Source organism: Anguilla anguilla, chromosome 4, assembly GCF_013347855.1.
Source record: "Anguilla anguilla isolate fAngAng1 chromosome 4, fAngAng1.pri, whole genome shotgun sequence".
NCBI lineage: Eukaryota > Metazoa > Chordata > Actinopteri > Anguilliformes > Anguillidae > Anguilla > Anguilla anguilla.
In genome coordinates this window covers 23,514,349-23,653,912 of record NC_049204.1, presented here as the reverse complement: position 1 = coordinate 23,653,912, position 139,564 = coordinate 23,514,349, and the positions used below count along the sequence as shown (strand labels likewise).

The 139,564-nt window shown below is 40.2% G+C and overlaps 9 protein-coding genes across 10 annotated transcripts; 5 read left to right on the top strand and 4 right to left on the bottom strand.

Annotated features, from left to right (window-relative positions):
- Positions 1 to 25,716: 25,716 nt before the first annotated feature.
- Positions 25,717 to 45,238, bottom strand: LOC118225219 (neurturin-like). The gene is made up of 3 exons (XM_035413323.1): positions 44,848 to 45,238; positions 34,084 to 34,339; positions 25,717 to 29,287 (listed from the first exon to the last, which is right to left on the bottom strand). Exons 2-3 carry the CDS (start codon positions 34,310 to 34,312, stop codon positions 28,860 to 28,862), a joined length of 657 nt encoding a protein of 218 aa, XP_035269214.1. The 5' UTR covers positions 34,313 to 34,339; positions 44,848 to 45,238; the 3' UTR covers positions 25,717 to 28,859.
- Positions 45,239 to 75,110: 29,872 nt separating this feature from the next.
- vmac (vimentin type intermediate filament associated coiled-coil protein) lies at positions 75,111 to 80,155 on the top strand. The gene is made up of 2 exons (XM_035415552.1): positions 75,111 to 75,956; positions 76,495 to 80,155. Exons 1-2 carry the CDS (start codon positions 75,766 to 75,768, stop codon positions 76,844 to 76,846), a joined length of 543 nt encoding a protein of 180 aa, XP_035271443.1. The 5' UTR covers positions 75,111 to 75,765; the 3' UTR covers positions 76,847 to 80,155.
- A 97-nt stretch (positions 80,156 to 80,252) lies between these two features.
- On the bottom strand, positions 80,253 to 82,867 carry larp6b (La ribonucleoprotein 6, translational regulator b). Its single transcript, XM_035415551.1, has 3 exons — positions 82,648 to 82,867; positions 81,926 to 82,139; positions 80,253 to 81,650 (listed from the first exon to the last, which is right to left on the bottom strand). The coding sequence occupies exons 1-3, from the start codon at positions 82,752 to 82,754 to the stop codon at positions 80,529 to 80,531; spliced, it is 1,443 nt and encodes a 480-aa protein (XP_035271442.1). The 5' UTR covers positions 82,755 to 82,867; the 3' UTR covers positions 80,253 to 80,528.
- Positions 82,868 to 83,926: 1,059 nt separating this feature from the next.
- Positions 83,927 to 93,548, top strand: lonp1 (lon peptidase 1, mitochondrial). The gene is made up of 18 exons (XM_035412767.1): positions 83,927 to 84,578; positions 85,098 to 85,186; positions 85,284 to 85,403; positions 85,930 to 86,194; positions 86,410 to 86,471; positions 86,621 to 86,750; positions 87,720 to 87,803; positions 87,967 to 88,187; positions 88,417 to 88,555; positions 88,803 to 88,981; positions 89,079 to 89,166; positions 89,510 to 89,632; positions 89,718 to 89,834; positions 90,128 to 90,268; positions 90,543 to 90,708; positions 90,996 to 91,216; positions 91,487 to 91,651; positions 92,063 to 93,548. Exons 1-18 carry the CDS (start codon positions 84,000 to 84,002, stop codon positions 92,210 to 92,212), a joined length of 3,039 nt encoding a protein of 1,012 aa, XP_035268658.1. The 5' UTR covers positions 83,927 to 83,999; the 3' UTR covers positions 92,213 to 93,548.
- A 66-nt stretch (positions 93,549 to 93,614) lies between these two features.
- On the bottom strand, positions 93,615 to 95,759 carry rpl36 (ribosomal protein L36). The gene is made up of 4 exons (XM_035412769.1): positions 95,656 to 95,759; positions 94,977 to 95,071; positions 94,667 to 94,801; positions 93,615 to 93,750 (listed from the first exon to the last, which is right to left on the bottom strand). The coding sequence occupies exons 2-4, from the start codon at positions 95,067 to 95,069 to the stop codon at positions 93,661 to 93,663; spliced, it is 318 nt and encodes a 105-aa protein (XP_035268660.1). The 5' UTR covers positions 95,070 to 95,071; positions 95,656 to 95,759; the 3' UTR covers positions 93,615 to 93,660.
- A 661-nt stretch (positions 95,760 to 96,420) lies between these two features.
- lmnb2 (lamin B2) lies at positions 96,421 to 109,526 on the top strand. Its single transcript, XM_035412768.1, has 12 exons — positions 96,421 to 96,854; positions 98,823 to 98,959; positions 100,348 to 100,504; positions 101,178 to 101,303; positions 102,222 to 102,392; positions 102,888 to 103,013; positions 103,376 to 103,596; positions 104,594 to 104,822; positions 105,074 to 105,181; positions 105,582 to 105,701; positions 105,881 to 105,979; positions 106,390 to 109,526. Exons 1-12 carry the CDS (start codon positions 96,633 to 96,635, stop codon positions 106,429 to 106,431), a joined length of 1,758 nt encoding a protein of 585 aa, XP_035268659.1. The 5' UTR covers positions 96,421 to 96,632; the 3' UTR covers positions 106,432 to 109,526.
- Positions 109,527 to 110,203: 677 nt separating this feature from the next.
- Positions 110,204 to 117,215, top strand: ankle1 (ankyrin repeat and LEM domain containing 1). Of its 2 annotated transcripts, none has more exons than XM_035415622.1 (9): positions 110,204 to 110,547; positions 110,887 to 111,039; positions 111,197 to 111,302; positions 112,438 to 112,564; positions 112,672 to 115,218; positions 115,368 to 115,530; positions 115,685 to 115,847; positions 116,161 to 116,278; positions 116,525 to 117,215. In XM_035415622.1, exons 1-9 carry the CDS (start codon positions 110,483 to 110,485, stop codon positions 116,695 to 116,697), a joined length of 3,615 nt encoding a protein of 1,204 aa, XP_035271513.1. In that variant the 5' UTR covers positions 110,204 to 110,482; the 3' UTR covers positions 116,698 to 117,215. The 2 variants fall into 2 exon arrangements, with proteins under 2 accessions (XP_035271513.1, XP_035271512.1); XM_035415621.1 differs by having other exon boundaries at positions 110,205 to 110,547; positions 116,146 to 116,278.
- Positions 117,216 to 118,320: 1,105 nt separating this feature from the next.
- Positions 118,321 to 128,395, bottom strand: abhd8b (abhydrolase domain containing 8b). The gene is made up of 5 exons (XM_035415630.1): positions 127,358 to 128,395; positions 122,355 to 123,113; positions 121,859 to 122,029; positions 121,479 to 121,695; positions 118,321 to 121,045 (listed from the first exon to the last, which is right to left on the bottom strand). The coding sequence occupies exons 2-5, from the start codon at positions 123,101 to 123,103 to the stop codon at positions 120,818 to 120,820; spliced, it is 1,365 nt and encodes a 454-aa protein (XP_035271521.1). The 5' UTR covers positions 123,104 to 123,113; positions 127,358 to 128,395; the 3' UTR covers positions 118,321 to 120,817.
- Positions 128,396 to 130,670: 2,275 nt separating this feature from the next.
- dda1 (DET1 and DDB1 associated 1) lies at positions 130,671 to 139,121 on the top strand. The gene is made up of 5 exons (XM_035415631.1): positions 130,671 to 131,075; positions 132,181 to 132,261; positions 132,712 to 132,763; positions 134,019 to 134,080; positions 135,492 to 139,121. The coding sequence occupies exons 1-5, from the start codon at positions 131,067 to 131,069 to the stop codon at positions 135,594 to 135,596; spliced, it is 309 nt and encodes a 102-aa protein (XP_035271522.1). The 5' UTR covers positions 130,671 to 131,066; the 3' UTR covers positions 135,597 to 139,121.
- The last annotated feature ends 443 nt before the right edge of the window (positions 139,122 to 139,564 follow it).

Sequence of the window (139,564 nt, the reverse complement as noted above, 5' to 3'; positions counted from 1 at the left end):
TGACAGTCAGGGAAGCAAACTAAATGGGAAGCAATGATGTGCCTGGACTTTTGTCCAGTCTCACAAATCATTTGGATTTTGACATGGCACTATAAACAAAAGGGTTAAAGGTTCATTATTTCTTCTGTCTGCTTGAGTGACCCCCTTTAATAGCGACAGGTTTGATCAGTTTACAGCTGAACAAGTGGACACTAGCACTAGATTTGTTTTAATGAACTACTGGCTCCTGCAAGTCTCCAGTGAATGTGTGAACTCTTTCTGATGTTTACCTGTTTCATGGCAATTCAGATGTAGAATGCAACAATGGAAATGCACGCATGGTTTGTGGGTCTGAATGACTACTGTACATGAGACATGTGCAATGGACCCATACAGCCTTTAATTATTAATGTTGTTAAATTATTTAACAATTTAATATCTCCTGACGAGTAGTCTGCCTCTTTTCAACGCTATGTGTGAGCTTGTTTGATCACTCTGGAAATGAATGAGACTGCCTCACTGTTACAGCCGACTGTCGCTTTTCAAGAGCCCCATCACGCAATGATTATTGTCTTCTGTTCCAGTAATTACTGAGATGGCTTTTCAAATGGTGCTGTGAAATTGAACCATGGCAAGAAAAAAATGTGTAATTGGCCTAGGCCGATAACTACACAAATTTGTATATAGTTGTAAGTAATTAAGCCAAGGGTTTTGAGTGGCCTAGGTAAAATAAGTATTTGTAATTGGTTACACCTGGAACGGCAGTTTATAATATACGAGGGAAGGTGTCTGATTCCACATCATGAGTGATGGACTATCTGACACATTTAAATGGTGCAGTAAGAAGACAGATTTTGAGAGCTTCTTCACCACTGAAAGTCATCGTTACCATTCCCTGGTCTATTTTGACTTGAAGAATTGCCAGGCCTAGTGCCTCATCTTGTTAGAGAGCTATGACTAATGGTAGAATTTAATTTTTCATCATTTTTTAATTATGCGATGTCACTGCTCAGTGTTTTCATCGACGACTGAAGTCCATATTGGCTATATTTGGTAGTGATCTATTATGATAATTAAAATAGTTTTAAACATTGACCATGAGTCTTCTTGCAAATTACTATGTTTTTGAAAATGTATGAGATGTGAAGAACAAAGTGAATCATTTTTATTGTTTTGACAATTTCCCGTTTAAGTTTTTGTTGGCTGTTCGAAAGGGGTTAGACTTATGTATGAAGTGCTGTATAACCATGCAAGATGTAACGGCATTAGCCTGTGTGTACATGTTCCAAAATAAAGTTCAATTACTCAGAGTGATGCCAAAGCGATAAATTCAGATAACCATCGACCTGTATCACATTTAATATTCGCATTAGTATAGCATTTAATTAAGTTCATATTGTCTACAAGAAACTAAAAACCTTTTAAAATGTCTCAGGAAAAGAGAGCAACTTGTTGGCCAAAATGAAAAAATAATGCATAAGGCAGCTGCTCCAACCTGTATCAAAATCACATTTTTTCCTTGACAGTTTTATCTCTTTATCTGTTGATGGATTTTTTAAACTTCATCCAAATTCAGTGGCTGTTTAAAAATAAAACAAAATCTTTGTTCAACCAAGACTTTCAGCCTCTGGCCAGCTACGCGCTTGCCAGATGTTTAGTTTATCAGTTGGTCCCAGTGGAAAAGTTCTTCAAGGCTTTTTTTGGGTCTGCTCAAGTTTGACTTGAGGTCCAAAACAGATTTTTTGTGAAACAGATACTGAAGATGCTGTCAGTAGAAGTAAGATGAGTATTATGAAATGGTTGCCCTCTGTCAGCATGTTGAGTAAGCTTAGGCAATGTACACATAGGCAGGGTAACAAGCCATATACGCTGCTGATTTTGTGGAATGATATGACATAAACTACATGAACGTCATATTGGTGTGAAGAGCTGATGGATGTATGAATTCTGTCAGCTTTTCTTTTCTCTCCCTGAGTTGCATAATTCGCTGCTCTGCACTTTGTCATCCAGTCATAATATGCTGCACATGAGTTACAAAAGCATGCTAACTTTCAATCTTCCTTTAGAAAGAAATAGTTAATGTGTCAACTTGTGGCTGACCATCAGGGGCCTGTTTTTCAGCTGTAGAGTTCTGATGAATGCATTTGATATGTTTATGCGTTTGTGGCAGCAGCAGTGGTGGTGGTGGTGAGGGTACTCTTTTCAGGAAAGGGATTATCCTGGAATGTCAAGTGAAATAAAAGTAGCTCTGCTCCTCCTAATTTTCAGAGTTGCACTTTGAGCCGTCCCAGAGGCCCAGCAGGATAAGGAAGTGTGCCCTCATTAACATTACTGCAACCCTGCTCTTTGTTTACATCAAGAAGGTGAGAACTTACAGATATTAATGATGATACCAATGAATTTAAGAAAATGGAGTCCTGCCTGTCTTTAGTGTTAGATTTTTTTTGCCATTAGAGATTTGAAAATTTGTTTCTACATAGGGACACAATACATTTGCTTTCTTTGATTAAACAGGTGACATGATGACACTGTGCTTTGTTTGAGTTGTGGCCAAGTCTTTGTTTAGTTTTGCATCTGGATGTAGTTACATGTCTGCAGGATTGGGGTTAACTTGGGCCTGACTTCTTACTACTATGGACAGTCCAAAACTGCCCCTGTTCATTGAGGGCATAGAAGAAAGGACTTTTTCAGGGAACATTGAAAACGCAAAGTTGCTGTGATATGAATGCACAAAATATTTTGTATTTCAAAGTAGGTACAAAATGAAGCTAAACTGGTTTACAAAGCTAATTCCATTGGTCCCTGGCTTTTATTCATATACTATGACATATGCAACACTTCTCCCTCCCGTCCACAATCTATACTCTGTTCTCTTCCGCTCTCTACAAACCTTTTTTGCTCACACCTGCCCTGCAGGATGTAGTCTGGTAGCAATGGGGATCAAGTGTAGACAATATCAGCATGGCATTGCACAGACTAGGGGCTTCATAAATTCACAGCACGATTTATTATGCTTGGATCATGCTGGGTAAAAGAGCAGGGAGAGCCAGGATTACTGCAGATCTGGGTGGGTCTCTGTTTCAGCCTGCAGTCACAGCTGGCCCCCCATGTAGCTGCATGGAAATCCCCCTGAATGAAAGCAGTGTAATTGTTTCCCAATGCAGGAACTTCCATTGTCTCTAATGCATTATGACCAATCAAAAATCCCTCCTATCTCATCTACACGTTTTTGTAGTTAAAATAAATTTAAGACCGTTGTTACAGCAATGTAGACCACAGGGAACTGACAGTAACCGCAACACTATGCTATGTTTGCTATGTTCACTGATATATGTGTTGTGACACAAAATCATGCATTAAATGCATTTACAATATTTTCATGGGAACAACATAACCTATCTGATGCATGAGGAGAAGTTAAGTGGAAAGAAACGGAAAAAAAAAACAGCATTTTGGCTCCGGGGTTCGTGCAGATACATTTGCATTATTCTAGTCACTGTATGCTTCCATATACTGATACATGGTTCCTATTGGCTGTTTATTCCCATAACAACCCAGTTGGTAGCTGACTGTGTTTACCTCTGAGAGCAGTTGTCCTAGGAAATCCCTGGCAAATTCTCACTGGTGGCACACACATAAAGTATGGCCGGCCATGGGAAATCTATAATTGAGCAGGGAGCTGTGAATGTGAATATAAATAAACGGGAAGAAACATTGTATCTTCTTACCCAAAATATATATGTTTTGAGTATTTTTTTTTTTACATCATGCAACAATATTTCAGTACTACAGACCAGGTCTGAAGCATGTCCTTGGGCCCATTCCCCACTCTGGCTGAATTGAGAGAGATCATACAGATCCTGGGAAAATAAATACTACTGGTGCCAGTGGCTATGTGCATGCAGCTGCATGATTCATGATTCTGTAAGCTATTAGTACTACAAAGATTGACAGTTTCATCACCTTTAACATTCAGGAAGAATGCTATGATGAGAGCGGCTAGATGCTATCTTTTTTCACAGCCGTGGGGAGGGAGTACTGAGAACAATAGCGAAGTTTCTGTGTTTGGCTGTGTTCACAAAATCCCTCTTCTTCTTTTTCCAAAATTGGTTGTGCATAGTACATGCAATATAAATGAACTCATGTGATGTAAAAACTTGCTGCTATAATTTCAAGAAAGCAGTCATTTCATGTCATGGCAATAACATCTTTGGCAAACTGTAAAAGAGTCCCTTAAAGATGCCTTCTGTCCATTTGTTGTTCTAACACAGATTATGGACAGCTAGAATAAACACACATTGAGCAATGATCGCAGGCTGTCATCTCCTTAATCAAATCAAATCAAACACATTGCTATTATAAAATTCCATGGGAGTGGTAAATAACCTGAATCTCCTAAAGAAAAGTGTACTTCATTTAGTGGATGTCCACAAGTCATCCAACCACTCCCAACCTTTTCAAACTGGTTTAAAGATCTTCCAGTCCACTATCTTTAATTACAGGTTTTCCATTCATACTACATATTTGATTGTGTTTAATACAAATCCAGTTTTTTCTTAAAACTTAATTATGAACCATAAAAAATAGCAGGGCTTTTATGAAGCCTAATTCCAGGAATTATGTATCTTAAAAGCCAATAATGTATTATATGGGAGATTACGTTCTAAGAGATGACAGGCCTCTCATCCTTTAGGAGACTTTTGACTAAAATGACAAAGATGTCTGGATTATTTTTCTTTGTTTAGAAGGTAATATTATATTGTGAGTCACCAGTGACACATTGTGGATTGTGTTTTAGTGCTTGAGAGAGTTCACAGTACTCTCCTTTGTTCTCTGTGATTTTCTGGATTTTTTGGTAGCAGTAGCTATAGACACAAAATTTCAGCATGTGCCTTATCTTATGATCGTTGCTTATCAAATTTTTACAACTGAGTTGAAATAGTTTTATTTCATATATTATGTTTTTGCAGATTACCATACTGTAAATTATATTTTAAAACTTTTATTGTAATCCTATGTGTTTGATGTTTTTTTAAATTTATTTTAAATATAACATTAGCACAATAACGAAAGGCCAATAAAATCAAAGGAAAGGTATTGATCTTGTTGGTTGGCTAATATTCATATGTGAATATTAATAACTTAACAGAAAACTATGGCCTGAACTATGCACTGTTTTGTCTTGACAATCCATTGCTTTGTTTCCTTTTTTTGGTCATTCTCAGTTTATTATAGATAATATTAATGGAATATAGTTTATCTCGCGCTTTGATATTCTCTTTTCATACATCCTGAAATAACTGTTGAAAGTATCTTAAATTTGTAACAATGTAAGCTGTTGTTTCAATGTATAACTCCTTTCCGTTTAAATGCAACTGTTTTCTCCTCTAATTAATTTGTATTTTTAATCATTTTAAACTGTTTTAAGATTGTTTGTCTTTCCTTCTGCTAGTGAAGGTTTGCGTTTTCAAAAGTAAACCATAAGAGAAAAAGGTTCATAGCAGACATAATAGACCCAGGTGCAATCAACACTTATCTGTAGCCGTAATGCAAGGGTTTTTCTTTGCCAGCAGTTTGGTGAGAAAAGCTGGTGATTGTTGAACTCCTCAAACTGCTCTCGCGAAGGCAAAATCACTTGCATTTATCTTTGATGAAAATCTATGGCAAAACTAAAACTCCCATTCAAATTCAAGAAATGTGTCTATATCTGTGAATGGCTTGCAGATATATTGCTTAAAGTAATCAGTGATATTTGTACCATATATGAGGTATGTGATGCCATTTAGAGGTTGTGGTATTCTGTATATATATATATATATATATATATATATATATATATATATATATATATATATATATATATATATGATAAAGAATATAATTATAACATTGTTGACATTCAATTTTCTCTACATTTCTATTATATCTTTTACATGAGACAACGTTACTCTGTCTGAATGGTGTGACATTTGTGGGCGTCTCTCACCATGGCGATATGGAAATGTTTTCCCAAACAGCACTGCACAGCGACAGCAGAAATAAATACAGGCTTGTCTGTTGTCCATTTGAGTGAAGAAGGAATTCTGACAGTTTTGATGGACAGGTTGCACTATAGTGGGGCACAACCTTTTTCCCCATTTTAATTTTAATACAAGGCCCCCTGGGGTGTATGTCAGAATGGCAGCATTGTCCTCTGACTCTGCACAATCTAGATACCTTCATTGAACCAAATGACTTTTTAGTTATGCATTGTGTGAGGGCGGGGAAGGGTGAAGACCAGACGCGACCAAACAGGGGATCTATAAGTTACCAAAGGGCACTCCAGTAACCACTGAGTCTCGTGAGAGACGAAATAAGGGGGTGCTATACTCCTAGGGGACGTATCCCAAATAATGAATAATAAACCCCTAAACAGGTAACTGAGGAAGAAGGAGTATATAAGGAAAATAAAGGAATAGGGAAAAGAGAAATGAAAAATAAACAACTTCGAACCGAAGCTGAGAAAAAGAAAATGTCTTTTCAAAAACAAACAGAAGAAGTTCTGAGGCCAACTAAAACCAGGGGGAAAAACTGGTTAGTAAAGGGTAGAAAGGTTTGTGCCCCAACGGTGACACAATAACCCCTTAAAACCGCCGGCCTCAGAATCTGGACCTATACCGTCCTAATACCTCTTTCCAAAAAACAAACAAACTGACGTCAGAATTCTTTTTTAAATCTCTTTGTTCTTAAATTCCTTATACCTTTCTCAGGAATACGACAGGGAACTGGCTAGAGCAAAACACGTTACACTCAAGCACCGTTCCACTGCCTACTGACGCTTTAAATACCCAGCCACAGGTGTGGCTGGTAATCAGCGGAAGATGTGAGCAACCCACAGGTGAAACCGATCAGAGGTAACCCTGCAGGAATGCATGGAATGTTCAAGCAGGAACAATCCTCCCACAGGAACCAAAAATAACGATTAGCCGAGTGGCTAATCTGCAAGCTCGAACTAGTCGTCCCCACACCCCAAAATAACGATTAGCCGAGTGGCTAATCGGAATGCTAACCACTGAGCCGGTGCAGGCACAGAAAAATGATCTACCTGCACAGAAACCGTGACAGTACCCCCCCTCTAAGGACCGGCCCCAGACGGGCCCTCGGACCCACGAGAGCGGAAATCCCGGATCAGTTCAGGATCCAATATGTCCCTAGAGGGAACCCAACAACGCTCCTCCGGACCATAACCCTCCCAGTCAATGAGAAATTGTACCCTACGGCCCACACGCCTCTCGGCCAGAATGCGACGCACAGTATAAACTGGTTCCCCATCCACGAGTCTAGGCGGAGGTGGGGGTTTGTCCACAGGGGCCAACGCGCTTATTAGAACTGGCTTAAGACGAGAGACATGAAAGGTAGGATGAATTCTCATGGACCGGGGCAGCTGTAGGCGAACCGTGACTGGGTTAATTCTCCGAAGAATCTTAAATGGACCAATGAAACGAGGAGCGAGTTTACGAGACTCCACTCGTAGAGGGAGGTCGCGAGTAGAAAGCCAGACACGCTGACCCACCCGATAGGAGGGCGCAGGTCTGCGGTGTCTGTCGGCAAGCCTCTTTTGACTGGCTGACGAGCGTAGCAGTGATGTACGAACTCTCCTCCAGGTGGACCGACACCGCTTGACAAATGTCTCTGCGGAGGGCACCTCGATGTTCTTCTCCAATTCTGGGAAGAGTGGAGGTTGATAACCACATTGGGCCTCAAATGGTGAGGTCCCCGTCGACGCGTTACGTAGCGTATTGTGCGCGTACTCTGCCCACACGAGTTGACGGCTCCAGGAGGTGGGATTGGAAGAGACCAGACAGCGGAGAGTGTTTTCCAACGTCTGATTTGTGCGTTCCGTCTGTCCATTGGTCTCTGGGTGAAACCCTGATGAGAGACTGACAGACGCCCCCAGAAGCGAACAGAATGCTCGCCAAAAACGCGCGGTAAACTGCGGGCCACGATCCGATACTACGTCTTGAGGTAACCCGTGTATTCGGAAGACGTGGTTAATAACTAACCGGGCGGTCTCCAAAGCCGACGGAAGTTTAGGCAACGCTATAAAATGAGCCGCCTTCGAGAATCTATCCACGACGACTAAGATGGCCGTGTTGCCATCAGAGGGTGGCAGCCCAGTGATAAAGTCCAGTGCTATGTGACTCCAAGGGCGACTAGGAACGGGCAAGGGACGTAAAAGACCCGACGGTGGAATGCGAGAACCCTTGTTCCGAGCGCAAACCGAGCAGGCCGAAACATACTCCCGCACATCCCTCTCCATGCCAGGCCACCAAAATCGCCGGGATAAAAAATCCTTAAATCTGTGGACACCCGGATGACAAGTCAGATGCGTGGAATGTCCCCAACGCAACACCTGGGCGCGTACCCTAGCAGGGACAAAGAGACAGTTAGGTGGACCTCCACCCGGATCCGGCTCAGACCTTTGAGCCTTCCGGACCACTGACTCAATCCTCCACATAGCAGGAGCTACAATCAAAGTGGGGGGAACAATGGGCTCTGGGGAGCGGTTGTCGTCTGATTGGTCATAGATTCTAGACAGGGCGTCAGGTTTGATATTTTTTGAACCCGGACGATAAGTAAGGATAAAATTAAATCGGGCAAAAAACAAAGACCAGCGACCCTGCCGCGAATTCCGTCTCTTAGCGCTCTGAATGAACTCCAGGTTTTTATGATCTGTCCAGACCGTGAAAGGATGTTCCGCCCCCTCCAGCCAATGCCGCCACTCCTCCAGAGCCAGCTTGACTGCCAAAAGTTCACGATCCCCGACGTCATAATTCCTCTCCGCTGGGGAAAGGGACCGCGAGAAATATGCACACGGGTGCACCTTGTTATCTACAGGGGACCGTTGAGATAAAATGGCTCCCGCGCCAAGCTCAGAGGCATCCACCTCCACCACAAATGGAAGTGCCGGGTTAGGCGTGATGAGAATGGGCTCAGAACAGAACATAGACTTTAAAACCCGGAAAGCCGCATCGGCTTTGGATGTCCAAGCAAAATGAACACTGGCCTCCTTTTTGGTCAGCACAGTGATCGGTGCGGCTACTGCACTAAAATTGCGAATGAAACGCCTGTAAAAGTTGGCGAATCCCAAAAACCGCTGCACCTGTTTAACTGATGTGGGTGGGGGCCAATTCTTAACTGCGGAGACTTTATCAGGGTCCATTTTAATAGTTCCCTCAGAAATGATAAACCCCAAAAAAGAGACAGATTTGGCATGGAATAGGCATTTCTCGGCCTTCACGAACAGTTTAGCCTCCAAAAGGCATTTCAAAACCTGCCTGACATGACTGACATGCTCAGCAGGAGTGTTGGAAAAGATTAAAATGTCATCTAAATAGACGAACACAAATCTCTCCAACATCTCCCTAAGAACGTCATTGACTAAGGCCTGAAATACCGCCGGGGCGTTCGTGAGACCGAATGGCATGACTAAATATTCGAAATGCCCGTTATGCGTGTTAAATGCCGTTTTCCACTCGTCTCCTTCTCTTATTCGCACTAAATTATAGGCATTCCGAAGGTCAAGTTTGGTGAATATAGTCGCCCCCTGGAGACGTTCAAAAGCCGAATTCATAAGGGGTAAGGGGTAGCGGTTCTTGACCGTGATATTATTAAGACCTCTGTAATCTATACAGGGTCGCAGACCGCCGTCCTTTTTCTTAACAAAGAAAAACCCTGCCCCCGCCGGCGAAGTGGAGGGTCGAATAAAACCATTGGCCAGGGACTCTTGAATATATTCCCTCATAGCCTCGCTCTCGGGAATAGATAACGAATATAAGGAACCCCTTGGTGGGACCGAACCAGGAAATAATTCGATAGCGCAATCATACGTTCTGTGCGGAGGTAAAGTAGTGGCCTCTTGCTTACTAAATACCTGCGCAAGATCTGCATAATCGTTGGGGACATTGACTGGTAATGGAATAGTGACCGTACCCACTGTAACCAGATCCTCCATGCTGGCGGAATAAGGGTATTCCATTTCATCTGCCGTATCTTGTTCGCTATGGCTTTTAAAAGAACACCCCTCACCCGAGAATTCCTCTGTGGCATAATCGCAAGGAGAGAATGTGTCAAAACACGGATCCCAGACTAGGCTCTCCTCCCTACCTGAAGGGGGCGATGTCGCAAACTGACTGATGGGAGTAACGGTCTCCTCATCACAGTACTCAAAACTGGGCTGGGAACTAGAACCAACCCCAGGAGCCTGCGTAGTCTCCTGCTGACAGTGAGACACGCATTCCAAACCCCACTGAAGGATGGCCTCCCCAGTACCGCCCCAGTTGATGTACGGTTTATGCCTAACCAACCAGGAATGCCCCAACACAAGGGGAAAGGTCGGCGATTCCACCAAAAAAAATCTGATACGCTCCACATGTTCACCAAAAGGAACGCGCATCTGAATAAAAGCGGTGGTTCTTTCCACTAGGCCTGTGCCTAAGGGGCGGCCATCAAGCGCAGTAATCACCCGAGGCTGTGGCAAGAGACGCACAGGTAATCCGCGTTTCTTTGCCCATTTAATGTCAATAAAACAATCCACTGCGCCTGAATCTAAAAATGCATTAGTGTTAATGATCTGTTTATTCCAGGAGAGTTCGACGGGGATACAGGTGCGAAAGGCTGATAACTCACGTCTCGCCGGTGGCTTACGCTTCACCGACGAGACTGATCTTTTTCTGCTAGCACTGGACAACTCTTTATGCGGTGCCCTATCTGTTTGCAATAGTGGCACCTCTTGGTTCTTGATCGGAAATCCGAATCCCTGCGAACGTCCACACTGTCCACCTGCATAGGTTCTGACCTAATTCCAGTGTCTTGGGAACGAGTGGAGAAGATGGGCGTACCCAAGAGAGGTGCGATGTAAGGGGTCGTTCGACCTCTCCTTTCATCCTTCTCTCTCTCTCGTTCCCTAACCCGGTGATCAATGCGGATCGCTCTCGCAACCAATGCCTCGAAAGTAGCGGGTGGCTCACTCGCAGCCAGTGCATCCCTGACCGGATCCGACAGGGCGTTGGTGAATAGTGTCATAAGCGGTAGTTCGGGCCAGCCTGATTCGCCGGCTAACGATCGGAATGCTATAGAGAATTCTGCAACACTATTCCTTCCCTGCCGAAGACGGGTTAACCTAGTGGCCGCCTCGCTGCCCGTAACATCGTGGTCAAACACCCTTTCCATCTCCTCAATGAGGCGGTCTGAACTTGTCATTATGGGCGAGTTTGAACGAAAAAGTGGGTCAGCCCAGGCCAGGGCTTGGCCCTTAAGGAGACTAACAATAAACGCCACTCTTGATTCGTCCGTAGCATATCGTGAAGGGTGAGCTCGAAACTGTATAAAACATTGTGTTATGAACCCCCGGCATTTGCCGGATTCACCTTCGAACGGAGCAGGGAGCTGAAGTTTAGGTTCCTGATTACTCGAGAGTGCTGGTGTGTATGTCTGGGGAGGAAAGGATTGTGCTTGAGTACTGGGAGCGCGAGCATCGAGTCTCTGAAGAAACTCAGTTTGGAAACGCCTTGTCTCCTCGCGTTCAAGACGTCGCTCCTCCTCTACCCGGACCCGGTGTTCCTCAAAACCTCGCCTAAACTCCTCGGAAGCCACCTGCTGGCGACCCATAATCTCTAGCAGGCCGGTCAGTGTAGCTTCCTGGCGGCGTGACGCCTCCTCTTGTAGGGCCAAACGCTCGCACAGCTCTGCCTGTTGTGTAGTGGTGTTCACTTGTTGACTGTGCAACATTTGTAGCCCCTCTGTATGGGCCGTCAGGATGGCTTGTTGAGCCGTAACAGCCTGATCCAGGCCGATGGTCGCTGGTACTTCCATTTGGCTTGAGTGTTCTGTGAGGGCGGGGAAGGGTGAAGACCAGACGCGACCAAACAGGGGATCTATAAGTTACCAAAGGGCACTCCAGTAACCACTGAGTCTCGTGAGAGACGAAATAAGGGGGTGCTATACTCCTAGGGGACGTATCCCAAATAATGAATAATAAACCCCTAAACAGGTAACTGAGGAAGAAGGAGTATATAAGGAAAATAAAGGAATAGGGAAAAGAGAAATGAAAAATAAACAACTTCGAACCGAAGCTGAGAAAAAGAAAATGTCTTTTCAAAAACAAACAGAAGAAGTTCTGAGGCCAACTAAAACCAGGGGGAAAAACTGGTTAGTAAAGGGTAGAAAGGTTTGTGCCCCAACGGTGACACAATAACCCCTTAAAACCGCCGGCCTCAGAATCTGGACCTATACCGTCCTAATACCTCTTTCCAAAAAACAAACAAACTGACGTCAGAATTCTTTTTTAAATCTCTTTGTTCTTAAATTCCTTATACCTTTCTCAGGAATACGACAGGGAACTGGCTAGAGCAAAACACGTTACACTCAAGCACCGTTCCACTGCCTACTGACGCTTTAAATACCCAGCCACAGGTGTGGCTGGTAATCAGCGGAAGATGTGAGCAACCCACAGGTGAAACCGATCAGAGGTAACCCTGCAGGAATGCATGGAATGTTCAAGCAGGAACAATCCTCCCACAGGAACCAAAAATAACGATTAGCCGAGTGGCTAATCTGCAAGCTCGAACTAGTCGTCCCCACACCCCAAAATAACGATTAGCCGAGTGGCTAATCGGAATGCTAACCACTGAGCCGGTGCAGGCACAGAAAAATGATCTACCTGCACAGAAACCGTGACACATTGTGATTTCACTCTCCAAAATGGATTCATAGGTTTGCATATTTGGGAGCTGAATCCTTCTTGTTCATGATAGAAATTCTTCCTCTACATTTTATGAGTTTGACAGACAAAAACACGAAGGATGAAATATAAAAAATGTAACACTTTTTAAGGGACATGCAAATATCAGTTTTAACAAATACAATATAACCCTCTTTTATTTTTGTTTTTTGTTGTTTTACACACTGATCAGAACTGATTGCAGTTGTTTTTAACAACTTAGGAAACTATTTAATTACGTTTCTTTGTGGAACCATCTTTTCTGTGACTTTTGTGGTAATGAAAATAAATTTTAGACAGGAAAATACTGCTAGATTTCCAGAGTTTAAGGCAGAGATCAGAATTAATGTCTCTGAACAGCAAATATAACTTAAGATTCAGCCTTCCAGTTATTCCTGTCACAGTTTGCAAAGTGTTCGGAATGGAAAACCCTTTTTGCTGTCTCCTACTCTCTGTATTGTTTATCTCCAGCAAGGAAAATATGTTAAGCAAAACCAGGTTTCATGTACAATTTTTTTCTTTTTTAACCACAGTAATCAAGATACATATGATATTTGATATATCCTCATTGGACCTTTAAGCACAAAATCAATTATGACTAAAAAAGATAACAAATAAACTCTCTGGCTCCTGTGGACTTATGTGGTTTTCCCTGTGCACTTAACCAGTCTATTCTGGGAAGAGCTACTGCAAGAAGGAATATTTGAATATGCCAGCAGATCTGACTGCATTACAGAAGTGTCCAAGGAGATGATTTTTTTTTTAAATTTTATCTCAAGCTTGTAATTTCTACAAGTTATTCTCTGGGAATTGTCACTCTGTTGCTTTAAAAGTTACTGTGGATCCCATAAGGGCAAATGTTTGGGTTACTCTGTAAACTTTTTTACCGATGAAACAAATTGACATAAATCTTTAGATTAGACATTACCCTCAAAAAACAACTGAACGGCAAAATGTCATTTTAAAAATTTAGAATGTTTGGAGGTAAACTTTCCTAAAAATACAAAGGATTCTGCTTTGATTTCAAAGCAGTTTTTTGTGACTGAAAATTGTACTTTAAATTGTTTTCCTTTTGTAGAGCAAATTCTAGAGCCAAATTTTGTTTTTTACATTTTAGCGACTACAATTGGTAAAATGTTACCTGAAAGAGAGAAAGAAAGATGACTGCAGGAGCGACTACACTGCCCACCCAGAGCACGGCCCAATGAAAGCTGGCAGCCTGCACCATGGAGGGAAAGTACGTCAATCTGTGCCAGCGCAGCAATGCAATTGGCCAACAAATATGACCGAGCCTTCCAAATTGTAAGAAAAATAAAAATATAAGATACAGTTTTGCTAACTAGGCACTAGGCATAACTATATAGGTCTAAGAATGATTGCTTCTGACTGTTTCCACGGCATTAATTTTCCTTGTAATGCTTTATATCCCCTGAATTTCAAATTTCAGGTTGTTCCCCAAAGTATCAAGGTTACTTCTGTTTGACAAGATATCCACTCCAATTACAGTGCTGTATTCCAAGCAGTATTCATGTTTAAGACATAAATGTCAATTGCTTTGACAGTCCAATCAATCTGATTTCCAGCAATTCCAATTCCACTTCATGAAATTATACATGTACATGCGGTACCATCAGGGTTATAGCCTTCTTTGTTATTACTTGGTCAGAAAATTGGTATGGAAATGACACCATCCTCAAAAATGGAAAAGTTGTCAATCCGCAAATGACTTTACCATAGCTTAAAATACCAAAACATATTATCGTCATATCTTTTTTCTTGCAATGAAATGTGCCAGATAAAAATCTATACTTTCTAAACAGAAAATGAAATTTCCATTTGAGGTAAAGTATGTCTTTTTTCACCGCGAGTGCAAAGGAATGGGCAAGGCATGTCATTTTGGAATGTATTTTCACTTCAAGTCCACTTCAGATTGGTCGTCAACAAAATTTCTACATTACTGCCTTGTTAGTTACACTAAAGCATGGTCACATTGGGCTATTAATGGTGTCCTAAATATTTAATACACTCTGTGGTATACAGCACACAAAGCTGCTTGACCATTCGATAGCCACAAGAGCTATACAAGGCTTTATATCATATCATAATTAATATTGCATATTCAAAGAGGCCTTTCATTTGGATATTACAGTTGCAGATGTCAGGCATATGGAACTGTAATTCAAACCATGCCCTGCAAATAAGGCAAAGCCTCTCACTCACAGGAAAACCAGCTTCGTTGCTTAGAATCACAAACATAGTATTTAGAGTGTCATTGAAATGAACCATTAAATTCACTTTGCATTGTTCTCTGCAAATTCTCTGTTTACAAAACCGTAGCATAACTAGTTTGTGGTAGTAGAACAGATCTGGAAAACATGTAGTATTGTGTACCTAAAATCAAGGTCAATTCACCCACTTTTAGAAATGTTTCGATTGTGAACATGAGTGAATATGGATTTATTAAACATTTTGTATTGCTACTGTGTTTTTTTTAATGCCTTGGTCTCTTACCACAAGGTCAAATTTTTTGGGAAATCTTCTAGAGGTTGGGTGGTTTGTCTATACCAGCCCAAAATGGACAATTGCAATCCCTTTCGTCTAAGTTGTCTTTAGCTCCTCTTCCTTTTTATCCTCAAAAGGCTGATATGCCAAACTTCAGTTTAAGTGCCTGGTATTTTTTAATAGTTTTGTAATGTATTGAAATACATAAGTATTATTTAGAATCAATGTTTTAAAACAAAAGGCATACTATGCAGGATTTGTACTTTGAGAGTACTGCTAAATGCTATACCATATCTATGATACACTGGTGATCTCTGAGAAGGTGATTTTTGGTTTTATTTTATCCAGCTATCCGAATTACTATCATCCCTCCATCTAGGTGTATGGCTGGGATCTGCAGCAAATTAGACAGTATAAGGTTAAATGTTCCAAATATCTTGTGGTGTGACTTGATGCTTTAAAAGAGCACATAATCCATCTCAGCTCTTCTTCTGGCTGTCGAGACAGATTTTTTTCTGTGTTTTTCTCTTTCTGTTTTTGACTAGCATGTGTTCTTGATATCCAGGCTAGTGTCCCAGGTTTCAAAAGTATCACTTAATGCTTTGGTAAACATGGGTGATGGCCAGAGTGATGTATTTGTTTCTCACAGATCGGTAATTACACATTAAACAGCCACAGTTTGCACAGAGAAATAACCAGAAATAACAGTGTGGCAATTATAGCATGTTTGTGTCTGCGGGACTTTTTCCATTTCAACCAAAACATTTTGTAAAAGTCTAAATCTATGTCTGATTCTTTCAAGTGTGTGGGTACCAAGATGCCTTTATTTCAGTCCCAACAAATTGCTAATGCCTGTAGCTTTCTGTGAGATACATATAGTGTTGCCGATATTTTGTTCTGTGGAAAGCAACTTCCTTAGTGTGTTTACCGACAGAATCACAGGGTGTTTTCTTGAGAATTCGTTGTGCAGGTTTCCTAGAAACAAACCAGCTTTCCACCTGCCAGGCTTAAGCGTAGCTGCATTTCTCAGAAACAGATACAACTTGATTCTTTTGTGCTGCATCTTTTGATATAGAAACACAGGCAAGGCAAAAAGCATGCATATGTAATGTTTTTCCAAAGAAGGTTTAAACAAACAGATAACATGGAAAAACCTGCACTGTATCTTCCTGTGAATAATTACCAAGCACACATACACACATACACACACCCAGATGGATGGTGCTCAAGGCAAACACCCTTGTTGCCCATGCCTAGAACCACCCCTGTTTAGAACTGGTTACATTTAATAACCTAAGACGAGAGATGGCGAATGTATTGCTGGGCCATTAGTACTGTATGTCCTCCTTATGATACTGCATTTTTTTACTTTGTATTAAGCATTTTTGTAATAATACGCTGGAATAATCAACCACACCAGCAGCAAAATTTGTAGTAAAACAAAAATCTGGCCCATGAGAATAAAATCTGGGAGCATAGTGCGTGCTCCAGGTGGGATTTGTCCCTTGGTACGTCCATGACGGCGTTTGAGCATGCAGCCTTATTTAGTCTTCAGCACAATGATATTCAGACCTCACTCACATATCGAGTAAACCGTGAAAACAAACTGTTCAGGAAAGGGAAGATTAATGGTGTGTGTGCTGGAAGAAAACATGATACGGGAGGACGTCAAAGTGATTCGCCGTCAAACTGACGTTGATCTTCTCAAAGCAGTCGAGGAGTGCGCTTTAATGAAGTTAGTGCCTCCGTGAGCTGACTGTTTGTTGGAGGCTCAAGCCAACCACAGTGAACCGCCAGGTCCCAATGTGAAAATAAAACAATTCAAGCAATGTTTTTGCCGATTGTATGAATAGGAAAATGACTGCAAATACACAATTTGCAAAGCGTATTCTTCATATAACATCAGTTCTGTTGAAAATGAAAATGAATTAGATGTTCTGCAAAAACCTTATTGAAAGTAGGCTACTCTTTCAAATTATTTCACGGTAAATGCCTCATAACTCACAACTAATAAAATTGGTTCAAAACCATGTTATTGATCTATAATGGGGTACTGGTAGATTGAAAAGGAGATGATTTTTTAAATAATCCTGAAAACACAATTTTATTATTTTTTTATTCAGTAGATTCTCAGGAAAGCAAATGCATTTAAAGGAGCTTTGTACACATGCATTTGATCTGGAGCTGCATGTGTAGGTAAGAACAAGTTTGTTGATCCCAATCTCTTCCTCCCAACTGGAAATTATTGAAAATTTAAAGAGGAAATAGGAATAAATGGGGGAGATTAGACAGGTTGCTGAAAACACAAGGGGACAAAGGTGTACAGAATTTTAAACCACTGGAGAAAACCTGTGAAATGTCATGATTATTTTTAAGCACTTGTATAGAACAGCATTAGTTTTTGAATATGAAAGTAGAAAATAAGAATACTGCCTCATGGATGTATAGTAAAAAAAGAAGGATAAAAAAAATCAGGTCTTTGGCATTATATATTATAGCATAATCATATTTCATGATCTTGAATAGGTGTGTTTGATGCACAAATAAGTAGACTTGAATGCTTAGATATCCATTCCACAAACTAAGCAATCTGTTGAAAATCAAAATCAAGTGTAATGGGCTGTAAAGGTTGACATTACTGTCCAACTGGTTTTAACTCCAGCCAACTTTTTGGAGCAAATCCTTTGACCTAACGGACGCTATTTTGCCTTTATAGAAGTGAGCGATTTATAAGCCCCTTAGAAGAGCAAGCTCTTCATTATGCCTATACTGTTCTTTATTTACTGCTGACTGTTCATAGGCGAAGAGTAGGGAAACAGGCCAATATTTAAATTCTCAACAGACTACACACCAGGGGAAGCTCAAAGCGAAGCAGGAAAAGGCTCTGCATTCTCCATATAAAGATGCACCAGACGACTATAATGAACACAACAGTGCTCAATTACAGGAATTGCTGATAACACCGGCCTTTTTCTGACGTCTGGATCGGGAACATCTTCTTTTATCGGGTCTGACACTACAACATTTTTCTTGCTTGAGTCACAGAGCCCGCCAAGCGAAACATAACAAACCAGATTTGCATGATTTATTTTCAGCATTCACTGATCCATTGAGTGTAAATGTCTGGCCAAATGTCCTTTCTTGGGAAAGAGCGTGAAAGCAGGTCCGTTCACCGGCAGCACCTCACTCTTGGCTGCCAGTGTGCTGGGGAAAGACTTGGAGAATGAAAACAGAGAATGGCTCTTGCACGGGACCACTAGGGCCACACATAGTTAACAGATACAGAGGCCTATCACTCTTATGCAAAACAAACTGTGAAAAATGATTTTGGTTTCATATTGCCTAAATATCATTCATTTACTGCCCCTAGAGTTCCTTAACTTTGTTATGTGTGGTACAAGATCCAAAAAACAGAAACTGCAAGCTTGCCTGTTGGATTTTCTGAAAGCAGTACAATTCCTGAAGGCAGATTGTTTTTGTCACCATTAGCACTATGCTCTTATATTGTCACAATAACCCCTGTATCTGTTTATGGAGAACAGCAGCTGAAGCTCATGCATTCTTCTATGTTGGATACTCACCAAGGTTTCATATTTTTGGACTCGGGAGTTTAGTTTTGCTGAAAACGTGTGATAGGAATTCTTTTTTAAAATGCTTTTTAAAAGAGAAAATATTATTTTTAGTACTGAGAACAAATTCATGTGATTCCCCAACTAGGAGTAGATAATAGATTGGTATTGTATAATTAGCACCACATCTCTGATCTGATTGCAAAAAATCAAGCCAAGAGAAAGCCCCATTGCCATTGCAAATGTGGTCACTGTGAATGTGATCATTGTTCAGAGAAAAAGATGTGTGGCATGGTCTCGTATAAACTAGACTGTCATCGTGTAAGCTTCTGTTATCCTCGTTAGTAAGACGAAAGTAAATTTCATTTGTGTGTCTTGGTTTGTATATGTGAGTTTTCAAAAATAGCAGTCAGAGTCATAGGAGCCTACTTGTTGGAATTCAGCCAGCAATTCCTTGGAATATTGACAATGAAAGAAAAAAATATTTACACCACACTGGCAGTGTGCCCACGACTAAAGTCTTTGGCATTTCCCAATTCAATGCTATCACTCTTATTCTTTTTTGTAATGGTGTAAACCCTAAGTTTGTCCTTGGTGTTGAAAAGAGGGAATTTCAAGCAAAACATACAACCAGAGGCCTCTTTTCATGCTTCACCTCAGTTGATGTTGGGAAATACTAAAAAAAAAAAAAAGAAAAAGAAAGAAAAACTTTGTCTGCGTAATGCTACAATTTGCCTCTCTCACAGTATGATTTGAGGTTTAGAAGAACTACTGCAGTTAAATTCTCCAAACATAATTTCAAAGAGAATCATAAGGCTTATGGTCATCATCACTGTGCATTGCATATTTCAGATATTTGTGAATGTGTTTACCCTCTAGTTTTAGCCTTCAGCATTTTGGAGAGCAGTAGAATAGCAATAGCAACACAAGACAATTTTATATAAAAATTCAAACATAGGTTTGAAGTACATACCTTTGCTAATGAGTATGATGGTAGCTATCCCAAGCTGTTCAAAGACTTGCAGTTCAAAGAGTTGCTCGAACCTCATGGCTAAAGCATCTTTGTTGTTTTATTAGTGTGTTGTATTAGTAAGTATACAGTAATATCTAATATTCATCTCAGCAAAAGGTAACAAACAAAAGCAAACCTGCAAGAATGTGAGGACTCAATCAAGGCTTGTCCAAGTGATAAATTACTTCTGTTACAGTCAATTTACTTTAGTTGTATACAAAAAAGTTGAAAAGTTTTAAATTGCTATCAAGCTAAGGTAAAATGCTACACTTATGACTTAATTCATAAAGTTGACAACAAAATACGTACTACCTGACTCAACCCTTTTCTAACCTGGGGGCTCTTCATTAATAATGTTGACTAAATGTTTAGAACATGAGGATGGGCTTAACGAACATTCCTAGCACCTGGCTCCTGCCTTGAAATGTTAATTATTATTTTTGAAAACTGTCACAAGGACAGTAACTCTTGGGGAAGAGCAAATGAGTCAAGATAAATAAAGTTTCCAATAAAATCACTTTACCCAGGAGATGATCACTTTCATTGGTTCTCCCCTCCTTCAAAGAAAACGGTTAATGAGCAAAATCACTGAATAGCTATTACATTGTACAACTTTATTCTTGTAGCCAATTTCATCATGTAACCAGGTAATATCAGCTGTTGATTAGAAGAGAAAATCCATCACACCAAAGTGTGAGCTGGCATTAGGTCACCTAATTTTTTCACCCACAATGTCGTAATATGGGATGGTGTAGGAAGCCAATTTCTCTCTTTGAAAAAGTTGCTTTGTTCCACGTTTATTTTTGTTTCAACCCATATTAGCAGGTCTCGGAACGTCAGACAGAGTGTTAAAGTTTACCTCATACGGAGTGAGGCAATGTTTTTGTTTCATCTTCCCGCGCATGAGTCACTGATGAGATTACAGGTCCCACCAGCCCTGTGATTGGAACACCTCATGTGTCCGAACACAGATTACAGCCCTTTTAAAATCTAATTAAATATAATTATTTTTCTCTTCCCTTTAAAGGGTTTCATTACGCCATCTATACCATTAAGTGAGGTGATTGTATTTCTTTGGCAATACTGGACACACCATTTTCCTATTAATTTTTATAAGCTGTCTCAAATAAAACTGTAAGGGTGCCAGCATCAGGGGCACAGCTATGAATGTTTATAGGCTTGGGGTAAAAATTAGTGGCTGAAATCTCCAAGTCTGAAAGATGTGTTCTGAGGAAGTACTGTACTATGACACTCCACTATGCCATAACACTTATAATTTCATTTAATTCTTTAAAGAACACATCAATGTATCAGTTCCTGCATGTTTTCTGTTTTCCTGTAACAATACACCGGTCCTTGTCTATTCAAGTTGATAAGGATATGATTTCAGAAAACCCATCCTGTTTTGCATTCTTTTGGTGTTTCTTGCCAGGGTGAGTCACTGTATAGTTAGAACAGTGCATACATTTGCAATGTAGTGGGTCAACCAATGTAGCACCGTTGTGTACATTTGAAAATGGTGAGGCAAGGACGTGCTATGTGATGCAGTGAAACAGGAGTTGGTTTCATAAGTATAGTATCCTTACAGTTACGAGATGCTGTCCCCCAAGGGCGATTCCGGCAGCATAAAACCTCTCCCCTCAAGAGCCGAGTCAAAATCTGACAACCCTAGGTATCCTGTACAATACAAAGCAGAGGAATTTCTGCTGTAAATACTGGCAAGTTGTTTGATTCCAGGAGTAAAGATGGTTAGAGAGTCGAAGTAGGATACCTTTGTGTCACTGGTATAATGGTTACTTGATTGTTTCTATCTGGTTGGAAGACTGAAACTTGGTAACAATAATACCAAGAAAATTGACAAAAGCAATTAAGGATGATGTGGCTATTGTTTATGATTGTTCATTTTTTTAAATAATTACCCACACTGTAACCGCAATCAAGACGATTACCATAATTATGCAGTCATAAGAAAACAAATTTTGTGTGCCCAGTTTATTTTACTTTCAGTTATTTTGGAAATTACTTCTGATCTCAGAGCTGGCAAATAACAGAATATTCAAAGAATAGAAGAGTGCATGTTTAAGAAATTAGCTAAATTCTTATGAATATGGCTGAAAAGATAAAGTTACAGTGCATTTGTTCTCTGCAAACACAATGTTGACCAGAAGCCAGTATTGCCTCAAACAACAAATAAAGAGCTTATAAGTAGAATATTCATTTTTTCAAAGGGCTTCTAGAAGGTTCTAACTGATATCTTTTTTTAAATATGAGTGTATGTAATTGCTCCATCGCTTAGGCAATAAATTATCTTAAATGATGTCTAAAATCAAAATCTTAATGAGATCTAAAATCAAAGTTAAACAAGAAAAAAGTTAAAACTAGTCTTGGAATGAGAAAAATATATTTCTGTCAGACTGAAAACATCTTGCTCTTAATCATGAGACAATGTTGAGTACAGATCCAAGTTACTGTCTTAGTATGGAAAAGGCTGTGTAACCATTTGTCCAACAAAATATCCTTTCAGATGAGGATTAATCAAGTCTTTCCATCAACAAAAATTTTTAATGCTGTAAAACATTAATTTCTTCACTTGGGATCAATACAACATATTATATTCTTTGCTCTTATAGCTAAAAAAATAATTATTGAGATGTATTTTGTTGAACCATTGGAGAAGAATTCATCCCAGTTTCAAAACGGTCTCTCCTGAGTCAGGTTTCTTTTTTTTTATTCAGAAGAGTACTCTTTGGTTTTTCATTATTGGACTGCGTACCAGACATATTTGGCAGATGAGTAAGCTATGATATCAAACATTTTCAAAGGCACACTGTCCAGACTGTTACTAGTGCATCTGGACATGTTGAATCAAACCGGACTTGGCAGACCAGTCTAATTTTGTTGTTGGTTTGTTTGGAGAAGAGAAGCATTAACAATGAATTATAAGTGACTGAAGGAGAAACCTGTTTTAAAGTACTGTGTTTGGATGAAATAGTGTACCATAATTCTACCATGTTATTTGTGATTTTAACTATGTTTTCTATCTATCCATCCATCCATTATCTATACCTGCTTATCCTGGTCAGAGTCACGGGGCGTGCATTGAGCAAGAGGCAGGAATACACCCTACTCTATCACAGGACACACACACCATTCACTCATACCTATGGGCAATTTAGAGTCTCCAATTAGCCTACCTGCATGTCTTTGGACTGTGGGAGGAAACCAGAGTACCCGGAGGAAACCCACGCAGACATGGGGAGAAGCATTACAGCATTGATTTATGCACCCACCACAATGCAATTTCATGAATATTACAAAAACCAAAAAAAAAAAAAAACACACATTTTAGCACCTGGGCTGATTACCCAACGCAACCCAGGTGCGTGTCCTCTCCACCATCCGGCACAGCCGAGACCAATCCGCCTCTCTGGTGGACCAAATGACACAGCATATAACAAGCACAATGAGAAAAGCACTAAAATGTACAAAACAAGACAACACAAAACGGAAATACAAAGTGCAGTATTTTTATTTTTAAAGAAGTAATTTCTTCAGTCATGGACGACGCACAAATCGTTTACATTTCATTCAGTTGTCATGAAGTCTATTCAGTTTATTCAAAGACTCAATTTCAGTGAAAAACAGAAAATACCTTGAAGGTGAATCTCCGCGCAGTTCTAAACCGGTCATTTCTGTAACTACAATTATTCATCCCCCCCCCCTAAAGTCTCTATCATCTTCATCACATTATTGCAATGAATACATTTTGTGTGATTACCATTTTGTGTGATTATGTGTATCATGTATCAAAGCTTCGGTCATTCAGTTGGAGAGAGCAACACATTCACTCAACCAACCGAGACAACGTTCTCCGAACCAAGACGGTTCTCTCACAGGACGGTACAGTGATGAAATGAACCAGAAAAATCGTTGAACTCTGCCCCTGGCCGGTCAACCGTGACGCAACCAACCATGTGATACTTTGATGGACCAGTTGCAGACAGGTGAAGGTCTGTGAACTTCTTGTGAACAGTTCGGGCTGAGGGCGTGCGCGCACCCCCACGTTCAAGCTGAAAACACCGCCTCTTTTTGTTAATCTCTCATTCAAAAAGGGCTGTTTCGAACAAAAAGGTTTGAGTTTGTTTGGAGTGTACTGGCGCCTTCACCCCCCCCCCCCCCCCCCCCCACCTCTCCCCTCCCCTCTCCGCCTCCCCTCCACCTCTCTAGAGATAGAACTGTGAGTATTAACATTTTCAAACGGTATATTGTGTGACCAGACTGACTGAAAATTTCACCATAAAAAATAATTTTTATTTTTTATTTATTTGTTTATTTGAAAGGGACAATGTAACTGCCCCAGAATAAGCTTCATACCTAAATCTCATCTGTAGTCCCTCGGCAGGTAAAAAGCAGGCAATTTTACAAAAAATATTTATTAATGAATGCAATTAAACCCATTCCAGCACAAATAAAGGCTTAAGGGGTTAAAGGATAATGCACAATGCACAATTTAATTTAAATAATTAAATTGCCTAAATGGTATTGTGGTTTTACTAAATATTTTCAGCATGTCTACTTGCTGAACCCAACAGTATGGAGCTGCCAATAATTACATTCATTTGGGCCTCTGATGTCTTCCCCGATCATTGACCAATAAGCCCGGGCATTCCATCATTCTGCTATTATGATCTGTAGATTGAGCTGTATGTATTGTAGATCACCTCAGAGCAAACGATGACTCCTTTTAAGATAGCTGTCATTGTTTTATGTATATTCTATATGTTCAACATCTTTTTGCTAATGTGTAACCTCAGATACATGTCCAGCTTTTCTAGTTAGTGTGAAAAGTGCTGCTGTCAGCCCAGTGCAGTAGTCCACATTAAAAAAGGGTGTGTGTGAGTGTCTGAATATAAGCCTGTTTTGGAGGTGTAGACTAGTGGCATCACTAACAGTAAGATGTACAAGGCTTGCATGCCTTTGTTTCAGTAATTGCGATTGGATAATGCAAGGAAAGGTCATTGTTTGGAGTTCTTTCCTTATAAAGGTGTGCAAACAAAATCCTAAAATTTGCAAAAAGGTAGTGTGAAAAATTTTGCCCATAATCAGTTTTGACTATGGAAGAATACAATTAGGTAGCATAAACCAACAGCCACTAGAGGGTGGCTGAGCCCCAGTCTGGGGTCAAATACTTAAAATGATTCGTCAAAAATGAATAATACCATTTTATAAAATCTCTTTAATAAATCACTTTCGGTAATAAGGCTTTTATGACAGGTCAGGTGTGTAAAGCCAAACTAATAACATTCAGCATCATGCGTGCTTGGAGCACCTGTCTGTCAGTGTTATGAGAGAAAGAAGATGCAACACCGACTTTTTAAAGCTGATAAAATTTATTCAACAATCAGTATAGGATGGAGAATATAATACAGGAAAAGTCCAATTTGGCACGAATAGTTCAATAAATAAAAGTGTTCCTCGTTGACAACAATGCTATGTAAATAAATTAACCATAACTTACTTCCCAATAAATATAGATTATCCATAATACAGATGCATTGCATCAACTTAACTGCTGTTGGTCAACAGAGTCCAACAATGCAAAAACTGAAGAAACCTCTAGTCTCTTTGTCACCTCCAGTAATTATGAGTGTATGAGGGGGGAGGACTGAGGGAGACAACAAGGAAATCAGGGCAATCAGGGTTATTTAAAACAACAAAGCAAAATAAATCAAGATAAAGCTTGAGTACTGGGTATCAGAGCAGTGCATCTTACATGGATATACTTTACATGACTATAATAGACATTATACAAAAATATATTTGTCTTTGATATAGATATTGAGGTTGGGGGGGGGGGGGGGGGGGGGGGGGGGGGCATGATGAAAACAGTTCAGTTTGAACTTTTTAACTTTACCAAAACTCTTCTTTAAGAGGCATGTTGAAATACTCCAGTCATCAAAAGAGGTGATTTTCCACAATGGTGGAGAGTTTGTCACATTCCACAACCATGCTTTTCCTATTGCATGCCTGGAAAAAGCACATCACACACATTTCTTGCACAGGTTTGTAAAAATCTGATTTTTTACATTATGAATTTGAATGGTTCTCTCCCATATGACTTTCAGATATTAAATAATGAACATAATCCTGGATTATGTGGCCTCTATGTCTTTACTCATTAATAAAAAGTACAACCCTCTGATTTGTAGTACCAACCAGGATTTCTCAAACACCATCCTGAGTAGCCACTTGGTTTTGGTTGCTTAGCTGCAAGGAATATTATGTATACCAAATTTATTTAAAGGTATATAATCCATTGTAATAAGTGGAAGAAGAATATTTACTCTTTCCATTGTATTACTGTAAATACAGCTCTGGCAACATGTTTATTTTGCAAGGACCCAACCATCAATAACTCTCAAAGAGATGAAATCCAGAACAGTAGGTTTTCAGGACCGTGGCTGAGAAACACTAGCGTGAGCTTTAAAAACGTATGGTCGTGGTGAGCCTAGTGTCTCTTGGCTTATGTCCAGCCCATGACTTTAACTACCTCATTGCTCTAATTACTTGATTGGACTTAACTTAAGAGGTCTCTACAAGGCCCTAATCATTGTATGGGGCATTCTCTCTCAGAAACTGATGGACTCAGTTGAATGATTCCTGAGCAGAAACAATGCAATAGACAAAATACAAATTCAGACTGAACTGGGTTCGTGAATAATAAATGTAACAATAATCAACCAACATCTGCATCCTACAGAAGATCATGCAGGTTAAAAGCATTTGCAGGAAGAGAGACTGTTTAATATAAATATTTAATCGTCTTATTCAATTTGTTTTCAATATCTGAACAGTGGAGTGTACAGTATCCCAATACCTTTTTTCAATACTCATTCAGAATTGTTGTTTTACATGCTGCTATGATAGTTTGACATACGTTTACATTTTAACCCCACATTTTATCCAGCCTGGATCATATATGTAGCATATTTATTTTGTCTGTTTTTTGTTTGTTGCTGATTTATAGTGTATCTGTTGCTGTCAGTTTCATGAGTTCACTTTAAGTAGAACCTTCTTCTTCACTAATTTACCTTAATCCGTGACTATAAATAGATAGTTTTTCTACTATGTGGTGTGCTATGCCTCTAGTGCGCAGTCTTTTTTGGACAAGTCAGTTATAAAGGAGCTAAGTGGATTAGAATAGTCTATTATGGGCTTTGTGCAAACGTTTCGGATTTGTGGCGGCTAAGTCAGGATAAAACATTTACTTCACTGAGGCAAAAATCTGGTTTCAGTCATATTTACAGTAGAATGCTTACTTTTAATTTGCAATCCTAACTATTGAATATGGTTGTTTAATTTGTCTAATCTTTGATGTTGCAATGTGCTTTGCTTTATAAAGGTCCAGTAATGTGAAGTTTTCTGGATTTACTTAACACACTTCCAGTGGGGAAAAACATAAAGATAAATATGTCTTGTTTAGATGGCTGGGTTATGTCACATTGCAAATGGCAATTTTGAATTTAGTTTTATATTTATTTTTTCACTATTTTTTCTTTGCTTCGGTTTGTTTATGGTGCTCTGTGGACAGGTCAGCCTACAGTATAACAGTGATTGCTTAAATCAATCCAAAATAACAAAAAAAGCCAACATTAAAAGCAACATGCTTACTGAAATGTCTCTAAGAGATGTGTGCATTTGACCAGCACTGTAGATATATATGTTTACATGTTTGTGCGTACACACACATACACACAGTATATAGGCTTTCGGCTGTTTACAGGAACGGTATCTTTTACAGTAAAATGTATAATTACAGTCTAGTGTGGTAAGACATATAATTTTTCTTTGGCTTAGTTATATGGTCAGACATACAGAGCATCATTGTGTTTGGGGATGCTGGAAGTATGCATCATATACTGCAATTGAGTACTGTATACGTTTCAGTGGCTTCTAGGTCAGGTGATGGAAAACACACAGTTGGCCTTATACTGTCACACAAATTGTTATGTTCCTCTGTCTTGAATGTGGAAATGAAAGGAAGGTTCTGAAGTACAACCCTGGGTTGCACTGAACAAATATGCTAGAGTAAGACAGACATTTCTTTATAGTATTAGTGGAGAGGTTTGGCAAAGCTTTCAGGGCCACAACAGCAGAGGATTATCGTTTTAATGTACAACATTCTCTTAAAATCCCATCTTCCTTCAAGTAGTATTGTATATACAAGCTAGTCAAGTTCTGAAAGAACCATACAAGGAATTGTATGCAATGTGACAGCTGAAGTCAGCGTCTTTGTTGGATGGTGCTTTATATTTTACTCAAGTTCAGTCCAACAAATATTTCTTCAAAGCTCTCTAGCATGGGTGTTGCAATGAGGAACACTTTTACCTCAATTACACCTCTTCCTCTGAGGGGGTTTTGAAAAGCAGCAAAATGAGGTGTCCATTTCCTTGTGGTATGGGTATTGAGCTTTATATGTTTTGGTCAAAAAAAATGAGGTAGATTTTTACAGTTGATTAACTGAAGGCTAGAGACTTCGATGTTCAGAAAATAAATGAAGATGGAACTGTCTGTAACATAATTTTGGATTTCAAGAACTAGCCTGATAACTCCATCCCATTCATGAAATACTATTTTTAAATATATGAATGTTTAAATGTTTGCAACAAGACAAGCAGGTAATAGGCAGCTTTACCAGTAATTACTTATTTTGATAAATTAATCATACAGTGTATTTTTCTCTAAGACAGTTGCAGAAATAGGACAGGCAATGTTCGCATTCCGTTGTCATTCTCTGCTGTAGACAAGTAATAGTTTAAGGTAACGACTGAAACATGGACACAGTGTAACAAATGTGAGCTCACACCTAAAAGAAATAAAAGTTTGTTAATTCCTCCAATTTCTTCTCGTCTCTTGACATTTGCGAAAAGCTGGGGGTTGTGTCTCCAAATGTTTCAGGCAAGCATGGAGTCGGTTATGCTCCCCAAATGATCTTGTGGCTTCCATGCTGATAAGACACATAGCTGTGCTTTATACACTATACACAGCCACATTCCCGGGCAGTCAAGTTGCGGAGGGTGTAATATTTGAAGTTCATGTCATCAAAGAATGAAATGTCATCGTACACGGTTGGACGGCAACAGGGTTTGTGTCGGGCTTTTGCATTTTCGATAACGCCATTCTTTCTCATTGTATTTAATGCCACGTCGTAGTTTTTTCTCTGCCCCATGCACCTCCCGCTGCAGTATTGAAACCGTAGTTCCTCATTGCTGTCATGGCCCAGGCCCAGCTGACTTACTGTGACCACCTTATGCTTGAGTGAACAAGAATTTTGTCTCTTTCTGGCTCGCTTAGTCCTCTTGATCTGGCTGGCATCCAGAATGTCTCTCCTTGCCTTCTTGTCCACAAATGCTGCAATAATTTGCTTTAGCTCTCCTTCTGTGAAGCTCTGGAACACGTGCGAGACTGGGTAAACAAAAGGATAGTACAGCGGTTATAAACAACTGAAATATGTTGTTATGTCACTAAAATTAGCAATAGTCACTGAGCCAAATTCACTGTGGCAAAATTAAACACTGCCCCCACAAATATTTTATATTGGTGAAAAACTGCATTCATGTTTACTTCCATTGTGTGTGTGTGTGTGTTTGCATGTGCATGCATGTGTGTGAGTGTGTGTGTGTGTGTGTGTGTTTGCATGTGCATGCATGTGTGTGAGTGTGTGTGTGTGTGTGTGTAATATCCATTGACTCACAAACATACTTATGCATCGGTACCACTATATAACCCATAATTCATTACTGATGTAACAGGAAATGTGAAATATGCAAGATATGCAAGAGTTACATAACATAAATCTTAGCTCGTAGCTCTTTCCCAAAAATATATTTGATTCAATTAACACTATAGTGAGATATATATATATATATATACATATATATATATGAATGCACTGTGGGCTCAGGACTCATGTAGCTCAGAAGTAGGCACGCAACAAAAGCGCTGGTCATAATTTCTTTTGAGTTAACATAATATTCAGCTCATCAATGCATCAAACAGTTTAGTTAGCTCAAGCCGTTCAAGTGCTGCATAAAAGCCGAAGAGGAAGATGTATAGTTTACCTTATTCTTAGAGCTTTGTAATGATAGACTTTATCTTATTGACAAAAAAAAATTATAAACCATATATACACATAAGGTCTTATGCCAAAATGAAAACACAAATATCCACTTCTAGCTGTAAAGTTTTTTTTTTAAACTGAAATCTAATATTTTATAAATTAAAAAAGATGAACAGTTTTGAAAAAGTAAAATAAATTCTTTTGATTGAATCCAGTCCACAGTGACAGCTAATGTTGGTAAACACAGTGTCAGTTACCATAACAGCACCAACTTACTGTAGGTTTTGTTCTAATGTCTATGGAGGTCAATTCTGTTTGATATTATTCCCATTCCCATATCAATAACAGTTACAGATATCAGTGGTGGTCAATAACTTTATGTAAAGTACAAATTTGACACATTTATTACCATTTGATATAAAGCATGTAGCAATAACCAATTTGCTTGACCCCTGACATTGTTGACTTACATTATTACATTATGTGTATTACTAGAATTTGAATATTATAACTGGAAAATTTTAATAAAATACATTTTTACACCCACCCTTGAAAGACATTAGCCAAAGTGATAATTTGTTTAAACTTGCAACAACAAACATGGTTTTGTTTCAGAAAAGAGTTCTAGGAAACAAAACATAGAACACAGACCAAACATACTCTGATAAATAAATAAATAATTGTTAATAAATAATTAACAATTTTCAAGTTATTTCCAAAAAATCTACTCTACCTCAGTTAATTTATCTTACCTACATGGCCTGAATGTATTTACTTCAAAAAATGTCATGTTTTTTTGCTGATCTGATCGTAAAGCAAGAGTATTTTCAGGTGATTTAATGATTCTCTTTTGTAAGTGGAAAGGGTTAGACTGCTAAGCAGCCGACACTTTAACACACAATTTCCATTTCATACGGTTTCCATGCCTGCAAAATATATCTGAAATAGATCACCGCTGAAAAGTTCAGAACAGATTAATGTTCCAAAATCCATGCCACAGTTATATCATCCTACAGCACTTTGTTGGCCTTGTAAGTGATTCAAGGTATCTGGCAAAATTACATATATTTAATGGAGTTAGACGTGAACCTTTAATGCTGGCCATGTAGTCCTGTGAAACTGTTACATTTAATATTAGTATTCTTTTCTATTGTATCTAAACACTCAAACATCAAAAATAGTTTTGTCTCTCCCACCAGATGTGATGAAGTGTTTTTAAGGTGTTTACTATAATTCAAATTGTCTTCTACAATTCCTTCTCAAATAAAGAATAGTAGAAGACAAAAAAATTGTTGGTCAGGTAGAGCCAAAAAGATAAATAAATAAAATGAATTACCATATTGCCAGAAGAAAATGTAAATGTTTACAGAAATTATATAGATTTTTCTGGGTATGCCTACAACAATGTGGCATCCCCTTGCAGTATATCTCTCGAAAATGTTTTTATTGCTGTAGTCAAATTCAATCCACCCATACCTCATGGGCAAAACACTGTATGTGTTTATCAGTGAGTTAATCACTGTCAGTCCCAATTTATATGGGACATAATATACAAAACCACATTGTTTGACTAGGTTTTGAATTTTTTCTACAAGGCTGGAAAAAAGCATACCCATTACATGACATGTACATTTACATAAAATTGTGCTGTGAAAGTGTTTTTTAAATATTCATTGCTGTTATATATACAATTGACCAGCTGCCAAACCTGGGTTTTTCAGTGGGAATTTACATACTTTAAATGTCAGGGAAACCTTGGCAGACAGAGCAGGGATCAACATTGACTATGAACCATAAATCTGAAAGAGGCCCCTTCAGACTAATATCAGCCATGCAACAATCATCCAATAAAACTTCTTTATTCGTGTAAGGTTCACCCTCTTGCCTTGCAGTAGCATAGTAGATTATGTGATTAGAGAGTGGCTGATTTTACACTTGACCTGACCTGGAAAACCTCAACTGGATGATCTGAACAATTGTCTTAGTTAACCTAGCCAGCAGATATACACTGGATGTGGGGAATTCCCATAAGGCAAATGCAAATGACATTTCTTATTTGCCATCTGGATGCCAGAGATTACATTTTATTTCTGGATTGAATGGATAGGGCTGAATGAGTGATCTACAATCACAAGAGACAGGTGGCCCCAGGACCACATGGCCTGTGAATTTTATCCCCATCCTCTGGTGACCCGCTTAGTCGGAACAACTGCTGATCCCCTGTTCTGGACACCACACAGCTTAGCAACGGGTATCTTGTAAAAAAAAATAGTAGTAAATTCCACCTTTCTTTTCTGCAAGAATCAGCTTTTTGTCAGGGTTAGGATTTCAAAGCAACATGCACAGGAAGAATCCTTAAAGTCATTTATATAACCCTGGCCATTGGAAAACCTGGCAAGTGACACATGTAGGCAGTTGCAGTAAAAGATGGAATTATATTGGGACATAATTCATAATTTTGCTAACGGTGCTAAGGAGCGAGTCCTTCTTTGCACAACAGTACTCCCTCCCTGAACACAAATCTTTTGTTATTGCAGTACTCAGCAACAGTTTGCCTTCTTCCAAAACACCATGATTTTCTCCAGCCACGGAATCATGGAAAACACAAGATTCTTATCATTTTCTCCACTGGGATACTGTCCCTGTACCCTCCTGGTCTCCATGCAGAAGTCATCTTCTGCTCAGAAAGTAGTCTGCCACAGAATTATTTTCCATATACTCGAAGACCAACTCTCTTCTCATCTCCTTTAAGAGATTTCTAGTCACTGTCCATATCTGCAAAACTCAATACTGCTTCACCAAGCTCTGAACCATATTGCTCCTGTTTACTTAATTTTACTTAATTTCCTAAATGCAGGTTATTATCCCAAACTCCTCAACCACTGGTCATAAGTCTGTCGCTATAAAGCATGGTTCTCCACAGCCAGGGCTTTCTCATTCGGTATTCACCCACTTTGCCACCTTCAGAAAGTTAATATCTATAGACACTGCCTTTTCAATTGAATTACAAGGAAATCATTCCCCTTATTGAATATTAATATGTGTAACACAAGCTGTCTTTTTGCTTTGAAGCCTATGTGGGACTGCAAACAACTTGTTTTTTGCTGCTGTGAATAAATAAAATAATCACAAAGCCCAGTCAAATATACAACCTTCCCAATAAGTCTAATATTTCAGCTTGTTTCTATGGAGGTAGACATTACAAACAAAAAATATGGACTCATAAAGCAGAAATAAATGTACAGTGATTGTGTATGACGCACTGGACGACAGCATGTTGTCCCATGAAGAATGAACGCATTCAATTTTACTTTGAGCTGGGACTGACTCAGGTAGTCTATAAATCGTGTTATGTTTATCAATTATAGACAACTTCCAAGTTCCTTCCTGAAAGTCAGTCCCTGGTTTCTACAGGAGTCAGTCCCTGGTCGAAGAAAAATCAAATGCGCTCATCCATATGGCAACGTGCTATCCCCAGTATGTCACACACAATCACTGTGCATTCGGATTGCAGAGGTTATCTCATGATCACGAGAAAAGAAACTTTAGTTTTGTCAAGATCACCAGATAAATAAGTCACGATCACAAGAAAACAAACTTCCATTATGTCGAGATCACCCACATAAATAAGTCATGATCACAAGAAAACAAACTTCCGTTATGTCAAGATAACCAGATAAATAAGTTACGATCGCGAGAAAACAACTTTTGTTATATCAAGATCACCAGATAAATAAGTTGTGACCACGAGAAAATAAACTTCTGTTATGTTGAGATCACCAGATAAATAAGTTATGATCACAAGAAAACAACTTTCATTATGTCGAGATGACGAGACCAAAAAATACACACATTGCACGGCCTCTATCGACTTCCATAGGTTTCTACTTGACACCTAATAAAACACAATTTCCAGGAAAGTTGGAAGGTTTGATGTACAAAAGGGGTACCGGGGTACACAGTGGTACTGATGTCCAGAGGTCCTGATGACACATAATTACTGCTCATTGGTACTATAGGGACTGCTTATTTAAGCTGTTACTCATCCGTATAAAATTTAACCCTCATGTCAAGAGTGCCTCTAGAGATTTAACCTCCTTGAAATGACTAATATGCATGGGAAATGTTTTGTATGTCTTACGTTCTGAAAGGAGAGAGTTCATGCCCTCCGCAGCTCTGGCCGTCCGGTGGTGCCTGTCCGTCAGGGAGGAGGCGGAGTCTGAAGAAGAGGGCGACGACGGCGGCTGCGTTGCGAACGACGCGGGATGAAGCCGTCGAGCCCTTGAGGGAACCATGATTCTAGTGAGGAAGAGGGACAGTGCTGCACCACAGAGCATCACGGCGAGGGCGGCACACTTCCATAACTTCATCTTAGAATGAGTAAGAGCATTGAAACTCTGCAAGACAAGGACGGCAGAATGGGTCGGTTAAACGGGCAGCGTACACTTATGGTCAATAAAGCAGGACAAATGTTATGATATTACACTATGAGTGCATGCAACCCATCTCTCAAGAGCCTCTTGGTGATCATCTGCTGCTGTTTAATCCAACAGACTTAAGTCGCAAATGTTTTCACAAGTGTTTTTGTCATTGACAAATCATTTTTTTCCCTCTCTGCGGAGGAAATTCCCAAAGCAGCGCCAAAAATTTACAGAGGTGTACATTGTCAAAGACATTCCCAACAGAATTGGCTGCACAAGATCTCCTCATGTATTGGAATGCTTGCGCTTGAGCCACCAAACGTATTTAGACTCGGTGAGGTATTGTGAGGGTGCGATAGCCTTCTACTTTGGAAACTTGGCAATGAAACAGATGCAAAGTATATCAGAGGGCCTGTCTTGAGCTCTCGTTCCACATGAAGATTTATTGCTACCAGCCTTCTCTGCTTCTCAAGACAGAACCATTTCAGGTATCCCTCTGTCCAAATAGGCTTTTTTGAAATAAAAGACGGCTGTTGCTTTGTTATGAAACAGAGGACAGTATTAATAATGTGCTGCGGAACATACTCAGTCTACACCCAGTAAAATGTCCAGTGTACTCTAACAGAGTACATATGAGTCATACTGGGACCATATGTACTATGTAAGAGTTGATTTAACACTGAACATTTTACTTCGCAATATCTTGGTGAAAACCCCTAAAATATTACAGGGAAAGACAAAAACAAAAACCAAAGACAAAATTCTCTCAAAATCATGTGAGAGCACCATGGCAGCTCTTTTTTCTTTGAGCTTAATGTCTCATTTGTAAAGTTTTTGATTGTTTAGTTCACAGAGAATTAAATGATAAAACATTGCAGTAAGATGGAATCCAAAATTGGAAACAGAAACAGCGCTGTGGAGCTATGCAGGTGTATGTGGAGTTGAGTGCCTAGTGTAAATCTTTCCCCCATACACCCTGGGAGATGCGTGTCAAAATCAGCATGACCAAATATGGTTCAAGCTTAGACTGCTTGTGTGTGTATGTGTGCACGTGTTTGTGTGTGTGCATGTTTGTCTCTGTGGGTACGCATGCCTGTATGCTTGTGTGTGTGTGTGTGTGCGCGCGTCTGTGTTTTTGTATCTGTGTGGGTGTTTGTGTGTGCATGTTTGTCTGTGTGCGTGTACGCACATCTGCAGGCTTATGCATGTTTGTGCTTGTGTGTGTACAAGGGTTTGACTATTTGTGTGTGCATGTGAATGCATGCTTGTGTATGTGCATGTGCGTGTTTGTCTGTGCGTGTATATGTGTGTATATGTGTGTGTTTGTATATGTGTGCGTGTACTCGTGTGTGTTCTATTAAATTATTCCTGTCTCTCTTCACCACAGGAATGCCTTACATTGCTATGTATTATTTGCCATGTTTCTGGCTTTTTTTCCAGAAAGGACTGTGTTTGTGTAGGGCAGGAGGCATGTTGGTGTGCAAACCCTTTCTCCAGATCAGGAAACACTAAACTGACAGAAGCTGAGGACATATCCAGACCACTCTTTCAAAGCGTTTTGCCAGACCACAAGTGAGTGCAGTAGCCTCTTAAGACCCACGTCAGGCCCTATGTTCTCCACCTCAAGTGCTGCGGAGAACACCAGAGAGAAGCGTGTGGAGGGACTCCAGCCCAGAATATTAGCACTCCTGGTAAGAGAACTGCGTGTGTTTTTCTTCAGACGCTACCATCAAACATTTTGAAACGTCACTAATGGTTTACGACCATGTAAATAGAGACTTCCTGTTTTAGAATTCCTCTTGTTAGTGTGTTGCACCGGCTTAAAAAATCATGTCTCAGCCTCTCTCTAGGTTTTAGAATTCCCATGGTAGCATCACAGATAACTGATATTTTGTGAAACACTTTTTTTATGTAAAGATAATAAAATGCATGTGACATCACAGATTAATTGTCGCAACAAAAAATATATATACTGTTTCCATAGATATAGGGTTACAATATTTAAAAACTAAATTAACTAAACAGTGAGTTAGGGACTACTACTTGTAGAACATGGTGATATGCTATCCACTAGTACAGTACACTGTACATCCTGGTTTTGAGTGATTTCCTGCCAGAAGATAGTTTACAGTAATGGAGACGTTATTTAGAGATTTAATGTTAATGGCAGGTTATAGTCACTGTATACCTCTGGTTGTCCGGATGTCTTTAAGAGTGCATCTTTTTCTCTGAAGTACGCAGTTCTGTGTTTATGTAATAGACGAGGTGCACATTTAACAAGAAAATGTTATTATGGAATGTATTTATCTTAAAATTCTTACTGTGATATCAGTGAGTGAGGCTGCCTAACCATGTGTGATGTGTACTTTAATGTCATTTACATATGAATCATACAATGAAGTGCAATGATCACTGTATTGAGTTTTCTATCTCAAAATAAGTTTGTAATAGTAAAAACAGGAAACAAACTTAGGCCAACAACGATCAACATCAGAGCAGATTTACCAATAGTATTCCTGCTTTCTAAGGTGGAATCTGTCCCAAAGTGAAAGTAGTCACAGAAATGGATACATTCTTCAGCAACCCTCAAGAGAAACTCTCCTTTAGCAACACATTTGTCAATCAAAGCTTCCTTTACCTCTTTTCCTGCAGCCATAAAAAGAACCTGTATAGCGATGTCTTTATTGGCTAGGAGCCATATCTGAAGAATAAAGTGGCATAGGAAATCACTTCCACATCTGGATCTGCATTAATCTACAGCAGACCTACGACCGGCCAAGCCACTCTGCTTTTCTAAGCCGCTCTTCCAGCTTTATGGCTATGTTGCATACATACTTTTTACAGATGCTGTTATATCCAGAAATACAATATGCAAAGATCAGTGTGATGATTTCTGATATTATTTTGTATGATGAACAAAGTTTGTCTCTGAAAGTAGTAACTGTCTTACAGATACCTTACTAACACATTATTAAAATGAATAAATACAGTTTTATTCATTTTAATAATGTGTTAGTAAGGTATCTGTTATTCACACTGACAAAGAGTGGTAGATTATAACCTGTCTATCAACAGATCTAATCACCACAAAATCTACAAGGTCCTAACCTCCTTACTGGTCAATCCATATTTTCCGTAAAACTAAATAAAATGTTTGCAGCAACACACCACCGCAATAGTGAAATATGCCAGTTAGTCTTATCAGTAGAGTCTCATCTCATCATCAGCCGTTTTTAATGCCATGCATGGCACCAACAGTCTTTCTTAGCAAGTTATATAGTTACAGCTTTTCAAATAAGAATGCCATAGGTCATTCTGACTGTCAATCAAAAACTGCATTCACTGGGCTCCTGTGTAATTCGGTCTGTGAAAGTGCTGAAACCGAGTCCTATAACCTGGACATTAAAAGTTTGAGACTAGGCTCTGCCATTAGCTGACAATGACACAATCGGCGTCATCCAATCAAACCAGCCGTAGGGTGGGTAGACGCCAGTGCAAAGGTTTCTCCAGGTTACCAATGCAGCGTCCCCTTGCTACTAGGTAGCCACCCATAGGTTAGTGGTTGTTGTGAATGTAATGGCACACCTGTTCTCAGATTAAGCTAATGTAGCTCTCCTGTAGTACACAGCCTGGCTTGTAGTGAGGATAATAGTCCCTGGGAGATGGGCTACGGCATTAGAGGATTGCACTCACTTCAGCTGTAGAGCTCCTTTAGTGGGTGTGGCATGGTGGCAATGCAAGTGTAGTACATTTGGTGATTCATTACAAACTGGATCATATGGCAATGTAAGCTATAATCAATATGGAGGAAATTGTTGTTTCAAGCAATCCATAATTTTCTGTTTGACATCAACCCTCCTCAGTTGATCTTGAAAGCAGGCCATATTGGCTATTTTGACCTTGGGGGCTATGGAACATTTGCTGGGAATCTAGGGCATGTCAGTGATGACTAAAGCCAGAACAGTATAGATACTGCTCATGTGAATGGAATGGGGGTCCAATGTGAAAAGTTCCTGAGCTTGACTGCAGCTGAGTTGTCTCTGTTATCAAATAGTATAAACACGATGTGTGTGTGTGCATAGATAATGCCCGGAATGGTCACTGAATAATGTCATGTAGCCTAACCTCTACTCCATTGTAGCCTATATTTAGCTGCACATCTCTCATATTCAGTAGTGCACACTATATCAGTTGTAATTTTATAATCTTCAGCGCTTCTGAAGGGAGAAATTCCTAAATTACTCTGCTTCTATTGCATTATTGCAGTAGGGAGGAAGTAGGTTATCTGGAATTTTTTTGGAAATGGTCACAATTATTCGAGCATACTAATATCATTGATGATTAAGTCTTTTAATCTGCACAGTGAGTTCACCTTGTTGTATTTTTTACTGTGTAGATAATAACTTCAATTGTTTATTGATTCTTTTGTATTTGTTTGATGTTTGTGTTCCTTTCTCAGTGTTTCATCATGGTATACTGTTCATATTCACATGCTTGCAGATTTGAAAAGTGTGTAAACGTGTACTTACGCCGATATCTGTTTGTGTGTTAACAATAAAATAACTTGCATGATTAATGAATGGCAGGAACAAGTGTTCTGCAATCCTTTAATAAATATTACAGCATTGTTTTTTTTAAACTTGTAATCCTCATTGAATGTTTAAGCCTTCAGACCGATGCCTCATCTATAATTCCTGACATTGTGTAAACAGCCCTTTTGTGATCATGTCCATCTGTGTATCAAGCTATTGTGTGCAAAAGGAAAGAGAGGTAACTACATGCATCCTGTACAGTCCTCTATATTCAGCAGTCTGCCTCTCAACAAGCCACTGAAGGACATCACCCTGTGTTCTCAGGAAGCTTTTAGAAAAGACGCATTTTAAAAACGTCAGCTTTCATGTATGGGCATTCCCACCCTAAAGGAAATTAAACTGGTCAACATCATCTGTATTCGTGGAACTTTCTAAACAAACAAATCTATTCTGAGGGTTCTTTTGCAAGCGGTCGAGTGGCCCCTTCACATTCTCATCTTGGCCACAATGGGAGCCACTTGGGTCATTATTTTCATATTTCCACAAACTTTCTCAGGCTGTCATGAGAAAACAATGCGAAATCGCTTAGGTGTCATTTTCCCATCCATCTTCACTTTTCTTATGTTTCGGCCACAGGCATGCAATTGGTGCAATCACATGAACAAAATATCCATGTATACACAGAGAAAATAATTATGTTTAATAAAATATTAATATTGTTCTATTACAGCCTAGCACCAACATCCCAAAATTTAGTCAGCGCTAAGAATACCCAGCGTGGAAAAGATATCAGTTCATTGCTGGAGTTTCTGTTTTACAAGTCGTGTATTATGACATCTCAGATTTACTGTCATCCTCTGGTACTGCTTGTACCTTCTGTCACAATGTCTGGAAAGGGTTGGCTCATGACCTGTGCACTGTTGCTAAGTGCTAATCAGACAAGATCCCTTAAGAGACGTGCCCCACCTGTAGGAGGATAGGGATATTGCCTGAAGGGTTCTTACTCCAAATTGTGATGGTTCAAAGAAAAGCCAAAGCACATCACTAGCACTTCACAGAAGAACTAGGCAAAAGCTATTTTTACACAGACCTTGTACAAGACACTGTAGACATCACAGGTATGAGACAAAATTGTACCTACTTCTTTTGCCCCAAGTAGCGGTGACGGTTTAGTCCGAAGCTCTCTTAAAGAGCCATTTTCTCAGCTGGATTAAGCCAATAGGCGAGGAAGTGGCCAGGAAAGACTTGAGAGGTAATGGGAACACGCTCCCAAGATCAGAGATGGATTACTGCTAATACCTCCCGGTTTATCTCTGTCACGTGGGGGGGGGGGGGGCGATTTGCAGCGGCGATTCACAGGCTGAGGGTACAGGCCCAACCACCCAAGCTAATCTGAGTCATCCTCATCAGGATTCAGCAATCGAAAGAGACCACATTTTTTCCCTGCTTGAGGGAAGCAGCAATCACCGACTGTTCTCTTTGTTTCTGGTGGGGTACAGCCACCCAGACCACACAGCAGTGAAGGGAGAGACAGCCGGGAGGAGACCGAGCCCAGTAGAGACACCAACAACAGGCTTCAATCATACGAAGCAAAGACAAACAGAAAAAGAGACTGAGGACATCACAATATCCCTAATGTAACTGGGGCCAATCTAATGACTGACTGAGAATTTTTGGTTGTTCTGCATCGTGCATCTTTTTACTTTTTTTTTCTTTTTTTTTTTTTTTGCTGCTCAAATGCTAAAGATTTCCTAAAAATTTTTTTTTAAACTTGCTTAAATAAGGTGTTAGCTATTTACCTGAATTGCTGGTCAGTTGTGAAATAAAAGAGTATCTTTTCTTTGTAAAGTTGTTTGGTAGTGTCTATGAATAATCATTTTGACAGAGCTATTGCAGCATATTGTGCTGTTGTTGAGACCCTTCTATATTCCATGATGACTTACTCAATGATGGCAACCGTGTTTTTTATAGCCATTTAATGGGCTTTATCACCACAATGGCATCTTATTGCCTGGGAAGGAATTCAACTGATAGAGGTAGCTAGTAACTTCTGCCATCAGTGAGTGAGGGCTAATGCTGGTTAATCAGTGCTGAGAGCTTAAACAGTGATGACCATGACTGTCTGAAGGACTGGAAGAGAGTAGGGCAGAAAAGGGGGGGGAGGCACTGACTTGGTTGGTTTCTGGATGTCATTAAGTGTGGTGTAGGTCAGGGGAAATACCAGGAGAATCCTCAGGGGTGTTAGTCTTCAGGTGAAAGGTCAAAAGTGTCACGTGGGGACTTGTTAGGAAAAGCTCCCTCCCAGTGCTGTCATATTGCGGTTGTAATAAGGTTGCCATATCAGTGAAATCTTGGACTGTAACCACATGCATTTATGAATGCTTTGACACAATGATTTACTTTGTCAATATATCAGTTTCTCTGTATATACATGTGGATGTTTTCAGAGACATAGATGTCTACAGTGTACTTATGAGCATTATATTGTAACAATATGAACATATTTTATTGGTGTCATTACATTTAGTTCACTTCCCTGTGTACAGTATTTTTAGGTGCACTTTCCACTAGCAATATCTCATGTCAATATCTAAAAGGGATGGGCCCTCAGGATGACAGGAGTTTTGGGAAAGCTACTGCTGCTCCAGGAACACGTCAATGTGTTTTGTAAAAGGGCGGATGTAGCTTCTAATGTGGCCAACTTGCTTGCTTTCACCCATCCCAGAGTCAGTGATCAGAGCACAGTGATGCAGTGAATGAGAGTCAGCCATCATGACCTTTGGTCAGATGCAAGGACTGCCTCTGTGCACTCCCCTCCAGGCTCTATTCCTAACTTGTTAGACATTTTGGCCGAAACTAATGTCTACCATATCAGAACACTTAAATAGATGACTAACAGTTGAGAAGTCATCCTCAAAGTCATATTTCCCAAATCATTTCGAAAGCAAGGGTTCTAGGTCGCTAGATATGGGCAGTAAATATTTTTTTCTACCCTCCACACTCGAGACAAGACTCAAGGCAAGTCAGATTTGTAGCCAAAATGAATATATTTTTTCCTCTTCTTGCTGTTTAAACACTTGCACAGTTTCATTCACGTCTTTGGAAATAAAACACCATATACTGTATGTACAGTGGAATGAGTGCTTACAGAAACCTAGTTAATGGGTAAATTGATCTCATTTGATTACATTGTATTATAATTTAATTGCTTAAATGTGCTCCATGGATAATTCAGAACGTTAGTTCATCTATTCATATTTCAATTTGCAGTGTTAGTGGTCTTAATCAGTATATAACGACAGGTGCTGATATGGTCAAATTACTTGAACTATACAGTAGCTACAGCTCATATAAACTGTTTATATAGTGTTGACTATATTTTGACTGTATATAATAGCCCATAACACAGCAAGTATAATTTCTGTCCTGTAAAATTATATTTTATTTAAATAGGGTTGAAATATCAGACTGTCATGCAGAAAGTTTTTCTGTATGTTTCATTCACAGATTTAGGTATTTTGGTAGATTTTTGGAATTTACAGATATAACACTGAAATGTTGCAGTTCCTTGAATCGCAGTTTCACACACATGATATAAATTTAGAATGGTTGGCTGAACCTAAGTTATTATTGACAAGCCTGCTTTTAGTAAACCAATATTCTGTGAAATCATATGCCTCTTTTTATTATCATATGAATGGATTTATGTACCTGTGGATATCAAGAGAAACCTACACATCTTCAAGAAATATGTTATATCGTTGATTATTACTTTATTTTTTGCTTGAACATGTGACCATGTGAATATGTACAGTGCAGTGCAGTTTAGATGGACAGAATTGCACACTGGATGTCCCAGACAATATGAATCAAATCTTCCTGATAGTGTGCTATTTATAGCTAATTCAATGTGGTATATTTATAAAGAGTATGCTATTGTGTCTTGCTTGCTTTTATCAGATCTTTCCTATCCTAAGTGCAGAGGAATAAACACTTCCAGATCTCAATATTGTAGAACATTTACAAGAATGTGTTTAGCTGTTTATTCTTTAACATGCTTGAATCTTGAACATGCATGAAATGTATTTATTGGATGCATTTATTATTGGTTATCAATTAAACAGAGGCTTTAAGACTATGCAACTTTTATTCAGAATTTGTGATAATGGTCATTCACTTGAATCTCTAAATCCATGTCTCAGAGAATACATTGGCATTATCCTTGCTTAACACTGTTACCAGACTTAAATCCAAGGACATATTCTGCATGCTTGTTCAGCTTCCATCATCATGTTCATTTCAATGTGTCTCTGAATACTTTGAGAAAGTGCTGAGGACAGCCAGCTTCACCACAACACACTTAAAAACATGAACACTGTGAAGGTGGTAACGGCAATAATGACTATCAGATGCTCTGCTTAAAATGGGTGCCAACTTCTGCCTGCGAGTTCAGTTCTTCACCATTCACAATTTTGCTTTCACACGATACATACTATATTGCATTGTGTATCATATTTACATTTTTTGTCACGTTTTAGGCATTTAGCTGAGGCTGTTATCCAGAACAATTTACAATGAGTGCAGAAGAAAAAAAGGCCTAGATCTGTAAATCACGAACATCCCAATGAGAGATTAATGTGAAGTGCAATGATTGGGCCATAAAACCCAGTAATCCTTTGTCACTAGAATTAACATGTGGGAACTGCCACTTGGTAATTATATGTCATTTTATTCCTGCTTTTTTGTTGGACTTGCTCTGCTCATGAAACTGCTGCAGAAATATGGAAAAATCATTTATTTTTTCAGTGCATTGTAACAGCTGGGACATTCATTTGTTATACACATGGCAGCACGCAACTTTGCATTTGTTTTACTTTAAAATAAACATATCATTAAACCTGTGATGCCTGTTTTACCAGTATCTAACATTATCTCTTGTTCACATTGCCGACTATAGTTAAAGTTTACCAGTGAAGATCTGACGTAGCTTCTAAGTAGGCAGTGCCTTTTATGTAATCTCTTAAGCACTGGGTCATTTGTCCCAGTTGGTCTCACATGGGTTGCTTTCAGCTATGTCCTTGTTTCTTATACATTGTGTACTCAATTCTTCTTTTTGCCAACACATTTGAATCCCTTTGAAGGATATGGAACACTCATTTTCAATCATGTCCCTGTAGAATCAAAACATACCTCAGAAAGGTCTTTTAAAAACAATTTGAAAGAAAGGAAGATTGACAAAGGTGTACAATAGGATTAGATGTTTTTCTCAAGCATAGTTATTCCATGTCTAGGAGGTCAACACTAATTTAACTCCTTTAAAAGGCCTTTTGGTACTTACAAGAGTTCATTGAGGTTAACCATGTTTTTATGTGCAATCAGCAGCAGTCTTTATTGGGTTTGCCATCTAATCCGGATTGTAGCCCAGGTTAACACAGTTGAACAGCTCAGAAGACTACAGGCTTAGCCTGTACTTTATAATTGCTGTCCAAAGACAGCAATTAATCAATTCTTTCAAATTGCATTCTGCAACACACGTTAAAGTAACCCTTTATAGTTTAATCAGATTTTGCTATTTGTAGAAATCATGGAATTGTATTGTAGCTTGTTCGCTTTTGATATATTTAATTCCAATATAATTTATATAAAGTGTTATTTAGAAAATTAGTCATGTGTGGCTGTTTGTAGACACATTGCTAAATGTCTAAGATATACCGTCAGACATATTTAAAATGAAAATTCATGAACTTGGACTCTCAGTTCAAACCCTAAAAGCTTAGAACCCTTAACTGATAAGAAAATAAAATAACACATCTGCATTTGGAGCAGACCCTGCCGCATCATTCCTGTGCATATGCCCGTATGCCAATTCCTGTTTCGATTCAAACCTCATCTGTGATTAACGCCTTCCCCGTAAACCCCAGCTTATATTGACAAAAGAGGATATGCCCTTACCGTTCGCCCGGCTTATCCAGACTAGTCTGCGTGTCTCACTCCTCGGGTGACCTGCAGGTAAAGGCTATGTCGATATTCCAACAGCAGGAGCAGAGAGAGGTGAAAAAAGAGTGGCTTGTGTGCTCTCCCTCTGCTCTGGTCATCCATACATCAAGAACCAAGTGATCAGGGAGTGTTGACACTATCCCTCAAAACACGGCTGCATCTTAAGACCTATTGAAAGCTATCACACGTCCAGGAGCCGTCGTGTCAAAAGCAGCCGGAGATTCCCATCTTGCTTTGAAGTGATCGGTTTCTTCAGAAATAGCTTCATATTTGAACAGCACGCTTCCTTGAATAACAAAAGAAAAACAAACCGACTTGAAGTCTTTTAGGCTCTTTGCAAACTCACCAGTGGCAAGTAGAAGAAGATCAGATCAGAATGTTCTTAAATGTTCTTGAGTTATTTTTGAAAATCCAGCACACCAGTTTGACAGTATACGGCAAGCTTGGCTTCTCCCAACTGAAGATGTGACTGATATCAAGCAATGTTTGAGTATTTTCCAAAAAAGTTCATCTGTAAATTTTACAGGAAAAAAATTATGAAATTGAACTGAAAATTAGTTATTAATTTGAAACTTATTAAGCATACCTAAGGACAAAAATTTGAGTCAGGTGAATATGTCCATCAAAATCTTATTATAAAACAAGTCATTTGGCTGTGTCCTGTTCCTGTGTTTGACTCATGATCCTTTGTTTAATTAACAAAATGTGTTCTGGAATGGTGCATGTAAGAGGTTCAAAGTCATTTTGGTCTGTTAGATTCCACAAGAATGATTCAGAGTAGGGAAGGAGAAAGTATGGTATGTGTCCAAAAAATAGACATTTATTCAAACAGAGATGAAAACTCTGTATCAGCCAGCGTCAATGTTCCCAGTTTAGACACCTGTGAGAAATGGATCACGCACCTAATTTTCTAATGAAACATGAGTTCCTTTCCTTAATATGTCCAGGATGGAGTTCATCATTTGAGGTTATTCCACTGCTTTTCCCAGACTTCTTCCAGAGGAAGATTGCAAACGTAGTAGGAGTCACGTATCAGAAACTTCTTCCCCACACTGTCCGCTTCTGATGGGTATCCTTTCTCCCACTGTGAGGAAGATGTCCTTTCTCCTAATAATGACAAAGATGTCCCTTCTTCACCTTAAATCTGTCAGCCCAATACATCAGCATCAGTGACAGTCAATTCCTTTCTTGTTACATTTAAGATAGACAGACAACAAAATAACAACAGAAATCTCCCTCCTTGAGGTGTTCAATGCAGCTTCTTCTTCTCTTCCCGTTCCACAGAGTGCTGAACTCCAGGCAGCTGCACTGTAGGTAGGCAGGGCTGGGGGGGTGGCTAGTGGGGGGAAGATAAGGGGCGGGATGTGGGAAGGAGTGTGAAGCCTCTGCGTTGCCTCTTCTCTCTCCACTTGCTCCTCCTCCTCCCCGTTGAACGGTCCAGTGGCTGAGTCGGATAACTGTTGACATGCTAATCATATACAGCCTGCTGTGGCAGATTTGGGAGCAGTAGGCAATGCTCTTGCTTAGTGTATCTGTCTTCCAAACCTGCCTGGGATATAGCTCAGCTTGTAGTCAACTGAGGTAGTACTCTGCTACTTCCCTTGGCCTGGGTCCTGAAACCTATAGTGACCAAGGATCTTTGCATCAAGGGTAAAAGTATAATGCTCTGCCTGACCAGCTCTCATAATGTAGGTTGGGGAAAAGTAATGCTACATCAATCAGCATTAAATTAATTAACTGATGAAACTTACATCTATGGTGTATTCACATGTGATGGTCTAGGAGTATTTTCTCTCTGCTCTTTTCTGCATTATAAGCAAAGGTCCCAGGTTGCTGGACGGTGCGTACTGTCAAATTATCATGGTAAGATTAGCGACGTGCCCAGAGGAATGAAATCCGTTCTTGACCAATATCAATGTGTAGGCTGGAACACAGTAAAATATTCAGTGTTAAATCAGCTCTTACAGAGTACATATGGTTCCTAATGGACTCATACTCGTACTCTGTTAGAGTTGGATTAACACTGGACATTTTTTCTGTATCTAATTCACTGCAGTGTGTGCAGAGGTCCCTGTGCCCCATCATGCCTGGACACTGTCTGAGCCTGCCGCACATGAAGTGTTCTCCTCCAGTGTAAGCACTGCACTGCTCAGCCAGACTGTGCAGTGAATACAAATGCTAGTCTGCAAATTTACGGAAGTGGTATTGGTGGGATAAGCCTATTAGTAGTATTAGTAGCCATTTCATAGTGACAGAAAAAAGGGGATTATTGCTTATTATGATAATGAGATATTTATGGGAATAGAAACAACAAAATAAAAGTATATGTGCTAAGATTAGGCAGTCTGAAATCAATTATTTTTATTCCAAATAGTTTGACAGATAGAACTGAAAAGACAACCAAATTTTTAGACCTTCTCTGTTCCTTAAGTTGTCCCCAGAGGTCATGGAGGATTACATGCATGAATACGTCGACCATGTTCACAATACATACAAAAGCCCACTTGGGTTAATCCAGCAGAACCCTTTCCCATGAAATGTGTGATCATTTACTCACTTTGCATGTAATGTATATGCCATTATCATCCACAGCCTATTCAAATTACAAATGAAGTTCACTGCCCGGGCCTGTAAAAGGGTTTTGAAAGCCAAACACATTCCAACTTGCACTAATATTCTGAAGAAGCCTGTGGAGAGGAATAGACCTGAAGGTGCACTGATGATGAAATTTACTGTTAACACACACAGTAAACAAGTGAAAACTGTGCCGCTGGCAGTGCAGGCCAAGAGAAGCCTGCCAACTGTGCAGCAGCTGCCAGTCAACACAGCTTACAACAGGCTCTCCTCCGTGAAAGTAAAAAGGCTTGACTCAGATTGAAATGGCTCATTGTGTTCCCAGTGAAAATGGTTTGATGCGGGGAACAAACCTCTAACACTAATTTTTAAGGTACCATTCTTTGAGGGCAAGCTAGAAATCTTAAAGATCTACAGGTAGCATGGCATCATTGTGATAAATGGAAAAGGTTGCATGTTTTGTTTTCCAGTCACAATGCTTTTTTACATTCTCCTTGAAGCAAAGGGCCTTTCATCTCGTTCCTTCTGTATCTTGCCAAACTGATGTTACACATTAAACTGCACTGAGAATATGTAAGAACGCACGTTGCTGGTTTGTGTCCAACTTATGCCAGTCTAACTGGCCTTACTGTCTACCACTAAATGTAATGCAATTTCCATTCTTCACAGCTAGTTGAACAAATTGCTAGTTATTGATTTGGGCATGTGGAGGCGTGTTTGTTCCACATGTCACATATTTGTCTCTGCACAGATACAGTAGGGTTCCAGCTTCTGTGATAAAAGATGTAGCTCAGGGCTAGAGCTATGGGAACTTTTATTAGCCGTGTGGTGCTTGATGGGTCCAGTTATGTTGAAATCTATACACCATTGTCCGTAACAGACCCTTGCCATCATCATACCCTGGCATGAAGTTACAGGTCTTAGCAGAAATATTTATTTTAAAGATATTTTAGACAGAGGGGAGTGATTCTGGAGCATAGCACCCCTTATTTATATATATTCTCCCTCTTGTAATCCATCTAGCTTCATACCTACCCAAAGATTGCTTGAGGTCCTCACAGATCTAAAGAGGAAGAGGCACTTGGCAAGGGTGCCCAGTTTCTCTAATCCCCGTCATCCTTTCACGTGGGCTGTTGGGCAGAGCAGTTGTTAAACCCATTTGAATGAAGGAATCTGTTCATTTTCTTTAAACAGACAACAATCTGTCTTGTGTCAAAGTTCACTTGTACAAGTTTTCATGCGTTAGATATTTGATTTTTCAAATTTGCCTAAATCTTTGTTCCATATGTAAGACATTTTAGTTATGATATCAGCAAGATGCATTTAACTTGTTTTGAATGTGAATTTCCAGTCCTTATTTTTTGATGAACATTTTTTTGGTAAAAATGTTAATGCAAATGAGTTGATGGACATGATGCATTGGACATTCTCTTCAGGTTAAAATACTGCTAAAACTATGTCAAGGGGCATTTTCATTACTTTTGATGTTAGCCACAGCTGTCAGACTGGTTTCAGCCAAATTTCAGAAGGCATAGTTATTTTGTTCATAAAATGGTTTCCCCTTCTCATTAATTTTGGCTGGACCGCAACAGCAGGGTCAGCCCTACAAACGCGAATGTCTGTGACTGACTGAGTGACTGAGTGATGATGTTACACCATTGGTCAGCCGATTCATGAAGTTACACTACTGGTCGGCCGGATCACGTGTGTTAGGTCCAGCCATATACCAGGTTTTGGTCTTGTTTTCCATGATGTGTTGTCTCTATCCCTTGTGAGGGTTATGCTCCAATGAGCTTCCTTTCCTAAAAAAATAATAACATAATTAACTGCCTTGAACTGAACTTGTTACTGCACATTCTGCTGCTCAGTGAATGCATCCATGGAATGTGATGTATTCTTGAGAATTTTATCCAGTGTCCAAATTTGCAGGTTAATTTGGTCGATAATATCCTCTTCCTTGTGTTGTTGAGGCTCCTTAAAAATATTGAGTTTCATTCACAGAACTTTTATTAAATTATTCTTACTTTTGTTCTTAAAAATGTTACTACGAAAAACCAATATGGGATGCATGACACATGTGCAGACCTTTGTTTTTATGCATATCCCAAGTGTATGAAACGATGAATGCTGACTGCTTGTAAATCTTATGCGCAATCCTGTTCATGTGATTAGCATAAGGAAACAGCCATGTGATGGTATGCATGTTTCGTGAATGAGGCCCATTGTGAATTGCTAACTGTAAAAGGCAATGCACAGAACTTCATAAATTGGTCCAAATGCCTGAAACAAAAGAGCCTGTAGGTCCCTTGTCGACTACACCTGGATTTGCAACACAACATGGGGGTTTTGAATGCGCTTGTGTGGAACTACTGTGTCTGAAATGAGTGAATTAATTATTTATTGTTAGCCGTGCAAGGCTTCTGTACCAACATGTGATTTCCCCTCCATGTTCTCACAAGCAGGCTGGGGCAAGATCCCTCCAGCAGCGCCCTGGCAGAGAAATTCATCCTATTCATTTGCAAATGTTTCTCTTTTTAAAATTAGCCACAAAAAATGCATCTTAAATTTAGGATTTATTTTTCTTTTTTGTTCTTTTACTGTATAAAACCTACAGGACCAGGGACCCCCCCCCCCCCCCCCCCCCTTCCCATGATGACTGAGTGATCCCAGGGTCAACAACAGCGATGCCAGAGGGCAGCATGCTTTCGCTCGCATACTATGCAACATAGGTTGCATCTATCCAGTTTGTACTTGTCAGTACAATTAACATTACATTAACCCGTGATTTAAAAAAAATACCTTTAAAGTCATAGAAATTCTTTGTGGTGTTCTTTGCATCAATCATTCCTTGTGTATGAGCTGGTTTCTTTTCAAATGGAAATGGTCAGTATTAGTTGGTTCAAGTTCTTCTAGCAGTACGTGGAGATGGTTAGCATGGTTGGCTTGAAAGTGTTACAGATCTTACGTAATTTAACTTACATTTTTATTTACTCACTCCAGTCCACTGAATGGAATGCAGAGATATTTTTTGATCTGGCAATAGGTGCAGGTCATTTTATGCTTTACCTGTTTTCTGAAACGCAGATAGCAAGCAACTTTGGATCGAATCTGCTCCGGCTATGCTGACTTTGGGCCAGAATCAGCCCTGATCCAGCCTGGAGTTGCTTGCTATCTGGGAAACAATGATTTTTCATGGCTAGATGGCCCATTATTATGTAGGTATCCACCTACTTACCAGTGTCAGTTCTGCACATCTGGCTTTCCAGGGAATTAAATACAGCCGGGCATTATCATCTGGATATGTACACCACAGGAGGCAGTGTGAAAATCAGCACAAATGTGACAGCAATTCTCCAAAAGGAGTAGAAAATGCGGGGGTTTGTTTCAGCTGACACTTTACCAAAAGAAAACTGCCAAAAAATAAACAAAAAAGTAATAGCAAAAATAGCAAAGAAGAGAAAGGTCTAAAAAAAAAATACATGTGGCATATTTACGATGAAGATATCTGATAACCCCTCATAAATTATCGCTACAGTGGTTTGAACACAGAGCCAATTTTCCCCACACATTTCAGCAGTGATACTTTTATATAGAAAAAGGTTCTTAAGTAAATGTGTCATCATTTTTATAGTTTTAGCTATCAAATATTCAGACCTCAAATATTCATAACTCTCCACTCACACCATTACAACTTCATTGTTTAGATTTACATAATTGTAAGATGATTTCTCTTCTTGGATATTTTGCAAGTGTTTGTTAAGTCTGCTTTTGTATTCTGCCATTTTTATACATGAAAATGAAAGTATCCAAGGAAAAATTATCATTGGCCATCAGTATTGTCCACATATAATCCTTGTTGAAAATTAGTCCCTCTGTTTATCTTTTCAGTACAAGAAGCCCATGTAGGGAATAGGTCATGTATACTGTGGAACGTACAAATATTTATGACAAAGGTAATATTAAATCATTTTGAGCCATTTGTTTAGTAATTGTCTGGTGAAAGAGTGGTATGCATTATCAGTCCTGTGTGTTTTTTTTTTTGTGTTTTTTTTTTGCATTAAAACTCATTTCACATAAGGAGCAATGGTTGTGCTGATGTATTTACTGTGCCAGGGATATATTTTTAAACATGCTTCTGTCATTCGGGTTGGATTTGTTCATTCATTATGTTCGCAGTGTGTTTCTGTTGTAGATTCGTTCTCTTAACCCATTATCCCTGTTTGAGTAAACAGTTTTATTATATCACTGGGATTTTATGAGATACCATTGAAAGATACTTGAAAAAGTATTTGCCCCATTCCTGATTTCCTCTATTATTACATATTGTGTCACACTGAATAGTTTCAGATCTTTAAACAAGATGCAATACTAGACAAAAGGGAACCCGAGTATACACAAAATATTTTATTTATTTCATAAAAAATGTATCAATCACCCATATAACCCATGAGAAAAAGTAATTGCCCCCATAGTTACTCAATCAACCAATTAACCAAATTTAATTGATAATTAAATTCAGTTGATTGAACACAGCCAGGCTTGATTGCAGGCAGCCTTGTTAAATCTAAACCTCACTTAAACCTTACCATCAGAGTGAAGTAGTCACCGCAAAATTTCTACAAGTACACTATGCCATGATCAAAGGAAATTCCAGAAGAGATGAGAAAAAAGTTGTTAAAATATACCAGTCTGGTAAGGGTTCCAAGGCCATTTCTAAGGCTCTGGCACTCCACAAAACCACAGTGAGAGGCAGTATCTCCAAATGGAGAACGCTTGGAACAGTGGTGAATCTTCCTAAAAGTGGTCGGCCTGCCAACATTTCTCCAAGAGTACAGTGACAACTCATCCAGGAAGTCACAAAAGATCCCAGAAGTATATTCAAAGAACTGTAGGCCTCTCTGGTCTCAGCTAAGATCTGTGTTCATGACTTCACAATAAGAGTGTGGGAAAAAGCATAATTGAGCAAAAGCATAATTGGGTTATGTAGCAAGACAATGATCCAAAATGCAAAAGCAAGTCCACATCTAAATGGCTGAAAAGAAACAATATAAAAATGTTGGCCCAGTCTAAGTCCTGACTTGAACCTAATAGAGATGCTGTGGCAGTTCATGCTGGAAAACCTACCAATTTGTCTGAATTAAAGCAGTTCTGCAAAGGGTGGGCTAAAATTCCTCCACAGTGATGTGAAAGACGCAGTTATTGCTGCTAAAGGTGGGGCAGCCAGCTATTAAGTTTAAGGGGAGAATTACTTTTTCCACATTGGCGATATGGGTGTTTGACAACTTTTTCATTAAATAAATGAAATAATTTTCAAATTGTGTTTTGTATTTACTCAGGTTCCCCTGATCTAATATTATATTTTGTCTAAAAATCTGAAACCATTCAGTGTGTCAAATATGCAATAATAGAGGAAATCGGGAAGGGGGCAACTTTTACTTTGTCACGGCACTGCACATTACAGCTCAGGAAAGTGCTTCTAGGATGACGAGGCTGCCCCTCACATCTGAAGTTTTGTAGGCACTTCGAGTCAGTCTCAGCGTTTATTGAATCATGGTGTGCTCCACATGAGAGATTTATACAATTGTCTTACAGGCTCACCACTGACATGCTGTTAATTTAGTGGATATGGGAACAATCAGCACCTCATTTATTTTAATCTGTTAGGCCAGAATGATATACAACCTGCGTTCAGTTTTTCAGAATGTTTACAGAAATATTGTTTTTGCATATTCCTGTGTTTGTCTCGCAGATGTAAGAAGAGTGTTTGAAATTAACTTTACAGTGTCTTTAAAACCATCAGATATTCAATCTGTTCACCATGTTGATCACTTCCTGTTAAGCGTGATCAGTTATGCGAGACCAGGGATGCCCAATGAGGACATCAAACTGCTCTCATGTGTTTTCATGCTTCCAGTTCTCAAAGCAATCAGCTGCACAATAGAGGGACATACCATGAATGTCCTGACCCATACATTAACATTGAGTACTGTTACAAACTATAAACTCTGCATGTGTTTATGTGTGTGTGTGTGTGTGTGTGTGTGTGTGTGTGTGTGTGTTTATATATGACAGATGCATGGGAAATATTATTCAATATGTTATTCAACACATTTTTTGGGTGGCTTTAGAATTGTGCAACCTCCGCCCCCTCCTTGATTGAATCCATGTGTCAGGGAGTGATTGCAGAGTCTGCTTTGGTGTGTGCTGTTATGGAGGGGCACAGTGGGTGGGGATGGCTGTTTTTTTAATGCCTATTAGAGAGTGGGACAGGTTGACACATGTGGTCGGTGCAGTTGCTGTGAATTCCTGTGCGGGTCTTTTTAAAGCTTTCCTCAGCCATGTTGCACCAGATGTCCTCAGAGACTCTTTTCCTCATCCTGCTGGTTAGCCTGCCATCTTGGTCACATGTGCCAAACTGTGATTCATTCTCAGGATCGCAGGAAGTTTGGTTCTACACTGTAGAAATTAGCTGAACATTTTACTAACAGATGCAAAGTTTCACAGTCAGTTTTTTTTTTCCTCGGTACTCCTTTGTGCATATATACTGGTCCCCTGAGTCAATTGTTTGAAGAACCTTTCTCGAGTGAAAGTGGTAGAGCAAACACAGGTCATCTGTGTAAAACGTGGTCCATATGGTTTACATTTCCTCCCCAAGTAAAGGTGTTACTTATAGTGTGTCTGTATAACCTTATCACACACAATCTGTGTCAATGATATAGTGCATTGCTGAACACACTGCTGTACTGGCAACAAAAGCAGGCATGAAATGTTTGACAATTTATGTCATACCATTTAAAAAGAATTTTGCTGCCTTGTTGAAGTAATGATACAAATGTTATACTCTTTTGTGTGCTACTTTGCATTGAACATTGGCATCCTTTTATTTGAAAAAAATGTCATTTCAAAGTAATTTCTATCAAATAATTGTTTTAGTAGAAATAGAATAGGTCTCCAGCCTGTTTGCAACCCCAGAAAATAAAAAAAACATATCAGCATACCTATTTGTTTGTGTAATCTGAATTAGCAAGCAGAAAATCATAACTGGGAAAATGACCTAGGTCATGGGTGTACGGTGGCTGAAAAGGCCACCGTATGGGTGGCCTAAACACTTACACTTACACTATTGATGTTTCGGTTTTAAAGCCTTAAAACCGAAACATCAGAAATTAGAGGTGGAATTTAAAATGAAAACAGGAAAACCTCAGAGCAAGAAAATAGGTCCAAACCCCAACAGATGTCAACATCTCTGTGAATAACATATACAATTTGAATCAGAAATGGAGTTGGCTTTCCGGTACAGGCCATATGTCACACACTTTTGATCTTTTCTGGCTTATACTCTAAATCCCAGTTTTTGATTCCAGAATTCTTATTAGACAAAGTATGTTGTGCTGGACTAGCAGCATTATTGACCAAGTCATAATGAATGAAAAATCAACACCTGTTATTATTTCTTTTAGGCTTGCTTTTGCATTCACGGTGAAATGAAATGGCCAATATGATCTTTGCCAATCAGAAAATAATGTTCTCATTCACAATTTAATACTCCAAAGGGTGGATTCTTGGCCATAGCAAGGCATCATTTTTTAATAATGTGTGCAGAAGAGAGAATGTCTGATTTGATGTCATGCAAAGGCGTAGCTCTATTAGCCTACTATTTTATTAAGCTATTTGGTCCATTCCATTCTAAGTTAATCACAACGTCCAGAATGGATGATAGGGAAAAACTGTCATTATACTGTATATATATCAACCTATCAGTCTGGTGCGAAAGGTGACCGTGGTGTAAAGCTGTCTTTATTGCAGTTCAATTGTAGCCCTACAACTAAAAAAACTTTTTGATCAAGCTTTTAACTTTAATCATGGTGAATGGGAAATATTTTAAAACATTTCAGGAAGTAGTACCATTCCAATCAAAAACAATGCCTCTGTTTTTCTTCAAACTTGGTAGACTTTTCATTTCTTGGCCAGTCTTGAGAAATAGCGCTTCATCAACACCTCAAAAGGTAGAAAAAAGGGAAGAAGGTCCTACTCCCAAATAAAAAAAAAGAAATACCACCACAGTCGGTACAACTTTCATCACCGTCAGTTTCACCGCTGTTCTTTGGTTCTGTTCTGTATTCACGGTGTTTTATTCTTGAAGCTGGAGTTGTGGAGCTGGTCCCAGTCACTGTTTATGTGAGAGGGTTTAGATCCGCCACACTTGAACATGTCCCAGGTAAGTGCCGGCTGTGGCAGAGGCTGAAGTCACATTCTGTTCTCATACTGGATTTATACGATGACCTGGAAAAGCTGTCAATGTCCTCATTAGTTCCTGACTAGTTGGTCACTCTCGTCGTTGTTGTCATTTATACTTTTGTCGTTGTAGTAGTTGGCGGTTATTGTGGCGGTACTGGTGTTATTGTTCTACATTTTTAAACTAAAACTGTGTGCACTGCTTAAATATCATGATGTGATATGTGCCTGTGTTTTGGAAAGCTAGTGCCTGTTATTTCTTGTTATGTTCATCCATGGGTGTATAAAGCATGCAATTAAAGCATTAAGAATACCATCAAGACCAAGGCCAATCTGACAAAACATGGCTTGGCAACATGGAAATGCCACGACTGTGATAAAATGGAGACAAACGCTTTGATTTTGATCCAGCTTGGTTCTCAAGGCTTGTTTGACACTTGAGATTTATCTGCAGTTGTTTATACCGTTGTGATAGACAGCGAAGTGAAATATGGCGATCATGTTAACTTCTCAGCCGGAGATTTGTGCAGCTGCAGTCCTGGTCCTGAGCCCAGTCTTTAAACAGAACAGGGCCCTGAAAGATGATCTATGCTAAAGCCATCTCGAAATGCATACTCTGCCTTCATTATCAACAAATCTATTTGTGCCTGGGTTTTGTCAAATATAACTTTTTACAATAACATCAATACAATACAAGAATCGTATTCATTTATTTATTTATCATGGATATAGATACCCATTACCTTTGTTTTAAGTCTTTTCATTGGGATCATTATTGTGGATTTGAGATGTGAATTTCATTATATATAGTTGTGAAAAGTTGCGAAACTGTATATTATTTTTTTTATTTCATTTTGCAATGAATAGTAATCTGTAATTTCAGTAACTGTTGTCTTTGTATAATAAACCACACAGAAATGATACCTATTTATTCATTATTACACTGAAATACATATAATTCATTTTTCCCTGAAAGTATGTAGGAATATGGGCATTTAAGCCAGAAGCACAGACAATATGGCAGTTTGCATTCAAACAGGTTCCCCAAAGAAAATCCACAAGAAGACAATACACAGTAGTTTCCTCATTATAAAGGCTCTCATAGGAGAAAATGAAAAAACCCTTCCTGGATAAATTATCACATATTTCACATTTGGTTACATTGCAGAATGGAGATGTTTTATGTCTGTCAAAGTGTAATTTACCATTTGGCATAGGAGATATTCAATTTAGTGGTATTTATAGCACTGAGGGTTCCTTTTAGTAAGGCAGTTCGACTAACAAGAACGTTAACCAACTCCACTTAGGGTGACAGTGTTTACGTCAAATGAAGACACAACACATAGTTTTTGAATTTATGTTTGGAGTAGACCGTATAAAAGTGATGGAGAATCTGGAATGAAAACTAGGCTATAAAAGTAGGTCATTTTCTGGAGATGTATCATTTAATTGGAAATATATAGCCATGTGAATCTTAAAATGAAGACATAAAATTGGCTGCGGGAGATATCTGCAAAACAGGGATTAAAACTTAGGGGTTAGGTGTTACTCCACGGTCCCTTATAAATCAGTGAGAATAAATATGAATGCTTGTACAGGTAAACGACATAGCCAGTTGTTCCCTTCACAAGACTGAATGCTGTGTAGACAGAGGGAAAGGTGTCCTGTCTAGGGCTGGCTTACAGGTGCCTCAAAAAGACTCTCTCTCAGATACAACAGCTGTAGTATCACTCCAGAGATATGCAGAGTGCCCTTGTTTATTCTCTCTCTCTCTCTCTCTCGCTCTCTCTTTCTCTCTGCACTAGGGTTACTGTATGTATTGGGTTCCTCATGCTCAGCACTCAGTAAATAATTCATCAGTAGAATGCTCTTGGTGTGGGGAGAGAGAGCAGAATTGCATGTTTGTGAAATTCTGCTCTCCTTGTGTTTTTGTTACTGCTCCTATTAGAAATAAATGTAGAAGAGTTACAGAATTATTTTTACGATGTTTATTATTTTATGGTATTTCTCATTGTGATACAGAACAACTAATAAAAGTTATCCTACAATCTGAGTTAAAGTGCACTTGTCTTTTATTTCCTTAATCAAGGATAAATATAGTAGATCTTAAGCCTCTTGTCTCATACAAAAGAAACTGATACTAAAAACCAGACAAAACAAACTTATCTGTTTACTGTTTCTGAGGGAAACAATGAATCATGTTCATCACAGTAATAAAGAGTTTCAGCAAGTTGTGTTTAGACTATTATAACTATGGTTTCTACCCAGTGATTTTATTTAATTTTTCTTTGTTATCTTTGCGGCAATAATACTCCATTATTTCTCAATAAATTCCACACTAGTCATCAAGCTGTTTATATTTCGGGTCTTTGATGTTTATCTTGAGAAGAGGAGGATTGTGTCTCAGTGCTGGAGCTGGTCCCTTTGCTGGGTGGTGATTGGATGCCTGTGAGCAAGACCAGGCTCTCTGAAGCCTCATAGAGGTTGCAAGGCTTTGAGCTGCGATTAGAACATGTGACCAAAGCAGCTGAGCAGGCTGCTTGGCTCCCACCTCTTGCCTCTGTGTTTCAAAAAGATTATTTTCAAAATGCAAAGATGTTTACAGTGTACCATGAATAATAATATGGATATATTGCACTGAAACTGAGAAGCTGCACAATGAAAAAACAAGGGCCACTATTTTTATTGGAATCTCACTATAAAAATACTATGACGTGCCCTGTGATGGTCAGTGGCATTCATTCAGCTAGTTACACGTTTATTTACAATTATTTACTTATTTACTAGTTAGTTACATTTTTTGCTTTATTCATATGGTAAGTGAATATAACATACGCTCATTCTCTCTCTCAATCTGTCATTCTCTCTCTCTTTCTCTCTCTCTCTCTGTCTCTCACACACACACACACAAAATCCAAGGGATTAAATGTTGATACATTTCTTTCCATGTTGTGGCATCAGATGCATCTGCCCCTGGGAGATGGGCTGCTTGGTGTCTGACAGGTGTTGCATCGTGTCATTTCCTGGATCCTGCTGCCAAGGTCAGTGCTATTTAACCTGTGGAAGACGGGGCTTTAGAGATTCAGCAGTCCATGGGTGAACTTGTATGAATGGCATATATCAGATAGCAGTGCTGTTCAGTTGACCACATCGCCCCTGACAGTTTGTATGTGCTGACAGACAGGTGCAGCTTAAAATCCAGAGGCTCAATGAAGCCTTCAAAGGGGTCTACTGACATGAATAGCTTAAACTCCCCTATGTATGTGTTTTCTCATCTTTCATCACTTCCCTCTCAGGCTTTGATGTATAAGCTGTTGACTTTGATCGAATGTGGGTATTTTCATCTTGTATTTGTTTGTTTTTTTATTATTTATGTATTTATTTTAACATTTTTGAATATTGTCTCCAGTTTCCCAGAGAGACTGGCATGCTCACAGTCCCTATGTTTGGACACTTGCTGACCAGTGCAAGAGTATGCTTCAAAGAATAGATGTTTTGCCATTGTTGTGTCATTACTGAGGAATTGACATCAGTGAAGTTGACATGTTTGCTTACTATAGGCTCCTGGAAGGCCTTTACACTGAGTGGCACAGATTTTTAAAATGCATTATTTATGTCATGCCATATGTCAAACCAGCCAAACTTGACAGATGTAAAGATTTCCTCATTTGATAGAAAATAATTATTGTTATTTATGTTACTCAAATCCTCACATACATATCTGAAATTTTGACATCACCACAAACACGCGCACACAAATATTATGAAAGTTATAGATATGATATACAGTATATACACACACACACACACACATATACATATATATTGCTTTTAAAATAAATATTTTGCACACAATGCAGGGCTGAACATTCAATTCTCATCCTAATTTGGAATATCAAATTAATTTTTTGTTGCCGGGTTCATGCACAATCTCCACTGCCGATTCGGGAGAGTGAATACATCTCCTCTGAAACACGTCGTGTCACCAGCCTGCTTCTTTGCACATCACAGCCCACAGCCAAGCTCGCATAAAGTTCAGTCTCCATCGCAAATGTGGCTTTTGGCATGTAGTCAGTGGACACCCTTTTGACCTGTGAGGGTCACTAGAGAGCAGGGAAACAGACTGAATCCGTACACTGGAAAATGCGATAGCCTTATGGGGCTACTGGCTACAGCCGGCACTGGTGCGGTCTGGATTCGATCCGACACCGTGGGGCTTATTTATTCACAATAGCGTGATGCCATAGTCAAATGAGCCACCCAGCAGCACAGTTGTGACATGCTTATCGTGTATTATTCATTCACTCATTCATTCAATTCATAAAACAATGTTCCATCATCTAGGCTCATATAACTTTAAAATGTAAGAAAATATAGAATAGAAACATAATTTTATAATTTAACGATCATGATATTTGTTCCAATGAATGAAAAAAAAACATTTATGCAATTTTTGACAAGTAGGGTTAAAAAGAAGCCAGATAACATCACCTATTAGGCAAAATATGGGTTGTTAGGAAGACATAGGAACCAAGTAATAAACTGAAGGTAGTAAAATAACAAAAATTGAAAGCTCAAAAAGAGAGAAGGGAAATATATGGATAAAATAGGAGTGATGTTTTTATCTTTAGGAACTTTGAAAGCCGATAAGAGATTGCACTGTTCAAGAGAGGTAGTTCTCCAGAAGAGCATTATCTCAGCCAAGAAGGGAGAGTATTATGTCACAAGAGATTATCAAAAATAGAAAGAGTGCTAAAAGGTTTTTAAATAAGCAAGTGCCTTGATGCAAATTTGACCATCCATACATTTTTGCAGACAACTGAGCAATGACGTTTGATGGAAAACATTGCAACAGACAGCATACAAGCTGAGCAGAAGGCTTCTGTATTAGGTAGAACCCAAATATTGCAGGAATTAAGCTTCTTGCATCATATTGTCCCCAGATGGCAGAATCAGTTCTCAAAGTGGATTTCCTTTTGTTTTTTCTCACGTTTTCTTACATAATTCCCCCAGCGTAACATGGCCTGCCACAGGTTGTAAACATCTTTTCTTAGTATCGGTTCATTGACTATTGATAGGTTTTCTATTTTGAGGCAAGCAGTTTTCAAGAAACATATAGTCACTCTTGAGTTGGTGAACATAAATGCATACACTGTTCTCCATTTGGAATCATGGAAACAATTACATAATGGATGTTGAGGGAAAGTGCATGCACTGCTGTGTGGAAATTGTATATGTGCTAGAATTGTTTGGTTACTGATGTAATTCAAAGCAAACTCCAAGGACGTACAAACACAGCCATAGCTTAATCATCTGTAAATTTGTCAGACCAAATTAAGTGCCATTAGTGGTCTTTGGGTGGGCCTCCATTGCACACCCAAATTCTAGTTGGCAGGAAGAGATGAAGAACGAGAAAGGCGTATCTGTAGTCGTATTTGTTTCTCAAAGCGTTAGTTATAGAATGGACTTTAACGCTGCTCTCCCAAGGTCATTTAACTGCAGGAATCTGACCTCTGGCTTGGCCTGGATGTCAGGGAGACAGGGGTCTCTGGCAGCAGAGGATGGAAATAGGAGCTAATCATCCCCGCCATCAGCCCTTAGTAAAAATATACAGGGGATGCAAACCGAGTGGAGCGAGAGACACAGTTCGCCCAGAAACCAGAGGTACTGTGAAACTTCACTGATCCTGAATGGCCACTGAGAGGAGAGGTTAAGGAAAGAGGCCTACCTGTCAAAAAAAAAAAAAGGTTTGGCCGCAAATGTTTGGACTGTCTCCACCACACTGCTTCTTAATTGTCTGTCAAATAAACATCTCAGGAAGCAGCGGGCAAAGATAAAGTGACACACCAGGGAAACTAAATGGAGTCCACCCAAGATACAAATGGCCACCATGTGGTACTATTTGTAAAGACTCGTGCACTTCAAAAAAAGGTTTTCTCTGCGGAGCAATGGATGATTTTGCGGTTTTTTCTCAGTGTAAGAGCCAAAATGTCTCACTAAAAGAATTGCTTCATGAAATTCCCACAGGGAAAGAGTACTGAAACCCTATTATTGCCAGAAGTTGTTTTATTGTGGGAAATTTCCAAATGCATGGTAAGTGATAGAGAGTGATGTTACACTCCATCAGTCTCCCATCCTGGGACAATCCACAGTTTTAGCCCTCCCTGATGTCTCCCTTCTCTTTTCCTTATGAACAGATTCACACAGTCCTCCGCACTCAGACGCAGGGCCATGTGTTTGTATGAGGTCGTGACCCTTAAGGACAGCATTTTCAGGCTGAATGATAGGTGCGTGGAAGCATTTACTGCTCTGAGCACCATGGCATCATTAATCACCGGCCACTGCGGAACCCTTCTGGCACCGAGATCTGATCTGAGGCAACGGTTCTCTCCAGAATCTTCATTTCCACTTAAATGGAATGTGCATGGATGTTTTGCCTCTGCACAGATGCAGGAACCACGCTGTGGTCTCAGGGCTTGTGCATCGGGCTTTGGAATTCCAGAGACACTTATCACTCCCTTCACCTGCCGACAATGTCAAGGGGGAAAAAAGCAAGGAATTCTTTTTTAGCCGTAGATTCCATATTCTGATGCAATCAACATTCAAAGAAATGATGGGCATATGTAGCATGTTTGCTGACATGCAGGATCTGCTTTAAGGCATTACATTCAGGCCAAGAAGAGGAGTTGCACTCTTCTCTAAAGGGAGAAAGGGGGATTTCTGTCTACCATGGGTGAGGAAATAATCTGTTACGGCAGTGAACATACGCTACAGATTGCTGGACAGCTTCTCCTCTGTGGGTGGTTTGGCATTTGTTAATGGTCTGCCTTTGCTGACAGTCACTAGATTCTCTGCTAAGTCCATTCATCCATCCATCCATTATCTATACCCGCTTATACTGGTCAGGGTCACAGGGGGTGCTGGAGTCTATCCCAGTGTGCACTGGGCGAGAGGCGGGAATACACCCTAGATAGGTCACCAATCTATCACACTCTCTGCAAAGTCTTTCTGGAATATGGCACACAAACCTAAACAATCAAATTTGATAAGAAATTTATCTGATAACAAATTTGGACTCTCCTGGTGCCACAAATTCTGTCTGTTTGATGGCCTCCCTGATATGACTGATCATCTACAATATGAGTGTACTGCCACACATCAGCTGTGCTCCCAAATTAACTTTTTTCTGCTTTCTGCCTGTGTTCTCCTTCGTATCTATCTCACTTTAAAATCTGACTGAATGATTCTAAAGTCAATCTGCACAGAGCAGTGATCTTCATTCGCGGTGCTGGCGGGCTGCAGGCTCTTCTGGCTTTTGTTGTTACTCGGCACTTAATTAGTAAATTACTCAGAAGGTTCCAGCTGATGGGGGTAGATGCACATCATAGTTGCCATTTCACTGTAGCCAGGGGAACTGGTTTCTCTCTAGCATTGAGTTCTTCCTGTAGATGTGGCACAATTTTACAATGGTTGCTTTTGCTAGACATCCCAAGATATTTGTCTACTGCCTCTTGATTTTTCTGGGCTTCTCCTGTTAACATTACTGCTCATCAGTTGGACCCTTCTGAGTGTCAATATGGTTTCAAAGTAACTGTGATTGTAGAGAGAAGGTAGCTTTTAACAAGTGACTTTTAACTATTGTGGAGATGGACTTCCAAGTGAGGGCGCCTGCTCGCAATAGTCACATTCACAAGCGTTCATTATCTAATGCCTCAGTAAGGGCATGGACAACACAGAATGTGTTATCCAAAGCGACGTTTTTTTTTGTACGTCGCTTTGGATAAAAGTGTCTGCCAAATGAATGTAATGTAATGTAATGTAACAGCAACTTCACTCCTTTATCTAGCAAGCCTTTCTAATGACTTAGCAGGAAAAAAGGAGTGATTTGCAGTTTTTACAGGCTTTGAATTCTGTATTGATTTGTCTTCCTTGGTTTAATTTACCCTTACAAAGTTAATTATAAAAAGTGAAGAAACAGCATGCACATTTTTAATCATTTCAGCTGCATATGATTATCTGTGATTTTTTCCTTAACAATTAACACAGCATCTGATGCTCTAGTGAGTGCCTGTACCTGATTTGCACAGTTATTTCCCTTGACTGAGAATGCTTCAAAACAAAATAAAGTCCCCAAAAAAAACATGGCAACCAGAGAAGAGGGGGGGGGGCAGCCACTACCTCTGCAAGTTCAGCTAAAACAAATTAATCAATTAGTTCTAGAGGACCCTACTTCTCTCTGGAAAGCCCCCCCCCCCCCCCCCGTGCAAGTCAGCATCAACCAATGTGCGTCAGAGAGAAATCAATAGAATCCATCACTCTAATCTACCAGAACAACTCCAGGACAGGCTGTGCTATAAATCCAGCAAACCAGGCACTGAAGAGGCATTCTTGCTGAGTGCCGGAGGTGCTACGCCCTCATTGTGTTCATGATGCTCCCTGACTGACATGAGGATATGCTGGTTTGGCATTTTGGGGCCTCACTGGGAGTCCTGTGGCAGGCGGTGGGAATATCTCTAATATCAGTGTTCGCTAAAAGCTTCCCCTTTGGTTCGAAGAGACAGTGTGTGGGGTAAAAAAGCACTCAGCAGCTTCCAGGGATGTTGTTTGCTTTTACTAGCTTTTGGGATGGAGTTTACAAGACCACTGAGGGATCTGGACTCTCATATGATGTCAAGCTTCCTCCTCACGCAAGCATCCAGGGCCACTCAGAATGTCAAATGTAGTTTTGTCTTCAAATTTTTTTTATTTTATTTTTCTTTTGCTAAATGTGATTTACAGTGCATTTATTTTTCTGTTTTTGCTTTTGTGGGAAAGGAGATTGTTAGGTCAATTTCCATTGAGATCATTCTGTGCAATAAAATATAGACCAGCCCAATGCCTATTAATGGCATGCATGTTTAGATACTATAGCCCAACCATACAGTAAAATGACTGAAATAAACTCAAAAGTATTGATAGGAACTAAGCTCTGAACAAACATGGATATCGTAAGTATGAAGGTCACTTTCAAATGTGCCAGGGTGACAGAGTGACAAAGAGAGCGGAGTGGCAGCTTGTTATCTCTCCATTTGACAGAGAGACAGTAAGAGCTATTAATACCAGGCCCTATTATTGACCCCTGCATGCTGCATCCTGAGGTGTCTGCCTCTCTGGACATTCATGGCAACAGTGTGATACTAAATATGTGGAAAGGACTCTGCAGGCATGATAAAGCCTCTTTGCAATATTTCCCTTCACCATCTCTTAACTGTCCATGCATGTCACTCAAAACTGGTATTTAAGACAACTCCAAGGCATGTAACATAGATCATAGATTTTATGAAGTGCAGAATGAAATACTTGGAAAAAGAGTATTGGAATAAGTCTACCCCTACACATTGTTCATAAATCATGCACCGCAAGCATCAATAATTGTTATTATTGCCTCATATTGATTTGACCCTGGCTCCAGAACTATAATTGTCATTTACAGTCTTCTCAATCCTTTCCTCCCAGGAATATATTAAAATTCTAGACATTTCCCATGTCAACTGTATAAAAGATTTATGTTGCAATAGTTATTTAAGAATATAAAAATGGGACATTGCTAGAGCAAACGCCTACTGTAATTTATACTTCCACCATTGCTTCTTTGGGATTCATTACAAAATCAGATAAGAACTTCGTCAGCTCAGAAAATGAATTTCTGCATCTACAAGAAATTACTTTTTTCTTTCCTGGAAGCTATTGTAATTTTAACAGGTTAAAGCACCAAAACTGGGCTCTGAATACTTTTTTCCAAAATGAATAAATTCTCCTAGTAATGTCACTGAAAAGGGAAGCGTTTACTCCATATGCCGCTAAGGCTATTCACAATTCCCAGGTTCTTGGAATTTTTTCTAGAAATGAGGAAAAATCCATGTTGTCACTGTAATGATTTCTGGTCCTGAATCCTAAGCAAAGGAAATACTTTGTCAGAGGATATGGATATGAGCACACTGCTGCCCTCGAGCTGTCTTTCTTGGTATCTCAGAGCTCAAACAGAGAAATATAATGCAATCAAATGAATGGTAGAAAACAATGATGCAGTATACCGATGAGCCTGTTCACCTTTTAATGCCATTTTAAGACTGTACGAACCAGCTGGAATAATAACATTATATACTATCACTTTATTTTAATATATTATTTGTGAAGTAAGTATGGGCATTGCCTGTGATGGACTGTGCACTGATCACCAAAAATTCAAGCAAAATATTAAGCACCGTTAACATAGTTCATATTAGCTTACATCATGTTTAGTGCTGAATACATGCCATGATCAAAAATCTTAGATGGATAGCAATATCAATTTGTTCCTTCAAGGCAATCAAAATAAAGTACAATCTTTCTGCCGTAAACATCTTGGTGTTTTAGTGACTAATATAAAGAAAGGCTCTTGTCTCTAACTTGATTCAAAATTTATGAGAGGGCTGTCTTCCTAGGAGCAAATGGTTTCTCACATGATATATTTATCGAAACCTCATGTCAGGTCTGAATCTGATTCAAGTGCAATGCATTGGGTTCCTGGCGCAGTCATTCTATAAATTACGTGATCCTGAAAAATTACTGGACCCACCCGTCAAAGGCTGAGAAAGGATAGTGGCCTTTCCCAGTGGTCTTATTAATACTGCAGATTAGGTGTTTATGGGCAAGAATGTTCTAATGGATACTGAGTAAAAGGCAAGGATTATACACATCTGCTTCAGGATACTGAACATTTAATCCCTGAATTAAATTTAATTCAATTTAGTATATCTAGACAAAAAGTTAATTTTGTCTGGATATTATTGGCTTCCTGAAATGGATGTCAGAATCTGTCTGTTTAAGGTTTTTACACTTGTTTTGAAAGGGCATGCCTGACAGGCAGTGTATTTTAAATGCTTTCCACCAGACTATAAACCCTGTCTTTGGGAAGTCGAGCATGAGAACTGTTCAAATCAGCCTTGGTGAGCCTGATTGCAAACAGAAGCGGCAGACGATAAATGCAGATTGAGATTTCAGATTGCGCTTTCTATTGCCGTGGCTAATTCATCCTAAGGGGATCAAACTATAGCATGTGGCAGTAAATTAGTAAACTCATTTTGAAGTTATATTGTATCAAATGGGCATACTTGACAGCAACCTCTGATAAACTCTGTAGTCTATACTGGTGCCTGAATTAATATTGACATGCAAACCATCTACATCCCCATGAGTCCCTCTATACCAAAGAAATACAACACAGTATCTGTCTAGATACGTTGAAGAATGATATGCTCCCACACTAGTGAAAGTATGCAAGGTATGCACTTGGCTTTCTGTCTAGGTGGTCTACAAATTTCTTGTGTTTTTCTGTGAAGCAGGTCTGCTTCTCTGCCTACACATGCCATTTATACTGCCATTTAGGCTCCTAGCTCCATTGTGGTTGTATCTGTGAGAATACCTCATTAATAACGTTTCAGTTTTTTTTTTTTGTAGGAATGCCTTCAACATATTGTTCATTTTCAAAGCCAAAGTTTCTCAGAGCCTGCCTGGTGTGGCTTAGCTGCTCGTCTTCTGAGGAAGTCCATCTGTTTCACCGGAACAATGCTGCTCAGACAGGAATGTAACTGGAACACTTGTGATGATCTTGTCTGCACCCTTTCGTGTGTAGGTACTATCTTGTTTTGGAATGCTGGTGCCAGCATCTTTCATGTAAAGCAAACGAAAAAAGTCGCTATGTTAAGCTTGGAACAAATGAATAATACTTACTTATCTTTGAATATGTTTATGTATGCCATCATGAGTCCCACAGTACTCTTTAGAACAAACACAAAGTGGCTGACTGCATGGATGATTGCATACTGTTTATTGGTCCGTCACATTTCCTATGGGAATTTACTCAATTTAAGCTCTGGGTTCTCCTAACAGACAGAACACTGTGTATGTGGATCATTTCCCATGTTGTATCAAAAGTCAGTGGTTTCCAGTTGGAAAACCTCCATGAGTTCCCATACTGGGAAGATCACAATGGGAGCACAGGCCTTACCCCTGCTTTGCCCCAGTTAGGAGAATTAAGACCCATGCTGCAGTGGTAAAAATAGGTGGGTAAACCCTGGGGTACCCGGCTGATGCATCTGCCTTCGCGCACCCAATAATAAAACCACTATTACGTTCAACATAATGGAATTAATTAAGCTAAAATTGAATCGAATGCCTTCTTACTGCTGCTCATGGTAGCTCATTTCACGGTGCTAACGTTACCTCAAGCTATTCAGATAGCTACATTAGGTGGGGTAATTTGCATTAAATCTTGCATTGTATGCCTATAAGACACCACCATTCACCAGAAGCATGTGTTTTATTTCTTCTGTGAGTTCTGAAACATGTTGCTCTGGTGGCACGGGGTTACATTTGGTCAACAGGTGATTACATCAGCTACTCCTGATAACCTTGCTAAAGAGATATGGCCCACAGAGATAAGCAATCTCAGACATGCAGTCAGTGGCCATCAAATAAAACAGAGATACAAATGAAAAGATCTTCATGGGTGAGAAAAGAAACAATACGTTCAGAAGTGTATAATCTATTCTGATCCAAGCAATGTGCAGGGTATGTACTGTATCCCTTAACATACGTACTGTACCTTAATGTGCATCATGTAATTTCCTTTTGGCATCATGGTGGAAAACATTGGCAAACATTTGCATCCATTAATTTTCATCCATTCCACACAGTCATTTGTAATGTGCTGTGAACTGCTGATCAATTTTTTTTACCCCTCTAATTTTATCCACTGTTCAAGTTCATCGGAAGGGAGAGGCTCCAGAGGAAGTGAGCTGGTTAATTTATTGCCATTGACCTTGGCATGATTGCATTAGCTAATTCACAAGGTGTTCATCCATCAAAATTGCTAAAGTGACAGTGAGAAAGTGCCTGGAAAGAGACAGATTAATGTGCACTGAGGGACAGCTGAGTGAAAGGACGCCTCGCACTCATCACCTAATTCAGTTACTGGCTTCCGCACAGCTCTCTTTGAGACACACAACCAGCAAGGGATCTTTACCGCATGCATTACACCCACTCATTAACAGATGAAATCGGAGACTTTGGTTCTCCCTTCTCATCTCCCTGGCCTGAAACTCTCTGACGTTAAGATGGGGATGAAGCTGCGACCGTGAAGCTGTGCACCTGAGAGAAGGGCCTTCACTGGCAGTCACTTGGAATAGAATGTCATATTCTTTGGGAAGTAGTGACCATGAATATTCCTTACTGTGTGCTTTGTCCCGGGCAAGATTTTTTTGGAGCAGTTCCATGCGCATGCCCTCCTTACTGGGTACCCTTTCTGCCCATGCTTCCAGGGGTCTCCTGGCCTTGCTCTCCTCCTAGGCCCGTGTGGCTCATAGATCCTTGGCTGATTTCTGGAGCTGTTTGAAATGGCTGAGCAGCAAGGTGACATCCAGAAAAGGCTGTTACCGGAGTAATTACCTTGAGTTTTGAATGCCCAAATTTCTTTTTGTCTGTCCCGGTTTAAGTCCCTTGAAGCCAAGTAAAGAGCAGCTGTACTGTGCCTTGTCACCTGGTGCATTTAACATCTTCAGTACAATAGTTTGTAAGTACACCCCAGTGTATGATTTGCTTTATTTGTGTAATGGCACATCAATGAAAGTTTCATGCTATTAATGCTCTCTCCTCCTGCCGGTTGCAGATATTAGCTCATGTTCCCCTTCAGGGGACAGGTGTGGAGAGATCCTTCTTTCCCAGTAAAGTTGTACTGCTGGCCTCCAACGTGTAGCTCTGGCCAGAACACCCCTGTCAGCCCATACTTTCCCAATATGTTACAGGATAAACAAACCTGCTCAAAAACCACCCCACCCCAGGTCAATTATTTCCGATGCATGATCTGACAAGTGTAAAGGATATACTGCCTGTGAGGGATTCATTCTGGGGCTTTCCCAATTTACTGCTGTGAGATGGGAGAGGTATTTGGGGGCCAGCCTGGGTGGCATGGGACTTTGGCTCTCCTATGCCGTTAGTCATCGGTGACTCGCAGACTGGGAATGGCTGCTGATGCCCTCTGAAGGTCAGCACACATTCCACCACTGATCTCACATCCCAATTCACAAGCGTAACTTTCGCGACACAGGACCTGAGCTGGGACCACCGCCAGGGACATGCGCGCAATGCTTCCTGGCTGCCACAGACACTTGCCACTCCAGTGCCTTTGAAAGACAGAATTCCACTAAATGTGGCACATGGTAGTGTTTGATGTTTGGCTATTTTGTGGCCCATAACAATTTAGCATTCCATGTTATGAAATACTGATGTAGTGGTACACTTTGAGAGCAGGCACAGTAGTATAAGTCCAGCTGCACAAGCTCCAGTTACAATCATGTATCAAGTGTTCTTAATTCTTTCATTTGCCATAGTGGAATCTGAGACTCATTAAAGTACACTTTCCAAGTATGACATAATCTTGGCTGCATAAATTGTTTCTGTGCCTTTCTTTTAATAGAAATGATAGCCATGCACATCCTGTGATTTTAAGAGAATGGGACTGCTACTTCATGTTTTCTCAGAGTAATTATGGCAAGTCAATCATTCTAAACATACCACATCAACATATAGATCCATTCATCCATCCACCTATCCATCTATCCTACATCCACCCATCCATCCAAGCAGGAGCTGAGCCAAAAGGCTTGATTTATCAGCCAGTCTTCATTCCAAATCTCACAGAGTAAAATTTCCAGTGTTAACGCCACTAGCAGAGTACATACAAGTCCAATTGGGACCATATGTACTCTGTAAGAGTTAATTTAACACTGAACAAATTAACTGTGAAGCTGTGGGTAATGACCAAAAGCAGCCAAATACAAAATTAAATGTAAAAAAACAATTTGTAAAAACGTAACATACAAGCAGCCAAAATGGGCTTTCTTCGTATGGTGGCAAAGCATACACTCCTTGACAGGGTGAGGAGCTCAGCCACCTGGGAAGAGACCCCAGGGCATTCCCAGGATATGCTGGAGGGATTACATCTCCCAGCTGGCCTGGGATTGCCTAGGGATCTCCCGAGATGAGTTGGAGGAATTTGGTGGGGGCAAGGGAAATCAGGGCTGTTCTGCAAGCCTTGTTGGCACCGCGACACTATCTTGGACAAAGATGTTAGAAAATAGATGTCCACACATGATATACAGCAATGCACACTCACAGTAAAAAAATGTGTGTTCATTTAACTGTAATAGAGTTTTATATGAGTCTGAGAGGGATCAAATGTACTCTATCAGAGTTTGTTTAAGACTGAACATTTTACTGTGCATGTGCAACCAATTTCCCCAATGCCAAAAGCAATAAAAGTTTTTTCATCTATTTATTTGTTAGACTTCTTGTTATGGCTACACCCAAACAGCATACTACACCATGCCCAGGCACAATCTATGTACAGCTACTTTGGGAAGACTGGGGTTTATAGTGTGCTACTAAGTCCACAAAAATGAATAGTACTTTTGTTATACAACTGCATGTAGCATTTAAATTATTGTTCATACTACAGGGTGAACATGACACATGCTATCAAGATAGTGATCAAGTCTGGCATGGTCCCACATCATACAGCAAAATAAAATGCAAAAAAACTATTTGTAAAAACGTAGCATGGAGTAGACAGTGTGTATTATAAAGCATAATAATAAATCGGTATATTTATCCACCCTTAATTCCAGCCAGGCCATCCAAATTTACACATAATGTATCCAGTTGTATACTGAGAGCAGTTATCTCATAGTTCACCAAAAAGTAGTTCACCAAAAAGTAAAGAATTCAATAATAGCTGAAAACAATCCAGCCTAAAGCTGTCACCAGATTGTGAAAGACAAGAGGCATGGATCAGGATCCAGACTAGCAAACTGAATTAAACACAAAATGTACAGAAATGCAATGTTTTAAAAGAGCTATTTATTTATAAATGACAGTTTATGGTAGGAACACACATTAAGATGATGGAAAAACATGGTTTTGGGGACAAGACAACCTACCATCCAGTTCCACATGCATCAAATGAGATAGAATAACGGATGTGATCAAAGACAGCTCTCCAGTGAAAAGCTGATTCATGATAACCTATCAGGATTTTACCCTTTGCATTTTCTTTTGTTTGTGCTTCTTTTAAATTTGCTGCAAATGTAAAGTAACATCAGGCCACTCAAACTATCCCTTTAGCCAATCTTTAAGAACACAAGCCTTTATCAAAATGGGCAGTTTCCCCTTACAGCAAGGCAAGCGTGGATCTCCCATTTCTACATTGTCAGCACTCTTTTCCTACCCACTTTTCCCCGATTCAGATGGTTTGGACTATTTGATCACTGCTTAAATGCGTAGAACATTGCAGGGTGCATACCCTCAGAACATTGCTGCAGGAAGTGAAATGACTATTTGAGCCTTTGGATTCATCACCAAGGTTTTGTGGGTTTGGGCACCGTTTTGCCTTCTATTACCTGACTAAGTTATTATCCAGTCAATCAAGTAAATTTCCAGCTGTATAAAATTTCTGAGTATGTGTAAGATGCACAAAAATGTAAACAGTGGATTTGGGTGTCTGCAAAGCAAGGCCCCCTGATTTTCCACCTCTGGGTCTTTCCGGATGATTCTCTCAATTAAATTAGCTGTGTTTTTTTATGAGCCCAAATTCATTTTGAATCCGTTGCGCTGTCACTAAATCTCTGATGTGTGGACTAACACTGCCCCCATCTGGCAGCTATTTAAATGTTTTTATTTTTTATTATGTTTTTTTTTTTTACATTAGTGAAATGTAAAATGTATTTTTAAATTAGTGGATGAATACTTTATGTGAAATTAATCTCACATTAAAACTTAGTTATACAAACTACAACTTCCACACTCAAAGCTATATGAAAGAGGCCACGCTACGAAAAATAGACAGGCCTGCATTCCTTTTATATTACAAAAACAGTTCACCAGTAACTTGTCTGTTTGCTTTGCAATGGGCAGTGAGTGACAACAGAAAATTGTGAGAATGTTTCAGTGTTATGCCCTACCCAGCAAGTATGAGAAATTGACATACTGGCAGCGAACAGCTAATGAAATGGAACATGAGCCCATTTCTTATGTGCGATTCATTGTTAACCTGTTTTCTTATACTGTTTAATATGTCAGTGTGCAACATTCTATAATGTAAGAAGTTCTCTCTCTCAATTTTGCCAATAATTTATTCTAAAAATTATTTTTCATTATTATTTGAACCAAATAATAAAAATCATATATTTAGGCAAATGTATTAATTAATATACCATGATGAAAAAAATGTGTTGTAAAAGAAGTGCTATGAGGAAGACGAATTAATGAATTGTGACCATTATTAAGGAGTAGGCGATTAAGTGGCATATGAAGCATAAAAATTGTTACTGAATGATAGTATATAGCATATTTAGGTGGCATGGATATTCAGTTTGACAGAGGAAACAATGCCGTCCTTACTGATCATCATAAGGAGATATGAGGAGGCAAAGACATCGGCAAGGGACATCTGCAGTCATTACTGTTCTTGCACTTAGCCGGTAAAAAATCACACTTAGTCTTCCATAACATATTGCTTCGTTTGAACACTGATCTGACTAAAACGTGAATGTGAAACTTTGATTTCCTGCTGTTTCAATACTGTAGTCCACGCACACAGAGCTGTTATGTGGCTACACATTATAGACCAGGGCTGCGTTTCCCTGCTGTAGCTTACGAGTGCCTCAGACCACCCTTTTAAAGGTATACCTTTCATAAGGTATACCTTAGCTAAGGAGACGCTGGGAAACAGCTCGAGACCTAAAGGAAGACCTTAAGGTATACCTTACGACGCACGTAGCGCTAAGGAGACTCTGGGAAACGCAACCCAGATGCGTAGTAAATTACCGCAAAGGTTGTGCTGCATGAGCCGACTTGGGGCAGCAGGGGGCACCAGATCGGAGCCGCTTCTTCCTCTTCTGATAGCGGTAAGGAGAACTGATAGGCGTTTTGCTGCCACCTACAGATAGATACGCGGATTACACGCGGGTCCTGTCCTTTCATCCTAGACATGTGAATATTATAAAGTCCTAAACACAGACATAAGCTTCTTTCTGTCGCATGCTTAATGATCTTCTTTAAGTCTTTTTTTAATTTACGCACGAGCAATGAGCTCAAGCAATGAGACATTAAACTATGTTAACTATTAACTATTGGTGTTTCATCCGGGATATTTTCAGACAGTAATTCATTTTTGTGAAGACACATGAGTCTTTGGTCTTATTCTCAAGAACCATGAATTGCAGGCTGAAACCAGCTCCACCGCAAGAGACATTCAATAAAAAATAAAACAATTCATTTTTTAAATATATATTTTGACCGAGATAACCGTAAACAGAAATCAACTGTAGTCTATCACTTCCATTGATGTGGCACGAATAAAAGCATTTCTGTTTTGTAATAATTTAAAACAAGCTGCATTAACCTGCAGTCTCAGACTAGTGAAATGATCCAGCCGCTCCTTGACAGATAAAAACTACGTCGACAAAGAAGTGTAACAAAACTCTGCATCAACTTAACAAATAGCCTATTATTTAAAAGTATATTTTTAAAGTATGGTCTTTGTGTGCGCTCATTTATGTGGCACATTTTGGTTGTTAAAGCACACTTTCATTCATCGGGGAGATGATAATGATAGATTTCAACAGATTCTAAAAAATCGTAATTCTATTTTAGCTTACCGCGTAGCCTACCCATAGGCCTAAAGTTGTGGACTTTGCTCAGTTAGTCTTGAGGAAATGAAAATAATTAGCTGCTCCGTTTTTCGAGGGCAAGTACAAGGTGTTCGTCATTCAACGGATAAAGGTAGGTTAAGTCATATTATGTTTAAACAACCAAAAAGAAAATAAAATGATGGTCGGCAACTAAATATTTGGATCATGAGTGGTTTGTCCTGTCGGAATCAATTTCCCAAGTGTTTCAAGTCTGCTTTTCACCTACTAAAAATAGACATTTTTCAGCATTAAAAGGGTATGTAGGCCTAGTAGATTCACTGTTTATTTATCGAGTATATCTAAATAAAAGTTAGTTTGATACTTAACTTCGGCCAAAACGTTTGTGAAACAGCGGGCGTCACTGTAACCTTTATTTGCTATCAATGGGTCTTTCTCGTAATGATTAATTTCATTTCTAACAAATTCTGGAGGCTATTGTTTTTATAAACTAGACGAGGATATTACCGTGATAACGTATCGGTCTACGCTATACTACAAATTTATATTGGCAAGTGTTTTCATTAACAGGAGAACGAACGAAGTTAGCAACAATAAGGTAACGTTCCTTTATGCACAAACGGGTGACTTAACAGTCATGCGCAATGTCTTCAGCTACCGTTCTCCAATGTTGCACCGTTCGCACAAGCGCAGAAGGTGCAGAGAAATAAACTGGTCTGTTTCCGGAGTCTGTAATCCACAGGTTTCAAGGAAGCTATCTGAAAAGTTTATTTAGTAATGCAAGTTATCTAAATAGGAAAGTTTATATTTATGTATGTGATGTGAAATCGTAGTTCTGGGTACTTGAATGGAGTATAATGACCATGTTGGTTGTTTTATTTATTTTACCAGTTCCGTGAATGTAAGCTAATGGTAGCTTGGCATCTAACTGGCTGGGTAGCAAACCCACTAGCTAGCGGCGAGTTACGTATTTGTCTTATTTGTGCTCGTTTGTCCACGTCTTTCTTTGCGTGTATATATTGGCTATAGATACTCTGTAAAACGGGCTGATCAGTTTCCAATATTCTCTGCACACGCTGACATCTTGATGTCAGTCTGTCGATATTTCTCGTTTCTGATCGCTGTAGTCATTTAGATGCTCTCTGTATTAAAGCTTTAATTATGAACAGGCGTACTCCAACATGAGATGATAAGCAGACACCCCTGTCAAAATAGCATGCATTGAGTGCTGACGAATTCAATCAAGAGGAGCTTACCATCGACCAAACAAGCTAACGGAATTTCAGAGCAACCGCCTCGGAGAAAGAAGAGAAGTTGTTTGCACGACAGTTCGTGTGACATGTCCTTGCCGTCCCCGGTGCAGATCAAGGAGGCGAACGCGCACCTGGTCGCCGTGCACAGGCGGGTGGCAGAGCTTGAACAGCGCCTGGAGGCTGCGGAGAACACTGTGCGGGAGCAAGCGGAGAGCCTTATCCGAAAAGACGAGCAACTCAGGGCTGCTACACAGGAAATTGCGGAGGTCAAGGATAGGTAGGCAAAGCGGACTTCTGCCTGGAACACAACTGTTACTGAAAAACACCGAACTGACAATTTATTATTAATTGAAGTGATGCTGTAAGGTTGTGATTGAGATCACAGCTGCTGTGTTAGCATGTACTCTTACTTTCCTCATAGCTTTTTCTTACTGTATTGACTGCCATATAAAGCTTTTCACATAGACAGCTGTAACATGAGTCTATATGATTGAGTGCAAGGTTTGTGAGAATTGGGTTTTTATGATGTTATAACTATGTGCATTGAAATAGTGTCAATATGACACTTTTTGGCTCTTTTTTCAAATATTTAGTATATAGTAGCCTACATTATGTGAGGCTTTCTATGATTTTGTGACCTTGTTCATTAAGATTAAAATACACCAGCTGCATGGTGAAAAGTGCATTAATTATAAAATAACTTGGAATAGGTGATTGATATTGAAGTGTTATTTTTATGATTTACATTGTAGCTAGGGGAATACTAATGCTATTACAACATTATTTCTTCATAACTTTTTTTTTTTTTCCAAAAGGGAGATTGCCTATCTGCATGAGAAGTTGTGTAAATCGGAGGAAACCATTCAGAAGTTCCAGAACGTGGTGAAAGAAAGGGATGTCTTGATTGGGCAGCTGCGACACCGCTGCCAACTGCTGGACAATATCTGTAAGAGCCGGCCCTTGCTGGACAGCATGCTGTCGCACATGGCTGAGGCAGAACGATTGGGCCCAGTCATCGGTGCTACTGAGGCCATCAGTTTATCCCTCACTGACGGGGACTCAAACTGCAGTCCCAGCCGCATTGGCAACCACAAGGACTTTTCCCTCAGCGAGGATGACATGGATGACCAAGATGTAGATGATATTGTATTTGGAACTACCGTGTAACACGGTGTGTCAGACCTGAATGTCAGCTTTGAAGGGGTAGTTTTGAACCTTCCGAAAGGTTCGGAGCACCAAAGCAGAGTCTTTCAAGGCCAGATGATGGTCCCTGCTTATTATTGTTTGTTTACCCATCAGCTGTGGTTTACTTTAGGAATAATCAAGTTAAGTTGCAACAGTGTGGATAAACAGAGAGTTGCATGCTGAGAACCTTCTAAAAGGGAAGGGGGTAGTATAACCCAACTGGTGGCATGTTGAAGCAAGTAGAGACCTCCAGTCTTGTACTGAGACTTAAGAATATGACTGAGCTGAGTGAATGAACACACCCTCTAGAAAATTCTGTACATTATAACACTGTTCATTTAATCTGTGGATTCTGTTAGATTTAAAATCTTAAACATAAAAGAATAGACTGACTCCAATTACTTTATGCTTCTATTTCCCATCTTCTATCTAACTCTTGTTGACAGCAAAACTTTAATTAGGTTACATAAAACACTGTAACCTTGAAAGACCAATTGTAGTAACAAAGCTGTAAATATTGTCTGTAAACTGCTAAATGTGGTCTTGGTTAAGCATCTCCCAAATTAAACAGATAATTTTCAGTACATTTAAACATCACTGATCATATGCTTTAAGTACAATTACAAATGAAAATCAACATGTGTTAACAATTTGCTTGTCATATGGTTACCATTTTTAAACAGATAGCCGAAATACTCAAATGCTAGGTTGCACAAATGTTCAAGTTCTTTCTCTTAATTAGAATTTTTTTATTTAAAAAAACCCCTGTAAAATGTACAGTAATTAATGTGAAAATATAATACATAAACAGTTTAACTATAGATACATTCATTTTTAGTCATGCTGTTGATTTAAAAGTTAAACTTAGCTTGAAGCACTTTTCAGGGACTATATTTAAACATTTTAACCTCTCAACTTTAAACGTAAACTTGAACCACTATAATAATGATGGTGATGACGACGATGAATGTAGGGAAGCAGATCCTCTTTATTAAATGTCATGTGCTGCCTGACACAGGAGCTTTACTTCAGCAACTACCATAGGCCTTTTCAGAAGCTGTGATATACGGGTACAGTTTTTAACATTTAGTGACCCTCTTCAGAAACAAAATGGTACCGTGAATTTATTTAGAACAATCCGCTGGACTCTTATGAACATGCTCTTTTCAGGGAGACAAGAACCATTGTTCACCAAAGCTTTAATTTAAAACCAGGTCATCTTTACAGTTGTCTTAAAATAATGGTTAAAAAGAATAATATGTTAATTAAAGATTTCATAAGGAAAGCAAAGCTTTGTCCTTTTTTTGTCTTTGCAACAACAGTATGAGGGATGAGAATGTCCAAATCAGTTTAAAAAGGCAGAAATCCCTCATAAAAAGTTATCTCCTGTTCTAATTAACATGTCTGGCAGTTACAGAATTCAGTTGCTGTTATTTATAGGCACTCAGTGAGGATTTATTTGTTGAGCACAATGATTTAGATGTGATTAGGCTATATGTATAGTGTTAATAGATGTATAAGCGAGAATATAGAAATGTAGTCTGGCTGTATTATTCACATTATTTGTGCCACTTTTTGTACAAATGCATTATGTGCACTCCGCTTTAGTCAAAGCGTTTTTGTGAAATGAAGGTCTGTTTAGTTTTTTTGTGAGATTAATAAGGTGCTCAATGAATAGAATCTTATAACTTTCAAAGTTTATTAAATACAAGCCACATATTAAACAAGAGGACGCATGTCCTATTTTATCTTCTTCAATCAATTTTCAATTTATCTTTGCATCAGTGGGGATGTGGACCAAGCTCTAAGGCAACCACATGGGCCCCGCAGCCGCCCTGCGTGTGAGCTGGGTCTCTGATCACCTGCATCCAGCTTCATGCAGGTGATCCAGCCGGTGAAGTTGCTTCGGTGAAGCAGTCTATGCAAATGATACATTTGCCAGTTTTTCAGCTATAGTATAAACACATGATTTTGCTCAGATGCCACCAGCATAAAGTGGGAGACCAATTAAACATATTTGAATTGGGTTGAAAATGAATTGCTGATGCCTTTTTCTTCAGCTACTGTTTATGTAAAGGAAGCTATTTAATCTTTTTATTCAGCACAGTATGTGGCTTTTTTTCCTAGCCAATGCAGTTTGCTTCATCGTGGCTCAAATTCCACATTGGGAAGCAGAAGGTATCTATTTTCCTGTGGTTTCCGGGCTGTTAGATAATACAGCTGCAGGATAAAGCAAGCACTGACAAAATACCAGTGCGTGTAAAGGTCATTTGTAGAGTTGCCTGTTTTTTTTTTTTGTTTTTTTTTGTTTTTTAGAACAACATTGTATCAACCTTGGGTGTTGTCAATTTTTAGTCTGTTTTGGCAAATATCAAGTATGGTTCCATGTTACCAAGATACTGAATGTGAGTAAAATGTTACTGCCAGTAATGGAGAATGTTTTTTCCAGGTTGTGTTAAAGGACAGGCTAGGTATAATCCCAGGATTAATTTTGTTTGCTACTGCAGTATTTACATTTTTGTGAAGCGAGCTTGCCTCGTAAAATTAACCAAACATGCAATTGCTTTGGATAATCTGATAGAGCAGTATTTGCATTTTCTGTACTTTGTACACTTTTGTTCCAAACCTTACATAGCATTTGAAACATAATTGGGTTCTTTACCAGTGTTTACAATCTCTGAACATCTACATTGAATGATTCCTGGTGCTGCTCATGAGGACACCATTTCGCAATTCACTTAAATTAGTCCAAGACATCAGCCTTCTATGCAAATCTTTTTCTCATTCATATTTTAGGCAAATGATTTTGTTCCATGACATACTGAGGCAACCATGTAGTTCCTATGACTTTGAAGGCAACATTCTCACAAGCACAGGATGTTAGTAATCACTTAACTGTCAAATGGCTGGTTTTTGCTCCTTTTGCCTTAATTCATACAGTGGGAGAGTGTGCAATGTTATACAACCTCCAGATGAAAAAAATAAAAATTTAAGATGGGATTTTTTTTTTTTTTTTTTAACTGATCATGGTTCCGCCAGTGACTGGCCAAATAAAAGTTGGCTTCCAACAGTATATTCACGTTATTGTTCAAATGAAAACAAATCACTTCAACATTCCAGCCCTAATACCGTTAAGCCAAAGCTATACGAGAAAAAAAAGTTCTGTTGATAAATCTGGATAAAGGGTCTGGTATTTTTTCATGCTGAAGACATATCTTTGTCTTTGATATGATTTGTACATGTATTTAACACTGGCTTTAATAATAAAATAAAAAACATTGTGATTCTTTATTTTGTGTGCTTTAAGTCTCTCAAACTTTTCTTGTTCCTAATGAGGGCTGTGATTAATATTCACCCTATGAATAAGGGTTAATTTAGAATGCTGAGCTGCATAGAATCAAGTCATCTTTATTATTTTTTGTTTACGTACAAAAATCTTGATTGGCATTTCACACAAGGCCAAGCAATGGTTGCAATTCCTGATTGGACCCTTAATACATATCCTTCTTACCCCAAATTCTAATGTCACATTTCACATTTACAACAACAGTGAAACTAGCCTAATGCTAAAAGTGCCATCACAGTGAGTTATGCAATTAAAGCCCAACTTCTCCATCTAATTACACAAGTGTTGGAGACAGAGACACCATAACCAAAAGTAAATCTAAAAAGTTTGAGTGTGGTTCAGTGTGGTCACAACAGTTTTTCCCCCTCTAAAATGGTTGTAGAAGCCCCTGGAGCCATCAGGTCCAGTTGGTTGCCGCACCACTTCCACCAATGACCAGGGCCTCTTCAGCTGTCCGGGTGAGTGGGGGTAGAATTTTTCAGGGAAGAAAGCTTGGGCAGCAGTCTTTCGGCGCCAGACCCAAGGGCTCCCTGCAAAGGCACTGTCCTGGGAGCAGTCTCCTGAGTACTTGCTCCTACCGAAGCTACCAGGGCCACTTGACAAAGGACTGCCTGTGAATTCTGGTGTAACTAGTGGAGAGGGAGTGTGGCCAGCCACAAACAGCTTGCGGGGTAGGAGTGGGCTTCCCAGGGGACTAACCAAGGGATTGCTGTAAGGATCTGAGCAATATGAGGACACTAGTGGGATGGTAAGGGGGCTGCCATATAGAGCCTTTGGCCGGGTGACCCTGCGGTTTGGTTTAGGTGAGGCCGGGGCAAAGTCTGATTCTGAGGAGCTGTAGAGAGCAGAATCCTCCAAGGTGTATGGGTAGCGTTTAGCCTTTCGGTTTGGCTTTTTGGCAGACATCTTCTCGTCCTCAGGGTCCTCAGACTCCTCTTCTGTGGGGTCCTGGCTGCAGCTCAGCTTCCGTGTGCCCCGGTTACCTAGGAGAGCCACTCGCACTCCTCTCCCTGCGCTCAACCGGCCCTCTTCCCGCAGGGCCTCGTAAGCCTTACGGGCCCCTTCCAAATATTCATACTCCACCACTGCGCAGAGTTTGCGACCAAGCTCAAAGTGTTTACTGCTGTATCTTCTCAGCTCTGCAGGCAACTCCTTGCCAGGACGCAGGATGCGGAGGGAGGAGATGGTTCCGTAGCAGGCAAAAAGCTTCATGGCAGTCGCCATCAGGCCCTGCTGCTCCACCCCACGACTGGACTCCTCAGCAGAGTGTTCACCCAGCAGGTTCCAGGCCAACAGCAATTTAGTGGTGGGAATACACAGCAGCCAATTTGGCACAGGCTCCTTCCGGCACACCTTTGTCCCCTCCTCGTTCACCTCCAGCAGCTGTGAGCTTCGGGCTGCTGCTAGGGTGATGCGCCAATCTCGTGTCAGCTCCCGAATCTGTAGCACATGAAAAGACTTTATTTGTTTTTTAGATTATCTCGTTCCTGACCAATGCTGCGGTTTGACTAGCCTTATTTGCACCATTCACGTTACTGTGCAGGTAAAATGACTTTGGGCAGATTCATCGTTTTCAAATCTGGCAACACTGGTTGTTCATTAGATTTGGACATGCAAACAGGATGTTGACAATGAAACTGCAGAACATCTTAGGCCTTTGGGGCAGCCCTACTCATATTTTATTCTACATATAAACACTAAATATCAAGCCGTACCTTTTTAAAAGAAGTTAGCAATTTAAGGCTAACATAACCCATCCTGTTTCTCTGTACGTGTTTAAGGAGGAAGGCATCCTCAGCCAAATTCTCATTGGAAAGGTAGCTCTCCAACTGTGCTGTAATTTTATGCTGCAAATCTGCAACTGGTAGACTCCTGGCTTCACCTTCATGGCAATCTTCTTCAAACATGTCGGTTAGTTCAGTGGAACTTCTACAAGAGAGAACAAAACCCACAGACTACATTAGTTGACGCTTGTTCAAAATGGATACAAGAATTCAGTATTTAAATGTTTCAAGATTTTCTAATCATCCTTCTACATGCATTAACCATGTTAAATCTAACAAAACGTATCTGGTGAATTCAGATCTGATTAAGTAGGTTATGTAATAAATGTTCAAGTGCGGTTTTTAGGCCCCAAATGACCATTCCTTCAGTTGTCCAGTTTAGTTAAAATCCACAAACACCCAAATGGCGCAGAAAGGCACATCAAAGTTATAGTCACTTCATACTGCAATGAAAACTAGTCAGTTCAAAAACTAAACTCCAAACAATTTTCTCCGTCCACCATCTATAACCATACTTGTACATTTCCTACGTCCGAACATTTTGGTCACGGGTAGGTAATGTAGGACTGTAGATCTCTGCATTAAGTTCGACATTCATTTGCCACTTTAGCCGTGATCATACATAACTAAATATTGCGTAGGCTATCACTCACCCATCCATGCTGTCGTATAACCCGTCCTCGGGAAATAAGTGTGGCTTGAAGAGTTCGGAGCTGTTCATCCCGGCCCACAGGACCTCTCTTTCCGACGCTGTGAACATAGGGACTAGGGAACGACAAATATAACTTGACGAGATGGATGCTTCTTCACATTACCGTTTCTCTTGAGCGTTTTTCCAGGTTGGTAGACCTACGATATTAAGTTCCGCACAAGCGGTTTCTATTTTTAAATGTATACTATTGGTTAATGGTGTCCATAATTAATTCAGTGAACGAAACCAGCTGTTCCCATCCTGATTAGTCACTGATAAGCTTCTGTCAATTGGTGCATACCATTTCATGGAAACATTTTATGTATATGAAGCTACCACCTTACTGTATTTATTTCATTTGAGAAATACTTCGTTTATGAAATCGATCATTATGAATTGTCGAAATAATTATCCTAGCTTTCTGTTAATGTTGTGCTTATGTGGGTTTGGCTTTAATTGTGCAGTAGTATTTGTAATAAACGTGATAAAGTTTTGTTTCTGGAATTCATGCCAACTTGAGATCTCTAATCTCGAATTATTTATTTAATGTGACCTTTTTATGAGTGACAGCTGCAGACAGCTGTAAGTATCCTTGGTGAAATAATTTTATTTCTGGAGTTATAGCACAGCTGTATGCTATATGCGTCCCTGCTGTAGCCTATATCCTCGTCATTTTTATGCATTTATTTTTATTTCAATATGTTTATGCAACGTTCTGCGCGATAGTCAAGATTTCTGCATGTCATCTACTGTGAGTGCCAGCTTAAGCTAAATGGCTAGTTTTCATTTGTAGCACTTATACCCATAAATGTCATGCTTCCAAAAAAGAGAAATTAAATTTTTTATTGAATGGAAACCAGAAAAAAATGTATATTATAAATATTAATTTATTAAATATACTGTTATACCTTTAACTAACCCTAATAAGTTATTCTAGAACAGTCCCGAAGAGCAAGAAAGAGTTGGCTATGTATTTGGTAATCCAAAAATGGGGGAATAAACAACAAGGATTTTATTATATTTACAATACAATTTCTGTTTGCAAAATGGAATCCAAAATGTGAAAATAATTATATTTATTTTATTTCGAAATTCGCTAATGTAGTCCTACGGAGGTAAAAAAAAATCAATCTTGTCGCCAATAGTTACCAACTTCCGTTCTGTGCTTCCCCCATATAAAATGAGTTGGTGTGCATTCCGCGAGTAAGAGGGGCGGGATTTTAGCACTGAACTGACAGTTCATTGGGTTTTAGTGTAATCGTAAGCAAGTACTACCGGAAGTTTCTCTTTCTCGTGGAAAACTCGAGATACAATATGGCCACCTGCACGAGAATGTTGGGAGCGTGGAGACAAGGGTGTAGGGACGGAGCTGGTACTTTATTTAGAAACAAACCCTGGGCATTAAACACAGGCACAAGACATTTTCTCCGGAGTGATGTTTTCGTTACCAGCGAGCAGTTGGCGGCAAAACGTTTGTATTCTACACATGGGGCTTCTAGCAAACCATCCATAGGCAGGGGCAGGTTTAGTAACAGTATTGCATCATTGACAGGAGCAAGGAGATTCGCGTATCCTAGTAAATGGTACAAGGTCTCAAGTGTTTGGGCTGGGGAAACAGATATAGGATGTAGAAATTTAATAAACTCTAACCAGAGAAGGTATCTGTTTGGCAACCGAGGGAGCGGCGGCAGTAGTTTTCCGGGGGAAGACGGAGAAGGGAGCAGCGGTTCTGGGGGAGAGGAGGCAGGGGACGGTGGCGATGGAGGAGCCGCATACGCGCCCCCACAAATGACGGCTCTGACACCAATGCTGGTACCTGAAGTTTTCCCCAACGTGCCACTGATCGCTGTCAGCAGAAACCCGGTTTTCCCTCGTTTCATCAAAATAATCGAGGTAATGAGACCTGCTGCATGAGTTCGTTTCATCCTTTTTTCAGTTAGCAAAGGGTAACTTGCCATAACCTGGGAGCTAGCTCGTGCAACACACTAACTGATGTAACATAAAGTTTGTTGGGTAATAGCCCATGGCTAGAATACATTTTCCGGCTACATGTCGTCAGCATAAGGTAATTTAGCTGTCCATACCGGCATATTCAAACCGCTGTGAATTGCTGCACATTTCATCATCCTTTTGCCAAGGTGTCTTGCAAGCTTATGAACAATCAAGAATAATATTCTCTTCTAGCATAGCACCAATAAGACAAATTCGCGTATTGCAATGATCCGAGCTTCTGACATTATTGGGTGGTCATTATTATTATTATTATTATTATTATTATTTACGTTGTAGATCTACCGTAATTGGACTGTCAAACATTTCTTACTTTTCCAAAAACTGTGTATGCGTAAGTGTACATTCATATACTATCGGAAAACTAAGGATACAATCTCTTTTTGGTTGCAATTATATCAGGTGAAGAATAAGCAACTGGTGGACCTACTCAGAAGGAAAGTCCGTCTAGCCCAGCCCTACGCAGGAGTATTCCTGAAGAGGGACGATGCGTAAGGATATTATGCATTCATTCGTCTATTAGTAACTTGCTTTGTTCAGGTTGATTAATTTTACCATCACATCTCCTATTCCTTCTCTCTTGTTCAGTAACGAGTCCGACGTGGTGGAAAGCCTGGATGATATCTACACCACTGGTACCTTTGTGCAGATCCATGAGATGCAGGACTTGGGTGATAAACTTCGGATGATTGTCATGGGTCACCGCAGGTAGATACTTTGAGATGGACTGGAGGGGTACAGTTCATACTGTATCTTAGTAGTACACATGTATAAGTAGCACTGCAAGTTTGAACACACGTATATTTAGCTTTAATATTACAACATACTTTCTTTTGTGTCAACATCTGCTTTATGGGGAAATTTTTAGCAAGTTGTCATGCCTGAACACAATGCAGATTATGCTTTGCCCATGACGAAGTAGAGACAGGTCTCTTATTTATATGTCCATAAAAGATACACGTTTGTAAATACAAAGGGCTCAAATTTAAGGGCACAAAATTCTGGAAACAATTAATGCACAATTGGTGTTTTGGAGCAGGCAAGATAGCAAAAAAAGGATGAACCATCAATTTAATTGTGGAGTAATGCATCCACAATTCCATTTGTTGACGTTTTTTACTTGGGATTAAGGATGATGCTGGGACTGGAGCTAGTTTAGGAATGGGGTGTCATTGTCTTATCTATTTTAAATTTCTTAGTGGAGCTGTCTTTAACTCTGTTTTGTTTTTCTTAGAATCAGCATCACCAGGCAACTCGCGGTTGACCTTGACGAACCCCCATCTGGGACCCCGCTGGAGGCCGAGCAGTCCAAGGCTCCACGCCGCAAGCCAAAACGACGTAAGGAGGGCTCGTCACTGACTGATACCGCGGAGGAGCGTGTGCAGGAGGCGGAGCTTGTGATCGAAGCTGTGACTGTGCCCCCCACATCTCCTGAGATACTCATGGTGGAAGTAGATAATGTGCAGCATGAGGACTTCCAGGTTACAGAAGAGGTCAAGGTATTGCCTGCCGTTCAATCATACAAGTCCCAATTATAATTTTATGGTTCTGTTTTATTCTGAAGTAACTCCTCCAATATGTAATAACTCATACAGGGATGGTACCTAAATTTCACTTCAGCAAATAAATATGAGACTCTGATTTTGACTTTCCTTTTTACTTTCTGAATAGTCAAGGTTAACCAAATAATATCTGGCTTTGCTTATCTCCCAAGGCTCTGACTGCAGAAATTGTCAAGACCATTCGTGACATCATTGCCCTTAATCCACTTTACAGGTACTATTTTTGATAAATGAATTCAAGTGCTATTCTGTACTTGAACTTAAATAAATAAATAAGTAAATAAATACAGTATGTATGAACAGTAAGAATCTAAGTTGTACATCCTAAGCCTTATGTAACTTATGTAATTTGCGTGTTCCCAGAGAGTCAGTTCTTCAGATGATGCAGGCTGGACAGAGGGTAGTAGATAATCCCATCTACCTGAGTGACATGGGAGCTGCATTGACTGGAGCAGAATCGCATGAACTGCAGGACGTTCTGGAAGAGACTAATGTAAGTGAGCCAGGGGGGTACCCTTATGACTGTTAAACTTTTTAAACTATGAAATATCTGTTTTTCGCCACATTGAAGAATAACAAAGGCAAGGAGGTAATGGCATGTAAGCACTGTATGCATGGCCGGCTTTACACGGTGCAATTTTTGTACAGCTTTCGTCCCTTGAAACTTTTGCTGCATTTGACTTGTATTGTGACTTGACTTGCCCCCTGCAACTCACTTTAAGCTTGTTTACAACAAGTTGCAAACATTTCAACTCTGTGATGCTAGTTTTATGCAACAGCCAAATATATAAATACAGAAAACGTATTGCATCAAAGCTTGTCACAGAGAGCCGACCCAGAGCCGACAGACGTTTACACTGAAATCGTTGAAAAAAGGAATGGACAGAAGCTACAAAAGAATAAAGTGTGAAATGAACCGCTGGTCTCTTTTGAGCAAGCAATCATTAACCCTCACACACTTAATTGTTTTGGACTGTACGTAGTCACCATCTTGTTATAAATCAACAGGCGAAATTGCATAAATAGCCCTCTTCTGGTTTTCCAGTGCAGCCATAAACAACTCAGAAGTTCATACAAGTAATAGAATGGTAAATGGACTGCATTTATATAGGGGGGCGACATAGCTCAGGAGGTAAGAGCGGTTGTCTGGCAGTCGGAGGGTTGCCGGTTCGATCCCCGCCCTGGGCGTGTCGAAGTGTCCCTGAGCAAGACACCTAACCCCTCACTGTTCTGGTGAATGAGAGGCATCAAAATGATACAAAATTACAACACAGTGTGGAATGTTTATATTGCATGAGACTTTATTTATTAATTATTTTTGAATCGTATTGTGTAACTGTCAAATTGCATGCGATTTCAGTTTTAAGCAATTTTTTAATATGCGACTTGTTGCACGAAAGTTTCACCATGTAAAGCCAGCCTTACGAGTCACAGTCTGAATATTCTCCCTCCCGCACTGTAGATTCCCAAGCGGCTGTATAAGGCTCTGTCTCTATTGAAGAAGGAGTATGAGCTTAGTAAACTACAACAACGCCTGGGCAGAGAGGTATGTGCAGATTGTCGCTGCTTCTGATTTTTCCTCAGTGAGCCTCAGTGGATATCTTCAAGGTTTGGTAATGCCCCTTTTTACTGGGTTGTTTGTGATGGATCAATGAAAAGCAACTGTTTGTTGGTTGGTCCTCATGTTATGTTATCCCTGTGTACCTCAGGTGGAAGAGAAGATCAAGCAGACCCACAGGAAATACCTCCTGCAGGAGCAACTGAAGATCATCAAAAAGGAACTGGGTCTGGAGAAGGAAGACAAGGATGCCATTGAGGAGAAGTTTCGGGAGCGGCTGAAGGACGGTGTGGTGCCACAGCATGTCATGGATGTCATCAACGAGGAGCTCAACAAACTCAGCCTGCTGGACAGCCATTCCTCAGAGTTCAAGTCCGTGGCCTTCCCCTCCCCCCTTCTTTCCTGTCTGCTTTCGTATTGTGCACTAGATAATATATTTGATCAAACAGGTCATTTATTCATGTTCTCAAGGTTATAAGCTTTACTGGGTCACATTTCACTTCAGGCACTAATTACACCAAACCGTCCAAATGTATATTACTTTCTAGTAATATTGCTTTTTTTCCTTCTGTCTTCCATGATGGTTCTTGGATTTTAACAGTGTGACACGGAATTACCTGGATTGGCTGACCTCTATGCCATGGGGCAAAAACAGTGAGGAAAACCTAGAGTTGAGCCGGGCAACGGAGGTGCTGGAAGAAGACCATTATGGGATGGATGATGTCAAAAAGCGCATCCTGGTGAGCAGGTTTTGGGCTTGGTATGGCTTCAGTTTGATTAAATTAACAAAGTGAATTTTGTTTATCTTTAAGCCAAGATCTTAGTCAGTACCTGTCAGACTGGAACACGGGATTGAATTATTATTGAAGTCACTATGTTTGAACTCATTAAGGGATATTGTATTAGAAGTTCAAAAATATATTTGTAGGAAAACATACCCAAATGATAAAGTGGTCCAGTGATGTCCTGCATCTCCTTTTCACACAGGAATTCATTGCAGTGAGCCAATTGCGAGGCTCCACTCAGGGCAAGATCCTGTGCTTCTACGGGCCTCCTGGCGTTGGAAAGACCAGCATCGCTCGCTCCATCGCTCGAGCACTAAACCGAGAGTACTTCCGCTTCAGCGTTGGTGGCATGACGGATGTGGCCGAAATAAAGGGCCACAGGTGTGTATTAGTTTGGGTGCACTATCAAAAAGAGGTGCAATGCAGATTTTATCAGGAATAATTTGGGGTATTGCTTTTATTTCTTTGTGACGTGCAGGAGAACATATGTTGGTGCAATGCCTGGGAAGATCATTCAGTGCCTGAAGAAGACAAAGACTGAAAACCCCCTGGTGCTTATTGATGAGGTAATTGTTGGTACACAGAAGGGTAGGACACAAGGGAAATTTCCTTTCTCTGATAAGACTAGACACACTAGCGAAGACAAGTTGAGAAAAGTCAAGCAAATAACATTAGGTTATAATATGTCTAACATGAACACAGCAGACAAAGATTAACACGGCTATTGCGATTCAAGTAGTCATTGTCGTTTGTTGACAGCTCTTAAGTATTTGGTTGGTTCTTCGTGTGTGTTACTGGAGTTAAAGGCTTAAGGTTAAAGTACTTCAGTGCCCATTAGGGCAATGCAGGAATAACTTATGAAAGTATGAAGTCTGAGAAGAGCCGTGGGCTGCATGTCTGTTTGTTCAGGTTGACAAGATTGGTCGCGGTTACCAGGGTGACCCTTCGTCTGCATTGCTGGAGCTCTTGGATCCAGAGCAGAATGCAAACTTCCTTGACCATTACCTGGACGTGCCTGTTGATTTGTCTAAGGTGTGTAGTCCACATAGTCCCCATTCATCCGTGAGCAGACAGTGTAGCAGTCACCTCACACAAAATCAAAACCGGTCTTTTCCAGGTACTTTTCATCTGCACTGCCAATGTGACTGACACCATCCCTGAGCCACTGAGGGACCGTATGGAGATGATAAATGTGTCTGGATATGTGGCCCAGGAGAAACTGGCCATCGCCGAGGTAAAGTTCACTGAGGAGGACAGGACTGTGTTTCCAACATGCACTGCTCTATAGACGTATAAGCAAGTTTACATTTTGTGGGTGCTATGTCAAAATGTATGAAAAGGCCTCTAGCAATGCAGATTCATAATGAGTAAATTCTGGATTGGTCGATCCACATATATTAGTTGCATATGCAGTTCATTTGTGAACCGGATTTACTGTATGTAGAATGTTGACGTGTCAGTAACACATTTTGGGTCCAGTGTGTTGCTTTTGTGTCCCATCTCTGTCCTCACCCATCTATCTGACAGAGGTACCTGGTACCCCAGCTGCGAATTCTCTGTGGGCTGGATGAGCAGAAGACCAGCATTTCATCTGAGGCCTTGAACGTCCTTATCAGACAGTACTGTAGAGAGAGTGGTGTCAGGAACCTGCAGAAACAAGTGGAAAAGGTCAGAACAGCCCCACAGGAGTAATTATACATGACAGAATCAGAATCTTTCCGTTGTGAAAGAAAAAGCTTTCAGGCTTAATTCTAATGGCGTACATCTTAATATATTTTCACACAGTGCATTTGAACTTCCTTCCATTTCTCTGAATGTGGGTTCAAATAAAAGTGCCACTTGTACTTTCTACATACACATTTACACTTTTCCAAATCCCAGTGGACCCAAATGGCACCTTCTGGACAAGTTTATAGCGCACTAATGTTTCTCTTCTTCAAAGGTGTTCAGAAAGGCGGCATTCCGCATTGTGAATGGTGAGGAGAGCTCTGTGCAGGTCACAGTTAATAACCTCCAGGACTATGTGGGGAAACCCATCTTCACTGTGGACAGGATGTATGATGTCACACCACCTGGAGTGGTCATGGGCCTGGCATGGACAGCTATGGGTGAGAGATCAGTGAATGACATCGAGTTCATTAAGCATTTTTTATTGTTAGATCAGTCAAACTGCCATCGTTGTGAGAGATGAAAGCTGACAGACAAGTGCCTAAAATATCCAAAACTACATGTTGCATTCTTGTCGAAGTCGTGTTCATGAGTCATGTTTTAGTATTGCAGATTTTGAGGTTCTGATAACAACCTCTAAATAATTCCCATACCTTTACTAGAGGATATATAAATTGTATGATACATTACTGCAGCTTTCAAGTGCTCTGCTTTCTATCCCCCATAGGTGGCTCCACACTGTTCATTGAGACGTCTTTGCGGCGCCCACGGGAGATGCGGGACAAAGATGGCCCCCGGGAGGGCTCGCTGGAAGTTACGGGGCAGCTGGGAGACGTGATGAAGGAGAGCGCCAAGATCGCTTACACCTTCGCCCGCGCCTTCTTCATGAAGGAGCAGCCTGACAATGACTTCCTGGTGGCATCCCATGTACACCTGCATGTGCCTGAGGTGAGGAACATGAATGGAGTATACTTTTACAACACTGGTGCTTTCGGTACACTTTCGGATGCTATTGTGACAACAGGCTCACAATTGGGTTTTTTTAAAGTCTGTTTATTCAACTTATAGAAATGTTACCTTCTTTCCAGTAATGTGAATGGATGTCGGACTGTTGTCCTTGTTCCTTTGATTAACAAGAAAATTGATTGAGATCAGTCCTAATGACTCTTACCACCTTTCTGCTCGTCCAAGTGTGTGATGATGTCACTGTCTCCTCAGGGTGCCACTCCTAAGGATGGGCCAAGCGCAGGATGCACAATTGTTACAGCTCTGCTCTCTCTGGCCACCGACACACCAGCACGGCAAAACGTGGCCATGACAGGGGAGGTGTCTCTAACTGGCAAGATACTACCTGTGGGCGGCATTAAGGAGAAGACCATTGCTGTGAGTCAGTAGGATGAAAAAAGATGTGGTGCTAACAGTTGGTATCTCTGTTCTAATTGGAGCTCTCCTGTGACACACTACAAAGGTGTAGTAACAGGCTCAGTAGGAACTGTACACTTCCAGTTTTTCTCATTGAATGAGGAAAATAGTTCTGTAAATTGGTATATACTGGGTTAATCAGTGTAACATTAAGAATATTCACTATATGTATTATTGTAAAAGGTTGTACCCCTGGGTTATTTTTTTCTGACACAAGTCATTTTACACATCCTGTTTGAAATTTTTTTTTAACAAAGTGTAATTTAAGTTGGTTGCAAATCTTGTCAGGGGAAAATGGGTTAACAGTTTAAAGGTATTTGTCTATTTTTATTTTTTTACTAACCTGCAAATCGTCACACTCTCCCTTTCCAGGCAAAGCGAGCTGGTGTGACCTGCATGATTCTGCCTTCAGAGAACAAGAAGGATTTCTCTGATCTCCCGGACTTCATCACAGAGGGCCTGGAGGTGCACTTTGTGGAACAATACCACCAGATCTACAACATTGTTTTCCCCAGACAGTGACCCCTATGGTCTTTGGTATGTCACCAGTACTGATGCGATGTAGGCTTGAGCAGGCACTCAGTGCCTATGGTGCTCAGCGGAATCACCTGGAGGGAAGGAATCCTGGAGATCCAGTACTTTGAACTGGATCACTGTGTATTCGCTTCCCATTGCCACCAAGTGAATTCTGCAGGGTGTACATTAGCTCAGTTTTTTTTCCATTGCTTGTGGTTCCACACCATTGGTGGGCTTCAAAACACCATGCCTGATTGAGCTTGGGCATGTGGACAGCCAAAGTGGACCACAGTAAAGAAGAGAACCGTCTTTAGATGTGTATATGAGCAGACTGTAGAGGGAGGGTTGCTTAATTCTAAAGACCAAAAATCATGGATCCAGAAGTACTACGGATCAAGGCATTGCTGCTAAGCAGCCCAAATTAACGAAGAATTAAACTTTTTTTAAAATGTAATGTCTGATGCTCAGTTTATTTTTAGAGAACTGAACAAACATATAACTTGGTACTCCCCCCTCCCTCCACTTTTTGAACTTTAAAAGCTGACCATTGTATTTTGTGTAAATGGGTATCAAGACCTTTTTCTGGTTCAAATGTATGTCCAGGTGTCACAAGTGCAATTTGTGTAAGTTGATTCATACATGTTAGAATCCAATCCAAATGTGTGGCTGCAGATCCTTAAAATGTTAAATGGTCTAAAAGGTCTTAAATTTAAGGTCACTAAAATACACATCTTGTCTTCATCTTCAGCTTACACATCAATTTAATTGTTCTCCACAAAGACTATAAATGTACCCAACACTGTCCATATGCACAGTTCAAAAAAATGAACATCTCTTTCCAGAAAGCCTGTGCCCTGTAAATTGTTTTCAAAGCATTCATTACATTGTGTAAAATTAAATTCCCTGCTGGGTTATGACTAGACTGAGTTACCTAAAATGTAGTAGGCATTTTGTCATACCAGCTTAAGCGCCCCAAAACTCAGGACCATACCAGTGCCAATTAGAAATTTGCCCTGCTCGGTAGTGCATGCTATCTAACTGCCTGTAGTATCTTCTAGGTAGGGTGAAATGAACTGAATCAGGTGCACCTTGCTTAATGGCATAAGACAAACTCTTCAGTTAACCAGGCACATGGAGTCTGCCTGCAGCAGCTGTAAGTGGCATCTGTTGGTTCTAATCTCCAAAATACAGAGGATCATGCACAGGTAGGGCAGGCCATACTAATGGTTAAGCATTTTAATTTTGCGGAATTACCATTATTTTTTTAAAATTGCGGTTTGTTGTGAAACTTGATATACAACTGGCATTGCTATGAACATCCAATAAAAGTATGTCAACATTACCTGGTCCCCCTTAAAAAAATGCTTTCTAGATGAAAATCAATCAATCACAGATATAGAGAACACAGTTGTTTTTGAAATAGAAATATTTATTTTTTCCCCAGTACAATAGGCTTACTCCTTCTTGGCAGCAGCCTTTCTCATAGCAGCCAGGACATTGCTGAGCTCTTCCCTCTTTCTCTTTGCACGGATGTGAGTTCCCACCTGCAGATTCAAGGATGAGCAAACTGTCAGACAGGGTGTATTCTCCATTCCCCTCATCATACTTTTAAAAAGCTGTGGTCCGCTAGCATGCACTTCTCTATGGTCTTAAATCTACCTGCATTGTGCCCTTATTGTTTAGAGCCCCAAACACCCTCTGACAGCAACAAGCACTACATTTTGTAAAGGTTACTGTTCTGATGCATAAGAATTGCACCCCTCACCCTCCCATCGCAAAAAAAAGCAAACTGAATCTGGGTCCCAAGCCTCCATGCCGTTAACACTGATAGCTTGAGATCCAGTTACAAATAAAACCTTAGCATGTGCAAGATGTGTCATATGCACTTAAGTCTGTGCCTAAAATAGCGATAACACAGGGTGATGCAAAACCATTTATATCAATCATCTTAGTCCTTAAAACTTATTCCTGATCACAAAAATAGAATTTGACCACATATATAAAATCCAATTGAAGCAAGATAGCTAATGTATACTTTCCCAAATTAGACAAGCGAATGTGAAACCATGGCGATGAGCAAAAATGCTTCCCAGTAAAACTAGACCAGGGGTCTCCAACCCTGGTCCTGGAGAGCTACAGGGTCTGTTGGTTTTTGTTTTCACCTTAAAATCAGGACCCAATTGAGACCCAAGACACCAGGTGAGTTGAGTTAACTGTGTAATCAACTGCTCTAATTGATTCAAGAAGTGGAGAGTCACTATGAAAACCAGCAGACTCTGTAGCTCACCAGGACCAGGGTTGAAGACCACTGAACTAGACACAGGAATTTTAGACATGGTCTAGCCTTGGTGGACCATACTGCTAGGCAGGTAAAACCATAAAAATCATTGAATCTGAGGGTTTCACAGTTTAAAATCAGCCATCTGATGCTGTGGTTAAGGAATCAAGTTGGTAACATACCCTTTTCTTGATGAACTTCAGTGCACGCTTGTCCTTGGACACTTTCAGCAACTCCATTGCCCGCCTCTCGTATGGAGCAAAACCACACACCTCACGAATCATGTCGCGCACAAACTTGGTCTGCTTGGTCAGGTGCTGAAGAACAACATAAACAAAAGTCAATTGACAGTTTTAGATTTGATTTTTGCTGTTCTTATGAAAAAAGTGAGTAAGACATGATAGTATTTGGCCTTGACAGTAGGACTTCATGACAATAATTTCACTACATACATTTAAGATTTCCCATTAGAGCCCCATGCCAGATACTCACCCCTCTCCTACGGCTGTGTTTGGGCTTGGCCACATTCTTAGTTACTGGGTGGCCTTTATTAAGGCCAACGGCCATAGGGTACCGAATTGCCATGCCTAAAAACGAGAAATTTTACAACATTAACTTAATGCCATCAGTACCACAAAGCCAGAAACAAGCTGGGGCTAGCATAGACTACACCTAACTTAAGACACCAACGAGGACTATAGCTATGGCATATAAAATGAAGAGCACAACCACAAAATGATTTCTATGCTTTCAGTTAGCAATGGTAATTGGTTAACTATAACGTTGTCTACCAAAGACTGATTAACCTAAGACCAGCTGGCCGGGACATACAGCTTACACCACAAATGTGATAATACAGATTTAAAAGGAAGCACAGAAATGCTTCTTATCCAAGCCTCTTGTGCTAAAATATTAAGTTAATAACGACTTCATTTCAGGAACAAATTCGACATGGTGCAAGAATGGCTAATGCCGCTAGCAAAAGCCTGCTGATGTTTCTCATGGACAGAAAACACTGAAGTCGTATCGTGATTATTATAAGATATATTAGGCTAATATTTATCTTTGTAATACGGGCTTTCTAGCAACAATGCTATTTTGCACTAAACTGAGAAGATGCCATTGATTTTAGAAAGATTGTAATTTAAAATCGCTCGCCCATTTTTCTTACCTGCTTTCTCTAATGGCGGATTCACCGGAAGGACCGTACAGAGCCTGCGTGCTGGGTAATCCGGATTTTTCGGAGTGTTTAAAAAAGAAAGAAAGGCATACAGCGCCTTCTATTGGTTGGGATGAAATAAAGCGCATAAACCCCAAACTGTCTCTGCTAAAGCTCTTTTACAGAGGCATTGGAGTTGTGTTAAAACAAACGATTTCGTTAAATCTCTGTCTGGATGTTTTTTTTTTATTACATGCAAATGAACGCTTGTATGCATTAAACATATTTTTGCAATTTGTGACTTAGTAAAACACACTTGTTTTAGCACGTCTGTATCCTAAAAGTATTTGTTAAAATGTGAAAGTCAAAGTCAAGTATTTGTCAAAGTGTGAATTGAATTATTATCAGAAAGCTTTCCTTCAATAACATATGACTTAAATTCATTAAGATCTATGTATAAAAAACACAATTCTGGCAAATAACAGACGCCAAAGTGCATGCGCTGATATGAAACTCTGAATAGTTATGTAAGGTCAGTTCTTTAGAAACATGCTTATGATGGGTAAGAGTTTGTTTAATGCAATTAATAGTATAAAGAATAATTCATTTTGTAAAATTTCTGTAGATGTTCGTGAAACAATGGTTATTTTCATATATTTCATTAGTGGCTTTCTTCCGCCTCATATATTTACGGTAATTGTGAGAGGACTACAACTACCAGAGAATGTGGGCAGCGCGTTTTGGCGCGGAAGGCGTGATTAACGGCCATCTTGCTTTGGCAAGCTCTTTCAAATGTAGTAGACGGAATTTACACAGCGCGGGCGGAGTTTAGGTTCCCTATGTTGAGCAGGCGGCTAACGAATGAATTAAGATTTTAAGAAGTCATACTGCTTTTCACGTTAAAACGTACATTTAGCAGATAAACAGCTTTATTTGCTTAGTTGGAAGCAAAGTCGTGATTTATACTTAAAATTAAGTACAAAATTGTGATGGCGACTGCAACACCCAGCCGCTCAGCCACCGGGAGTGCTCGGGCGGCCGCGACCACCCCGCTCTCCCCGACGCGTATCTCGCGCCTGCAAGAGAAGGAGGAACTAAGCCATTTAAACGATAGGTTGGCTGTTTATATCGACCGTGTACGATCGCTGGAATTGGAAAATGACCGTCTTATGGTGAAAGTCTCCGAGAAGGAAGAGGTCACGACCCGGGAGGTAATTTCGCTGGTATTACCTTGCTAGCGGTACTTTTTGTTAGCTGGCTAATTCACATGCTCTGACCTTGCTGCGAGTTTGTTCGCGCTAGCCGTTATGCAGCTAGTTCAGCTAAGATACGTTAGCCAGCTTCCGTCAGTTGGTGTCATCTATTACTTGGATTCAAGCTTATTTATGTCTGGATGTTAGCTAGCCCCATATTTCGCCTGGCGTTACTGGCTAACTTTTAAACTGGCTAGCTGTAGCTTTTCGTAACACTTTCGACTTGATTACGTTAGCTGCTGTGCTTGGTTAGCTCATTGCTTCCCTTTGCTGGGGCCGTGCGTTATACCGCGTTGCTCGCTCGCTAACGGTACTAATAGGCAGGTAATGTATTTCGCTAATCGTAGTTTGCGATATACTAGCTATGTAGCTTATTAGCCGTTAAACGTGTCGGGAGTTAGCACTACCAAAGCGACGGTAAGTTTTATATCATGGCCGGCTTGCGTTACCCTTAACACGACACTCATGAACGCTGTTCGAAATTGCGCGGCATCGTTGGGCGATGATAGTCGGCACTTCGTCAGGCATTTTACTGTTCATTGTATTGCTAGCAAACTGGGTAGCCAACATCTTAATTTCTACTGTTGTTTGAAAACAAGTCGGATTTTATTGTTGGGTGATGTTAACGTTTTTGCTTTCCTTATGTTTTTCCAAGCTTATTTATGGAACAGTATTGATGGCGTTATTAATTTTCCTGATACTAGTTATTAGTACCCAAGCTTAGTTAACATATCTTATTTCGTTGGTTTTCATGCCGCATGTGGTGTTCATTGTAACCAGATGTCAAACTAACGTAGCGTTACAGTATAACAGTGCAGTTATAATTAAATTGTTTTAAAAGGAAATTAGCTATTGGTGTTTTAAATCCAAATACAAAAGGTCAATGTTTGTTTGTTTACATATTGATAGTGTCTCCTTAATTTTAATTTAAGAACTTTTAACTTCCGTATATCAATTCCAGCTCTGCGGAAAACTCTGTTGTCGCTTGTCTGGTAACCAGATGCCCTGCTTGCTGGACTAACGTAACTTACCTGATATTATTTACTTACGTTATTATATTTATTATTATTATTATTATTATTATTATTAATAATAATAATGGAATATATTTTAATAAAAGTAATCAAAGATTGGGTGAGCTTAGCTTATTGCTTCCTAATTGTTTAGGCGGTGGCGTAAATTCCTTGCGGGAGTTTTACGTTGCTGCACAGTGTAGAGAAAATGCAATGGAAACAAATCGCGATTGATGGGAACTGAAGCTTTCACTTTTAAATCTGGTCTCCCGAGTCTGGGATACTTGGGATTCACCACTGACTGTGAAAACGGAGGCCAGAGAGAGACCCAGCCCACTTTCCAGTGGTGGAGAGGGTTGGCCTTAGTTAATGGTGAGCAGACGGGGAGAGGCGCATTGCCCGAGAAGGGGGCGGCATTATTCAAAATTTGAATTTTGGACTGTTGATCGAACTCCTGTGCATCAAAGCAATAGTAGTATTTGTTTCCTTTGACCAAACCTTTGTCTCAAACTCGCCAGTCTATAATTTCTCTGCTGAGATCTCCATTTGATTTAAATGCACCAGATGTATGATATTGTTTTGGATTGATGTCACATTGTCAGTATATGAAAGCCGTCATGCTTAGAAAGTCTCTACATGGCTGCATGCTGGTGTTTCAGCTGCAGCTTATACTGGATTATTATCTTTTTCGAACACATCCACATTTATTAAGTTTAATTTCACCAGAGTTCCCATTTAATTTCTTTGTATCTGAATCAAAAGGTTGTTGTTATTATTTTTTTATGTTTTAGAGGGCATTTTATTAATGTGAGGAAATTTAACCTTGCAGCAAATTGACCGAACGAGAGGGACATGTGGTGCAAATGACTAGACATGACAGTTAACTGATTGGTGCTCTGTCCCCTCCCTCCAGGTGACTGGGATTAAAGCCTTGTACGAGTCTGAGTTGGCGGATGCTCGTCGCATCCTAGATGAGACTGCACGGGAGAGAGCCAGGCTGCAGATTGACCATGGAAAGGCCAATGCTGAGTTGGAGGAGGCCAAAAGGAAGTGAGTAATGTCTTCATCTGGAGCTGCAGGCTTGGCTTTTGAAATGGTCCATTTTTGATCCCCATTTTACCCCCTTCTGCCCATGGAATGAGGGCTGAAATCAACACGGTGGCCATTTCCGTTCACGAGAAACTAATATAACTTGTGCAGGATAAAGGGCACAGTGATGCATGCATACAGTACAGTGTTTTTATAGTTTATGAAATCATGGTCTATGTCTACTTGCATAGATTGTTTACAATTGTATAATCTAGCATTTGTAACTTCTAACATTTTTTGCATGCAGTGTAAATAACCAAATATTAACAAATTTGATGAATTTAATGTTTATTTATATTGAATTTTATGATATGCCATAATACATTTCTGTATTATTTTTATATTGTGATTGTAACCATGTAAAAATGGTTCTGGTTTTGAATATGAATATGGATTGCTCTGTTATTGTGGAAGAGTGCAGTCCGTATGTCTCTCCCAAGTTTTACACACCGGACTCATTGACGGAAGTCATGAGGGAGAGACTTGGAATTCCAATTTGTGGAATGCATAAATTTAGTCTGCGAGGGTCAGAGTGTTCTCAGAGTGTCACATTCTTTGGTGTTGAAAGTAATGCACCCTGAATATGAAGTCAGTTTGAAACTTGTGATGTGAATTTCTTTGAATCTGAGTGTGGTGTAGGGTTTTTTTTATTTTATTTATTTTATACTGTTCTTCATTCTTCCTGATGGTGGTGTAAATGGAAGTGTTGAATGACATTCAGATTTCAAATTGAACTTGTGGCTGGAGGCAAAGCACTTGTGGACTGAATTAAACAGAATGTGTGACAATGCTTTGAAAGTATAACATGGAGTACAGTGATAAAATGAATTGGAGGGAAAAGCTTGACTGTGTTTACCACTGTTTACTTTGTTGCTTAGGAACCTCTGCAGACAGGAAGTGTGGCTTGAAGTGCTGCATTTTAGATGTATGGTTGCTGTAGTAAAGTCAATGCATCAAAAATAAACATCCTCATGTTGTATCCATGCGTTTGTGCCATATCCATGGTATTTTTTATCGTTAAAAAAAAAAAAGAAAGACATTTGTAGTGCATTGTCTGTAATGTTTGTCAGGTTGTGTGGGTGCATGGTTGGAAGTTGGTTGGAGGATGTGGTGAGGCTGGTGACATGCAAAGGGCTTGTGTTGAATCACATCTTCTGACTAATTGGAGCACCTCCGTCTTTGCTGTAGTCATTTCACGAATAAATCAGGTGACGGTGGTTCTTATAAACTGTAAATGTGCTTCAGGTCTTTGTAACACTTGCCTTGATGGGTGTTTTTTTTTTCTTTTTTTAAATCTGTGATGCAATCAGTCAAGGACACACTTCTCTTACTCTGCTTTAACTCTCCAGCTTTAAGAAGAAAGATGGGGACCTGGCCGTTGCCCAGGCTCGCATTAAGGAGCTGGAGGCTCTGTACAACAAAAGCGAGGCCGCACTCAACACCGCGCTGAGCGAGAATGGAGCCCTGGAGGCCGAACTGGCTGACCTTAAGGCCCAGCTCGCTAAGGTATGGGCTGCTTTTTTAATCGGGCCTCCTTCTCTGAATTTGTGGGTGTGCGGCATTGGAAAGATTTATAGGGTAGATAAAGAACAGTATAGTAAATTCATGGCCATGGTAAGAATTGGATACTGGGTGTATACCGTTACGAGTTTTATTTTTAATTTTTAAAGCAAGAGTATTCATCAGTGGTGGTGTTACTATACAACTTGATTATGACACGGTAGAGATGCTGTGAATGATATGATGCAATATGATTTATCTTAATTTATAAAAATATGATATAGTTAATGACAATAAATCGCGACATGATTATCTGTGATGTGAATGTGCCCGTTAGATTTTACATCCCCCCACACTCCTCCCCACCGAACCGACATTCAAGAGATAATTGAAATAACAAACAGTGTAACATTTAAAGTTAACACGTTTTTTTAACTTCAGTACGTAAGTCTGCCTAAATGAAAGTTTGCGATATATCGGCATGCGAATCGATTCATACAAGTCACATCAATGCGGTTGTATTGTAACATTTGCGTTGCGATGCATTGATGCATCAGTGTTTCAGCACACCCCTCTAGTGGGGAGCTTTCACACACGAGCCCGGTTATTTATGATTGGTGAAACGTGACTCAGTTTGTATGTTTATCAATGGCTGTATTGATGTCACATGTTTTGACAGGCTGAGGATGCGCATGCGGTTGCTAAGAAGCAGCTGGAGGCGGAGACTCTGATGAGAGTGGACCTGGAGAACCGCTGTCAGAGCCTGTCCGAGGATCTTCAGTTCAGGAAAAGCATGTTTGAGGAGGTTTGTGTCTTAATTTGTGGCGAGTCTCCTGGAATCAGGTGACCGTAGCATGTGATGGTTTTGAGGTTGAGAGTGCTGGCCATTGTGTGACATAACTGGAACATGTGCAATGTAGAAGTGTGAGAATATTAAATACTTTTTTTTTTTCTTGTTCATTTTGTGTTGTGAGAGGTGAGTGTAGGATGGTGTGGTACCATTAGATTAATGCTGAGGAATTGAAGTCGTACAAGTTAGGGGACAGTTTTGGATTGAGGTTGAGCTGGTTGAGGAAAATACATGAAAATGCCGCACTATTCAGGTATTAGCTTACTTATAATTAGATTGTGCAACTAATGTTGTGTTCTTTAGCAACAATTATTTAGCATATGCCCCATTTTGTATTAGACAGATGTTTGTCAAACTAACACAAATCAGCCTTTAAAAATATTTTGCTGTTGATGTACTCTTAACAGTGTAATTCCACGTGTTGTGAAAATTCCCTTGTTATATAATGAATGGCAGTACACCCTTTCTGGGCAATGTTTACATTGTGAAAAGAAGTGGCTGTGTTAACTGGGATTTTAAGAGGAATTAGCTCTGTAGTTTAATGCTGAGCCCAGATGGCTATTGCAGGTAAGCACAGGACAGGAAAAAGTATGTTGTGGTCACAGTCGGAACTGTTCTGTGCCAGAAAAAAAAAATCCCACTCAGGGCTCCAGTGAAGCACAGATATTGTATTTTAATACTGCATTACTGTATGTTAATCAACCCCTTTAATGTGTATTATTGATGTCAGATTAATTGGATAAGCAGTGCACTTGGCTATTACTTTCGCGATTTTGAAAGGCAGCATTCAGATGGGGGGTGGATTAGCCTTTCTGGTCCTTATGGGTGTTATTGAGTTACTAATTCTCGGCGACACCGTGGGTCCCTCCACAGGAGGTACGCGAGACCCGCCGTCACAAGGAGAAGCGCATGGTGGAGGTGGACAGCGGGATGCAGCAGGACTACGAGTTCAAGCTGGCGCAGGCACTGCAGGACCTGCGCAGACAGCATGACGAGCAGGTCTCCATCTACAAGGAGGAGCTGGAGCGTACCTTCAAGGCTAAGGTACTGCTAACAGCCAGGAGAAGGCTTTTAATTTGTACTGTTCCTAGAAACAGGTAAAGGTACATACAATTAATAGATTTGAACGTGCACACACACACACACACACACACACACACACAAACACACACAAACACAAACAAACTTCTGCCCACTGTTTCTTGACAATAACAAACAGAAACGGGAAGAATTTATTGTAATGTCTTCCACATATCAGAGATAGGAATTGTAACCATGTAAGCCTAAGAAAGTTAATTTCAGGCTTTAAATTACACCAAACATTTTATTGTGTCTCTGACATATCCATATCTCAAGCTATAACAGAAGTTAGATAAAAGCGCTTTGCATAGTCATTTGTAACTGCTGTAATCTCATGCTTAGACTGTGCACAAGGTGGTGTTCCTTGTGATTGTGTATACATATTGGCATTAATTCCATGCAGAGGAGTGAATCTCACACATGTATAATGCTGTTCCTGTACCTCCCTGCTCTCCCCAGCTGGACAATGCGAAGGTGTCGTCGGACCTGAATGACAAGGCTGTGAGCACCACGCGGGAGGAGCTCCGGGAGGCCCACGTGCGGATCGAGAGCCTGGGCTACCAGCTGTCCGCCCTGCAGAAACAGGTGCGCCCCTCCGGGGTTTGAGTGCTTTCTTCCTGTCTGTGGCTCTGGAGGTGTTTGCTCACAGTGTGAAATGTTCTTTTGTAAGTCGTTTTGACTAAGAACATCTGAAATGACAAATTGTGTTTGTATACTGCACCATACCTTTATATAACTGCCAAGCTCTTACATTCGGGTTCATGTAAGCAAGGATGTTGACTTGTTTCCTGTATTTTATGTATGTATAAATTCCACTAGCTAGCCCTCACCACTAAAGACAATGTGCAAAGTAAATCGTTTTACTGTTCTGAATAAGCTGCCCTTCATGGCCTCTTTGTTGTGTGTGGCATCTAAGCCTCCGTTTCCTTGCATTTATGTGCCTGCAGGCCGCCGCAGCGGAGGAGCGCATCCGCGAGCTGGAGGACCTGCTGGCCAGCGACCGGGATAAGTACCGCCGGCAGCTGGACGCCAAGGACCGCGAGATGGCCGAGATGAGGGACTGCATGCAGCAGCAGCTGAACGAGTACCAGGAGCTGCTGGATGTCAAGCTGGCCCTGGACATGGAGATCAATGCCTACAGGAAGCTGCTGGAGGGGGAGGAGGACAGGTGAGGGAGGGTCTGCATACTGCATACTCGCAGTCAGTGAGGATCAGTCACCTCTCACCAAACCGAGGCGGTTGACAGTTGTGCAATTTTCGGTAGCTGTCAGGTTAATGCATGTGAAAATGCCATTTTCTAGCAGGTCCACCTGTTAGAATAGCACACATTCCTTATGGTGTGTGTCAGCGTTTTCAAATTCCTGCACATGCACTGTACTTGTTCAGTCTTGTTTAAATGTATATTTATGTGTTTCATTTCTGGGTACAGTACAAATTTTCACATCGTCCTGTGGAGTAGGTGTAATGTCTCAGTGGTATGACATGGAAACGAGCACCTGTTTGTGTGCTTGGAATGTCCTGGTCTTGTAACATCTGTGATTTACTCTCAACACAGATTGGCACGATGTCAGCCTGACAGTCTTGTCACGAGTCTTTTGTTCCCTTGTCACATTGAGAATTTGTCCTGTTGAGACAATTTTGCAGTCTGCACTGATCACACAATTGCAGTGGTAAAGAAGATGCATATAATTCAACATAGTGTATCAGCCCAATTGGTGTTATCACACGCTTTAAAACCTTGTGGCAGGAATATTTTACTGACTTCAGTATATTATAAAAGGCAAGTTTTGAAAAACACCACTGAGTCCATATTACTATTTTGATGAAATTTGCTTGGGTGTGTGACCAAAGGTGATGATTGAGCTCATGCAGCTTCATCATTGAACAGTGACAAAATAATTAATTAGGTCAGACTCAGAGAAGATGTTGGCAGCAGGCATATAGACCAACCTGTTTGCCACAGATATTTTCTTTCCTTTTTATTATCTCCGTGTCCGATTTCACGTATTGTTGAATGGTGTCATCATACAAGTTTCTGAGTAAGCCATCTGCTAGTTTGTCTTCATAGAGATTCATTAGATCTGTAGAGATGGACACAGTTGAGTCCGTCATACAGGTTGCAGAATGGTGAAGACTGACATGCCCCCTCTCCTCCCTTCTCTCAGGTTGAAGCTGAGCCCCAGCCCCTCCCGCGTTACTGTATCCCGTGCCTCTGCCAGCAGCAGCTCATTGCGCTCCTCGCGCAGCAAGAGGAAGCGCGTGGAGGTGGAGGCGGCGGCCATCAGTCTCCCAAAGATCCAGATCAGCCAGGAGGCGGAGGCCACCGGCAGCATCACCATCGAGGAGATCGACCTGGAGGGAAAGTCTGTGACCCTGAAGAACGACTCTGAGAAGGTGCGGCATCGGCATCGCTCCTGGGACGAGTGCGGTTGCTGAAAGTGCAGACGTGCATTCTGTTTTCATAGCAGAGACCCATTGCTAAAGTAACAGGGCCTTAGGGTGTAATTAGGATGCCAGTTTGATTTAAGAAAATATGCAGGAAAATGAACTACTTTGTACCTCAGTGTTTTTATGTTCCCTGCTTCCATTGACCTTGATTATGTCATTTTTATTTATTTATTTTTTTTGTTTATTTATGGATGCAGGATCAGCCACTGGGCAACTGGAGACTGAAGAGGCAGATTGGAGAAGGAGAAGAAGTGACCTATAAGTTCAGTCCTAAATATGTCCTGAAGGCTGGCCAGACTGTCACAGTAAGCAAACGCACTTAGTGTGAATGAAATTCTATTTCTGTACATGATTTATGCATCCTGTTATTTGCCCCAATTTGCACGTTTATTTGTTGTACAAAGCCTCTGGATGTGTTGCAGTATTTATTGGCTAAGTATGATATGTTATCTAATACTGATATCATCAATAGCAGTTCATACAAATGTGTATTGCTCCAATATCGAACAGCATTGTCCTACTGCTGTAATTATTAAACCGGCACTGTTGTTCCCTCCACATTTTGTGAGACTACTGCCTTTATATAGCATACTGATATGTACAGTATACAGTGTTTGTGTATGTGTGTGTTTACATGTATGCATACATATAGACTTGCATACTCTCAACTCCCACCCCCCCCCCACCACTTTTTTTTTCCCCCAGGTCTGGAGTGCAGATGCTGGAGTGTCCCACAGTCCCCCCACAGACCTGCTGTGGAAAAGTCAGAGTTCCTGGGGCACAGGAGATGACATCCTCACATACCTGGTCAACTCTGATGGAGAGGCAAGTCCCTACCAATGCAGAGCCAACTTTTAAGAAAGCCAGGGCAATATAGCTGAGCACAGTGCTGGTGTTCCTGTTCTTGGGGGAATGTTCTCCAGCATGTGGCTTCAGGTGGAACATACTGGAAGCAGGAAATTGAGAACCTCTGGTCAATGGTGGCTGTTTTTGCACTGTTCCAGGAAGTGGCCAAGAGGTTTGTGAGTAAAACCATGGTGGATGTGGAGAATGGAGATGATGAGGATGCAGACTTTGGGGAGGAAGATCTTTTCCATCAGCAGGTAAAGCCTCCTTTTGATGCGCAGACTTCCCTAAGTTGGCCTGCCTGCTGTTCGGGTTCTCATGCCATTTGAAAATGTTTAACTCTTGTACTTAAAGGTCTTGCGTGAATGTTTTTGTCTCCCATCTTACTTTCTCAAATAGTGCGTTTTGATTAATTGGTTGTGCTGTTTAACACTTAAATGAGTGATTTTAAAACTCGGTCCTTGGGCTCCTCTGTGTATGCTGGATCTTGTTCCAACCACAATTGCAACCCCCGAGTTTTAATGACCTGTTAATTTTTCTTGATTAGGTACTTTTCATGTTTACAAGGATTATTCACCTCTTACGCCACATTGTTAAAATGCCTTTATGCCTTGAAGAGTAATGCTTTTGTGGCTGTGTGCAAATACTATGCTTTTTCTTATTTCAGGGAGATCCAAAAACATCATCCAGAGAATGTTCAATCATGTGAAAGCAGATCTTCAGCATTGTTTTTCTACAATTGCCCTCCCCCCACCTCGAGAGCCACCTAAATATTTTTGTACATTTCAACATTTTATTCAGTTTTGGGGATATTTTAAAATCCTTTTTCTTCCAAAGCAAATTAATCTGCCCAGCTTTTTGAGTGGACTTGTTTTTAACAGTCTTTTAATTGTGAATGGTAGCTATGCTTAAATTTAAAAGATTTTAGCCAGATTTAACCCCACCCCCCTGAAGGAATTAGTTTACCTCTAGGCACTGCATTCAGCTGTCATTTCTAACCAATCAAACGTTAATTAGACAGAAGTGACTTCTGGGACATCTGAAGGAAAGCTGGACAGAGTGAATGAAACCGTTGAGCTTGCCTTCTACACAGGACCGGGCCCATTCAGAGGACCCCTGCGACTGACACCGTTGAAAAGCACTGCAAAATTTGTGGTGTTAAATATTTTCTCCTAGGCTTACAGTTGGAGGACTTATGCAATCGGGTTGTCCTTGAGGCCATTTTTATTGTAAATGTCTTTCTATAATGAAGGCATACTTCCACATAGTGTCTCAAATATGTCAAGCATTCTAACACTGCATTGCAAGGCAGTTTGCCTCTAGGCAGTCTGGATATAGCAGATGCTGACAGCACAGCTGTAAAATGCTTATTTTTTTCCCCCTTCAGTTAAAAGTCACATTTCAGGGGGAAATTTTGGTCATTTGTGGGGTTTTTAAGTTCACAACATTCCAGTTCTTGTCAGTTTCCTTTCTTAAAGGATGTGGTCATATCTGGAGCAGATGAAAGCACTGGGCAGTTTAAACGGTGGCTTAGGGATATGTTTTTTAATTTTTATTTTAGTTCTTTAAACTTTGCGGACTTTAACTGACAGCCATTACATAGAAGCTCAATGTAGTGTCTTATTAGTTTGGCTTTGCTCATCTAAACAGGGTGGAATCATCAGTAGGCAGTCTGTGTATGGTTGATTGGCTGAAATTTTAACTAAAATATATATTTTGTTCAGGTTCCATATTTACATTCATTCAGCGATTCAAATGCAACCATAACGCAGACTTGAATATGTAGATTTGATCAACCTGTAATTGTTATATCAGCACTCCAAATGTAACATTTAAGACTGAAATTACACTTTCTGTTCTAAAGCAGAATGTTAAGATGCTTTTTTTAACAAAACATTTAACATTTTCTAAAATGTTAAAATGCAGTGTTAAAATGCTTTTTTAATATAAAAATCTAAAGCATCTAAAATGCCAACCGCATATGTTGAGGCAGTGCTTCATATTGGCTACAGTGGTATATATCAGAAAAAAGATACTGCTATAAATGTGATAACATGGCTTAATGCCAAAGATCCCACTTAAACATTGAATTATTAATCAATGCAGAATTAAGTGCATGGGTATAATTAATGCTTTTTATATTTTACAAGAATGTTAACCTGACTAAGAGTCCTAATTTGCTCTGATTAGTGTGCAACACATCTTGCGTTTTTCATCCCACGTGCTGGTAGAAAGTCTAAAAAGGCCATTCGGATCTATGTTAATGGCACATAAGCCTCCTCTATAAAATGCATTGTTGGGTTGGTTGTTTTTAATCCAGTTGAATAGGCCAGTGTTATAAACGACTCATGAAGTACATAGTATGGAATTAGATTTGCTTTGACTATTGCAACATTTTAACTTAGCTTGACATATTTTAGGGAGGAGATCCCCAGTAAATGCATCTTTCCACCCTGTTTATGCTAACATTTGTATGTTCTCTGTTCTAATTAATCATGAATTTATATCTTTGTAAATGTAAAATTGTGTTTCTCAGACAAGCAGTTATGCACAGAATATTTTTTTTTTGAAAATGGACAAAAACATGAACATCTGGCTGTAATTTTCAGTAGTACGTTCCTGAAAATAAGATCCAGGGTTATTTAATACTTTTTTTTAGGTTTGCATCTATGAATGTATGGTTGTGCCTAGAGTTTGAATAAAGGACCTTTAATGAAGGCTAATATTTTCACATACAATTATAATGGCATCATCATGGTAGATAACTGGGGTTGCAGCATGGTTGTATTTTTTCATTGTCCAAAGAAAATGGTATATGATTGTCAAACAGCTGCACCAGTATGTCATGGGCCTTGGATCCTGCTTGCAATAAACAAGACCTTTTAGGATAAGACCTCAGGGCTTGAAAATTGAAAGAAACTGGGGATTTTGTTTCCACAGTATATAGTATCCTAATGAGGCTGCAACTGACTTAAATGGGTGAACAGGACCATTCATTTTAACTTTACAAATTGGATGCATAATTGAACTTGTTTATTGCAGGTAGCAAAACCTTAACCTTAAAATGAATGCAGTGCAGCTTTCTTTTTCTTCATAATTCCAACATTGGGCTGGGAAACAGAATTTCTTTCTTTTTTTGTATGTCTTCAAATGCAGTGCTTTGCATTCTTAAATGACTTTAATAGAATTATGGTATATCAAAATGTGTTTACATAAATGTGAGTATTTTTGCAAATTGTTCTCTAAAGATGGTAAAGTTTAGGTCACAAAAGAGCGCCTTCTGTTGAGAAGTGAACATTTGTCTTGGAAAGGTTTTGTTGCAGCATTTTGGGAGTTCTGCAAACGTGTGACACAATTAGCAGAATACCTTTGTTGTATATGCTGTAACAAGTGCTGAAAATGGGGGAAAACTCCCCAAGACAAGAAATTTAATTATGCTTTGTTGCTACACATGGGCATTGTATAGGATTGAAATTCTGAATGTGTAGGAAACTGTGACATCTATACATAATTTGTGATGTGTATAGAACCAAAAGGCTACCACACTCGGTTTGTCACTGAAAATTTTTAATAAGCTTTATAAATGGTTATGCCATTGTTTCATGCACTGATTGAATTGGTACATTACACTGCCAAATTGATTTTCAGGTTTATCTAAATGCAAGTGAATTTTACTGAAGCTTTTCAGCTTGAGAAACCAGCTAACCATGCATAGCCCTTATAAAAAATCTAATGAGGGTAAAATGCGCCAGAAAATGTGTTGAATCATTATTTTTTGTATTACTGTAAGTGAAATGCAATTCAGATACTATGAAATGCACAGGTCCTGTGCAATGTGAAGCATCAGCTGATTTACTTGAGCCACATTGGAGTTGCAGATAAGAGTTTAATTTGAAATCTTAAAAAGAAACCTAAACTTTATCATTAAAATGAGAACTAATAGGGGTGGGAACTGGGGTCGGGTGCATGCCAAAAGTGTTTGTTTGTCTTTCTTCCATATTTGTTATAACATTTACTTTGGAGGAAATTTTATACAACATAATACAATAAATGATTTACTTATGAATGTTGATCTCTTTGGTTTTATTGCACCAGATAAGTCGGAATTTAGTGATGTCTTAAGAACTACACCATTCACGGCAGGTCTGCCATTTTGAGGTTGCACCTCGTGGCCGCCCGAGGGGAAGTATGTGCTGCTTGCTTTCATGAATGTTTATGCAATTAATTGCATTTCATGTCAACCGGAAAGATGGTAAACATTTTTCCCTATATAGAGAAATCAAAACGTGTATTGTGAATAGCTAATATTTTTCGGACAGGTACTACCGTGTTTACGTCGAATGTTATTCCTTCACCCCAATCAGCCATTGTTTTCAAATAAGAGAAAAGGAAGTTAATATTCTATGACGTTGCGCGAACACATGATTGGCGCTCCCAAACTGAAGGGTTTGATTGACAAATTTAAGTTCTATGACTAGTAGTTACGTTTCGCGTGTGGGCGGGATATCTCCGCCGGAAGAGGCGGTTCGTAAACTTGGAGGGAATTTGAATTAAAAGAATAATGAATTGCACAATGGTCAACACAGGAATACTTGAGTAGTAACATTTCATTTAATTTCTCATGAATTCCTTGCTCAATTTTCGCCAGCTATAACTAGATAGTTGGAGTATTTCAACATGGGCTGTACAGTGAGAACGTGGCGTGTGAAGCAATACTAGCCAACTACAAATTAATTTGCGATCTAGTCGGCATCAGGGCTATGCATTCTAACAGGAAGAATCTAGCGACACAACTGAGCCAAGCTGTCAGAGATGGAGAACCGAGGTAATATAATCTTAAATTCAGGCTGCATATTGCTATCGAAACTGCTACATTCTATCAGTGCATAATTTGACTTTTAACTAGGCTGAACACAGTTAGCAGGCGCTAACTTTGTGTTGATGTTTTGCGTTCCTATGAATGTTCATCTTGTCAGAATTTCAGCAAAGTCTATTGTTTTGCTTTGAAGCTTCTAACTTGCTAAGTGGCGCATTGGAAGTTTATGATTTTTTTTTTTTTAAGTGCGCACCTAAACGGATTGTGTTTAGACGAGGCATTCATGTTGATCTTACGTTTGTTGCGAGCTACAAAAGAGTCATCATTGTAATGTTTTTTCCTGTTAAGGGCTGTGGAAAATCTTCTTTCGCGAGGCGCAAATCCAAACTTGATACTTCGCAAAGGTGTCGCGGCGGTGCATTTAGCTGTTGGCATAGAGACAGAGAAGCGAATTCGTTGCCTAAAGCTTCTTCTACAGCATGGGGCTGACCCTAATGTGAGGTAAGTCTCACAAGCATATTATTGTGCAACCTCCAATAAGCTTGAGTTAACGTGTTTATATGTTTTTCTTGATGGTCTGCTAAGGGGCAGATGTCAACCTTAAAATGAACACGTGAACATAATAGCATGCATACCAAAATGTTTTTTTTCTGTCCAGGTCGGTAGAGGATCTGACACCCTTGCACGTTGCTGCACTATGGGGCTGCTACCAGAACCTCAAGCTGCTTCTGCAGAATGGAGGAGACCCCAGCTTAAAAGACCAGGTGAGAAGGTGACTTATTTTTTTTAGAAAGGAAGATTTCTGAGGATGCCTTGGAAAAAAGACTAAATGTACATCACCATAGTAGCATATCTTTTGTCCATTGCTATCATGTTGTGAGCTAGTGTTAATATGTATATGTGTATTGATAGTCACTTTTCTAGTCTGGTGTTTTTCCCCCAAATATTTCAATCGTGTTTTTAAAGGATACACTTGTATTTTGGTGAATTGTTGAATCCTGAGCTGTTGGGTATATCCCATGTACCGCCTTATGATTTGTTGTGGAGTCTTATCTGAACTGATTGATGCATAAGCACAAATGATTGAACACAATGCTGATTTGACTGATAATTGCTAAAAAAATTTTTTTTTTAAATCACAATATTGCAAGACCAGTAGGATAATAATGATATAAATTGCAGAACTGAATGAACAATTCTTAAAAATTTGATGTGCAGTAACGTAAAGTGGGCTGAATCAGACTTCAAACTTTAAATGAACAGTCTTTGTCTGTTGCCTTGAATGTTCATTGAATGTCACAGTCTAAGTAAAATTGATCAAATATTTGGCCAATAACATCATGATGATGAAAAATATTAGTTGCACACATTAATAATAGTACTAGTATTTGTGAGTGGTATGACACTGAGATGCCTGAACTGAGTATTACATTACAGGCATTTAGCAGACGCTCTTACCCAGAGTGACTTACACATCTTTTACGTTGCATCCTTTTATACAGTTGGATATATACTGAAGCGATACATGTTAATTACCTTACTCAAGGGTGCAACGGCAGTGTCCTACCCAGAAATCGAACATGTGCCCTTTAGGTTATAAGACCAGCTCCTTACCCATTATACTACACTACTGCCACTACACATTATACTACATTGCCACAACATACAACATTAAATTATATATGGCAATATACATTTTACATTAAATTGTACTGATATATTGGGTATATCACACCACCCTACCACTACAGTGGTGTTATTGAGCATCTGTAAAATACCTGTCTAGTATCCTTATTTTAATATTATTTACTGGCTCCTGTTTAATGAACAATTCATTGTTTTCTCAGAGTGTAACTTGGGGAAGATATTTATCAAACTTGGCCTATTTGTCTTTGTCAGGATGGGAACCAACCAGTTGATTTGGCAAATCAACAGGAGAACAGCAAATGTGCACAGCTCCTGCAGGAATACCAGTCCTTGGATGGTACAGAAGCAGAGGAGGAAGACCTGCCGCAATTCCAATACTGTAAGATATTCTCAGTTGTAACCCCCTCCAGCTCCTTCCCTCCCAAAAATGGTGACTTTCAAAATTGTTATTCAAGTGACACAAGCATGTTTTCACTTTTCACACAGCCTTTTATCGTGGCCATGGCAGTAAGGTCGTACCCTCCAGCTCTTGCATGGAAGAAAGCACTTCTGCATCTGAGAACTCCCGATTTAGTGACTTCAATGAGGGGCCACTCAGTAGCACACGGCGTTCTTCCTGTTTGAACCTGTCAGGAACCAGCAACAGGCCCAGATTCTCAGGGCTGTCCGATATCACTGACCTACATTTACGTCGTACCCTGGAATGGGACAGGGACTCGGACTGGGGTGTTCCCTCAGTTCTCTATAGCACTCGGATGTCCGCAGCAGGTTCAAGAGCACCCTCAGGGACTTTGCCTATACTTCAGGAGGGAGTCGCACTTCCTAACTGCAGCTTGTTGCCCTCTAAGGACCTAGATATCTCTGCGATCCAAAGACAGTCCAGTGTGTTCCCTCACCATGAGGACCCACCCTGTTACTCACGCCTTGTCAGCCGAAAAAGTGTAACCTTCAAGGACACGGATGAATACTTTCCGGTGTTCAGTGCCGACTCTCCCAGGAAGCCAGTGGAACAAGAGAGTAGCTCCTTGGTTGACACAACAGTCGACTTCTCAACCTACCCAAACTTTCTGGATTCAGAGCGTACGGCTACTTTGCAGCATCATCAGGGAATTGATGTCACCTCACCTGATCACGTCTTTGTATTCTCCCGAGATATTGATTGTGCCAGTCCTGACTTGGATAAGACTGTAATGGGACATTGGCTAATGGAGGGGGGCGAAATGGATGAGGGAGGTGGTGAGGAGTTTGATAAGGTGATTGACCCTGTCCAGCCGCCTCACAGCTCCAGTAGCAGCAGTGGGGCTAGTCAATACAGTAGCTGTGACAGTGACCAGTACACCAGTGCCCTAGAGCCACCGCTCCATCACAGGTGCATCCCACCTTCGACAGAAGATGCAGAAAAGAGATCAGAATCTAGAAAATGTGGCACTCCTCCCGAGGCAGCCTCCTTTATTTTGCCATCAAGCAGGGCAGCACCACAAGAGCCTACATTTCCTTTGAAATCACTGGGCGCAGAGAGTTTGTATCCTGTACTTGGAGAAGAGCTAAAGGAGCACTTGTTAAGCAAGGGTCATTCACATAACGATGGGTATCCTGCCTTACCAAATGTCCCCATTCTGTGGGGCTCAGACCCTTCAAATGGGGTCATGACAGAGGCAGAGCTTCCTGCTATGATGAACGACTTGCAGCTGTGTGCTAAATCCCCCCTAAGCAAAACTGGGGAAGACCCGCAGAAAGGTCTGGTTAAGGCATTTTCAGACACATTCCCTGCGGCACAATCTGAGAGGGAGGAGGACCTGCATGCAGGGGAGTTCATGCATTCTTCCAGAGCAAGTGGGGCTCTGGCCAAGGAAGAGATAGAGTTTCCACTGACACCCAGCCCATTTGTCACAGGAAGGACACGTTCCAGAATGAGCCGCTCCTCCCTACGAACCACTGGCAGCCCACACACACCCCTGTCCGCTTCCTCTCTGTTTGATGTGACCTTGTCTCCACCAACACGCCGGTTGCGTCGTAATAACACTGGCAGAACATGTGACAGACAGGCAGATGGACTTCGTTGCACTCCAAATCTTTCATCAAATGGATTGGGGGCTGCTCCAGCAAACGCCGAAATTCAGGGCAGCCAAGAGAGTGAGACCTGCAGTCTGAGGGCTGATGGACACCAGAGTTCACAACGGAGTGACAGCCAAGCAGACACCCTAATAATCTCTAGGAGTATGGCTGACACAGTTATTATCTCTGGTAGTTTAGCTGACACTGTGATCCTGGAGGACAGGAATGGTGAAAGTGTGCCTAACTCTTCTGGAGACGGTCAAGTTGAGACCAGTCCATCTTGCCCCAGTAATGATGTTATAGAGGAGAAGGAATTCCTAACGGATGATCAGTCAAGTTTGAACGGGGAAGGGCCCAATGAGGTATTGAATCTGGTTCCTCCTCAAGTGAGTCCTCCGAGGCCAAATGTGGAAGAATCCTGGATCACTGATGATGTTGAGTCCAGTGACTCACAGTCAGAGCTCCATTATACTTCTCCAGAGCCACGGAAAGAACCACCAGCAACCCCTGCCTCTGGAGGTACCCCACGATACAGTATGAGTAGGCTATCTGCATGCCAAAAGCCCCAGACCCTGGCCAACCTCTCGTACACCCCAGGAGGACGGCCCCTGATTGTGGATGTGGACGAGCCTGTTGAGTACCTTTATACTGATGTTGAACAAGGCCATGAGCTGATCGAGTGCCATTTGCCACCCACTGCCAACACCAGCCTCAGCTCCAATACGAGCAGTAGTGAGGATACTGTGCTGTATGACTGGCGCTCTGCGATGCTTGGCCTCGGAAAGGAGAACCATCTGTGTCAGGAAGAGGTATTGCCAGATACCAAGGGGCTAACTGACAAGGAGCTGAGGTGCAGGCTGAAGGAGCTGGGGGAGGATCCAGGCCCCATCAATCGGCGTACTCGTCCAGTGTACATCCAGAGACTGCACCGCCTACAGATGAAGCCCAACAGCCAACAGCCAGCCAATCAGAACTCGGGTAAGATGTTCAACACCTCTCAGGATATCATGTGTGGCAAACTGCTTCAGTGTTTTTGTTTATTTGTTTGGTTTTACAATTTTGATAAAAAAATTCCTATTTATAAATGATTAGTTTAATAAAAGAAACATCCTTATAATTCCCAACAGGATACAGTACGGAATTGGCTGCTGCTCTGGACCGTTTTGCTCTGCCTAACTGCTTTGATGAGGAGATGGCACTGTGCCAGCAGTTTGACCAACCAGACCAAAATAGGAAGTGGCGTGAAGGCATCATCAAGTCCAGCTTCAACTATCTGCTCCTCGACCCCAGGTCAGCTAGAATCCAGAATTCCCTGCTAACAAGTGAAATGAATGTGTTCACAACAGCAAAATAATTGTATAAAAAGTATCATACCTTGTGTTACTTGTCTTATACATGTTTTCTTATTACCATGTCTTATTTTAAACCCTGTCTTCTATATTAGAGTCACAAAGAACTTACCATACCGCAGTCAGTCCATGACCCCTGCAGAGTGTTTCCAAACTTTTGTTGGAGCCATTTTCTATGTGGGCAAGGGCAAGAGATCTCGGCCGTACAGCCACCTGTACGAAGCACTGGAGTACTACCGAGGAGACAAAATTTCCAAGGTGAGGAGCCTCTTCGGACTAAATCAGACTAGTTTAATGATTTCAGTCACGTCTGTTCCCAAAGGGTTCATATGTGTAGGTTCTACAGTGGTATTTTACTTAATGTATCATCGATTTAATTTGTTACCATTGATTTAACTTTTTTTTTGTATAGTACTTCTTGAATAGTGCCAGCCCATTGAAAATAGCAATACATGAGCTGCTTTTCAACAGCAAGTCTGCCTCACAAGATGACAAGTTTTGAGAAAAAAAAGAAATTGCTTATTGCTTTTGAATATTAGCATGTCTCTTTCAATAGAAACTGTGCTCCAAGGTGCAGCACATCCTGCAGGTATGGAATGCTGGGCAGGGGGTCATTTCCCTGCACTGCTTCCAGAACGTCATCCCAGTGGAAGCTTACACCCGAGAAGCCTGCATGGTTGATGCCATTGGTATGTGAGGAAAGCTTGTCCTGCAGGTTTTTGGGTTCCCAATTATATGCTAAGCATTTATTATTCAAATGGGGTAGGGTGTAGAAAACCTTGGTAAATGTAATTTAAAGACTTACCGAAAACCAGAAAGTATTCATTTTTACTGTCAGCAGATAAGACACCCTGGGGCTGATCCACCTAATACTGTAATAACTTTAATGATAATTTCTCTTCTCTTGTCTAATCTCCATCTGTTTTTGACAAAAGGCCTAAAGATGCTGACCAATCAGAAGCGGGGGGACTACTATGGGATTGTGGCGACTTGGCCTTTGAAACAGCGGCGTGAACTGGGAGTCCACCTGCTTTTCCGGGCCATGCAGATCTTCCTGGCGGAAGGAGAACGGCAGCTGCGGCCAGTGGACATCAGGGCAGGCCAGTGAGTGCTCCACAGAACAAGGGACAGTCCTGGCAGAGACACGGGTCAGAGACAGTAGTGACTGGAGGGGAAATACCACTTATTCATGAGGTCTCATTATGAAGATCAGCCCTCATTTGCATTATTATGAAGTTCTGCAGTAGAAGCCTGGATTTCAGGAGATTTGCAATGTGCATGACTCATACCTAAATTCAAATTCCCAACTACATACCTGGTCCTGTTGCACAGCATGCAGTATGTTGTGGGTTAGCAACAATACTCATTACTACAAGAATGAGGATTTCCTGGGATTTCAATTCAATTCAATCAACAAAACAAAAATGTACAGGTCAGAGATCAGTGGAGTTTGATACCCAGTTTTATACCCATACTTGAAACAGGTGGATAATGCTATGAAAGACTGAAGATTCTGGAACAGTCTAAACTGAGGTAATCCAATGTTTACAGAACGTGTATATTAATGACAAATGAACGAATTAACACAATAACAATTTTACATTTGAGCATCAGCGAAAGGTTAAAAAAAAAAGGGGGGGGGGGACTGTACACTGGGATTAAAGTCGTATTTTTTATATATAGACGGTAGCATCACATTTTGGTTATATTTGAAATATTGTTAGAAAGTTTAAGGGATTCTTCAACTGGAAATCAATGCAACTGAATTAAGTGTGTGGATCTGGAAACCCTGCTTCACAGCTTTTGTCAGTTGCAATCTGAATTTGAGGTGTATGCTGATTTATTGCATATCCATAGGCCAGGTGGATGATCACACTATCTGAACAAAATGAGTTAATTGCTACCGTATGCACCCGGGCCTAAAAAAGGGGGACTAAACTAAGTGCTTTTCTCTTTTTCCATTTTAACCACATTAACAATTTAAACACTTTGTAAAAACTGCAAGAGCATCCATTACTTTATTCAAAGCAGTAGTTAGTTTTAGATACCAGTATAGTTAGTTGAAATAGCCCTTGTATGCAGCATTAACAGGTAGTTTATGGGTTCTGGAAAGGGACTTAACATTAGGGCACTAATATAAACTGATAACATTAACTGAGGGTCTGTGATACCTCATGCTTAACTGGGGTCCAAAGAGTTTTAAATAACCACTTCTCCATGACAATGAATTGACTGGGTCAGTTGAACACTTAAACAGCCATTAAAAGTAGTGTCTGTGACAGAATTATCAGCAAGAATTTCCAGGGGAACTGACAAGCTTTTAAAGTAAACAGTCACCATTCAGGACTACGGTCAGTTTTTTTGCAATGTAGTGGTTGAACAAGATCTGCTGGTCACAATAAGGGAGAAGCTCAGCCAGTCTGGGAAGGACATTGATACTCCGAGGTCTGCTTCCTCCAACTACAGCCTGAACATTGTTAGAATGGCAGTGTGAAGAACAGTGTTGCATACATTTTTAAACATGTATACACTTATTATAAATGGTAACCTGAAAAAACATTAATAACATACTGTAACTTAATATATGGCAACATTACACACACATTTTGAACATATGCAAAGGCTTGTTGGTGTGTATACAGCCTGGTTACTCAGGCCTCAGAACAGTCATTCTGTTCCAGTAATCTCATAAAGTCGCATTAGGCTTTTAAGTTTTTATTTGTCGTTTGTAATGTCATTTTGCTTAAGATTTTTTTTTTTTTTTTTTTTAAACGTAGCATTAGGTGGCATACAAAGTCACGTTTTCATTTATTCATGTGTAAAGGTTTTCTTTAAAAAAAAAAACAAAGAAAAACTTCTGTTTGTGATTGTGCGAGTTCATTTTTTCACCAAGTGTCTTTAGCATTAGAATGGATCCTTTTTGTTCCAGGAAAATGACACCGTGGCACAATTATGGGCTTATTTTTCCATTTCACAACAGTAAAAAAATATTTGTACCCTTGGCAGAGGCAGTAGTTTTATAAATTCAAGCATCTTGAAGACCTTGAGCAGGCTACTACCATTTACATTTTAGACAGGCATGTGTTGTAGTGCTTTAAATCAGCAGTCTGCATTTAGAAGCCAGGTTTATCCATAAAGTGCATATGCACATTGTCTATCAACAATGTGGGAAACTTGCCCATTTTATGTACAGCATTTCAGTGAGTGGGCCTACAATCATTTTTTCAATAAATTTAAATGCACTTATATTCAACCATGTTTCTGGGTCCACACACCGACTCTAGCTTAATAATTAACATTTGAATAATTATCATTTGTTGCATATTGCAACCTCAAGACTTTTCATGGACCTCTAAATATCAGTGCTGAACAGACCACAGATTATTACCTGAACTCTGAAACCAATTCACCATCCTTATCAATGTCATATATAGGTAACACCCTGAATTTCAGTGGCCTGTATTTAAGCTCAAATACACCGTCTCAATAACTACTCTATTTGGAATATACTGCAGATTCATTAGCTATTACTAAGCAGCAACTGAGACGCATAAATATGCTGCAGACTATTTATAGTTTGTTGTAATAAACATATTTTGCTTTTTGCACCACTTGTAGAACATTTTTATACAATGTAATTCCCCTACTCTGTAGAGGTGCTAGGCACCTAATCATTTTAAAGGATGTTAAAAATTAAACATGAAAGATGTAAAATGACAAATTTAACAGCGTGTTGATAGCCATTTGTGCCACATTGCTGCTGCATGTAATTTATGACAGAGGATTCAGGTACTGCAATTGTGTGATCATTAATTATTTCACAATGGATGGCCTTTTATTTCAGTATGACGCAAAATTATTTTACAAAAATCTATAATTTACTTATGTAAATAGGTTTGTGAATGACATTGTCATTGTCATATACAGTATATGTACTGCTAAGATGCCACTTAACCAGTCAGCCACAGGAAGAGCATTGTTCAGAAACAGTCTGAAGCCTAAACGGAAAGTATTGATACTGGATGGTTCGACATCACTGACTTACATCTGAACTCAGAAACCTTTACACTGGCTATTCAGATCCACTAGCTGCTTGGATAAGTTGATGAAAAATAAGAAGCTTCTCAAAACAATGTTGATTGTCAAGTGCCATTTTCTCCCTATATTTTGGGTGAATACTCTCCTCCTCCCACTTAACTATATTTCCATCACATCACAGATTAAGATCATTTTTGGATTCGCTGAATGTGACATAACTTAAGTTGTTTTCTCAAAATGTTATGTGCACCTTGAAAGTGTTTAAATTGAACTGAAGTGGAATTCACCAAATTTCACTGTTCCATTTCTCAACATAAAATTGATTTAGGGTGCAATCTAGTTTCTCAAATTTTGCAAGCTACTAGACTTCTCCTTTCGAGCTCAATGTCAATTGCCTCTTAAAAGCAAATCAAATATGGTGGAAGTATACACATTTTAATATGCATTGCCTTTTTGTTGATATATTACCATATAAATTCCAATGATATAAATGAAGAAAATCCTTTCTAGAGACTTCACATCTATGTTGGCCGTACCTTTGGATGAATATGCCTTGCCTAGGTTAACAGATTGGTCTCTATTTATAAAAGGAAATAAAAATAAAAGAGGGATTAAATGGCTTCCCAGGAACAGGCATTTCTTTGTCTGTGAGTGTAACTGGCTCATTGTCTTTGCAACATCATTACTGAACTGCGTTGGTACAAAAAGCACTCCTTAAGAGCCATTCATGGGACAAAACCCCCACATCTCTGCCTTGTACCGATCAAATGTATTCCCCTAACGTGGTCTACCATGACCCTACTCAGTATCACGGCACAATGTCTTAGTCTCTCCAAAACTCACTCTCTGGTCTTTCTTCTCCTACAGATAATGCAATGGCAGAGAGTCACAGGAAGAACCCATGATCAGTTCAAGATGGGTTTTCTAAAAAACACTCATCTCTGTAGCTGCCTTCATTTCCTTTGATTTAAGCTCCGTTCTTTGCCGTCGTCTGTCCCTTATTCCAGCTGCGATGCAATTTTCGGTTCCAGGTCCAGCTCAAGCTTGGAGCTGCTCGCAGCCTCCTCCAGTGTCCACTCTGGCTTTTTAAAAACAGCTTTCAGCCTGTGAGCAGACATTGCTCAGCACAGCCATCCATGAAATAAGCAACCAATTTTTTCTGTATTGGTTTTTCTAAGGATGCCCATTGGTTACTTGTTCTTGTCCTTGCCCTCCGCTATTGGCTGTACTTGCCCATTGGAGAGAGGATTCCTGTCGGCAGGAGGCTTGGCAGGTTCTTGTTTTGTTTTGGAGCCATTGGAGGTGTCAGGCTCCCACAGAAAGAACTCATGCAGAAGGGTGTTGACCGTCTCTGGACACTCCATCATCACCATATGGCTGCCCTCATCAATCACTTTCAGGAAGGCCAGGAGGAGTATCTGTGATGGAGAATGTGACACTGGTAGGCATGTTCCGTGCTATGGTACAAAGAGCTTGCTCGGGTAGAGCTTCTTCCAGTCTGAATAATAATTCCTGGGAGTCCCTGCATAAATATTTACCACTGTGAATGAAAATTAGTATTCACTTAGCTATATTATCTAAAAAGGATCATCATTTCTGAACCAACACAGTATCTAAAACATTTTAAGATGTCAGATTAAATTTATTGCACACAGTTGCAAACCCCTGGATTTATGCTGTAGCATTACAGAAAATTTCAGAGGAAAGGCTACATTTGGATGGTGTGCTCTACAATTAGAAATGGCAACCTTTTTCATTAGTGCCAGCTACAAATTGCTTAAAGTAACTGGATCCCTCCATTGATTCAAAACAGAAGACTAGGCCTTACAAACCAAGCCACTATGTAACTACCTCAGCCATGCGCTGGTCCTCTTCGATGGGCACAAACTTGTCATGCATTCCATGCACCAGCAGGATGGGCACAGTGAGCTCTGCGTGGTACACCTCATCCCCCTCTGGCCAGTACTGCCCGCTCATCATAGCCCGCAAAACGAAGGACGACACATTGAAAGCATTGCCCTCTTTCAGAAGTTGCTTCTCCTTGGCACCCTGACGGGCAAACCCAGCCCTGCAATTTACAGAGAGAGAGGGAATATTCAGTCTAGCTATGCGCTAGGAAATATTTTGCTTAGCAAGTGATTCCCTGTTTACACTATTTCCAACTGAAGAACATTGCAGACCTGGAATTATGAGAATCTAGGGAGTCAGCCTGTTATGGTACCAACACTTACTTGAGGAAACTCCAGGCTAAGCAGGGGGACAGACAGTGGAGCACACAGGTAGGAAGGTTGAAGATGGAGCAGAGGCTGGGTTCCAGGGCTGTTGGGCCTCCACCATTGATCATCACCACCTTGTGAACCTGCTCTGGGTACTCATGGGCCAGGAAGGTGCAGAAGGACACCCTGAACAAAGATGCACAGAATTTAGGTGAGCATGGCTCAGAAAACAGCCTGGATGTAAGTATCACAGTTGGGGTCAATTCCAAATTCAATTAATGAATTTTTAAAAATCTTCATGGAACATTACAGGCATTAATTACATTTCAATTAGTTTCCTGCACTGGCTGGTAACTGTAAAACATCAATATCTGAGGTGCTCATAAACAAGAATTGCCCATTCAATGCTCCCTTCAATAAGCAATTATATATTGAGTTACCACCACAGTCAATAACACTTAACAGTTTTTTAAAGTGCTTTTTGACATCACACACAAACATGGAGACTGACCCGTAGGAGTGTCCGATGAGAATGTTGCGTCGCCTCGCGTATCGCTTGAAGATGGCGCGCATGTCCTCAGCCAGGGCATAGAAGGTGTAGGCGGCCGCAATCTGGGGAGCAGAGCTCGCCCCGTGGCCAGCCAGGTCAGGGGCGATGACCTCGTAGCCAAGGCAGGAGAAGAACTCCAGCTGACTCGCCCAGATGTCCAGCGAGCCGCCCACCCCGTGCACAAAGAAGAGGGCCACGTCAGAATGGGTGCCTTTGCAGCTGGAGATCTTCTGCTCGCAGTCTATGACCACTGTGCGCTTGGGTTTGCGTCGCCTTCGGCGAGGCGCAGGCTGCTCTTGCTGTTCCTGTCCAGGTGGGGGAGTTGAATTGGGGTCAGGGGTGCTTGTGGAAGTGGCAGGAGCGCTAGAGTCCAAGAGGTCCACCTCCACAGTGCTGCTTGGCTCCGTGTCGCCGTTCTGACAGTGGAGGAGCTCGGGGCGTAGAATGTCACCCATGTTTTCAATGACCATCTGCCCATTGCGGTACACCGTGATCTTCCGCTTGCAGTGCACTGTACCCCCTTGACCAGTCACCTGCTCCATCACTGCCGGCCTCTCTGGGATGATGTGCCGCACCCGTAGCACTCTCCCTGGCTTCACCTCCACAAATTCGAAGCCATCTGCTGGTTCTGAGGTCTCGATGGGTACAACAACATTGGCAGATTTCCCCGTAAGGCAGCACAGGAGTCCATCGATAAAGCCTGTTAGCATGGTTGCCTGTCTGCAGACAGAAGCCATCACACACACTGGTAAAATCCTCCAATTGCACTGCCACACATTTACACAAAAACAGTCTTGCAGAGTCTAAAACCAATACAATTCTGAGAAGTATAAGCTCAGATAACTGCTTTTTTGGAGCCCTCCATAATATGTGCACATTTACAAGAGGCTCTCTCCTGCAGAGTACATGGTATCTTGTCCCTTGTAATAAGCTGTCAGTTCAGCAGGGTGTAGAAAAGGTTGTGCGGTATGCTTTCCTGAAGCTCGTATTACACTCTTCTATCAGTTCCAGAGACTCAGTCTTACCATGAAAGTTTACAAACACAATCAGAGAGATCAGATAAACATTCATCAATCTTACCCAAACCGCAGCAACAATGTGAAAATAATTCTGTACAGTCTCACTGAGTCTCATCCTCAAACGTGTCATCAGAACATTACTCTCTTTCTCAAACGTCACCAGAATATTAATAGAACAGGACAGTAACAACAGGGTACATCTGGGTTAATGCCAGTTATGTCCATGTGTTCAGTCTCAGGCTTTCAACAAAGGTTGGTAGACTGTTTGTGTCCATTCATGGCTTAATGCGGATGATGGTGGTCGGAAAACAGTTTAATTTTGTCAAATATAAATAGTCCTGTTACTTGGAGACAACTTGGACTGTCAGGATCCAGTGAGGCTTTCAATGAAGTCAGGATTACACTACACCATAATCTGGCTTTACACTTTACAAGCGGGGAGGGGGGGGGGGGGGGGTTGTAGTTGTTTAGGTTCCACCCTATTAAGTTCTGAGACACACAAGCCTCCATTTAATTCATAGGAGAGGACTCTTATTCAGAGTTACTACTATGCTTTTAAGTGTGCTTATACTTGCTTATACAATATGACAAGAATTACAATTTGCAACTTGCATAAAACCATGGATGTTTTGATGATGGGTTAATCGGTTAAATAACCATTTATTCTGACTGCATTCACCAAGACTGATGTCAATCTCAAACACTGCGGTCACACCCACACAAGCGGACATATACCGCCCAATCTAAATCCTGTTTCTCCTTGTGCTAAACAGTCTGCCCTGGCAAAAATGTCTTGTGACAATGGACTTCTTGCTGCTTTCTAAGAGGGATTATCCACTTCCGTCTCTGCCCTCCCTCTCCCCAAAGATGTCTGGCCATGTTCCTCATAATGCTCCCTTCTCAGCTCCCAGTCCCTGGTAATCTGATTAAATCTTCACAACATCACAAGAACAAATTCAAGATGTGCCAGCTGCAGCTGCCTGGCTGAAGTCTGAATCTATTAAATAGGCATTAAAGGGTGATGAATTATAGATCTTAGCCAGAAATTCAGTTCTGCAAGATTTGTGTAAAATCAGTTCAGTGATTCCAGTACAGTTCCACTGCAGAAAATTGCAGGGAATTGCAGTAAACAACGCAGTGGTTCCCTGTACACTGCAGTCTCTCTGTCTCCATCTTCCTCTTGCCCCGTTCCCTTGCCTACACACTCAGCAGCACAGGTCTCAGCTGGTCTGCCTGTGTGCTGCCTGGATGCCTGCAGCACATACAGTAATCTTTAAGCTGGTCTGTCGGTGCTTGCCGGCAGTCTTGTCTGACACCATTTTGAGAGCCTGCCATCTCACTACACTGCATTGAATTCATTATTTGACTCCTTACATTTCCTCCTCATGTACAACATCACACAACGCATGAAAAATTATGCCTCCACAAATATGCACTCAAACCATTGTATGTATGGTGCAGAGTCTCAGCCAGATGAAACATGAGAGCTGTTTGGAGGAGCAGGGGGAAGGGGGGGGGGGGGGGCTCTGACCTATTAATGTACCTGTCCCATCTACACCCCACCCCACACAACCAATGCCTTCTTTTCTATGTGTGCTTTACTCCGCATCTGTAATATATAATTCATAAACCCTGGAGAAGAGCTCCAAATTATTCATATTCAGCCTCTCAGCAGGCCCTCTGTGTTGTCACTGGTCCATGATGAATGAGAAATCTGTGACTAGAGATGCTTTCAGCTGAAGTTAGAAGGTCACAACTAAACCTGCAGACAGTCTGGCCTGTGAGCCCCTGAATCATTTGTATTTGTTTTTTGTTCATATATTGTTGGGTCACAGAACTGCTGTTATTGTTAATTGTCATGTTTGTAGGTCTTTTGTAATCTCAGTGCATTGGATACTTTAATACAGTGGTTTTCAAACTCAGTTTTGGGGGGCCCCTGTTTCTGCTGACTTTTGTTCCAACCACAATTGCAATCCCATAGTTTGATCATATTAAAGAATAGGGTGAATCAACTGCTTCCTAATTGCTTTGCAAATGATAATGATCCAAACATAGTTTTAGCATGCTAACACATTGTGTTAGCATGCTAAAACTATAGTATTGCATTTGTGGTTGGAACAAAAACCAGCATACACAGGGGTCCCCAGGGCCAAGTTTGAAAGCCACTGCCTTAATACATCATACTCAGTCCACCAACTAATCAATGTTTATGTTTGTTTCACAACAACAATAACAACAACAACAACATTATTATTAATAATAATAATAACAACAATAATAATAATAATAATTAATTGAACATCCATGGTTACATGTCTGTCCAAATTAAGTGGGATTCCCATCAATCCAGCATATGCCATATTTTGAACCAATTCTATTGTGAGCTATTCATTTTACTAGTTTTTCCAATGCATGCCTTCCTTTAAATTTTTTTCAGTAATGAATATCTGCTTAGCATGTAGTCCCCACAGCTAAAGCAGCCAGTTAAATGTGCAATACAAATTCTCTTTATCATTTGTATTTTTCTTCAAGCAACATTCACAATCCTGCAGCATTTCTGGTAACATGGGCCTTTTTTGTCATGGATTAGCCAATAATCCACAAATCTGTTACCTAGCCCAACAACAAATTAAATTTCTGCAGTGATTGATGCCCAGAACACGCTAAGCAACACTGCTTGGATCAAGACAAGATGGGGAAAAGCTCCTCATGCCCAGGACTGCTGACACAGGAGAACTGGCAAGGGACAAGTGAACGTATAGAATCGCAGTCAATCTTGATATTCCCTTTTCTGGAAAGCTTTCAGGCCGTACATTTGCAGGCTGACAACAGCATTAAGGCTGCCTTCTTATGCTTCAGGTAGACAGCAGGCTGTGGGTCACAGAAATCAATCCACTGTTTTTGCCTGCGCCACCAGACGCAGAAAAACTTCACTGCCGATCACATTTGCATTACGTACTTTTCCCTGTACTGTATGGAAGGATGCTCAGATTCCTAATGTTATGGAGATAAACAACTGATTTGTATGTGAAATAGAATCAATTTATCACGCTTACTGTAAAACAATCTGGCCTTGCTGCAATTAGTTTGATCTTGACAAGAGTGATGTGACAACCTAAGGAGTCACTAGTAACTGCACCTTTCAATAAACATATTCAGTGGCTACATTCATAAAATAAAACCATTCAGTGAGTTTATTTCACCTGTTAAATTGTGTACCAGAGTGCCAATGTTAAATAAATTACATTTTAGCAGACAACTCCCAAATCCATGTTTCTTAAACAACAGATTATTTGAAACTTTAATTTAAATAGACCTTGTCAGTGCTGATTAGGTTTTCTGATTTTATTTTCACAGAATGCATAAGAAAATGTATCATTTAATTATTAAATTAAAAACCAATTATTTTACTTGCCTGATAAATTAGTTATTTGGTTGGAAATAAATCATTGGGTCTCTTAGATCTTTAAAAATGTGTGCAGATGCTTTTTACTGAAACAGGTTAGAATTGGGTCATTACAAAGCATTAAAATACCAAACAAAGACTCAACCTGTTCTACTGGAATGCGAATGGATGACTGACCAAATAACTGATGCAGCAAATGCTAGAATCCCTTTCAACCCTTTGTCAAAAAACTAGAATCAAAAGGTGCCTCACGACGGTTTCGCACAGTAACATTAGCCTACAAAATAGCAAGAAAAAAAACAAGTTGACAATAATATTGATATACATGGCTATATTTATTTGCAGTAGAACATACCAGCCAAATGGTTGCCTTCCCAATTATATTTTCATTTGGACGTGTTCATTTAATCTGTAAATTATATTTGTAATTTAAGATTTTGGGTTAAATACCTTCCCATTTACACCTTTACAACCCAACTAAACTCTTTCAGGTGTTCATTAATAATGGAAAACAATTTAGCGTGAATATTCACTCTTACCTAGTAATGATGATTTCGGCAGGTGAGAAATGTCTCTTCCCAGACCCTGTGAACCAAGCGTTGTGCAGAAAGACGAGCTATAATCTGTTGCAGCCAATCCAGTAATCTAATTTAATTGGAATCTGCTATGCTTTACTTGGTTTCTATATCCCCATCTACAGTTCACATGTTGCTGTTTTTAAAATATCATAGTTTAGATTAAAATGAGATGTCTGTTGAGTACGCATTGTCGCTGGCATCTTCATGAGACCACAGATAACAAGAACGCGTCATTTATCTGTCAAACTCCCCATCCACCAAAGCAGCGCTCCGGTGTGAATTTATCCTATTCGCTTGCCCTTGTGGCTGTACACCCATAACCCCGCCCCTTATTATTTGACTAGCAGGTATTAAAGCCAATTATGCATCCGCTACTGCTATCTGCCTGCCAATGGAATGTCACGGTTCCTGTTGCCAAAGGCGGTCGGTCTTCATGGAAATGAACCAAACGTGAAAAAAATCTATTGGAATGCTCAACAATAACACGTAACACGTAGGTGAGCCTACTTAAATCTACCGAAGCCTGATCTTATGCGTCAGTTTTTATTTCCGCTTATTTCCTGTTTCTCGATAATAATGACTTTAATGAATTCCATTCGGAATATTTATACCCTAATATCAACAATGCGAAAGTAAGCTATTTACTGAATTTCTGTTAGTGCTTGCTATCTGTAATGTTGGCACTCCAGGAGCGTACAGCGACCAGATAGTGAATAAGAATAGATCCTACCACAGCCCGTTGCATAGCGAATTAGAGTTTCAGAAGAACCAATAGCTTAAGTATAACAGATCGTAAAAATTAAGGTAACGTTAGGCTAGCTAATAGCCTACATACCGTTTCAGCATTGACATTATAAAACAAAATACGATTACATTAATGTAGGAATTTAATTGGAGTCATAAATTACCAGAAATGTTAGAATTCACACCACGGGCTACCCTGAGATTTCAAGCAAGTGGAAAAATACACATCCCTGCCCCCTTTCCAAGTGTGCATCGCAGCCACGGCGCTGCTGTTGTCGCTAGGCAACTGTCTCCAAGATGGTACGGGCGCGGTCGAAAGCCAGTGAAGTAGAAGAATTTTCTATAACAGAATATAGGCTTGTCTAACACACTGTTGTTATTGTTGAGGTAAAATTCGGTTCTAGGTAATTGGGCATTCAGTATAAAAAGAAAATAACAATTGTGGATTAAAAAAAACTTGATCGTGTACAGTAAGTTGCAGTCGATTCGTTCAAATGCTTTAAGATATTGTAGATATAGCAAACATATTGTGATGTCAATAAAACTGTTCTGACTGTTCAGTCATACAAGTGAATTGTTCATATTGTTCCTTACAAGCCTCATGGAGTGTTCCCACTTTCTCAATAGTCAGTCAAAATGTGTTTGTCATTCATTCAAGGTCAATGTTTTGACCCATTCTGCTCTCCCTGTACACTGTAGCCTACTCAGTTAGTTGACTCTGTAACTTCTGCACATGTCATTTTCTACCACTGCCTTGACTCCAGTGTCATCCAGCTGCTAGTAGTCACCAGCTGTTCTATGTCAGCAACTAGAATGTCCTAGCTGTTTTGTAGAACATTAGGACTAGTAAGTATGGAGTCTTTCAGATGGTGCCTTAGCAAAATCAATAGGTCCACACATAATAATTCAAGAAATGGAAAAAACATAACTGGATGATGAAAATGATAGAGAGTTGATTCCCTCCCACTAAGCAAGGGTAGTGAGTGTTTTTTTGTCAGGTACTTTTCAGCATTAAATTACTGAGATTATTTGAGGAAATATTCCTTTATTTTAATAGTCTGCCCCAATTGGCATGAAGATGATGTAATAGTGTTTGTAATCATATTATAAAGGATATGATTCCAATTGAGTTTATTGCTGAGTCTCAACTCCTGTGGAAAACAGATCTTCATATTTTATCCTTAAAAGAAAATCCAGTGTTTTGGACTAAATAGCATATTTTCAAAAGCTATTAACAAATTTGTGTTTACGTGTGTATATAAGTGGGATGTGCATGTGCGTCAAAGCTGTAGAAATATTTGGGCACGGTAGTGTCATGCACGCATTACTGAGGGAGGCATTATGTGTCTTCCATCTGTGCTAGTTTAGTCATATATGGAAATACTTTTTCAGCTGCTTGATAGTGGGCTTCTAGCAAAATATAAATAATAAATAGTGTGAATCAGCAAGGGCTGACTCAGAGTTTTATTGTGAGTTAAGTGGTGAATTCTGCCATAGAGGGGTTTATTTGAACAATGAAAACACAGTGTTTCCCAGAGCCCATACATTAATGCAGATCAGGCAGCACATTTGTTCTGCTCTATGCCAGTGTCAGAGGAGAACCTTGGTCTCTCTGCATATCAGCGCCCCAGAATACACATTATAGGGCTGGAGGAGCGAAGTCAGCCCCAAGCATTTAGAGGTTGTATTTCAGTTAATTAGACTTCCGGGACATGCAGAACTAGGACAATGCCAGCATGGCAGCCATTACTTAATTTGCCTTTTTAAACTTCTTGTTTTCTCTTTCTGAGGTTAAGAAACAAAAATAGTCTTTGGATTCTGTTTACCATCACGTGTCAAATAGGACTGAATTTTTTGGTTTTTGCTTATTAAGAAATATCTATTCTTCTATTAGGGTAGGATGTATCTATTATTAAATTAGACATTTTTCAATAATTGGGTTAGTGAGTGCAACTGGTGGCACAGGAATTGCTAGTTGATATTGAGAGCTTGGGCACGTCCACAGCCTATTGCATACATGGCTGTCGATTGGGAATCAGGTAACTAATACGTTTGCAAACACCCAACAAGTGATAACAGCAAAAACTAAAAGTGAAACTGATATGCATAACTATTAATCTTAAGCAACTATACAGGTTATATATTATTTAAAACATTGAATGTACGCAATTGTGAGTTTTCAGTGAGTTAGTCTCGACAAGGCGTAGCATAAGCTTGGCTACTTATTAATACATTCTATTTTATTTTGGAATAACACAAGGAGGTTCCAGAAACCAGTATGTAGCGTTTAACTACAACTCCCGAAGTTCTCCACAGCACGAGGTCGCTTACCACCTCCCAGACGCGCATGACAACCTATATTGGTTTATCGCCCGCGTTGGGTGGGATCTGTAGATGATAGGCATTTAATTGTCCAATTAAAATATGAGAACTTTTCTTATTTTCTGTGGACAACCAATTATACATCAAGTCGAAACGGATTTGTAGCCAATGAAATATATTTTGACGAACAGTTGAAACTAGCAAGGTAGTACGGAATCGAAAGTCTTGCTTGTTTGTTGTTAAGAATCAAAGATGGTGGCTCTCGGTTAGACGAGCAGCTTGTGCATAGGAAAATATTTTTACCACCGTCCTTAAATAATTTTTCTCGTATAACTGGGCTTATACGTTACAGTAATACGGTAGTTATCTTATGTTGGAGCTGGAATTCATACTTCGTTACAGCTGCTGTTAAAACGTGCAGATGGGTTCTTACGACATGGTTGTAGCTAGTTGGTTAGCAAGTTGATATATTGGTTTTTTTTAACTAGCGAACGAGCGGGGTTGATAAAAACAGGTTTCTTGAGTTAGCAATTGGATAGCTATTCAATATTATTTGACAGTTTTCCTCATAAGTTAAATTGGGAACTCCAAAATACATCTAAATATGGACAAGGTAAAGTATTTATCTTTTGTTTAGACTTACTAAATTTTATACAACCGCTATTCATTTGGCTAAATCTTTTTTGAATAAACTGCACCCATTGCCTGTTAGGTGGAACGTTTGTTATTTATTTTCTTATTGTTCGTTGGCTAGCGGTAACTCGTCATTAAGCTTAGCTAGCTTTGTGCTTCACGATGATGAACGAATGTGAACTGGCACAATGCTATCGAGCTACTTGTGGCAAGATAGCGGGTACCGGAATAGTTTTCTTTGCGTTACGTTGTAATTATAACGTTACAGTGCTTTTGTAATTAGCTGACTGGCTAGTTATATCAGCAGGGCTTAGCGCTAAATGTCAGAAACTGGTGAAATATGCAACACTGGCAAATCTCGCTAAGTTAACCTTGCAATTGGCTGTGGTTAGCTGCTAGCAAGGTTTTTGGGCGAGTCGGCGAAGTGCCGGCAACAAACACGGAACAATGCCATTAAAATTTAGTCGAGATTGACTTTTATTCGCCAGAATGACTAAAGCTAGCCTGGAAATGTTAACTTAAGTCGATAGCTAGCTATCTATTGCTGATTCTGTTAGCGCCGAACACTAATGTTTACGCTCGTCAATGAACACGCCCTCCCGAGTTATCCTCTTGTGAAGTGTGTTATCAACCCCTCTTTCGTCACTAGCATAGTTAGCGTGGATGAATTACTCTTCTTGAGGGGTAGATAGTTGATGATAATGATGATAATAATAACAATGTGTTCAAGTATGTTCATGTCCAGTATTATCTAGCTATATTGCTGCAAGTGATTGAAGTGATGGTGTCTACCATTATTTTCTGTCATTACCATTTCACACACTAGGCTAATGTATTTATTTGTGAAATTTGCGGTGGCTTGTCCGCATGCTGCCGTGTGCTGCCCTGTCCTCAGAACAGTGTAGCGTCCGGACAGACGACTACCTCGTGTCTTGCAGTTATATGCCCTGCTCTGCGGACATTTAAAATCTTGAATTTTACTGGTTTCTTCGGGTTTGGAGAACGTCTGGTTCCTGTCAACTGGCCGCTGAGAATTTCTCCAGTTCAAGGTTCTATGATTGAATGAATAACGATTTTCCTTACAGGCAGATTTCTTGAAGGGCTTGCCTGTCTATAACAAGAGCAATTTCAGCAGATTCCATGCGGATTCTGTGTGCAAAGCATCGGTGAGCCTCCGCATTACAATACTATTTTGGGGTTTTCTGAGTGCTTGTAAGATGAGTTTAATTACCCAGACAGGCCTGTTTTATTGATTAAAACGATTCTATTACTTGAGGGACTGGCTTTGTGCCCTTCTGAATCAGATAGGTCTTAACTGTCAGTTTGATGTGGGTACACTATTTGATTTGATGGGACTATGTTTCACATTGCTGAAAGATTTTGAGGGTAAGGATCTCAGACTTGAAGTCAGACTTCATTATGAGACAAGTTCATGGAGACCGTGCTCAATGATAAGGTCTTTATTAGTATGATATGATGTTAAAACGAAAGAAAGATTTGTCTGAGAGAATGTAGCAGCATTAAGTAGCTATCCATAATTGATGGAATGAGCCAGTGTGCGTTTTCTTGTGTCTATATGCAAGACCAGCTCCAACTCATTAAGCTCTTTATTACAGAACAGGAGACCATCTGTTTACCTCCCCACACGTGAATACCCTTCTGAGCAGAGTAAGTATCAGTGCAGTCCCGAAATATTAAACCTTTTCACCATGTTTACATCCTCAGTTATCATTTCATAATTGCCTGTCGTGCCACTGCTTTTACTCCCTCTGTGAGCATTAAGATGTGCAGGTCAGACCACAGCCATGTCTGCAAGTGACACGGTCCAAGATAAATAGCCTCAAAAGAAGGCAAGGTCAAGTCTGAGCCAGTGTGAGAGACTGGGTTGCCAGGTCTTTATTTAGCTTCTACCTTGGGTTATTGAGTCACACACTCAAGCATTGTTTTGCAGAGATGCCCAAGAAGTCAAAGGAAAGTCTAAAAATCTACTACTAATGAACACGATTGCCTATTTACAATGCTTGTATTGATAAAGTAAGGACACAGAGAGGCTTTTGCTTTATTGATGGAAAGTCTCTAGTGTGTCCTGAATTCCTGGTCCTGGATTAGTCCTGGTTCCCATTTGCCTACAAGTGTAATGCAGTGCCTTTCCTGTAGTGCCAATCCCCCAACCCCCCACCCACCTCAGTGCTCTTGTGTGTTTGGAACCTGGTGTTCATGTTACTTCTCCCAATGCTGTCCCAGTGTACCCTGCTATGAGCTCTGTTTACCAGTCACATTTTATCTGTTTGACAAGGAAATGCTTTCAGTCCTATTGTTTGTTCTGTACTTAGCTGAGGTGAGTGCCAAATTCTATTTTCAGGGAAGTGCTTCTTGTTTCTCAGTGACCCCAGTTTATTTTGGTTCAATAAAATGGCAAGGAGAGCCTGTCAGTTTGTGACGGTGAGGGTGAAGGAGACACTGCCAGGGGCCGGCCTGTGACTCGGGTTCTTATGACACTGCAGCTGAGAAAGGACTGCTTTAGACCTCCACTACCTGCCTGAGCTGCACAGGACAGAGGAGGCATGAAGCAGGGATGTTGGAGAGCAGGCTGCTGATTCATTTCAGTCCTTTCAGGATTCAGCCTTTTACCACCTACTCTCTCTTTCAGCATTGGCTGTGCAGTTCCTGTCCTAACAGGGAAAGCCATATTCTGTAGTTATCCACATTCATTCATCATTTTCCTACGATAATGTACTGTAGAAAGCCTGCTGGCAATGCCTGTTCCTTTTTTGAATGACGTTTACAACGAGTGCTATTCCTGTTTCAATTCAGGAAAGTTGCATCCCTACAGAGAGATGTTTTAAAGTGATAAAATTGAGTTAAGAGCAAGTTGTGATCTCTCAGCATTTCTTAAAATCTAATGAATGCCTTTGCCTCCTAGTCATTGTGACAGAGAAGACAAATATCCTCCTTCGCTATCTTCACCAACAGTGGGACAAAAAGGTAAAAACACCAATAAAGTAAAAAATCTTTATTGGTGATGTGAAATGTATCAAAGCGATTGGATTGAATTTATTAGTCATTTCGACTGCATGCACCTCAATCTGCAGTTGTATCATAACTGACAACTGGCAAGACATTTTCTGGCATGACATATCAGAATTCTGCAGCATCCATCATTTTAAACATATCATTAACACAAACTCGTGCTATTCCGAACAAACCTACTTAGGCGGCCAACTCTTCCAGAAGTTGATGTCCATTCAATGGCAGTTTTTCTCCTGATGAATGAGGTTTATGATTGTGGTTTCCTATTGGCTGTCTGAGACACTAAAACACTTTGATTGATGTGAATTGGACCAGTATGTAGAAAAGGCCCAAACAACTCCACTACTTTCCTGTGTTTGGCGTACTGTATTACCTCACTGTGTTACGAACACTGTTTCAACACTACTCACGATGTTCCAAACAGCGCACCTGAAGCACAACTGCTAGCGTTTTATGCTCTGTCATACAGGCAAAACTGTATTCAATCACCATTTGGTCCATCCTTTTGTGAATGTTAATTCACTCAGCTTTATTCAGTGTTAATTGCCTATATTTATGTATTTTCTAGACTATCAGTTGAAATAGTAGGCCTAGCTGTATAAAGAAATGAATCATGGACAGGACAGCTTAAAAAAGGAATTTTGCATGTAATAATGTTTATTAAAATCTTTTAATCTCATTGTTATGAAATAAAAGTTCTCACTGGCGAGGAGAAATTGCAGGTAGTGCCAGCAGTTGCGGGGGCAGTGCAGTCAGATACATGGTCAAATTAATTTAGGCTAATACGTTTTCATACATCACAGCAAAGGAATTCAACTCTATAAGTGTCTTGTGTTGTTTTTTTAAATGAGAAATTTACTGTTTAGAAGCATTTTTCACCATATAAGCCTGCCCTCTTATAGTGAGTCTCTCCCTATATCAGAAACCTCCCCACCCACACTGTCACAGGGGAGCTCCAATACATTGTCATTATGTGCTCAGTCGAATCACACAGGTGTCATACCAAGTTTTTATGGAAAGGGAACTTTACACGTATGTAAAAACCAAAGATGACCTGGAAGTAAATATTTTTTTCTATTTTCATAAACTGAGCAGTGTTCAGAACATCACGTGCAAACTTTGTGTTCGGAATACCACAAGTCTTACATTAGCTTTGAGGTTATTAAATATCGCCTTGATTTGTTTGGCATTTTCTTTTGTACATGTGGAAATGTTCTAAAATTAATTTCTATGTGCAGTAGGCACACAACAACCAGAACTAAAGCACCATTTGTTATTTTTCTGTTGTAGTCTGAAGAAATACTTTTTTTTTTGAGATGAGCTGACACATCCCCTCCTCCCCCCTCACCCTTTTTGTCTTTAACAGAATGCAGCCAAGAAACGGGAGCAGGAGCAAGGAGAAGCGGAGAGCCCCGCTCCGCCCCGAAAAATTGCCCGAACAGACAGCCAAGAGATGAACGAGGACACTTAAACATTTGGAGTTGTGCATGTATAAATAGCCATTCATACACAAGGGCAGACATGAGCAGATACCAACAAAACAAAGCAGCACAGACACACAAACACAGAAACACTCACATTCAAGTGTGCAGATAAGTGAAGGAAAGTCCAACGACTTTGGAAAGATGCCTGCAAAATAGCATTTTAATGTTATTTTTTAATTCTGTGTTACAAAGAGCTTCCCTGTCTTGCGCTCACAGTACCTTCTTTCCAACTGCACTACTCAAACTTTACCACATGGGGGCACCTCTCCATACTCCTGTTGTTTTGGACCCAAGGCCATATTCTCTGAACTGCCAGAACAGGAGAAGAACTCTGGGAAATTCTCTCTACTTTGTTGATGTTAACATGTACTTTTCATTTTTTATTGTGTGGGAAAACTCATGCTGCTCTAAGTTGATTTAAGTAAAATCTTTTCTTTCTTTCCTGCTGTGTATTGACACAAGTTGGCATGACATAAGTTGATTAATGTGGTGACTGCACAGCTTGCTTGGCAGGAGTGTTTCTTAGCCGTTTGGCAATGGGTAGCTGAAATTGGACATGCTGAAATCTGCTGCCAGGCACACAGGTGAAGGCTGGCCAATTAGTAGTTTTGGAGGAGAGAGACAATAGTACCTTGGAGGAGACAGGAAGTCTGTAGCACAACAGAATTTCACAGATTGGATATTAGTATTACAGGCATAGTCGTTTTTGTAACAAATTGTACTCAGAAACTGTACTGTACATAAAGCCTTCTCTTTCCTAGCAGAATGGTGAATTATTAAAGTTGACTTCAGTGGATGTTTGGAACTAAGGCACAATTGCTTCAGATCTTTTTCAGATTTGATATTGATTGGAGGAATATGCGCAAGGACTGTAAAGTTATTTAAAAGTGGAGGCATGTATGGAAAGAATACGCTGAAGCAGTGAGACTCCTTGTAATGCTGAGTTGTCTGTTGGAAAACCTTCGGTCGAAGGATAAGTGAGCCTGTGTTCATAGTGTCTCATTGTAGGAATGCAGATCCAAAATCAGTTTTGCCTTTAGGCTCAAATGGATAGGCTTAAGATACGGCCATGGGCAACCTGATCCTAGGTTAGCACTCTTGCGCTGAGATACTGTGAATATAAGCCCTGAATTGTATTTTGGATGCCTCTGTAAAACCAGGCTGCCACAGGTTTCAGCCTGTGCAGAATTAATGCCAAGTTGGAGTGTGTTCTTCCCAGAATGCAGTGGTGACGAGCTACACATTGGCCCCTTTCTTCATCCTGCATGTCAGTGTGTAGATCAGTCACAGCCTTGTTGGCCTGCATTATGGGAAGAGGCTGCTGGGTACTACAGATCCAATGGCACAGTGAGCTGACGTGCCAAGTTTCTCTGCACGGCTTACTCTGCAAAACTGACTGTACCGTTCCTGCCCATTTCAGGGACTTCAGCCATTTGTGTGAGTATGTACCGTGCTGAAGCTAACTCTTAGCTTACACAGACTTACAAGGCCGAGTCATTTTAAAGCCTCTACACATAAAGCCGACTATAGCTTATGAGACAGCCAAGGGTAAGAAAACCCACCTGTTGTGACGTCATTTAGCCACGAACAGACATAGACCCCTCTCTTTTGATTCTGCATGCGTAATCTTGGTTGGCTGTTAGTGAAGACCCTTTAATCACCGAGTCAATCAGAAGTCGTGCTACTTGAGGATTTCTTGAGCTTCTGGATTTAGCAAGCGATGGGAGATGAGGTACAGCTGGCACTGATGCTATTTGTCCAAAAATAAGAGGAAAAAAGTGGATTATTCTAAGAACAAAGCAAGTTTACGAGGCTTTTAAGTTGACACTAAAATGGAAACTGAACAGGGGTGCACGAGGGCTCACTTTAAAAATATTGTTTTATAAACCTTTCAGTTTTTTTGTTGAAAAAAGATTCTTGCTTAAGTTTCAAAAGCACCAACAGCATTTTACTATTGCAGTTACATTGATGGTGCGAATTATCAGAACAGTTTTTATTTGCCTTTTGATTTACCCTGCATTTCTCAGGCCTCATAGCCTTAGGGAGTGTTCTTAGTCTTGTCACCCCTGCTCTGACTCAGGAGACAGGAAATGACCGTTGGGGTCTGTTCTATTCTAAAGAATGTTAATTGGCCTGAAAGAATCTTCCACCATAGTTATATGGGCAGGTATAAGATTGATATGTAGATGTTTTTACAGTTTTTCTGATGTTTGCTTGCTCTCTATTTGCAGACAGACTTCTAAGTCTCACTCTGTTCCTTCAAAGCCTCTTATACAGAGGTTATCTGCCCACTGCATCATTTCTCTCCATTCAAAATTTTTTTAAAGTTAGATTTATTAATTTTAATTTTATAAAGACTTCCAATGTCAGGACATTACTCCATAATTTCAGCAACTTTCAGAGAGGTTTAATTTCCCTTGACAAAAAAGTTCGAGCATTTGGAATATGGCCTGCCCGCTCTACCTGTCTGGATCACAGGAGTACTTGGTCGCAAAATGTTTTTGCCAACTCGCTGTGGGTAGGACTGCTCACTACTCGAGCTCTGTAGAAAATGAGTAGATGTCTGCTGGCTATACATGCGTAAGTGGAAGTTCAGGGAGAATTTGCCATGTTAAAGGCACTTGCTCCCTCTGCTGCTATGTAAATCCGTGTCTGCTTCTATTAACACCTTTTGTAATGCATAGTTCCCTCCAGGTCCTCAGTTGTACAGCCATAGTTTATTTGACTCGTAGTGTGTATTTCTGGTGTGGATGATCTCAGTTTAAAACAGCCCACAAGAGCAGTGGGGCTGCTGTGATGTGAGGTTGATTTTTTTTTTTTTTTTTTTTTGTTACAAATACTGCAGAAGATATCCGGTCTCTGGAAAGGATTTAAAGAACCCCAGTTTTCAGTAGAGATAGGTGCTATTTGAGAGCAGTTTTCTGTTTGTGTGGTATTGTTTGATTTGGGAGAATGTTATATAGCATGCACCGTGGCTTGCCAGAAACAGACATTTGTTGTGTCGTAGTTCATGAACATAAAATGTCACTGAAATCAGGCCTTTTTTTCTCAGTGGGAATTTTATGGAGATCTTGCTAATGTGGAGACGGGGCTGGAGAAACGTATTTGTTTGACATGAGCGGTTGTCATTTATCATAGACGTAGGACATTGCGCTAGTCAGTTGCGTGTGTGTGTAAGTCCATGTTTTATTCCAGTTGAGCAAGCCAGTATGTCGTACTCTAATAGACATCCAGGTAGTGGGTCACAAAAGGAGACCATGTTCTATGTTGGTCACTCTTAGAACTGTTAGTGAACAGCAGATTTATTTCCTAGCACAAAACTCACACCTATTGTTCTCTGGCCTGCCTTGGTTGTAAATAGTGTGTTGTGGTAGACGTATGGATATGCAAAAAAAAAAAAAAAAAAAAGGAAAAAAAAGTTTTGGTCTATTTTTTTAACCTTTTCTGTTTGTACCTGTCTGGATTTAAGACTTTGGATCCTAACTCTGAATAAAATGTATAATTTATACGTTTGTATGTGTAGAGCAAATGCATCATGTGTTGTCATAGTTTGAGCTTTGGAGAATCAACCCAGTGCATATACGTCAAAAAGACACGGCCAACTCATTACCGAGACTGGAGATTTTGACATGTATCCCTGAGACGCTTAAGTGGTAATAACTGTGAAAATGGAAAGATGTTGAAGAGAAACTCATTAGACCATGGGTCCTGAACGCTGGTCCTGGACGACGCCTGCTCACTTCTGTTGCTGCTCCTCAGCGCTTCATCAATGAAAAATCATTTGTCACAGTTGCCTCACCTGGTTTCTTAGGTCTGACCTGGGGCCTGTATCACAAAGCAGGATGACTCGAGTAGCTGGATGACTGCGTTGAGTAAAACCTGGAAACCTCCCAAATCTGAGCAAGGACTGAAGTAAAAAGAGCTGTTCTGGGTTTTACTCAGTAAAGTTATCCTG

Coding starts and splice junctions, on each gene's coding strand:
- LOC118225219 (XM_035413323.1), bottom strand. CDS start 34,312: ATGAAGTTATGGAAGTGTGCCGCCCTCGCCGTGATGCTCTGTGGTGCA. Junction 29,288..34,083: donor GAACTCTCTCCTTTCAGAAC/GTAAGACATACA, acceptor TTGTTTACCCAG/TCTCGCACGTGTTCCAGAGC.
- vmac (XM_035415552.1), top strand. CDS start 75,766: ATGTCCTTGCCGTCCCCGGTGCAGATCAAGGAGGCGAACGCGCACCTG. Junction 75,957..76,494: donor ATTGCGGAGGTCAAGGATAG/GTAGGCAAAGCG, acceptor TTTTTCCAAAAG/GGAGATTGCCTATCTGCATG.
- larp6b (XM_035415551.1), bottom strand. CDS start 82,754: ATGTTCACAGCGTCGGAAAGAGAGGTCCTGTGGGCCGGGATGAACAGC. Junction 82,140..82,647: donor TTATACGACAGCATGGATGG/GTGAGTGATAGC, acceptor TCTCTCTTGTAG/AAGTTCCACTGAACTAACCG. Junction 81,651..81,925: donor TGCTAACTTCTTTTAAAAAG/GTACGGCTTGAT, acceptor CATGTGCTACAG/ATTCGGGAGCTGACACGAGA.
- lonp1 (XM_035412767.1), top strand. CDS start 84,000: ATGGCCACCTGCACGAGAATGTTGGGAGCGTGGAGACAAGGGTGTAGG. Junction 85,187..85,283: donor TTCCTGAAGAGGGACGATGC/GTAAGGATATTA, acceptor TCTCTTGTTCAG/TAACGAGTCCGACGTGGTGG. Junction 87,804..87,966: donor AACAACGCCTGGGCAGAGAG/GTATGTGCAGAT, acceptor TGTGTACCTCAG/GTGGAAGAGAAGATCAAGCA.
- rpl36 (XM_035412769.1), bottom strand. CDS start 95,069: ATGGCAATTCGGTACCCTATGGCCGTTGGCCTTAATAAAGGCCACCCA. Junction 94,802..94,976: donor AACACAGCCGTAGGAGAGGG/GTGAGTATCTGG, acceptor GTTGTTCTTCAG/CACCTGACCAAGCAGACCAA. Junction 93,751..94,666: donor TGAAGTTCATCAAGAAAAGG/GTATGTTACCAA, acceptor TTGAATCTGCAG/GTGGGAACTCACATCCGTGC.
- lmnb2 (XM_035412768.1), top strand. CDS start 96,633: ATGGCGACTGCAACACCCAGCCGCTCAGCCACCGGGAGTGCTCGGGCG. Junction 100,505..101,177: donor TTAAGGCCCAGCTCGCTAAG/GTATGGGCTGCT, acceptor ATGTTTTGACAG/GCTGAGGATGCGCATGCGGT. Junction 105,980..106,389: donor AAGATCTTTTCCATCAGCAG/GTAAAGCCTCCT, acceptor TTCTTATTTCAG/GGAGATCCAAAAACATCATC.
- ankle1 (XM_035415621.1), top strand. CDS start 110,483: ATGCATTCTAACAGGAAGAATCTAGCGACACAACTGAGCCAAGCTGTC. Junction 112,565..112,671: donor CCTGCCGCAATTCCAATACT/GTAAGATATTCT, acceptor CTTTTCACACAG/CCTTTTATCGTGGCCATGGC. Junction 115,531..115,684: donor TATCTGCTCCTCGACCCCAG/GTCAGCTAGAAT, acceptor CTTCTATATTAG/AGTCACAAAGAACTTACCAT.
- abhd8b (XM_035415630.1), bottom strand. CDS start 123,103: ATGCTAACAGGCTTTATCGATGGACTCCTGTGCTGCCTTACGGGGAAA. Junction 121,696..121,858: donor TTAGCCTGGAGTTTCCTCAA/GTAAGTGTTGGT, acceptor TGTAAATTGCAG/GGCTGGGTTTGCCCGTCAGG. Junction 121,046..121,478: donor AGGACCAGCGCATGGCTGAG/GTAGTTACATAG, acceptor TCTCCATCACAG/ATACTCCTCCTGGCCTTCCT.
- dda1 (XM_035415631.1), top strand. Junction 132,262..132,711: donor ATTCTGTGTGCAAAGCATCG/GTGAGCCTCCGC, acceptor TCTTTATTACAG/AACAGGAGACCATCTGTTTA. Junction 132,764..134,018: donor TGAATACCCTTCTGAGCAGA/GTAAGTATCAGT, acceptor TTTGCCTCCTAG/TCATTGTGACAGAGAAGACA.